This window comes from Sminthopsis crassicaudata, chromosome 1 (genome assembly GCF_048593235.1).
Source record: "Sminthopsis crassicaudata isolate SCR6 chromosome 1, ASM4859323v1, whole genome shotgun sequence".
Classification (NCBI taxonomy): domain Eukaryota; kingdom Metazoa; phylum Chordata; class Mammalia; order Dasyuromorphia; family Dasyuridae; genus Sminthopsis; species Sminthopsis crassicaudata.
In genome coordinates this window covers 446,409,809-446,553,987 of record NC_133617.1, presented here as the reverse complement: position 1 = coordinate 446,553,987, position 144,179 = coordinate 446,409,809, and the positions used below count along the sequence as shown (strand labels likewise).

Here is a 144,179-nt window from a genome sequence, read left to right as displayed (position 1 = left end):
AAACACTTATTAAGTACCCATTGTGTGTACTAAGTTGTATTAAACACTATATCAGGATGTAAATATAGAAAAAAAAATTAGTCCCTGCTTTCAAGAAGATTACAAACTAATGGGGAAAAGCTAACAATTACATATTGAGTTATGTTCCAAGAACCATGCTAAGCTCTTTACAATTATCTTATTTGTTCCTTACCACAAATCTGGAAGGTAGGTGGGTACTATTATTATTCTCATTTTACCAATAATGAAACTAATAAAAAGAGAAAGTAAGAGACTCCCCAAAGATCATGGAGCTAATAAGTACATGAGGTTGAATTTTAATTAGGACTTCTTAAGTCCTAGGTTTAAAACCCAGGTCATCTCATTAAGCACCTATGTATTAAACACTGTCCTGGGCACCAAGGATACAACAACATTGTATCCTGTGGGACTGCTACTCACAAGAATCTTATATTCTATGGGGAAAGAAGAGGAATGAGAAGGGGACAACATGAACATAAATATGTAAATGAAAAAGATCATCAAACTAAAAAAGAAAAATTTTAGTATGGAAAATAAGGAGAAACACTAATAATTAAGAGGATCAAGAAAACCAGCCTTTAGAAGGTAGTATGTAGGCTGAGCCTTGATGAGAGCTAGAGATTATGAGAGGTAGGCTGATATTTTAAGAAAAGGAAACAGTTTATAAAAAGGTACATAAAGTAGTTGTGAAATATGTATTAAAGATATGATTATCTCCATTTTATGGATGTGGAAATCAAGACTAGCAAGGATTAAATGATTTGCCTATAATCATAGAGCTTTTAATTGTGAGGTACAAATTAAGGTGAGTTCTAAGCTCAAGCTTTCACTTGATCTCTGGTCCAGTATAGAAAAGACTGGTAATTTCTTAATCCTGGACATGACACAAGGTAGGGAATGGTTACTCACACACCAGATCTTAAAAAGATTATTGAAAGCTATAACTTTAGGTAAAATATAACAAGGTAAAATATAAAAGGCTAAAATTATCACCCTGAAAATCAGGTTCAAAAGAACTGGAATTTTAGAGGACTATAAGAAGGAAATGTACTGGTAAATATTTAACAACCAGTTTTGGAGTTTAATTGGAATTGTTAGAATTTTATCCATCATTTTCTCAAATCTAATCAATAAAAAAGTAAATCAAGCCCAAGTTTGTCAATTTCTAAGATGTAAATGCTCACAATTAAACAACGAGCTTCTCTAAGTTTTTGGAATTAATTCCAGTAAGCCCCTGACTTTAAAATCAAAATGCATCAGTATTGTGGTATAACAACCATAAGGCATCCTAGACTGTTTTAAGACAGAAAGATGTTTAGTACAGGGAGGAAATAGTGCTGCTCTCTAAATCCACCTCTAAACCACTTTTTATCTTTGCAAGTCTTGAAGACTTCCAGTCCAATTTGATCTTCACTACTTTTTCCCCTGGACTCAGTATTCATTGATTCCATCATGCATGTAACATAATATAATGGGCAAAAACCATGTGTTAAATTTCTTTGTAGCTACAAAGACCATAAGAACAACTCACGTTTGTGTCTATTGAACCATTGCTATAAGAAAAGGATTCATTTTTGATTTGACTCTGCACTACTGAAAAGCACATGGTGCCAAGATATTTTTTTAAAAAGTGTGTTTGTGTGTGTGTGTGTGTGTGTGTGTGTGTGTGTGTGTGTGTGTGTGTGTGTGTAGTGTTAATTTGCTGTTATCTTAACAATTTTGGACAATTCTTTCGAAATATAAAAAAGAAGGAGAAAAAAGGCGACTTTAATCTGTCTGTATTCATTTACACATGAAGTACAAGCTCATGTCATCATAGATAAGAAATGCAGAGTGTGAATTTCAGGCACTGGAAGTCTTTGTTGCACTGCATGTTATATAAATATCTGTGAAGAGAAGAGTCATTCCTTTTCCTTGACCTGGATTGCTGGGAACAACTGCTAATTTTAGTCCCTTAAATGGAAATGTCTCTCACACAGTTTCCTCACACTCTAGAAGATATATTATTTTTGATTTGTCTTTCCAGCTTTAAAATGTGTACCTCACACATCGTAATCTTCAACATTTGAGCAAGCAGGCAGAATTTATTAAGCGCCTACAATGTATTGGGCATTGTGCTAAGTGACTTACATATTATTCCACTTACTTTTCATAATAACCATAAAAAGTAGGTATTACCCTTATAGTTGAGGAAACTGAGGCAGACAATGCTTAAATGACTTGCCATAAATATGTAGCTAATAAATGTCTGAGGCTGATTTGAACTCAGGTTTTCCTGATTCTAGATCCAGTATTTTATCCACTGCAACAAATAAACTGGTAGAGTAAAACTCATATTAGATTGCATAGGAGCCTGTACAAAAGTCCTAATGCGATGCATTATCATGGCATAATACTGACCCTAGGGGAAAAAAAACACAAAAAAAAACAAAAATAATACTAATCCTTAGATCTCAAAGCTATGTCAGTGGAAAGTCAGCATTATTACAAATTGAGATTCATTGAGATTGGAGTAAAGACAGATGCAAATTCTGCCTCTGACTTAATTTAACAGTATATCCAAGAAGAGGTCACTTGAATTCTATGAGAATTGACTTCCTCATCTGTTAAATGAGAGTGTTTGAGGTTCCTTCCAGTTCTAAATTTATATTCCTATTATCCTTGTCTCCTAAAATGGGGATGGTTAATACTATCATCTTCTCACATATTTGAACTCAAGAAGATGAGTCCTGACTCCAGGTCTAGCACTCTATCCACTTTGCCATCTATTGCCATCTATGCCTTCAATTCATGCGCTAACATTTATTAAAATTTGTTGTTTCATTTCTCACCAGGATGTATTCCAGAACTCTCCATCATGAATTAGAAATCTCATAATCTTGAAATATCACCTCAGACCTGTAATTCAAATCAAAGAGGAACTCTTTACTCTTGAGGTTCTCCTTTGTGATTGGATGACTCCTTCCAAAGAGATTTAAGGCATATATGTCAAATCACAGGAAGTTATTACAATGGTATGTCAGAGAGGTGACAAATTAGGAGAGAAATATGTGAGCATAGATAAGAGGCCGTGTGTAGAGCTAGAAATAAAAGATTATGCAACAAAGGAGACAAAAGGGGGTAATTTACAATGAGATATTGAAGATGATACAAATGTTTCTTTCCTGAGAGACTGGAAGGATGGTGGTATCCTTGAGAAGAACAGGGAAGTTTGGGAGAAATACAGATTTGAGGGCATAATGACTTCTCTTTTACACATGTTACATGTGATATTCCAACAAGACAACTGTTTCAAAAACTCCAATAGTCACATTCTAATCTTCCACTTGAGCTGACTAAAAATGTGTCATAGTACAAGGAATACTTCATTTTTTTTGGTCAGAAGTCCTCAATTTAAATTCTGGCCATGTTACTTAACTGCTTCATCTTTTGTAAATCATTTTGTTATTGGGGCCTATTTCCTCATTTACAAGGAGGATGTTCTTGAAGACCTCTATAGATCAAAGGATTTAAAAACATCTGGGGAGATATAAAGACATTACTTTGATAACACGCTGAATTTTCAAATAAGTATTAGATTGCTAGTTTAGCCAAAAGAGAGCTAAGATATTAAAAACAAACAAAAAGCCCCACTAAAAACACCCCATTTATACATATGGGAAGCAACTAATGATAAAACTTTTTGACATGGAAAAATTCAGTATAGCTGAATCTATTACAGATCTCTTTCAATGGGATTAAAGTCATCATGAAACACTCAAAGTAAGTTCCATGAGAATAGAAACTCCCATTTTTTTGTCTTTGTAGCTATCCAGCACAGATTTGTGTTCATAGTAGGCACTTAATGTTTGCTGAATCAAATTATTAGACAGTCTCATTTCTAAGTTGTTTCCCTTCTTGGATCCAATGATCAGAGTTACAGAAAAAATTTCCAGGGTTTGGTTCTGAATCCTAATAAAATCATAGGTTTCCTTTATAACTATTGTATGATAAGAAGACTAATAATTCCCTTGAGAGGATACTAATCTTGACTAAAAGACTTATTATGTCTTTGGGTGCCTTAGCTTTTGAATGAAACACCTGAAAACCAAGGATAATGCAGAGCAAGTCACATTTCATGGAAATTAGTCATGATTTGGCATAATATCAGCAATATTTTCCTACTATAATTACTTACAAGGCTTTAAACAAGAGCATTACATATACTGAGACCAAGGAAAGGACTTGAAAGAAACATTCTAGTTGTGTTCAAATATCTGAAAGACCATGATGCAGAAAAGAAATTAACTTTTTCCCTTTAGCTCTAAATGACAAAACTGGCATCAGTGGTTCATTTCAAGACATAGATTTCAGCTCAATATAGGAAAGAACTTTTAAAGAGAAATATCCAAAACTTGAGGGGGAAAGATATTCCTTGTCAGTAGAGGTATTCAAATAGAAATTGGATTATTACTTGTAAGAAATATTGCAGGAAGGATGGATTCATGCATCAGATAAAGGTTTCAATAACTTCTAAAATCCTGTCCAAGTCAGAGATTACAGGATTCTTAATCACTGGCATGTTTCTTGACAGATATCACACACAAAATGACATTAGACTCTTAGGGGAACTGTGTTATCCATTTTGTATGGATTTTTTGTAATGTCTGGACTAGCTCCCTACAGGGCCTCAGGATCAACCAGTCAGGATTACTCAAAGTTCTTGGTCTTTAGGGGGAGAAATGAAGGAGGCAGGCAAACTGTCATGAGGCTTGAAAAAGATGTATCCTGGAGTTCGGAGTCTCTAGCTTCTCTCCTCCTTGTCCTGCAGCCAAATGAGGCTGACCTCTCTGCCTTTACTCTCCAACCCTTACCTATGGTTACCTTACCACCAAACATTCGGCAAGTGCCAATCTTGAGGAGAGCCATCACATTATCATATCATTTAAATGTATGTATATAGAGCCATTATCTCACATAGAATAGGTAATTACCCTTAAGTGTTCTGCTATCTGATTCAAGCATACTTTTTCAGAGTTTCAGCCCTCTACAGATTTTATCAAATCCAAATTACTGAATTTTGCTTTAATAATTAATGCAATGAAAAGAGGGCTAGACCTGGAGTCAAGAAAGTCCATTTTCTTGAATTCAATTACAGACAAGGATTGAATTTATTCTGATGAGGAGGAAAGGATTTATAGACCTTGTGGTAATACAAATCTGCCTTCAACACTGATTCACACCTACCATAGATTTTGAATTGCCCCCACTATGGCAGATGATGGGTGGCATGATAGAATGATGGACCCGAAGTAAAGAAGATGACATGACTGAAAATGACTAAACAACAATACTGAAAATCAGGCTAACCACCACTTGAGACACAAAAAAATGTTCAAGAAATATTCTAGCCATTTAGCATTCATGATGAGAGCAATGTTAGAAATCAATTCTATTATCATCTTCCAGACATACACTAAAACTCAGTAGTAATTGTAATGATTTCAGGAGTATGATAAGAAAGGGTAATAGAGTTAATAGTACGTTTGTGCTGGTTTGTCAAACACCTGAATTCAAATCATGCCCCTAATATTGGAATAATTGGTAGTTGTGTGACTATCAATAAATAATTCAAGCTATGTGAGTTTCACTTTGCTTATTTATAAAACTGAGGGTAATAACACAGTAATATCTATCTCAAAGGATTTTGAGAAAGCTTAAGTAATACAATGTATATAAATTGTTTTAAACATCTTAAATTGTACATTAATGTCACTCATCATTACATTGGGAAAAGCAATAACTAATGAAAGTACCAGGTGTCCTACATTTGAATCTTTGGTCTGCAATCTATTGGTTTATACAACATACCCAAACTTTAATTTCTTCATTTCTAAAATGGTGATCATACTACTTGATGAAGAACTCAGAGACTGTAGCAAAGAAAGCTATTTACAAAATATAACACATAAAAATGAAAACTATTGTTATGAATTCCAGAAATCAGATGGTGGAGAGCAAAAGGAACAATCACTTCCCAGAGAATAAGTGCTATACTGCTCTAGGCCATGATGACAATATTGATGATGATGATGATATAACAATAGCAGGTATTCAGGTAGCACTTAAAAATTTACAAAGTGCTTTACTCATTTGTTTATCATAATGACCCTAGGAAGTGGTGTTATTATCCCCACTTTACCACTAAGGAAACTGAGACAGAGCAAGATTAATTGATTTGCCTAGGATCACATATCTATTAAAAATCTGAAGCTAGATTAAAATTTGTGCCTTTCTGAATTTTCATCCATCTCTCTATCCACCAAGTCATCTAGCTGCCTATAAAATTGATAGTGTATCCCAAACATTTTAGAATGTTCTTTCTTATTCTTTTGCTTTTCTTTTCATGGAAAACTAGATATTTTAAGGTAGCTGTTAAGAGTGATACAGGAAATAGTTAAAAGAAAGTAGGTTTACAATCCAAAAGACTCATGATAGAAAATACTTATCCATATCCAAAGAAAGAACTATGTATCTGATGCAGAGTACTTTCACTAGTTTTGTTTTCTCTTTTTTTTTTTCTTGTGGTTTTTACCTTTTGTTCGAATTCTTCTTTCATAGCATGATAATGTAGAACTCTGTTTAACATGACTGTAAATGTATAATCTATATCAGATTGCTTGCTCTCTCAGGGAGAAGGGAGGGAAGGAAAGGATGGAGAAAATTTTGGAACTCAAAATCTTAGAAGATTGAATGATGAAACTATCTTTACATATGACTGGATTAACTGCAAGGAAGGAAGGAAGAAGAGGAGAGAGGGAGAAAGGAAGGAAGAAGGGAGGGAGAGAGGAAGGAAGGAAGGAAGCAAGGAAGGAAGGAAGGAAGGAAGGAAGGAAGGAAGGAAGGAAGGAAGGAAGGAAGGAAGGAAGGAAAGAAGGAAGGAAGGAAGGAAGGAAAGAAGGAGAGGAGAGGAGAGGAGAGGAGGGAGGGAGAAAGGAAGGAAGAAAGGAGGGAGAGAGGAAGGAAGGAAGGAAGGAAGGAAGGAAGGAAGGAAGGAAGGAAGGAAGGAAGGAAGGAAGGAAGGAAGGAAGGAAGGAAGGAAGGAAGGAAGGAAGAAAGGAGAGGAGAGGAGAGGAGGGAGGGAGAAAGGAAGGAAGAAAGGAGGGAGAGAGGAAGGAAGGAAGGAAGGAAGGAAGGAAGGAAGGAAGGAAGGAAGGAAGGAAGGAAGGAAGGAAGGAAGGAAGGAAGGAAGGAAGGAATATACTATATAGAAAGAGGAAAGAATTAGAGCAATGTAATTGTGGGTAGGTAGTAATAAAATTTTTGTTCACAAAATGTTTTTTTGGAAAATCATTTGCTCTGCTATATTAAATTATGGTATGAATTAAGGACCACTTGGGTTGAAATGCTAATTGTATGGAATAATCAAAAATTAAAGTTATCAGACATATTTTCAACACATTTAACAAAAATACTTGGGTTCAACTTCTGCTTTTGACACATACCTCCTGTTTGACCTGAGAAAAGTCATTTAACCTCTAAGTGCCCTAGTTGGTCAGTACTAGGCCGAGCAAATATAATAATGATAATATTACCTAAATTAATGTACTTATTCAGTGCCATACCAATCAAACTCCCAAGAAATTATTTTATAGATCTAGAAAAAATAATAAAGTTCATCTGAAAGAACAAATGGTCAAAAATCTCAAGGGAATTAATTTTTTAAAATGTAAATGAAAGTAGCCTAGCTGTACCAGACCATTTGGTACTGCCTAAGAAATAGAGTAGCTGATCAGTGGAACAGATTAGGTTCACAGAACAAAATAGTCAATAACTACAGTAATCTAGTGTTTGACAAACCCAAAGACCCCAGCTTTTGAGATAGGAACTCAGTATCTGACCAAAACTGCTGGGAAAACTGAAAATTAGTATGACAGAAACTAAGCATTAATCCACACCATATACTAATATAAGGTTGAAATGGGCTCATGATTTAGACATAAAAAGTGATATTATAAGCAATTTAGAAGAATAGAGAATAGTTTACTTCTCACATTTATGGAGAAGGAAGGAATTTGTGGCTCAAGCAGAAATGAAATTCAATATTGAATACAAAATAGATAATTTTGATTATATTAAGTATAAAAATTTCTATACAAAAAAAAAACAATTCAGATAATATAAGGGTATAAGGTATAAGGGAATATAAAGGTATAAGGGAAACAATTAACTTGGAAAACATTTTTACATTCAAGGATTCTTATAAAGACTTCATTTCTAAAATACATAGAGAATTAACTCAAATTTATATGAATTCAAGCCATTCTCCAATTGATAAATGGTCAAAGGATTTGAACAGACAATTTTCAGATGAAGAAATTGAAACCATTTCTATATATATTTTATATATTTATTTTCTATATATATTTTATAGATTTATATTCTATATATATTTCTATATATGAAAGGGTGCTCTAAATCACTATTGATCAAAGAAATGCAAATTAAGATACCACTACACACATCTCAGATTGGCTAAGATGGCAGGAAAAGATAATGATATGTTGTAAGAGATATGGGAAAACTGGGAAGCTAATACATTGTTGCTAGAGTTGTGCATTAATCTACTACTCTAGAGAATAATTTGGAACTATGTCCAAAAGGCTATCAAAATGTGCTTACTCTTTCATGTAACAATGTTTCTACTGGGCTTATATTCCAAAGAGATCTTAAAGGAGGGAAAGGGATCCACAGGTGCAAAAATGTTTGTGGCAGCCCTTTTTGTAGTGGGAAAAAACTGGAAACTGAGTGGATACCTATCAGTTGGAGAATAGGTGAATAGTTATGTTTATGTTAAATGGTATAGAATATGATTTTTCTATAAGAAACAATCAGTGGGATGATTTCAAAAAGGCCTGAAGAGTCTTCTCTTGCTGAGTGAAATGAGCAAAATCAGGAGATCCTTATACATAGCAATAACAAGATTCTACAATGATCAATCCTGATGAACATGGCTCTTTTTGAAAATGAGATGATTTGAGACTAGTTCCAGTGGTCTTGTAATGAAGAGAGACATCTATACCCAGAGAGGACTGTGTGTGGGATCACAACATAGCATTTTCACTCTTTTTTGTTATTTGCTTGCATTTTGTTTTCATTCATTTTTTTTCCTTTTTGATCTGATTTTTTTGTGCAGCAAAATAATTGTACAAATATGTATACATATATTGGATTTAAGACATTTTTTTACCATGTTTAACATATATAGGATTACTTGCCATCTAAGAAAGAATTGGGAAGGAAATTTGAAACACAAGGTTTTGCAAGAGTCAATGCTGAAAAATTATCCATTCATATGTTTTGAAAATAAAAAGCTTTATTTTAAAAAATGAAACTTTGCATGAGAACAGGTAGCAGAGTTTTACAAAAAATGTTTTATAGGAAAAGAGTTGCAACATCCACAACAGTTTTTCTACATAGGCAATCAAGAACAATTCATTAACCTGAAGTTACTTTAGACAGATCATTCAAAGAGTATACTTCCATAATAGTCGACTTGAATTCATTGCATTAACTGGAAAGGACACTGAATAAAAGACCCTTAATATAAAGCAAAATAATAAAGACCTGGGTTATAAAAATTACTGTGTAACATTTTTATTCATTTTGGAACTATGAAGAGATATTTCATTTCATTTGTTTTGTTGTCGTTGTTGTTGTTGTTGTTCTTATTTTATATTACAATGATGAGGAATAATAGAATATATTTTATAATTTTCCATTTTAACAGGACTGATTTTTGGAAGGAATAAGGAACAAAAGTAGCATATTATTCTTACCTGAAGAAATAAGGAGAATTTTACAATACTAGAGAGGCAATATCAATATCCTTACTTCAGAGGTTTTTCACCAGAGGTAAAAAGTTAAAGGAGGAGGAAAGTAGTACAACAAATGGCCCAATGAGACTAAGTTGTGGGGAAAGGGAGAGGGAGAAGAAGGATGGGATAAGGAAAAAATAGATGTAACATCTATATAGAATACAGTTCAAAGGTAGATCATTTTCACTGGGAAAAAGAGCAATCCAGAAATTTGAGGTGATAGAACCAAGATGGTGGAGAGCAGACATGATTTTCTGTGACCTCTTCTGCCCTTCTCTCAAACCAACAGTAGATTAAGCCTCTAAATGTTTTTGGAATCAAAGAACCCACAAATATGTGGAATACAACACATTTTCCAAAGAAGATACCTTGGAAGAATTTCAGAACAGGTCTGTTTCAGACAGACAGAGGACAGTCTTCCTAGCCAGACCACAGCACAGGGAGACCAAGGCAAGGAGCTGGGGTTGGGAATCGGAGAATTGCAGCCTTCATACATTTGGGAATTGTATGTGAGTCTCTTATGCTACTCTGTCCTAGTTGCAAGCAGGTGATTTGGCAGATTTGCTACAAAAGGTAAATTGTAAACCACTGAGCCCTGGAAGAACATGGGACCTAGCTGTGATTACCCAGCACTAGAGGTCAATCAGCAGAACTGCCCTAGGGCAAACTAAAGCAGTTGTCACTTCTTTACATTAAGAGCAGCTCTCAAACCTTAAAAAATGAGCAAAAATCCAAAAATAACCCTCACCATAGACAGCTTTTATGGAGAGAACAGACCTCAAATCCTGCAATTTCTAAAGACAAATCAACTACAGATGAAGATCCAAAAGGAGAGATGAGCTGTTCTCATGTCACTAGGCTTTCTTGGAAGATTGCATAAAAAACATTAAAAGACAGAAGAAAAATGGGGAAAGGAAATGAGATCTTTGCAAGAAGAGATGAGAACTTCCTACAAAATAGATTTGATGAAACAGAAAAAGCATATAACTTCCTACAAATAGATATAAAAAAGATATCAATTTGTTAAAAATCAAAATTTGTGAAAGGGAAAAAAATGCAATGAACAAAACAATTCAATTAGCCAAATACAAAAGGAGCTTAAAAGATAATAGAAGAAAATACACTAAAAAGTAGAATGGAACAAATGGAAGTGAATGACTCAAGGCTTCAAGAATCAGTCAAACAAAAAAACTAAAAAATGAAAAATATAAGAAGATATGAAATGCTTCTAGAAAAAAAACAACTAATCTAGAAAATAGATCCAGGAGAGACAATCTAAGAATTACTGAACTTCCTGAAAGCCATAATGAAAAAAAGAACCTAGGCATTATGTTACAGGAAATCATAAAGAAAAACTGCCCTGATGTCTTATAATCAGAAGGTAAAAGAGCTATTGAAAGAATTCACTAATCAGCCCCTGAAAGAGATCCCACAACTAAAACCCCAAAGAATATTGTGGCTAAATTTCAGAACTATTTCATCAAGGAAAAGACATTGGAAGTATCCAGAAAGAAACAATTTAAATGCTGAGGAACCACAATCAGGATTACTGAGGACTCAGCAGTTTCCACCTTAAAGAATTGAAGGGCCTAGAATTTAATATTCCAAAAGGCAAAGGAACTTGGATTACAGCCAAGAATAAGTTATCCAGCTAAAATGAGCATTATCTTTCAGGGAAAAAGATGGACATACAATGGCATAGGTGAATTTCAACTATTCATAATGAAAAGATCAGAACTGAACAAAAAATTTGATGTCCTAACACAGAACTCAAGAGAAGCATAAAAAGGTAAAAATGAAAGAACTCTTGAGAACTCTATTTCTATTATAGGTATACTGAAGAGAATGGAGGTATAATTTTATTTTATTATTATAATATGAAAAAGAAACTAGTGGTAGAAAAAGGATTGTACTGGAAAAGAGGGTAAAGGAAACAAAATAAGGGAAATTGTATCTCACAGAGAGTCAAAGAAGACCTATTATACATGGGAGAAAGAAGGGAAGAGGATAAGCATTGTGCGAATCTTACTCTTATCAGATTTGGCTCAAAAAGAGAATATCATGGGAAAACTGGAAATTAGTATGGCAGAAATTAGATATGGATCCACACTTAACACCATATACCAAGATAAGATCAAAATGGGTCCATGATTTAGGCATAAAGAGGGAGATAATAAATAGATTAGAGGAACAAAGGATAATCTACCTCTCAGACTTGTGGAGGAGGAAGGAATTTATGACCAGAGGAGAACTAGAGATCATTATTGATCACAAAATAGAAGATTTTGATTATATCAAACTAAAAAGTTTCTGTACAAATAATACTAATGCAAACAAGATTAGAAGGGAAGTAACAAATTGGGAAAATATTTTTAAAAACAAACGTTCTGACAAAGGTCTCATTTCCAAAATATATAGAGAACTGACCCTAATTTATAAGAAACCGAACCATTCTCCAATTGATAAATGGTCAAAGGATATGAACAGACAATTCTCAGAGGAAGAAATTGAAACTATATCCACTCACATGAAAGAGTGTTCCAAATCACTACTGATCAGAGAAATGCAAATTAAGACCACTCTGAGATACCACTACACACCTGTCAGATTGGCTAAGATGACAGGAACAAATAACAATGAATGTTGGAGGGGCTGTGGGAAAACTGGGACACTGATACATTGCTGGTGGAGTTGCGAAAGAATCCAGCCATTCTGGAGAGCAATCTGGAATTATGCCCAAAAAGTTATCAAACTGTGCATACCCTTTGACCCAGCAGCGCTACTACTGGGATTATATCCCAAAGAAATACTAAAGAGCGGAAAGAGACATATATGTGCCAAAATGTTTGTGGCAGCTCTTTTTGTTGTAGCTAGAAACTGGAAGATGAATGGATGTCCATCAGTTGGAGAATGGTTGGGTAAATTATGGTATATGAAGGTTATGGAATATTATTGCTCTGTAAGAAATGACCAGCAGGAGGAATACAGAGAGGCCTGGAGAGACTTAAATCAACTGATGCTGAGTGAAATGAGCAGAACCAGAAGATCACTGTACACTTCAACAACAATACTGTATGAGGATGTATTCTGATGGAAGTGGAAATCTTCAACATAAAGAAGAGCCAACTCACTTCCAGTTGATCAATGATGGACAGAAATAACTACACCCAGAGAAGTAACACTGGGAAGTGAATGTAAATTGTTAGCACTAATATCTGTCTGCCCAGGTTGCATGTACCTTCGGATTCTAATGTTTATTGTGCAACAAGAAAATGATATTCACACACATGTATTGTACCTAGACTATATTGTAACACATGTAAAATGTATGGGATTGCCTGTCATCGGGGGGGAGGGAATAGAGGGAGGGGGGGATAATTTGGAAAAATGAATACAAGGGATAATATTATAAAAAATATATATAATAAAAAATTTAAAAAAAAGAGAATATCAGACATATTTGATTTCACAGAAAAACTTGTCTCATCTTTAATGGAAGTGAGAGGGAAAAGGGAAAAGAAAGATAAAGACTAACCCCATGGAAAATTGCAGTGGCTATTGCCCTTTTGCCTTAAGAGCAGAGTTCAACCTTTTAAAAAATGACCAAAAAAAAAAAAAAAGCAAAAAGAACTCTGACCATAGACAGCTATTATGGATAAAGAGAAGAATAGACCTGAAACCATGAGAATTCTAAAAGGAAATCAACTCCTGATGAAGCTCCAAAGATGATATGAGTTGGTCCCCATTTCACAAGGTTTTCTTAGAAGAATTCAAAAAGGATCAAAGAAAATGTAAAATACTTCATTGGAAAAACAACTGGCCTAGAAAATAGATCAAGGAGAGATGATCTAAGAATTAATGGACTTGCTGAAAAGCAGGATGAAAAAAAAGAGCTTAGATATCATCTTTCAGGGAATCATCAAGGAAAACTGCCTGAATGTCTTATAAGTAGAAAGTAAAATAGTCATTGAAAGAATTCACCAATCACTTTCTATCACAGACCCCAAAATGAAAACTCCAAGGAATATCATAGCTAAATTTCAGAATTATCAAATCAGGGAGAAAATATTGAAAGCACCCAGAAGGAAACAATTCAAATACTGAGGAGCCACAATTAGAATTACCCAGGACCTAGCAACTTCCACTTTAAAAGACTGAAAAGCATGGAATCTGATATTCTTAAAGGCAAGGGAACTTGGATTGTAGCCAAGAATCAATTACCCAGCAAAATTGAGCATGATTGTTCAGGGAAAAAGCTGGACATTCATTGAAACAGGTGACTTTGATCTATTTATGATAAAAAGACTAGCAGAATAGAAAATTCAATCTTCAAATACAGAACTCAAGAAAAGCACAAAAAGGTAAAAAGGAAAGAAAAAATAACTTTCTTTTAAAAGTTAAAAAGCTTATATCCCTATATGGGTAGATTATATATTTAACTCAAGGTCTATATCTTTATTATGTACATACTTAGAGGACACAGGTATAATTTGATTTTACTGTGATGATTTAAAAATGAAATTAGAAGAGAAATGGTGATTCCACTAGAAGAATAAAATGGAGTGAAAAGGGGGTAAATTACATTTCATGAGGATGTAAAAAACCTATTACAATTGAGAGAACGAGGGCAGGGGGATGAGCATTGTGTGAATCTTACTTTCATCAGATTTGGCTAAAAGAGAGAATGTCAGATAAATTTAACTTCACAGAGAAATTTGTTTTACTCCATAGGGAAGTAGGAAGGGAAGGGGGAAAGAAAGGGATGAAGCTAAGAAAAGGGAGAATAGAAATAAAAAGGGAAAGGTATAAAAAAGAGAGGCTGCAAAAGGGGAGGGTTGTTTGAGGGAGGGGGTGGTCAGAAGCAAAACATTGGGGAGGAGGGAAAGGGGAAAGGGAAGAGAAAAATATAACTGGGGTAAACAAGATTGCAGGAAATACAGAGATATCAATTTTATCTGTAAATGTAAATGGGATGAATTCTCCCATAAAATGGAAGCTGAAAGAAGACTGAATCCTAAGATAAATTTGTATCCTTGAGATAGAAAAAAAAACAACAACAACAACAACAAAAAAAAAAAAAACAAAACACCGGCAAGAAAATGTAGGAGTCAAGACATGACTCCAATTGGATTTTTAAAAAGTTGTAATATTAAAAAGTGGCAAAACTGATATCATAAACCAGGAGAAAAGATAAAAGAAGCATAAATTTGTTAATAAACATATACATAGTCTTGAAGGAGTCTAATTCTGAAGAAAAAAAGGAAAAAAAACAAACAAATTACCAAAATTTGAAATAATAAAAGAGTAAAACACCAGTAGAAAAAGAGTAAAACACCGGTAGAAAAAGTTATAATAATAATTATAATTAGGCAAAGATTGGTAGGCAATGAGAATGAAATTGAAGAATAAGCCCCAGAATTGGACAGAACAGAAAAAAATTCAATGCAGAACAAACTAATAGATATGCAAGAAAATTTGAGTAGTTTAAACAGATTAATTTGGAACTAGAGTAGCATAGGAGGGGAACAGGAAGGAAGGAAAACCCTATTAAAAGAACCACTTGAGAAAAAGATTTTAGAGAGAACAACAGATGTCATTTGACAAAAAGGAAAATAATCATTAGGATCAGAATATACAGATATTTAATTCCATGTCTTCCAAACACAAAGAATAAAATATTTATAAAGTTTCAGAAAAAATAAAGAAATAATATATTGTAAAAGAATTAAAATTATCTAAGATTTTTCAATGATCTCACAAGAAACAAAAATCGATCAAAACTGTGTCTTAAAAGTAAAAAAGAAATTAGGTACCAGCAAATGTAAGTCTTTTATTTGAGAAAACACTTTAAATAAAGGGATAAATTAAAATCTAATTGTACTTAGGTATTTCAATTTTTATCATAATATGACAAATACTGTAAAATATATCATTTAAATCACTAAGTTAGAAATAATAGATACACGAGTTAACTAAATGAAAATAGGGAATGATATTCCTATCTCTCCCCTCTCCCATTTGACATGGAACTCTTATTCTAATTATATACTTGAATGTTATTCAATCATTTAAATCATGTCCAACTTTTTGTGACCTTATGTGAAGTTTTCTTGACAAATATACTGAAGTGGGTTGCAATTAAAAAATTTTTTTTCTTATGATGTAACTTGACCCCTAGGTCCTTTTTCAGCTCATTTTCCAGATAAGGTGAAAGGGATAAGTGACTTGCCCAGAGTTAAGGCTAACAGGTAACACCAATGATAGAAGAGCAGCCTTAACAACTTAACAAGCCCTCACAAATAGAGGGGCTAGACTTTCTAAACTATTTCACAGTGGCATAAGAGACTTTCATAGCTTTTTATCAGTAGACAAAAAAATTAGAAAAACAGATTTCATTGTAGTTGGTTCAATGATCATTTAATTTGAACATTCTTTCTCCATAGAACATTTTAAAAAGTACCCTCATGGCTGACACCAAATTCCATCACAAATTCAAAATTAACAACTGAGTCCTTTGTGAATGTCTTTTAAAATATTCTACTATAGTCATGGGTAAAAATGTGAAATATGGGCTAGTTCCTTGGAGGGCCTCGGAGTCAGCCAGAGTCAGGATAAATTAAAGTCCTTGTTCCTTAAGGGGAGAAGTGAAGGAGACAGACAAACTGCCACTAGGCTTGCCAATGATGTATCCTGGATTCTTGAGTCCAAAGTCACCAACTTCTCTCCTCTTCATCCTGCTGTAAAGTGACTCTCTAACCCCTTTCTCACCTCACCCTCCAATCCTTGTCTACCAATATCTTAACACCAAACATTCAGTAAACACTAGTGAGAAGAGCCATTTATCCAAACATATGCTAATAAATAATTAATTCTTGGTTGTCTGATTCAACCACAGCTTTTTCAGAGTTTCAGCCCTCTACATAAAAGGTCAATGCATTGGGCTTAGAACTAAAAATGCTAGAAAAGGAACAAATTAAAACCCCCCAAACACAAAACTTGAAATTCTAAAAATAAAAGGAAAGATTAATAAAATTGAAAGTAAAAAAAAAAAAAAAACAAAAAACTATTGAATTAATTAATAAAACTAAGAGTTGGCTCTATGAAAAAAACAAAAAATAGGAAAATCCTTAGTAAATCTGATTAAAAAAAGGAAAGGAAAAGCAAATTGTTGGTCTTAAAAATGAAAAGGGAGAACTTGCCACCAATGAAGAGGTAATTAGAACAATAATTAGGAGTTACTTTGCTCAACTTTATGCCAATAAATTTGATAACTTAAATGAAATGGAAGAATACCTTCAAAAATATAGCTTGCCAGATTAACAGAGGAAGAAGTAAATAGTTTAAATAGTCCCATTTCAGAAAAAGAAATAAAACAAACTATTAATCAACTCCTAAGAAAAAATCCCCAGGACCAGATGGATTTACATGTGAATTCTACCAAACATTTAAAGAACAATTAACTCCAATGCTATATAAACTATTTGAAAAAATAGGGATTGAAGAAGTCCTACCAAATTCCTTTTATGACATAGACACAGTACTGATACCTAAACCAGGTAGGTTGAAAACAGAGAAAGAAAATTATAGAACAATCTCCCTAATGAATATTGATGCTAAAATCTTAAATAAAATATTAGCAAAAAGACTACAGAAAATCATCTCCAGGATAATACACTATGACCAAGTGGGATTTATACCAGGAATTCAGGGCTGGTTCAATATTAGGAAAACTATTAGCATAATCGATTATACCAATAACCAAATTAACAAAAACCATATGATCATCTGAATAGATGCAGAAAAAGCATTTGACAAAATCCATCATCCATTCCTACTAAAAACACTTGAAAGCATAGGAATAAATGGACTATTCCTTAAAATAATCAGGAGCATATATTTAAAATCGTCAGTAAACATCATATGTAATGGCAATAAACTGGAACCTTTCCCAGTAAGATCAGGAGTGAAACAAGGTTGCCCATTATCACCATTACTATTCAATATTGTATTAGAAACCCTAGCCTTGGCAATAAGAGTTGAGAAAGAGATTAAAGGAATTAGAGTAGGTAGTGAGGAAACCAAACTATCACTCTTTGCAGATGATATGATGGTATATTTAGAGAACCCCAAAGATTCTGTTAAAAAGCTATTAGAAATAATTCATAATTTTAGCAAAGTTGCAGGATACAAAATAAATCCACATAAATCCTCAGCATCTTTATACATCACCAACACAATCCAACAGCAAGAGATACAAAGAGAAATTCCATTCAAAATAACGGTCGATAGTATAAAATATTTGGGAATCCATCTACCAAAGGAAAGTCAGGAATTATATGAGCAAAATTACAAAACACCTGTCACAAAAATAAAGTCAGATTTAAATAACTGGAAAAACATTAAGTGCTCTTGGATAGGCCGAGCGAATATAATAAAGACAATACTCCCCAAACTAATCTATTTATTTAGTACTATACCAATCAGACTCCCAACAAAATATTTTAATGACCTAGAAAAAATAACAACAAAATTCATATGGAAGAACAAAAGGTCAAGAATTTCAAAGCAACTGATGAAAAAAAAAAATCAAATGAAAGGGCCTAGTTGTACCTGATCTAAAACTATTTTATAAAGTAGCAGTCACCAAAACCATTTAGTACTGACTAAGAAATAGACTAGTTAATCAGTGGAATAGGTTAGGTTCATAGGACAAGAGAGTGAATAAATATAGCAATCTAGTGTTTGACAAACCCAAAGATCCCAACTTTTGGAATAAGAATTCATTATTTGACAAAAACTGCTGGGAAAACTGGAAATTAGTATGGCAGAAACTAGGCATGGACCCACACTTAACACCACATGCTAAGATAAGATCAAAATGGGTCCATGATTTAGGCATAAAGAATGAGATCATAAATAAATTAGAGGAACATAGGATAGTTTACCTCTCAGACTTGTGGAGGAGGAAGGAATTTGTGACCAAAGGAGAACTAGAGGTCATTATTGATCACAAAATTGAAAATTTTGATTACATCAAGTTAAAAAGATTTTGTACAAACAAAACTAATGCAAACAAGATTAGAAGTGAAGTAACAAATTGGGAAAATATTTTTACACTTAAAGGTTCTGATAAAGGCCTCATCTCCAAAATATACAGAGAATCAACTCTAATTTATAAGAAATCAAGACATTCTCCAATTGATAAATGGTCAAGGATATGAACAGACAATTTTCAGATGATGAAATTGAAACTATTTCCACTCATATGAAAGAGTGTTCCAAATCACTATTGATCAGAGATGCAAATTAAGACAACTCTGAGATACCACTACACACCTGTCAGATTGGCTAAGATGACAGGAACAAATAATGATGAATTTTGGAGGGGATGTGGGAAAACTGGGACACTGATGCATTGTTGGTGGAGTTGTAAAAGAATCCAACCATTCTGGAGAGCAATCTGGAATTATGCCCCAAAAGTTATCAAACTGTGCATACCCTTTGAGCCAGCAGTGCTACTATTGGACTTATATTCCAAAGAAATACTAAAGAAGGGAAAGGAAAAATGTTTGTGGCAGCCCTTTTTGTAGTGGCTAGAAACTGGAAAATGAATGGATGCCTATCAATTGGAGAATGGTTGGGTAAATTATGGCATATGAATGTTATAGAATATTATTGTTCTGGAAGAAATGACCAGCAGGATGAATACTGAGAGGCTTGGAGAGACTTACATGAACTGATGCTGCGTGAAATGAGCACAACCATCAGACCATTATACATTTCAAAAATACTGTATGAAGATACATTCTGATAGAAATACATCTTCAGCAAAGAGAAGATCTTACTTGCTCAATGATGGACAGCCTCAGCTACACCCAGAGAAGGAACACTGGGAAATGAGTGTGAACTGTTTGCATTTTTGTTATTCTTCCCAGGTTATTTTTACCTTCTGAATCCAATTCCATGATGTTTTTTATAACTCCTTTTTTAAAATATTTTTTTTTTAAAAGTAAGTCTATACCAACATTCATTACCTATAGTCCCTCCAACTATGAAGATTAGTCCTGGAACTGTGCCTGGCAATCTCTCTCTTTTTTTTTTTTTCTTAAGAGCTTTTTAATTTTCCAAATATATGCAAAAATAGTTTTCAACATTCACCTTTGCAAAACCTTGATTTCAAATGTTTTTCCCTTCCTACTTCCTACTCCATCCCATAGGCAGCAAGCAGTCCAATATAGGTTAAACATGTGCAAATTTTTTAAACATATTTTCATATTTTTCAGGTTGCACAAGAAAAGAACAAATAAAAAGGTTAAAGAAAAAAAAAAAAAACATATGGGAACAACAATAACAAAAAGGTGAAAAATACTATGCTTTGAATGTAAATTCAGTCTCCATAGTTCTCTCTCCATGAAGATGGTTCTTTGCATCCCAAGTCTATTGGACTTGCCTGAATTTTCTCATTATTGAAAAGAGCCAAATTTTTCATAGTTAATTATCTTGTTATCTTGTTTCAGTACAGTGTTATCTTGGTTCTATGCACTTTACTTATATCAGTTCATTTAAGTCTTTCCAGGATTTTCTGAAATCAGCCTGCTCATCATTTCTTATAGAATAATAATATTCCATCATTTTCCTATAACACAACTTATTCAGCCATTCCTGAACTGATGAGCATTTGTCAATTTCCAGTTCATTCTGGTAATGAACTGGTGAATACATCCAAGGTGTGATTTCACAATTTCAAATTTGGCACTTTGAATATAGTCAGTTTATCATGTCACTAGGGTATATAAGCATGTATATGTGTGTATATATATATATATATATATATATATATATATATGTATGTATATATATATATGTGTATATGTATATATGTATATATATACATGTATATGTATATATACATGTATATGTATGTATATATATAATACATATATAAGTATATAAGTAAATGCCATTTTTTAAAAATGGATAAAAAGAAGTCTTATCAACTGAAGATTTTGAAAGAGTAAATATAATAACCATTAACTATCCTTGGAGAATTTTATCCAAAGCAAAACAATTACCAGAACATGGAGCAAGAATGCACTAGGTAATGCCTTACCCAGTAAATACAATCTTCTTCCAAAAAGTAGCATGGCAGCAAGGAAAAGAGGTAGGAAAAAACACTGAACTTCAAGTGAAGAAGGGTTTCTTTTCAATGATTCTTACTAGTACTATGATATTGAACAAGGGACTTACCCTCAATCCCCCCCTTTTTTTTTTTAAAGGAATCCATATTTTCTGAAGTCTCTTCTAGCTTTTAATTAATGATTCTATGACCATGTTATTATTCAGTAAAAGCTACTTTGAAAAACATTTCATAGGATTGTAGATCTTCAGCTGCACAAGACCTCAGGGTCTTTTGTAAATGAATTTTGCAAATGAAGAAAATGAAACCAAGGGAAGCTAAGGAAATTGCTTACAAGCATATGTATAGTATACATTAAAGGTAGGATTTGATTCCAGGTCTTCTGATTCCTACATGTGTGGTGTGTGTGTGTGTGCATGCACCACACCATACAGAGATTAAGTGGAAGGCAATATTACAAAAGGCTTTCCTACCTGGAATGATTAGATAAGGTATCAGGCAGGCTGTAGAATTGATTCCTGAATAAACAAAGCCAAGGGCATTTTAACAAATGTTAAAGGAGGGTTAAAGCATTCTAGGCATGACGATAGGAGGTGGAGTCCCACAGTCTGCTTTTGTCTCAGCTTGTTCTATGGAATATCAATGCGTGGGATAATGACCCTTACCCAAATTAAAATCAGGAATTCTCAAAGCATAAAAGGATTTATCACAATCTTGTGAGAAAGGGTGATTCCCAGCAAACAAGGTATCAGTGGAGGAGTACAAACTGCACCCTACCTCAATTTCTGAGTTTTTTTTCCATTGGTTAGGAAGTTCTAATTTCCCAGAAATGTATCCCAGAAAGAAAAAAAATGCTCTTACCATATAGATACTTAAATGAAAAATTGGGGGGAAAGGGGTGGACTAAAAGAAAATGTTTTTAAGCTATAGTTTGACTTGTTATTACAAAGTCTCAAGTCACAATTAGGGCCTAAGTCAAAGCCACATTCTTATAAAAGGACTTCACCATTCAATTCCTCCTCTTATTAACCTTTGAAGACCTTTTACACCATTCTGGATATTTCCAGAAGTATCTTGTCCTCAGTCTCCATTCCCTCAGGGCCCAGTTTATCGGGTTTTTTTGGGGTTTTTTGTTTGTTTGTTTGTTTATTTGTTTGTTTTCTCTATTGGGGTCCATTCTTATCCTTTTAATGCTCTTAAGTCTAACTGGACATCTCCCTCCAGGTTGTTCAGTCTTTACCATCCAGACCACTGATATCTGTATTACCCTTATTGATGTGGATTGTGATCCCTTTAAGAAACTAGTCTTTTCAGATTGATTTATTCCTTTCTGATTCCCAACCCCTCCTAGCTGATGCATTAACAATTCAAGAAGCTAGGACCTTTAATTCACAAATCCTAGTCAAAAGCATCTCTTTGAATTCGGGCCCCTTTAGCTAAATCTCTCCTTATAAAAGAGCCAAGCTGGAGTCCTCTCTTCAAAGAGGGTCAAAACATGCCAGCATCATGCCTGGCACCAAGGACTCTCTACCCACTGGAATACTGTTTCTGGTGCCCTCTTCTTTCTACTTAGCATCTTTAACCTTACTTCCAAACCCCATAATAAACCTCTTTTATCAATCTAGGATTTGGGGCCTGTAAATTCCTTTACAGGGGACTCTTGCGCCTCTACTACACCTCATTTAACTCCCTATCCTTGCGCAAAATCCGAAGGGGTTGCAGGGGAGCTCTATTTGACTCCCTGTACCCCAAACCTGCCACTCAACCTCAATTTCAGTAGGTACCCCAAATCTATACCTCATCATTGTGATAAGCAATATCATACAGAGGAGGCAAACAGGGAGTAATATGACTCCACTTAAAGCTATCAGCAAAAACCAAAGAAACTGTTTATACCAGCTACCTCCAAACCAAGACTACCAAGAAATATTAAATGGTGAGGACCAGGTCTGAAGTGGAACATGGACCCAATTTTCTGATATCTTTGACAATTTCCTTCAGTACCTGTCTATTTTCATCAGTTTTCACACATCAAGTAGCAATACTTCAATATTAAAATCTTATACCACTATAAACAAGTTCACAATTTTAGTATGTACTAGTTAATAGTAATTATCTCTTATAATTTCAGAATCAGAATTCCAATTTAAACACACACAGCCCAAAAATTTAAAGTGGCAGAAAATTGTCTTTCAAGTTTTTCTACAAAGCTTTAAGAAATTGGTGGACTTTAGGACTCTGGGGGAGAAAGTTAGAGAAATTTGGACCCAAGTGTGTGGCTGCAGGTCTGTGGTCCAGTATTGAAGATATTGGGGCACCAAAGCAAACTCCAGAACAATTCAGACTATGGAGGGAAGCCAGTCTCACCAGGACAGATTCCCCAAATCTCTCTAAGGGAGAGAAGCATGGAAAACCCGAGAGAGAATTTTTTTTTTTCTTTTGCATTTTTTCTATTAGCTTCAAGTTTAGGCCCTCAGAAGTCATATAAATTACAGATACTTAAAAATCTGATAAACTAACTCAGGTTATCTGATAGAGAGAGACAGTACCAAGCAATTTAATGATCAATATCAAAAACCTACAAACACAAACTGTTTTTCTAAATCAATCAAACTAGGAGAGGAGTATTGGAGCATTGATGCCTCCTATGATTATCTACTCATTACCCACTTATTAGCTATCTCAAAAAATTAATATTAGAATCAATATGTAAAAATGACATAGTCAAATTAGATCTAATTTGAATATATCTAGTCAAATTGTTTAACTAGGTAGGTTCTAAGGAAACAGAGAATTTCAAGCCATTTTTAGAATATCAATGGATTTGTAGTTTTTTTTCAGCACTAGTCAAAGTAGTTACATACCTAAATCATCCATGCTATTTACAACAACAAAATTAATATATTTCCCATTCTACAATAAAGAAATTCTAGCACTGGACTTGTAATTCAAAAAGATAAATCTGCAAATGTGAATGGATGAAGATTTACTAAAATTTTAGAATGTTTTCAACTTAGAATAATATACATATAACTAGGTAAGAATTTTTTTAGATATTAAAGAAACAGATATTCTGTTGAAAAAAATTACAATTCAACAGGAAATAGAGAATTTTCTTCTATTTTTAAAAATTCTTCTGGGAATTAATAACTGGTTGGTTTGCTGACCTTTCGCTGTCCTTCAATATACTATGTATTTTACAAAATTCAGATCTTTAATTTTTCCAAACAATTACATTTATGCTTAGAATTACTTCATAGCAACATAATGGAGTCAAATGAATCTAAGTTTTCAAAATGTCTTTGCTTACTAAATCTCTATAAAAGACAGGATTTAGAAATGACATTAATTGGGGCACCCTGTAGATTTATTCATAACATTTTCTACATAAGAGTTTTTATTCAGTTGAAAGGCTTCATTCCTTTGTCGAGGATTAACCAAAAAAGCTTTTATGGCACCTAAATATAGCATGGAGAAATAATTTAGTGATTTGTGAAATTCATTATATGAATGTGTTTCTCTCCTTTACCCTGCCCTGAATGAGACATTTATATAACTCCTGTTACACCTGCACTGGGATTTATATCTAAAATAACTTTTTGTCATATTTTAGAAATAACATTATACCTTGATCTTTTTTTTTTCTTGGGGTAGGGTTAGTGGATTAAGAGTCAAGCAAGGAAAAAGTTGATAATTAATAATGAGGAATTATTTCATATTTGGAGTGGGGTATTGAAATATTTCTAATAAATGCTTTCTCAGGGTAACAATCCAAGGAAGAGAGAACAGATAAAGGAATACAAAATATTGTAAAACTAACCAAGACTGCCAAATGATGGAACCTATTATTGCTGTTATTTTACCATATATATTGATTTACTATCTTTCATTCAAGACTGTTGCTTCTCACTCTGATTCACTGTAACTACACTGTGAAGATTAAATAAAGCCTAGGAAATTTTTTCCCAGAGGTAATGTTGAAAATTAGTCTAATATTCTAATTTGGAAGCAAAACAGAGAAATTTTTTTGGATAGGGCAGAGGAATACACACATACATACACCACAATTTTTATTCACACTTTTAGTAAAATTTATATGACTACTCTTACTATCATGATAAAATCAGTTTGGAATAGAACAGATGGAAAAATATTGCCATCTGAGAAAGAAAAGATTTAAAGCTATACATTATACCTGCATAAAAAATTCTAGTGATATCTAGGTCATGTGGGGGGGAGGGATTTAATTGAACATTTTTGGCTTCTAAAAATAGAAAAAGTTTTCTATATTATGGGTTATATTGTATTCTTTAAACCAGGATCTACAAAAATAAAAACTTGGAATAAGTATTCTGTGTTTCTTGGCTTCCAAGAAAAGAATTATATATGGAGAGGATTGGGGGAAATTAATCTTACATTAAGATTTACTTATAAGGGTCAAGTTAATTCTAAGAACATACTCATCTTAGAGAAGACTAATTTGCTTTAATTTGTCATTCTAGCTTAGTTTGCCAATCTTTCCCTGAATTGTTTCAACCTTGAAAATTTCAAGTATTTTCTAATTGTAGAAATGGTATCCAAAGATATTTTATTTTTTGTGCCACTCATTTGTTGTTTGTCCTTTGTTCTCAAAGAGGATGACATGACATTGAAGTGAATTGGATTTCAGTGAGAGAGAAATGTGCAAGGTCACCTGCCTACTTTTCCCTCCAGAGCCATCTGGGTCCAATAGCCAGATATAGATCAAAAGAACTGGAGATGGGCATGAATGTAATAGGACACCTTGATCTTTTTAAGTTAAGGTCTTCAACAGGTCTCAGTTTGACAAAGGCCATACCCATTCAATGATTAAGGATAGTTTTTAATTGAGGCAAAGAATATCTTCTTTCATAGAGGTTGTTGTTTTTACTTTTGAAAGTACTGTTATATACTGTACAGTGGAAAAAAAGTAATGTACTAGAAGCCAAGTGGCCACAATTCTAGGTCTTGTTCTGCTATTAAATTTGAGTTAGTTTCCTTATTTGTAAATAGTAGTGGTTAGACTAGCTGAGCTACCAAGTCCCTCCAACTATAACCTTCTAGGATTCTGTACTTCCCTATCCCTATTTCTTGCCTTTCTCTTTTTTATTAAAAGCAATGCTTTCTAGGAATAAATGTGACCAAATTTCATATGCCATTCAAATGATTTGATAGTGGATTTTAAATGAGTTTATCAATTAAGGAGCATGAATTAAGAGATCACACAGATATGCATTTTCACTGCAGCTCCATTTAGAATTAAAGTTTTAAAATGTAAAAATTTAATTAAAAGGTGCATTTTATATTTTGCATAAATTGGTATTGATTAAAAAGATTCACCACAGAAAACTCGTTTCCATGTATACTACATTCAGTGTATTAATTCCATAAGGTAGCTAGTGAGTATGTTCATTAAACCAACAGGGCACCTAGGAACTGAAAGTTTTATATAATTTATTACTTTGGAATGAGATTTTAAGACAAAAGCATCACTTATATTTGCATATGTGTCCATTTGGGAAGTCATTGCCTCTCTATAGATTTAAACAGTTTATATAAAAGCTGACAGATGTTAAAAAAAAATAAGATATTTAGAAGGTGTTATTTTTACCTTCTGAATCCAATTCTTCCTGTGCAACAAGAAATTCGGTTCTACACACATATATTGTATCTAGAATATACTGTAATATATTTAACATGTATAAGACTGCCTGCCATCTGGGGGAGGGGGTTGGGGGAGGAAGGGAAAAAATCTGAATAGAAGTGCAAGGGATAATGTTGTAAAAAATTACCCATGCATATATACTGTCAAAAAAAAAGTTATAATTATAAAAATAAATAAAAAAAAAAGAAAGAAAAAAAAACTATTGGGGCCTGGCTAAAAAATAGAGTGGTGGTTCAGTGGAATAGATATGTTATGTAGAACACAATAATCAAGACCTATAGTAATCTAGTATTTAATAAACCCTCAAACTCCAGCTTCTGTAATAAGAAATCACCACTGGACAAAACTTGCCAGAAAAACTGGAACATAATATTTTAGAAACTCAGCACAGACCTACATGTCACACCTGATTTGGGCTTAAAGGATGATACCATAAACAAATTAGGAGAACAAAGGATAATTCAATTATCAGATCATTGGGAAAAGGAGGAATTTGTGACCAAAGAAGAACTAGAGAACATTATAAAAGGCAAACTGGACTGGACCACTTTGATCACATTAAATTTAAAAGGTTTTACACAAACAAAACCAACAGAAACAAGTTTAAAATGGAAGTAAAAAGATGGGAAAAACATCTTTACAACCAGGGTTTCTCATAAAGTTCTCAATTTTTAAAATATATAAAGAACTGTGTCAATTTTTTTAAGAATAAAAGTCATTCCCCAACTGATAAATGGTCAAAGGATATACACAATGTTCAGATGATGAAATTAAAGCCATCTATAGTTACCTGGGGAAAAAAATGCTATAAATCTCTATTGATTACAGAAATGCAAATTAAAACAAATCTGAGGTACTACCTCATATCTGATTGGCTAAGATGACAGGAAAGGATAATGATAAATGTTGGAGGGGATGTGTGAAAACTGGCATACTAATGCATTTTTGGTGGAATTATAGAATAACCCAACCATTCTGGACAGCAATTTGGAAGTATGTCCAAATAGTTATAAAACTTTGCATACCCTTTGACCCAACAGCTGGTCTGTATCCAAAGAAAATCTTAAAGGAGAGAAAAGTACCCACTGGTGCAAAGATGTTTGTAGGAGGTCTTTTTGTGGTAGAAAAGAATTGGAAAATTAGTTGGGGAATCCTGGACAAATTGGGATATTATTGTTCTATAAAAAATGGACAAACTAATTTTAGAATGGCCTGGAAAATTTTACATGAACTGATGCTGAATGAAACAAGCAGAACCAGGAATACATTGTACACAATAATAGCAAAAATGTGTGATGATCAGCTACAAAACACTTGGTTCTTCTCAGTGGTTCAGTGATTCAAAGTAATCCCAGAAGACTTTGAACAGAAAATGCCATCTGCAACCAGAAAAATAAGGAAACTGAATATAAATCTATACATGCCATGTTCATTTCTTTTTTCTGTTTTTTTGGCTCTTGGGTTAAAATGAAGCAATAGAAAAATGAACATGCTTCTCTTGGAAAGTCACCAACCAAGGGTTGGTAAGTAAGTAAGTAAGGGTTACTTTCTAAACTGGTCCAAAAAAGTACTGGAGATATAAAGACTATATAGTACTTTGGTTTTCTCTCTCCTCTTTCTCTTTCTTTCTCTTTCCCTCTCTCCTTCCTTCCCTCCCTCCCTCCCTCCTTCCCCTCATATGTGTGTGTATATGCATCTACATGTATATGTGTGAATACATGTATATATGCACAAACATATAGATAATATATATATGCATTATATATATACCTATATATTATATATAGGTATATCTATAGCTATTCTGTATGTTTCTGTTTTATGTAGAGATAGATAAAGACAGAGACAGAGAGAGAGAAAGAGAGAGAGAGTTAGAGAAAGAGAAAGAAGGGAGGGAGGAAGGAAGGAAAGAAAGAAGAAAGGAAGAGGGAGGAGGGAAGGAGGGAAAGAGGAGGAAGAAAGGAAGATGTATGTAGTACACAAGGATAAAAATAAGGGGGATAGAGAAGGTTTGTAGTTTGTGAGTAGCTCTACTCTTGGCAGTGAACCCAATGAGAGATTTCATTCACCTCTTCATAAATATAGGCAAAAGTCTACCTGGTGGTATAATATGCTACTAGATTTTTTTAAAAAGCCTTTATTATAAGTAACATTGGCAATGAATTTCTGGATAATTATCATTCTTTCATAGATTAAACAATGAAAATAGTGGGCATTTTTTTTGTTGTTTTTTAATATGTACCTCCAGCTTAAAAATAAAACTTGTAAACTCACTGGTTTCATTTGCACCTTGAAAACGGCAAAACTCATATGGCGCATCTTTACAATTCTATGAAAAAGTGAAATGTGAACACTTCAAACTTGCTTAAATAAAAACTAGGCAAGGGCTCTATTAGATGATTAAGTCGATCACATTACTAAGGACATTGGCAAGGGATGCAGGCAGCTTGCTTTCAACCATAACTTAACAGAAGCAATTGCTGAGTCCCAAAATGCCAAATTATTTGTGAAAGTTACATGTAAATATTATATTTTTATATGTTTTGTATACAGATGCATTGTCACTGGAGAATTTTACCCTAATTTTCAATTGGACCAGTAATGGCAGATGAAGACGACTATGAAGTCAATTACTATAAAGAAGATAATGTTACAGATTCTCAGCCATAAGAAAGAACCAGTGCATTGCATTTATAAATTATTATTCTGCTCTAACTATATATCCCTAAAATACACATACTAACTATTCTACACATGTAATTATTTTCACTGAAGCATAGCAAATATATAACGTATGTGTTATGCATAGAAGACACACATACACATGCATATATATTTATTTATTTATTTATTTATAGAAGATTAATAATTCCTAATTTTAGAGGCAGCTAGGTGACACAGTAGATAGACCACTAGACCTGAATTCAAATCTTGTCTCAAACACTTAATACTTCCTAGCTGGATGACTTTGGGTAAGTCACTTAACCCTAATTGCCTCAGCAAAAACAAACAAACAATAATAATAATAATTCCCAATCTTGTGTCATTCCCATTGCAGAGTAGAGCATTAAAATACTTCTCTGCTTTAGACATTAAAGACAAGTGAACTTCAGAGGAATTTCTACTATAAGCAAAAAACAAACAAACAAACAAACAAAACCTTAAACAACCAATATCAGCCTTCACAAAAAAGAGAAAAGAATTCCTTTTCTTTGAAATGCCCTATGGGCAGAGAAATACTAAGGAATCTATTTTGTGCAAGTCAAAAAAATGGCTGAAAAAACAAAAGAAAGATGTCATCAAGTGGCTAAAGAAAGTGTGCATTATAAAAGTGACCTCAAAGAAGATATAGTTCAAAGAGACTATCATATAGTGGTCAAAGTCAGATATTATTTCAGATTCTGAAAAGGGAAAAACTATCCATCAACTCTGTGTTTTGTCTCCGCTTTCAAGTCTGTGTCCTTGATAACTCTATTCCTGCCAATTGATTTGACCATTACTATGTTTAACACTTTATTAACATTATAAACAACTTGTAACTAATGCAACTGAAAACCAGAATAGAATATGAAAGTATGCTCAAGTTTGAGAGCATCATGTATACTTCAAACATGGAAGCAGATGAAAAATAATTAGGCAAGAGATTAATTCAAATCTATTTAACAGGACTTTTAAAATTTTATAATCAATTATCACAAAAGTTTTATATTTGAGTTTATAAAATCTCAAAATCTAAGAACATTTAATATTTTCCACAAAAACAACTGAGATTATGTGGGGTGTTAAATGGAAAGCTGACATGAGAAGCAGGGAAGACATTGATTCAAATTCTATTTCTGACATACTTTACCTTTATGACTTTGGGACATCATTTTACTTCTTAATTCTCTGGGAAATCTCCAAGACTTCAAGCTGAAGAGAAGATGTCAACCAACTTTGGTAAAGACATTAAAGAATTCCATATCAATCAAATACCTATTCTAAATAAACAAAATTAACAAGTTTTCATTAATTCCTACTAATAAAAAGATTTTGTTTATTTTGTTTTTGTCATTAACAATTAGAAGGAATCATAGAAATCATTTAGTTCTAGATTTCAATCTAGAAAAGGAAGGGATGGTGGAGCCAAGATGGTGGAGAGGACACACATTTCTTTCTGACCTCTTCCCACAACCCTTAGACTAAATAGCAAATGCAGCCTCTGAATTAGTTCTGGACTAGCAGAACCCACAAATATTGGGAGTGTAACAATTTGACAGCAGAAGACAATTGTGAAGATCTCCAGAAAAGCTCTGTTTCAATCAGACATGAAGAGAGTTAGACCAAGTGCAAGCAGGCTGAGCACATAGTACAGGCAGCAAATACTCCTGGGGCCATCTGGATTCCATGCTGAAGAATCTTTGGAAAGGAATCTACAGCAGTTTTGGCTAGTCTGCCCTGGGTGCAAGCCAGCAGATCAGCAGAGAAGTTATAAAATATACAACACAAACACAAAAGGCAAACAGTGAACTATGAAATGCCAGAATTTCACGGGGCCTGGCCATGTCTACTCAGCACTGGAAGTCAGTCAGCACTGACTCAGTGCAGCCACTGCCACTTGCCGAGGAAGCTTGAACAATCTCCCTTGTCCTAAAAGGAGATCTCAATTAATTTTTAAAAATGAGTAAAAAAGCAAAAAGAACTCTGACCATAGATAGTTTTTAATGGTGAAAGAGAAGAACAGATTTCAAACCCTGAGGAGACTAAAAGAAGATCATCTCCAGATGAAGCTGCAAAGGAGGCTATAAATTGGTCCCCATCATACAAGGCACTCCTAGAAGAAATTAAAAAGAATCTTAAAAGAGAACAAGAAGAAAAATGGGAAAGGAAATCAGAACTTTGCAAGAGGGTTGAAAAATGAAACACTGAAATTCTCTGAAGAAAATTCATTACAAAATATACTTAGTGAAATGGAAAAAACATATAACTCCTTAAAAAGAGATTTGACAAAATGGAAAAAGAAAAAATTCCCTCAAAAAACAGAATTTGTGAAATGGGGAAAAATCATAGAACAAAACAACTCATTTAAAAATTCAACTGGACAAGTACAAAAAGAACTAAAAAAGGTAACTGAAGAAAACAATTCACTAAAAATCAGAACTGAACAAATGGAAATGAATGACTCAATGAGACATCAAGAATCAGTCAAGCAAAACCAAAAAAAGTGGGAAAAAAATAGAAGAAAATATAAAATACCTACTTGGAAAAATAAATTAACCAGGAAAAAAGATCTAGGAGAAACAATCTAAGGATTATTGGACTTCCTGAAAACCATGAATAAAAAAAGAGCCTAGACATTATTTTTCAAGAAATCATCAAAAGGAACTGCCATGATGTCATAGAATCAGAAGATTAAAAGAATTCACCAAACACCACCTGAAAGAGACCCCAAAAATTAAAACTCCAAGGAATATCATGGCTAAACTTCAGAACTATTGGACCAAAGAAAAATATTACAAGCAGCCATGAAAAAAAAATTCAAATATTGAGGAGCCACAATAAGGATTACTCAGGATTTAGAGCTTCCACCTTAAAGGACCAAAAAGCCTGGAATCTGATATTCTGAAAGGCAGAGGAAATTGGAATGCAGACAAGAATAAACTACCCCACTAAACTGAGCATTTTCGCTCAGGGAAGAAGATGGGCATTCAACAAAACAAGTGAATTCCATTTATTTCTGATGAAATGACCAGAACTGAACAACAACAACAACAATAAAAATGACCTACAAATGTAGAAGTCAAGAAAAGCATAAAAAGGTAAAAAGAAAAGAACTCTTGAGAACTCTGTTATGGGTATACATAGAAAATGCATGTATAATTTGATTTTACTGTTATAATATTAAAAAGGTGGAAAGGGGATTGTACTGGAAAAAAGAGAAAGTGAAGGTAAAATGAGGGAAATGACATCTCACAAAGAGGTAAAGAAAACCTATAATAATTGAGGGAAAGAAGGGAGGGGAATATTTATGTGAATATTACTTTCATCAGATTTGGCTCAAAGAGAGAATAATAGACATATTTAGTTTCACAGAGAAACTTCTCTCACCTTATAGAAAAGTGGGAGGGAAAAGGGGAAAAGGGAAGAGGTAGGCTAATAGGAGGGAAAACAGAAATAGTAAGGGAAAGGTATAAGAAAAGGGGAGGGGCTCTAAAGGAGGAGGGTTGCTTGAGACAAGTGTTGCTTATAAATAAAATACTGGGAGGAGGGAAAGTGGAAAAGAAAAGAGAAAAGTAAAATTTGGTGGAAGTAAATACAGAATTAATAGTTTTAAGTGAAAATGTGAATGGGGGTACTCTCCTCTAAAGTGGAGGTGGATAGCAAAGTGAACCCTACAATGTATTGTTTACAAGAAACACATTTAAAGCAGAGTGATACATACAGAGTAAAGGTAAGAGACTGGAGCAGAATTTATTATGCTTCAAGTGAAGTAAAAAAGCAATAGGACCCATCCTGATCTCAGATGAAGCAAAAACTAAAATTGATCTAATTTTAAAACATAAGAAAGGAAACTATAGATAATGAAGCAATAGCAATACTAAACATGTATGCACCAAGTGATAACGCATCTAAATTCCTAAAGAAGTTAAGAGAGCTTCAAGAAGAAAAAGATAGCAAAACCATAATAGTGGGAGATCTTAACCTTGCTCTCTCAGAACTAAATAAATCAAACCACAAAATAAATAAGAAAGAAGTCGAGGAGGTTGTTGTGCCCACGTTAGTACCCTGGATATCTTAGAATCAGCTGGAGTCAGGATAAGCAAAAGTCTTTATTCTTGGTCTTTTGGGGTCCCCTTCACAGGAGTAGATTTAGGAATCTACACACTTTCCTCTCCACTGCCCAAGAATGATCCTGCTTCTTCTATTCCACCCTCTTATCTCCCCTCCCCTTGTTTGTCCACACCCACATATCAAGCCAGCACAGAGTTGAGTAGGGTCATCCTCCAAGCATAAGTTAATATAGAATTGTCCAATTGGTATGTAGTCTTAAGTGCTAGGTTACCTTACATTAAGTGCATCTGCTCAGTTCTAGCCCTTTACAGCAGGTAAATATAATACTAGAAAAATTAGGTATGATAAATCTTTGGAGAAAATTGAATGAAGACAGAAAGGAGTACAATTTCTTCTCGGTAGTCCATGGAGCCTATATAAAAATTGACCTTATATTAGGACATAAAGACTTAAAAATCAAATGCAGAAAGGCATTTACACATAGTAAATGCGTTTTGTTTTGTTTTGTTTTTTTTCATATCATGTTTGCAATAAAAATCTCATTCAATAAAAGGCCAGGGGAAAATAGACCAAAAAAGTAATCAAATACCAAACTTGAAATACTTAAAACAAAAAGAGATTAATAAAATTAAGAGTAAAAAACTATTGAATTAATAAAACTAAGAGTTGGTTTTATGAAAAAAAATAGACAAACCTTTAGTTAATTTTATTAGAAAAAGGAAAGAGGAAAATCAAATTGTTAGTCTCAAAAATGAGAAGGGAGAACTTTCTACCAATGAAGAAGAAATTAGGACAATAATTAGGAATTATTTTGCCCAACTTTACGCCAATAAATTTGATAACCTAAGTGAAATAAAGGAATACCTACAAAAATATAGATTGCCCAGAACCCAAGAGAAAATAAATTACTTAAATAGTCTCATTTTAGAAAAAGAAATAGAACAAGCTATTAATCAACACCCTAAGAAAATATCTCCAAGGCCAGGTAGATTTACATGTGAATTCTATCAAACATTTAAAGAATGATTAACTGTAATACTATATAAATGATTTGAAAAAAAAAAAAAAAGGGAAAGAAGGAGTCCTACCAAATTCCTTTTATGACACATACATGGTAGTGATACTTAAACCAAGTGGAATAAAAACAGAGAAAGAAAATTATAGACCAATTTCCCTAATGAACATTGATGCAAAAATCTTAAATAAAATATTAGCAAAGAGATTACAGAAAGTCATCCCCAGGATAATACACTATTACCAACTAGGCTTTATAACAGAAATGCAGGGCTGGCCTCAATAATAGGAAAACTCTTAGCATAATTGACTATATCAATAACCAAACTAACAAAAACCATATGATTATCTGAATAGAAGCAGAAAAAATATTTGACAAAATCTAACATCCTATTAAAAACACCAGAGACTCTAGGAATAAGTACACTTTTCCTCAAAATATTCAGTAGCATCTCTTAAAACCATCAGCAAGCATCATATGTAATGGGGATAAAGTAGAAGCATTCACAATAGGGTCACAGGTGAAACTAAGGTTGTCTATTATCACTATTAGTATTCAATATTGTATTAGAAATGCTGGCTTTGGCAATAAGAGAAGAAAAAAAGATTAAAGGAATTAGAGTAGGTAATGAGGAAACCAAATTATTACTCTTTGAAGATGATATGATAGTATACTTAGAGAACCTCAGAGAATCAACTAAAAATCTATTAGAAATAATCCACAACTTTAGCAAAGTAGTAAAAATAAATCCACATAAATCATCAGTATTTTTAAACATCAATAAGAAAATCCATCAGTAAGAATTACAAAAGAAATTCTATTTAAAATAACTGCTGATAGTATAAAATATTTGGGAATCTATCTGCTAAGGGAAAGCAATGAACTATATGACTAAAACTACAAAACACTTTCTACACAAGTAAAGTCAGATCTAAACAAGTGCTCTTGTATAGGTTGAGCGAATATGATAAAGATGACAAGACTATATAAACTAATCTATTTAATGCTATACCAATCAGACTCCCAAGAAACTATTTTACAGACCTCGGAAATGTAACAGCAAAATTCACCTGGAAGAACAAAAGGCAAAGAATTTCAAGGGAAAAATGAAAAAAAATAAAAATGAAGATGGCCTAACTATACCATATTATTATAATGAGCAGTCATCAAAAGCATTTAGTACTGCCTAAGTAATAGAGTACTTGATCACTGAAAAAGGTTATGTTCACAGGACAAAACAGTCAATGACTATAATAATCTAGTGTCTGCCAAACCCAAAGGAACCAGCATTTGGGATAAGAATTCACTATTTGACAAAAACTTCTGGGAAAATTGGAAACTGGTATGGCAGAAAGTAGGCATTGATCCACATCTAACACTATATACCAAGATAACATTAAATGAGTTAATGATCTAGATATAAAAAATATTATAAAAAAATTAGAACAACATAGGATATTCTACCTCTCAGATCTGTAGAGGAGGAAGGAATTTGTGATCAAAGAAGAACCGGAGTTCATTATTGATCACAAAATACATAATTTTGATTATATTAAGTTAAAAAGTTTTGTACAAAAAAAACTAATGCAGACAAGGTTAGAAGGGAAGCAATAAACTGGGAAAACATTTTTACATTCAAAGGCTCTGATAAAGGCCTCATCTCTAAAATATATAGAGAATTTACTCAAATTTATAAGAATTCAAGGCATTCTCCAATTGAGAAATGGTCAAAGGATATGAATAGACAATTTTCATATGAAGAAGTTGAAACTATTTCTAGTCATATGAAAAGGTGATCTTAATCATTATTGATCAGAGAAATGCAACTCTGAGATACCACTACACACCTCTTCAGATTGGTTAAGATGACAGGAAAAAATAATAATGAATATTGGAGGGGATGTGGGAAGACTGACTGGGACTCTAATACATTGTTGGTGGAACTGTGAACAGATCTAGTCATTTTGGAGAGCAATTTGGAACTATGCTCAAAAAGTTATCAAGCTGTGATCCTTTTGGATCCCTTTGATCCAAAATTGTTTCTACTGGGATTATATCCCAAAGAGACCTTAAAAGAGGGAAAGGAATCCACATGTGAAAAAATATTTGTGGTAACTCTTTTTGTAGTGGCAATATACTGGAAACTGAATGGATGCTCGTCAACTGGAAAACAGCTGGATCAATTATGGTATATGAACATTATGGAGTATTACTGTTTTGTAAGAAATGACTAGCAAAATGATTTCAGAGAGGAATGGAGGGAGGTACTTGAACTGATGCTAAGTGAAATAAGCAGAACCAGGAGATCATTATATACATAACAAGATTATGCAATGATCAATTCTGATGGACATGGCTCTCTTCAACAATGACATAATTCAAACCAATTCCAATTGTTCAGCCATGAAGAGAGTCATCTACACCCAGAGAGAGGTCTGTGGGAACTGAGTGTGGTTCACAACATAGCATTTTCATTCTTTTTTTGTTGTTTGCTTACATTTTATTTTGATTCTCCCTTTTTTTACAAGTTTGATTTGACTTTTATTGTGTGTTATAATAATTGTATAAATATATGCATATATTGGATTTAACATATATTTCTACCATGTTTAACATGTATTGTATTACTTGCCATCCAGGAGAGGGAATGGGGGAAGGGGGAGAAAATTGGAACACAAAGTTTTGCATGGGCTGATGTTGAAGAATTTAACACATATGTTTTGAAAAATATAAAGCTTACATTAAAAAAAAAAGAAAAGGGACATCAAAAAATTATCATATACTGAATTTTATCCTCAGAATTTTGCAGTATGATCATAAGAAATTGGGTCACATTTTATTTTTATTATAAGTATTAATTTCTTAAAGAAAACTTAGAGCTCCAAACTAATTTAATCATCTAGCATATGAAATTATACTAGTTCTCATGTACAAGGTAGTGAAACTGAGCAGGCTATTAGATCTTATGTATTTACAAATAAATTTTTGGACTGTTTAAGTTGTTTTGAATGATAAAATGTATTTTTGTCCTGCATGAATGTCAATATTAATAGGCCTTTGTTGCAATGGTGATTTGGTTAAAGATTGTTCACATAGCTTGCAGCTTGTACCTTTGAAAATGTGTTAAAAAGTGGCATTTCTAAATTTAAATAAAATAGAAACAATAAATTTGAAATTAAAAAAAAATGTTTATACTTTCATACTTATATCATAAAAATAGACTTTTGGAATATAACATCCAGTGATAACTAGTGCTAAATTGATGTATTAAAAAGATTTTTTAAAATCTAACAATGCCATCACCCAAGGTTTTATATTTTGATGTTCTAAAACCTCACTGAATTCACCTTTCACAGAGAGAAATAATGGAATAAAGATCTTTAAGGAAATTTGTATTCCTAGAGCTATCACAATTCTCATTTCATAAGAAGATAAATCTGAATGTAGCAAGGTTTTGAGAGAGTGATTCCTCTTTAAACAAAGAAAGTTCATGAGTTTCTGGGAACTCCTAAGATCCCAGTAAGAATGTATCCTGACCTTGGAGAGAGTATAAAGATGTGACTAGAGAATATATGAGCACAAACACACCAAGTTAGAAGGAGATTGGCTGAGCAAGTTTGAAGTGAAAGTTTAAATTGCATAGATAGGCAACATGAGTTTATTTTCTAGTGTCCTTGAAGAGGAGAAATGGATTGATTGAAACCTTATAGGGGAAATTAAATATAATAAAAACAATGGAGAAAATGATTGTTGGAGAATGACCACAAGAGGCTGGCACTGAGTAAGACTGGGCTCTACTATGGTCTCTGAATACTTCTGAATACTGAATATCTTTGAATATTAAGGCAGAGAGGAGATGCCTGATTATGGGACATGTCTGACCAATAATCTTTGCCCTGACTAAGCATTCATGCTGAAGGCAAAGTGGTTCTTTTCCTTTCCATACTTTATAAGATGATGTTGAATCCAAAGTCCTTCTGTTCTTCAAAGTTATTTCCTTCTTGGTTTACTTAGTACCACAGCCAGCTAGAAAAGATGGATCCTAACTGCTCCTCTCTGAACTTCCATATTTGTGAAAGGGAAGTCAGAGAGAAAGAGGATAGTAAATGGCCTCTGTTGTATAAAGAACAATCTTCAAAAGACTAGAAGAAAGGGAAGGAGCAGCAAGAACAGGGAAAAGAAGAGGAGGAGGAGAAGGGGGTAAGGGAGGAAGAGAGGGGGGAATAAAAAGGGGATGAAGAGGAAGGAGAGAAAAAGAAGGGAGGAGGATAAGAGGAGAAGGGGACAAAGATGGGAAGGTGGAGGAAGAGAATGAGAAAAAAAGAGGAGAGGGAAAAGGGGATGCAAAGGGGAAAGAGAAGAGGAAGGAAGAGGAGAAAAAGAGGAAGAAGGGGGAAGAGGGAATGAAGAGAAAGGGGGAGGGGAGGAGAAAAAGGAGGGGGAAGAAAGGAAGAGAAGAAAGATGACAGAGTGGGGAGAGGAACAGAGAGGGGAGAGGATGGAGGAGGAAGGGGAAGGAAAGAGAGGGAAGGAAGAAAGGAGGAGGAGGAGGGAGGAGACACAGAGAGAGAGAGAGAGAGAGAGAGAGAGAGAGAGAGAGAGAGAGAGAGAGAGAGAGAGAGAGAAAGAGAGAGAGAGAGAGAGAGAGAGAAGAGAGAGAGAGAGAGAGAGAGAGAGAGAGAGAAAGAGAGAGAGAGAGAGAGAGAGAGAGAGAGAGAGAGAGAGAGAGAGAGAGAGAGAGAGAGAGAGAGAGAGAGAGAGAGAGAGAGAGAGAGAGAGAGAATGAACAAGGAGTAAGAAAATGGATAAGGAATAGGTAGAAAAGAGAAACAAAAACAAGTGATCACTACCAAACATCCCTTACCAATATTCTCCATATCCTTGTAAGAATATCTTTCAGCCAGTAATGCCTTTTTCAAACAAACATACACATAAATATTTGTACTCCCTCAACTACTTTCAGATTTTATTTAATTTGAGGATGTGATGACCCTTCCTCTTTATTTAGCACTTTTTCACAATATTAATCTATGTAACAAATTCTTTAATTGAATATCTCACTACTGCTGTAATTAACCATTCTGAAGAGAAAAAATTCTCCCCCTCAAATCCCCTAAAACCTTTCATGTCATAGAGCTTCTACAAATTATGGACATGTATATTCATAAGCAAAAATTACTATGTAAATGTTTCTCTATTAACTATTAACCTACTAAATGTTTCTCCTAAATTAGAGAATACATAAAATGTCACAGAAAAACAAATCCTCAGATCAGAAAATGAGCACAGAAGTCATCTGATACTTGATAGGCATCTTGTTTACAACTTTCCAATCAAAAGATTATCCAAGTTATTCTTGAAATTTTTAAATTTCTTTGCTGTATTCATAACTGTATAGCCAGAAAGCTTAGGAGGCTGATGGACCATAGACAAGAAGACTGGCACTTTTGGTGGGAAATTAAATATCAATGAAGGTTTAAAAAGTAGTTGATTACAGGAAATTGTGAGCCTAAATCACAGATTATTGGGCTGGTTGGAGCACGTGGAATACTGATAAACTAATTCAGATCAGGAAAACACAACAAAAAACATGAAGATTATTCACTTTATAAGCACTAACAAAGTACCTGTTGTATAGAGAAAATAATGAAAGATAGTGAGGGTTTTAGAAAAGACCTAGACCTATCCTTATGAAGCTCATCATCCAGGAAGGTGATAAGACACAGATATAGATAATTATAATAGAAATAAATGATAACAAAAGTGTTTCATTCAACTCAATACTTATTGGATCAATTGAATTATTTATTTAATAAATATTAGCAAAAGTTGAGAATACTATTAAGCTCATCTTGCAATTTTAAAAAATAATTCAATTATTTCCTAATATTTAAATTCCTTGATGAGACTTGAAAAACTGCTTAAAGTGTTATTCTACAGTGCACAGTGCACCTCTTCTTATCTGGGCATAAAATCATTCTTTGGCAACACAGTATTTTAAGCTTTATAACAAATTAGTTCAGAAATGCTAAGTGACTTGCCTACAGTTACACAGTTCACAACTGAGAGCTAAAGTATTTAACAAATAACACTCTTTGGTTAAAAATAAACCAAAAAAAAGCAACCAAATAGTTTAAGATAAAAATGATTAACAAAGTTGTTGTTGTTGTTGTTTTAACTTTTTTAAAAAGAAAGCTAAATAGAAAGGTTGAAGTCTCAACTTGATTTTTTTTTAAATACCCCTGCCTTAATTTCTTTAGATCCATCCAGATTTTTCAGTCACTAGTTATTTATTTTTTCAGAGCCACATTAGCCAAATCTCTACTATCTACAAGAAGATTGTAAAAATTTAGATATCCACACCACATCTTGAGCAAGAAAATCATCCAAAATCATATTTCTCCTGAAATGGACACTGTCCCTAACCTGCTTATGCACTCCTGAGACTGTGAGAACATTATTTCAGTTTCAGCTCTGTCTGTAGTCAGAACTATGTTGCCAGCCAGCTCTTCGCTCCCTAACACAGGTGGTATTTCCCGTTTCCAATTGCAAGCATCCATAGCCCCTAGTCACTTTAAGACCTTGACAACTTGACAAATATAAAACTTAAAGAAATATTGTCTCCTTGTTAACCCTTGCCACCTGTCTGGGAATGGAATTTTTAGTGTCATAAATGTTTCTGAGCATTTTTGTGTGTGTGTATGTGGTTTTTTTTCCCCTATAAATCTGTGTCTCTGAAACTGCTCCATGCTGAATCCCCTGTTCTGGTGGGGTTCAGTTGCTAGCTAGCAATAAACACTCTTAAATTTACATTATTTTGGCTGTCCTGTATTTTCTCTTGCTCTGGTATTTCAGTTGAAGACCACCCCCCTCCCCCCACAAGATAGATTTTGGCTGTCTCTGACAGCTACTCCCTTTCCCTGGAAGGTAAAAGGGGTTACTGTCTCTAGTGGTTGGCCACTGAGAAGACGTTCCTTGGCCTCAGACCTTGGTAACCTCCTTCTGCAGACCAGGAGAATGAGACCTAAATTAGCTCATTGGCTTCGATTGCTCTGGGAACCGGTTCACTTTCTGGTGAGTACTCTGAAATAGTAGGTGGCTAAGATGGACACAGCATCAGTACCTACTACTGGACTCCACAGGACATTATAGTGCTCTGGTTGGATTGCCTGTCTTTTGTGTTCCAGAATCGTTTGTCTGCTGTCTCTTTGTTTAACTGTACTTGTGTCTATCTGATTCTATGTACTAGTGGCACAACTCTGGTTCTTGCGTACCTTTTGGCACTATCTGATTATATCTGGGCATTCTCTGTGAAGGCATAGAAATGCACCAAATAGGCGCTTGGAAGCCTAAAAAGCTCCCTTTGGATTCTGGGAGGGAAGACTCTTAAGCTGCAACAATTTCCCTCAGGGCTATTCTAAGGTTTCTGGATAGCCCCTAGTCTGTATATGTTAAATGTTTTGTTTAAAGTTGTAATTGTGCTGCCTATGTCTGTGTCATTTGTGTTCTATGTTTGTGACGTGTCTGTTGTATTGATTCAAAGAGCTCTGTTAATTTTTAAGAACAATGATTAAGAAATTTGGCAATTAGTTATTTCTATGGTGCAACTGTGCTTAGTATAAAAATTTGCTTGTGATTTTAAAGTTTTTAACCTGTTGTACTAATTTGTAAGTAAAAGAACAGAAAAGCTTGGCTATTTTAAACTGGCAAGGCAGTTTTTCCCTGAAAAGCAGGTTTTCAAAGCCTGCTAGAGAGGAGTAACTACAATAAAAATCTTATCTGATTGAAGCCTCCTGGGAAAAAGAAGTTTGTACTAGTGGCCCTGAAACACTCAGGCAGAAGAAAAAATTTTTTAAAAAAATTGTATTTGATTTGATTCAGTCTGTTACCTTCTGAAACATTGAGTAATTTGTTAACATTATAAGTTATGCTTTGCTGGACATGTGGGTTTTATGGAGTAATTTATTTAGCTATTTGCTGTATTGTGAATCTTAAAACTTTTGAAGGGAAAAGAAAGAAGAATAAAGGTAATTTATGAAAGTATGAAAGATTGATTTGTGGGAGCAATTATAGGTTTGAAGGGTTTTAGGAGTAAGGAAGAGAAGAGGTAAGAGAGGGAGAAAATGAGAGAGGATCTTTTGTCTTCAAAGGTAAAGATTCAACTCACTCCCCTCCCCACTGCTTCTGCTACTTTATCAATGTAGCATCTATTTAGAAGGGTTGGAATTTGTTTTAAGTATGTAGCAAGAGGGAAAGAGAAGAGTTAAGTAGGAACAGAAAGAGGAAAGGTTTTAATGGAAGGATCTCTTTGTGGGGAAAATTGAGTGGGAAATGGAAGGGAATCTTTTGTCCAGGAGTACAGTTTAGCTCACCTTCCCTCCTCCTTACCTCTTTGGAGGTAGAGAAGGGGGAAGGGCAGCCATATGGAATCCCCCCACTAAGTGTGCTCCAGCCTTTTTTTTTTTTTTTTATCAAGTTGCAGCCACCTGGTTCTTGGCTGAAAGGAGCAAACTGATTTTAAAGAGACAGGCCTATTTTTAACTTGATTGAATATTTGCTTTTTTTAGATATATAATGGTTTCTTTGGTTAAGGAATATGGTCATAAATGTGATCTATAATTTGGTAGAGTTATTTCTAAAAGTTTAATTGATATTTTTAAAGAATCTTTCAGATTATTTTATGTGGTATTAGGGTATTCTGTATAAGTTTTAATTGATTGTATTGATTGTATCTTGAGATTATGCCCAAGGTTATGCACATCATTTAAAGGGCTTCTAAAAATAATAGTTTTTTTTCTTTGTCCTTTTGAAAATGCAATATGTAATTTGCAATTTTTCTATGTATTGGATATTTTAAAGTAAAATGATTTGCATAATGTTCACTTATGAAAGTGTCTACTTAGGTATGAAAGATAAGCTGTGAACTTACTGGGACTAATTTCTTACTGTTATCAATATAAAGTCATGATAAATTCCTGTTTGGGATTTATTTGAAACTTTGGTTAATGGGATTTGTTATGGGAGGTAAAATTTCTTGGGCTTGTAGTTAATATTATTTGGGAAGTTTTAAAGCCCCATTGGAACAATTACTGGAATAAAACTGGATTAAAGCTACTTGTGCTGAAGAATCAGTTTTTATATTATGTTATAGTCATGTCCCTGCAATTTTCCTCCTGTGACTGATTTCTATGATCAGAAGGATAGTCAAAAGAAATTGTTAATGTAATTAAATTATATAATGCCTTGCTGTTTCTAATCTGGTTATATGTCATCATTATACACACACACACACATACACACACACACATTATATAATATATAAATACTTAGGCAAATGAGATGGCTTGGTCATCTATTACTGGATATTTGTATCCGTGGATACTCAGGTTTTTGAAGGTTTCTAAATTTTGAGAGGACAATTAACAGTGCTCTGTGAAACCTAACTGCTGTTTTTATTGGGACTACAGCAGACAGCCGTTTACCTGTCCTGTGAGACAAGCATGTTTCCTTACATGGGAAGCTGCTGGCCAATTTATTTTGGCCTCCTCACATCTTGTAGCAGTCCTTGTGGACAAGTCTTTCTCAGACTGTCTTTGCCACTTATCAGAATGAAGCAGTTTTTGAATGAGAAGCTTCACATCCTGCCCCTGATAGACTAATATGGGGAATTGGAAAATGGTTGATGAATGGCTGTTAAACCCTGACTGGGTCATTTATTACTATGTGTTTAATATTGGGGTGGAAATTGTTAAAATTGTATAACTATTGCTGTAATGTTTAAGAGATGTTTAGGAAACCCTACTGTGATATGTATAGGAATTCTCTTGGGATTTATATGTGGAATGGTTATTTGATAATTTATTTGGTTTTTTTGGATGATTCCATTTGCTTGAAAGAAAAAAGAAGAAGGAAGAAATAGGAAATTGAGAAATCTGGTGGATTTTTCTCAAAAATACCTGGAAGAATGGGAACCTCTAGTTCCTGTTCACTTTGCTTTAGATACTTCTGCTCCACCCCCCTATCCCACTAGTTCAGATTGAATTGGAAGTCCTTTAAGCAGTCCTTTTTCATTTTTACTCCTTGCTTAAATCTACTGGGATGTGACTGCTGGCTATTTTTTAACTTTGAAACTCCTTATTCTGTTGGAATTGCTCTGGCAGACTCAGTTTTGGGGACTTTTTTTTTAAGAAACAACCACAAATCAGGCACTTTGGGACTTGACAGTCTCCAGTCCTGTAACCCCATTTTCTTAATTAGTATTTCAGCAATCTTAAAGGACATTGCAGTTTTGAGATAAGGCCTCTAAAAGTTCAGAGTTTGCCTGCCTTGATGGTCTAACTGTGCATACTCTGACAACTCTGCTCAGAAATCTGGATCCTTCCTGTATTCTAATAGCAGCCCTCTCTGTACTTCTGGGTGGGGACAGGTGGAGCTACTCCAAGCCTCACCCTTCTACCCTGGAGTGGGTTGCCCCTCAAGGCAGCAGGACTGTCTTGAGTCTTTTTATTCCCTGTATAAACAGAGGCTGAGTTAAATGCACAAATGACCACAGACTACCTAACACAGTGAACTGTCCATCTCAAACTGGATTCTCTAGCTGAGATGGTGCTCCAGCTGCAGAGGACCTGACATGCTGCAACAGGAAGCCTTTGTATTGCTGTTAACTCCAGGGTTATCAGGGGGAGACTTGTCCTTGCCATAAGTCCTTGCATTTTCCTATTTCTATTTTGGTTTATTTGCCTCAAATAGGGTTGGTCAAAATTATGATGCTGAGACCTTCCAGGTATCTCAAAGAAGTCAATGATTTGAATATTCAGAAGAGAAAGTGTGGAATGTGCCTTTAATTGTTCTGCTTCTGTTTCCTTAAATGGTCCTGCCTCAGTTTCCCTCAATTGTTCTGCCTTAGTTCCCTTGTTTGCAACTCCCCTCCTCCTGTTCATTAGGACTGATATAAAGGGCTAGTTACTCTAAGGTTATAGATTGTAAATCTGTAAACTCAAGATAAAGGGTGTTCAACAAAACCTATAGGCAACTGACTTTCATAGGATCTAAAGATCCTCCTGGCCCAGCTGATGGCCAGGTCTGATGGTACACTTTAGAAGGACGTGTGATTCTTCCAAAAGCCTTGCACTATCCTTTTATTTCAAAAATGCACTCTCTAACTTACTTAGGGGGGACTCGCTTATATGATCTGCTTTCCTGTTTCTTTTCTTTTTCTGGACTGAAATTCCTCACTGAGATTGCTGCCCACCGATGCTTGACTTGTGCCAAAATGAACCCTGACCATCCTTCCACTATGCCTATTCTGCGCCTCCAAGGCTCACACCTGGAAAACACTGGGAAGTCAATTTCACAGACATGGAAATCCGGGCTCAAGGACATCATTTTCTTCTAGTTTTTATTGATACCTTCTCAGGTTGGCCCAAAGCCTTTCCTATGAAATCTGAATCCGCTTTGGTTGTGGCCAAGAAACTTGTGATTGAAATTATCCCCTGTTTCAGACTTCCTTTCTCCCTTGAGTCTGGTAATGGCCTGACCTTAGTCTCCAATATTGTTCAATCCCTGGCAAAAGCCCTCAGGTTCTTGTGATGCCTTCTTTGTGCTTATAGACCACAGAGCTTGGGTCAGGTAGAAAGCATGAATAGGACAGTTAAGGAGCACATTTCTAAGCTCCAGTTGGAAAGTGGTGAGATCTAGGTGGGACTCCTTCCCTTCACCCTCTTTAGAGCTAGATATACTCCAAATCCTTCTGTTCTCTCTTTCTCACCCTGTGAAATCCTATTCGATGCTCCACCCCCTATCCTTCCCCACATGGGGCAGGACAGCTCTTATGATTCCCTTTTCAAGTTCCCACAGGCTCTTTAGGACATCCAAGCAGTGGTCAGAGCTCTGTATCATGCCTCTGCCCAGTCTCCCCTACCCCAGCCTGCTGAATCGGACCTTTAACCGGGTGATTGGATCCTGACCAGAAAATTTCCTTGAGGCTCTGCATTAGAACCCCACTGAACTGGCCCTCACCAGGTCATCTTTTCCAATGCCTCAGCAGTGAAGGTAGCTAACTGTAAGGCATGCATGAATCCATCATTCACATGTGAAGCCTTGTCCTTTCCCCCACATGCCTGCAGGACCCAACCCTAAAAGATGTTTACATATCTTATCTCCTTTTGCAGCCTGATCCTCCCTCTTGCTTCCTCCACCCTATTAGGGAAGCCTAGGCACTATTTTCCCATAAGTATGTTGAACCCTATTAAAAACTACTTGGGGGGAGGTGATGGCCCAAAACGAGACTTACAGGTTCTATATAGATCTATGCCAGGTCTTGAGAAGCTCTTGGAATTCCCTCCCCACCATCACCAACATTGTTTTGCAACACTCATGAAAAAACAGTCCCTCCAAGTTAAGGGAAGGGAGTGTGGGAACACAATCCTCTCCTCATATGGATGTGGGTTCTTGAGCATGGAGAAAGGATTGGGGAAAACCCAGTGCTATATGTGCCCAGTGCTATATGTGCCCAGTGGATGACCATCTAAGTGTCAAGAGATGGGCCAGTACCTCTATGGATCATGAAGTTATGAGACCATAGCACATTGGCTCTCTGAGGGAGATGAGGACTCTTACATTGAGGTACATAGATTAACACCACCACAACAATGTCAGAATGAAAGCACCTGCAATTCCATTGCAGTAACAAAGAAAGAATGGCATAATGAGGCCTGGGAATTAGGAAGGACATGGGGTATCAGATTTTATGTGGCAGGAAGAGATTTTAGAGCCCTGTTCACAATCCAAAGAAGGATGCTCCTGAGAGAGAGCATCCCTATAAGCCCCAATTCAGTTACTAATCCCCCTCATTTACCCCTGAGACCAGCCATGACCACTTTTCATCTGGAGGGGGGAAAACCATGACAACACTCCCTCAGCCTCCAATTCCCAGACTTTTTCTTTTTCCCTATAAGACTTTTATGTCAGCCCTTGATGGAATATATCAGCTGATAAGCGTAACCAGCCACAAGCTGTTGGCTCTGCCTAGATCTGGTCTTTCCTTACTGTTTAGGCATAGGCGTAATTGCCACCTAAGAGACAGAGACCCACTCATCTTCACTCTTGGCCAAGAACCCCCAGAATGCAATGTGCACATTCCCAGATTACCTTTAGGAGGGGTGGCGGGTGAGGTACGGTACATCAAATCAGAAGGTTACAATCTGGAGCATTCTCCATACAAAAAGCATTGAGTAGGGGTTACCAAGATTCCTCCATACAAAAACACCACCAGCTCCCTAATACAGACCCCAATAGGGTCCTATTGTGCATGTACCATGAGACTAACCCCTTTTATCAGTCAATACACTTTAGCTTTAGAAGAATCCCCCAAGTTTTGCTTACTTGTGTACATGCTCCCTCAAGTGTATGTCCTCTGAAGAAGGGGCTGAAGAACATTTTGAGTTGGGCAAGGAGAGCTGCTCCTATTCTCGTTCCCCTGCTAGTAGGACTAGGAATTGTAGGCTCCATGGCTGTTGGGACAGCAGCCTTGATCCATGGTGACAGCCAGTTGTTATCTCTGGGTTCCCAGGTGGATCCAGATTTAAAGAACCTAGAAAATCAAATATCCTTCCTGGAGAACTCCTTAAACTCCTTGGCAAAGGTAGTCCTACAAATTGTCAGGGCTTGGATTTGCTCTACCTTAAACAAGGAGGGCTATGTATGGCCATCAGGGAATGTTGCTTTTTTTTATACTAACAACTCAGGGGTGGTAAGGGAGTCTCTATCTGCAGTCAGAAGATGCATTGAGGAGCAGGAGATAGCCTGATGACAATTGATGTCCTGAAATCAGTCACTTTTTAATTGATCCCCCCTGGATGACCTCCCTTGATAAGCCCCTTTATTCTATTTCTGCTAGCTCTACTAATTGCCCCTTGTCTGCATATATCAGGAAAAAGCATTCAGTCCATCAAGTTGTTTGTTACTATGACCACTTATCTCCCCCTGGCCTCTGATGAGACCAATTCCTAAACAGTCACTAGAAAAGGGAGAAGTGAAATGGACACTGTCCCTAACCTGAGACCGTGAGAACATATTTCAGTTTCAGCTCTATCTGCAGTCAGAACTATGTTGCCAGCGCTTCACTCCCTAATGCAGGAGATATTTTCTGTTTCCAATTGCAAGCACACATAGCCCCTAGATGTGCCAACTTATGGCCTTAACAACTTAACAAATATAAAACTTAAAGAAATATTGTCTCCTTGTTAACCCTTGCCACCTGTCTGGGAATGGAATTTTTAGTGTCATAAATGTTTCTGAGCATTTTTGTGCTTTTTTTCCTTTAAATCTGTGTTTCTGAAACTGCTCCATGATGACTCCCCTGTTCTGGTGGGGTTCAGTCACTAGCTAACAATAAATGCTCTTAAATTTACATTATTTTGGCTGTCCTGTATTTTCTCTTGATATTTTCTCTTCCTGTATTTTCTCTTGATACTTGGGTATTTCACTCCTAGGATAAAACACATTGTGAAGTAAGCCCCTTATGCTACAATTGCTTTATTTTCTAAAATAAATTATCTATTGCTTAAGAAATATAAGCAGTTAAATCAAAATGAAGTTCTACTCATTCATTCATTCACTTTTGAGCTTTTCCCAAAAGCTATTCTTTTCAATAAAGATTTCATCCTTTATTTATAATATTCTGCAATTTTTCCCTTTTGCTTAGTATTATCTTTTTAATTGTTGTTCAGATTTGTTCAACTCTCTGTGACCCCACTTGGTTTTCTTGGCAAAAAATATTAGAATGGTTTACCATGTTATGGTGCCATAAAAACAAAAAATAGGTCTGACAAAAATTAAAATCTCAAATTTACAAATGCTCATTCAAATTGGAGAGATTTTTTAAAAGTTAATAACATTAGTTGACATATAATGTAGAAATATAAAATGCTCAAAGTTCTAAATGTTTATAGGGATTATTTCTGTTTAACCTGTGGCAGAGCATTCTGAGCTTATATTGATGTAAACTGTGTCCCCTTTAATCTTTGGGAGGAAAGGGTAGGAAAGGAATCTTTGGGGGAAGGGTAATCCGGGGGCCCCAAATTCCCCTGGTCTTCTGTTCATAAGGGAAACTCCCAGATAAGTAATCTCATTCAATGGGAGATCTTGGCTTGGGACATAATCATCACCCTGGAATGAAGATTAATCTCTCAAACTGTTCTCCAGCTCAGGGCTAGGACAAGCCTGATAAAACCTCAAGCCTGTTAACTTATCTCTGCTAATTCTTAATCAGGAAAGCCCACTGGGAAGTTGGTTCTTCTCAGAATAAACCCATTTTTGCAAAAATCTTAGCAGAAGTCCTAACAGGATTTTACCCACTAAGAAAGTTGTTTTCTTAGCATAAATAAACTAATTCTTGCCACAAGCCTTGAGCCTGTATTCATTTTAGTTTGTGCATTCTTTTACAAAGCCTGTTGTAATGTTCTTGTTGGTTTTCTGGAGTCTCTGGAGCAGTCTTCTTTTCAGTAGCGTAATCACCACAACAATAGCCAGGGATAAAGTCCAAATTCTTTATTGTCTCCTTATCTAGGGCTGGGCAGCTTTCTGGAGAGCCCTTCAGACCAGTCTAGGTCTCAGTGGGGGAAGTGCAGGAAGACAGCCACCACAGTGGTGTGAGATGAAGTGAATGTCTCTCCTTGACTCCTAGAGCTTGAGCTTCCACCTCTAGTCCTCTTGTCTTCTCTGGGTCTGACCCTGGCTGAGTTTATCCCAACTAATATGCTCTATTCTAATTACATTATCATAGGTGTGAATCTTGTAGAACTATATTAAGTACTAAGTACATATACTGAACTATTAATCAACCATGCTAAACTAGATAACCATTGTCTTTATCAATTCCACTGAGTTAGCACCTTGTAAGAATCTTTGTTTTAATTTTAGAGTTCTGGCTCATAACAGCCTGTGACTGGCCAAAAGGCCAAAATGGTGACCATTGATGCGAGGGCATCTCTCAACCCTCAATTTTCTCTCCTTTTAAAAAATCTATTTATTTATTTACAAAGCATATTCCAACATTGACCCTTGCAAAACCTTTTGTTCCAAATTTTCCCCTCCTTCCCACCACCCCCTTCCCTAACTGGCAGGTAGTCCAATACATGTTAAATATGTTGAAATGCATGTTAAATCAAAAATATGTTTACATATTTATAGTTACCTTGTTGCACAAGAAAAATCAGATCAAGAAGGAAGGAAAAGAAAAAATGAGAAAGAAAACAAAATGCAAGCAAATAACAACAAAGAGAGAGACAGAGAGAGAGAGAGAGAGAGAGAGTGCTATGTTTGTATTCTACACTCTGTTCCCATGGTTCTCTGTTCATCACTGATCAAATGGAACCGGTCTGTCAGAATTGATCATCGTATAGTCTTGTTTCAACCTTCAATTCTCACACCCTATCAATATTGGTCTGATTAGCCAGAGGCAGACACACTGTAACACAATTCTAACATTGTTATGTCATTTTGATCTCATCAAGATGAAGGATAACAATTTAACCTAATCTCAATTTTACAAAATGCTTTGTACGCATTATGGTTGTTAATTTTTTCAAGAAATTACTTTACTGTTGCACTGAATATATTTTTGATAACTTGCAAAGTCTACTTTTATATATAAGCTGAATAAGTACAGATTCTTTTTTATTTTAATGGTGTTTCATATTTCCAAATATATGCAAAGAGAATTTTCAACATTCACTCTTGCAAAACCTTTAGTTCCAAATTTTTCTCCCTCTCCTCCCCCTGCCTCCTCCCATCTTCCTAAGATAGTGAGCAATCCAATAAAAGTTCAACACACAAATACGGATTCTTTAAAGCATTTGAGGTTAGATGTACATTTCCACACTGCTGTTTATCAACTCTGTGTGCCCCCAAAAATGATTTTGATAAATCATTTAACTTTCTGAGTCTTAATCTTGCCATTTGTAAAATGAAAGTTCTGGGTGAAAGTACATGAAAATTTTAAATTCTTTGATGCTACTGACTTTCTTCTTAAGGTCTTTCCCCTCCATCCTTTTAAAATTCTTATTTTAACCATCTTCAAATTTTCCATAAAAAAATTTATTCTATGGAACTCCAGATGTTGGACAACACTTTTATATAGATCTGACACATTTATTTTCACAATATAAAGGGGCTACACAAGTGCAAAAATGTTTGTAGAAACTATTTTTGTAGTGGTAAGGAAATGAAAATTGAGTGGATATCATCAGTTAGGGAATGGCTGAATAAATTGTGGTATATTAAGGTAATGGAATATTATCATTTTATAAGAAATGATAAGCAGGCTAATTTCAAAAAAGCCTGGAAAGACTTACATGAATTGATGCTGAGTGAAGTTAGAAGAACCAAGAAAATAAGATTATGTAATGATAGACTACGATGAACTTGATTCTTCTTGGCAATGCAGTGTTGGGCAATTCCAATGAACTTAGGATAGAAAATGCCATTCACATACAGAGAGAGAACTACAGAAACAATGTGTATTGTAGAAAACTATTTTCACCTTTTGTTTGCTTGTTTGTTCCTTTCTCTCTCACAATTTTTCTCTTTTAGTCTGATTTTTCTTGAATATCATGACAAATATGGAAATGTGTTTGGAAGACTTGTACACATTTGCCCTATATGGAATTGTTTGCTTTCTCAGGGAGTGGGGAGATGAGGGAAGGAGGGAAAGAGCTTTGGAACACAAGGTCTTACAGAGTCAAATGTTGAAGACTGTCTTTATGTGTTTTTGGAAATACTATTGAAAATTTCATAGACCTGCATATTTTTAGATGCTTTGTTTGGTCATCTTTGCAAATATAAGTGCTGACCTTGCTCTCTACAGAAGAACTGGCTGAGATCCTTTACGGTCTCTAGAATACTGTTTTATCAAGGCTAGTACTCAGAAGAAACCACCATTGAGTACATCTGAAGAGAGCTGCAGTGTACTTGGAATCTTTTGAGAACTAACCACATTTTTTGTCTTTATGTATATTCATAAGCCCAAAGAGAAGTTAGCTCTCTGTTTTGTGAGATTTTCACAGGATTTCTGCTAAGTTTGTGAAAGGAAAAAATAACATGTAGTCAAAATGACCAATAGACATTAAAGTTATTATTAGCAAGAAATCTGAAATAGTCAGATTTTAGGGTTAGTAGTCAATGATAGAAAAATTTTGAAGAAAAAATTTCTGAGAGATTTAGAGGTATACTGTAACATAAGATGTATAGGCAACATAAATATATATGTAAATATGTATATACATATATACATAAATGTGTATACATATTTAAATATACTCACAAACACATATGTTTAATCCAAATGAAATTTTAAAAGGAAATATGGTCAAAAAAAGGGATACTAGGTTTTAGAACCTATGGAATAGCTATCATTCTGAATGATATATTTAAACCAGGCATTCTCAAACTACAGCCTGCCGGCCAGATGCAGAAGGCTAAGGATGTTTATGCGCCCACCAGGTATTGGCAAATGGGCTGAGGGGCGGAGATAGAGTGTGAGTTTTTGTTTTTACTATAGTCCGGCTCTCCCACAGTATGAGGACCACTGAAAACAGTTAAAATATTGTGCTAAATCTAATGAAATTAAATTTAATAAGAAGAAACATTTTTTTAAAAAAATCTTATACTTGAATATAGGAAATTAACTTCATAAGTAAGAAGGAAAGTATGACTAGACATTAACTTGAAATGAAATTCTATACTCCCTCTATAGTGAAATCTTAAAACAATACACAACAAACATGATAGCCAGGATAAATTGTAGTGAGCTGGAGGTCTAGAAGAGGAGATATAGAAGAGGAATAAATCATAGGCTCTCATTACAGGCTCTTGATACTAAAAGGAAAATGAAGAATAAAATAATTAAAGAGTTATAGGAAAATCACAAATTATGAAAATAGGAAAGAATCAAAAGATGGTAAAATTTTGAAATTCTAAAGGGAAATTAAAGAAAATAAGTAAATTACTTGAAGAGGAAGTATAAAACAGGGGACTGAAGAGTAATGAATAATTAGCAGAATTGTCTTCAAGAGGGTTTACTTAATTTAAGTAAATTTAATTTGTTAATTTACTTAACTCAGTTTTAAGAATTTAAATTTATTTGCAAATATTACTAGAGAGATCTCTTACTTCAAAGTCAGCTCATCCCATGAATCCCTGGAAAACTTTTCCATAGGTGCCCTAGCAGCTTTCTCACAATGACAAGGCCTCACCTTAATGGCTTCTCCTCTAACTGGTAAGTTACTCTAAAGTCCAATTTTTTAAATTCTAGAAAGAGGGACATTCAATCCAAAAACAGGGAGAGGAATTATTAGTTATTACTAGTTATAGTCAAATATTTATTTATTTAGCATCTATTGTTGCTTTAGCACCAAACTGGGGGCTATAGAGGGAAAAATAGATGAAAGAGAAAACTCTGTCAACAAGAAGATTATGTTACTAAGGGATTTACAATCTGACTGTTGATATACTGGGAAATGGAATCAAATACAAATATACAAATGTACTATGGAATTGAATCCAAAACAAAACCAAAATTTCATCTTTTTCAGCCTCTCTTAAAAGAAATCTTTCCAATTGCTTCTACTTTATTTTTGGATGTTAATGAATATCTTTAGTATGACCACTGTATTGAAATCTAATACATTCTAATTCCTCAATTTTTTGTGACAATTTTCCAGCCATGTTTTATATTATTCCCTACTATCCTTCTAATTTATTCTTTATCTGTCACACCTTTCCATGACCATATCAAAGAAAAACTTGGCCTCCTACTCTACTAAAATGGGTAAAATTTCTCTATTTAGCATTTTTTCTCATATCCTACCAATTTCTGGATGATATACTTAAAGAGAATTCATCTACGTCTGCCACATAGCTATGGATAATCCATTTCTCTTTTTAAAATAATTCAGCTCCTTTCTTCAACCCATCTCTCAGGTTCATGCCCCTGTGGCAGGGGAGAACATCACAGCTATTATGTTTATGGGAAGCTAAAGGTGACTCTGAATTTTATCATGTTTGTGGCTTGATTTCCTAAAATATGAATTGGGAAAGGCAAATAATTTGGTAATGATGAAGAGTAATGATGATTGAATACAATCTTATTTTCCATTACTCATTTGTTTTGTTTTGCTTTCTCTCATGTTTGGTGATTTTTAGGTTTTTCTTTTAAAATGAGGCATCTGCTTTGTATTTATAGGGTACTATTGTCTTATTTATTTCCATCAAAGTTGATTTCTCCCCAAGTTACCAAATAAAACATTTGTGGAAGAGCACAAAATTTCTTTTTATAATTTTCACAACTCCACTGAGAATGTTGCCAGAACTAACTCATCTTACTTTCTCTGAAAAAAAAAAATCACTAAGGAGACTATTATCTTAACTATGTTTTTCCTAACTTTGATGAGCCAGAATTATATAAAGTCATCAAACCAAATCTTACTTGGATAGTGAATGCTACTATCACATTTCCAGCAAGTGGACTTTCAACCCCAACTTGAAAAACTCAAGCTTTGAAAAATCCACTATAATCTTAGGCAGGTAGGTGTGTAGGATAGTGTGCAGAGCCTGAAGTCATAAAAACACAAGTTCAAATCTGATTTCAAAAGCTTATTAAGTAAGCTGTGTGACTCTACACAAGTCATTTAAATTGTGGGCCTCAGTTTCCTGATATGTAAAATGAGGACAATAATAGTTATATGCTGAATAAAATTATTATGGCCAGCCCCTCTCCTTGCCATTAGGATTGAGAGAATTAAGCCAGGAAAAACTTTGAAGATCCAGCTACCCTTCACATACCATTGTGACATAATGAAGAATAGAAAAGAAAAACAATATCCAGGTGGCCACCACTCTGACTCCATCTTTGTCCAAAATTAATCTGGAGTAGAATTATGTTTTCTTTGCTGCCTGGCTATGTCCTCATTAGAAGTCCCTATCTGTCGAAGAATGGTCCTGCTTCCTTCTCTGACAGGAACTGAGCCACAATCCAAGGCTGTAAATATTAGGTTAACTCCTCTCTCCAAGCTCTCATTCTGAAGTGAAGACAACAGCTGTAAAATGTTAGACTAATTGCCTTCTCAGCTCTAGATACTGGTTGCAAACCCTAATTAACTTAAAAAAAAAAAAGACAACCAAATGATTTTTGAATATGAGTTCTGTTCAATTGCCTAGATTAAAACTCTTACTCACATTAAAATATTAAAAACAATTTCTGTCTTGCCTCAGTTTCTCTGGAATTACATAATGGCATCTACTTCCAAGACTATTGTGAGAATAAATTTACATAATAATTATAAAGTGCTTGGTACTGTACTTGGCACATAATGAACACTACATAAAATTTATGTATTATTATCATCATCATTGTCATCAATTCTAAGGTAGTTCAATTCAATAGATTTCACGTGGATTTTAAGGAAAAGAGAATCTTCCTAGAAGGTATACTATGTACCTAGAATATCCTGAAAACAGTAAGTGCTTAATAAATGTCTGTCAAAAAAATATCATCATTAGAAACTCACAATCAACAAGTCCTGTCATCATAAAATAATAAACATACTGTCCAAGTTCTAATCAAACTTCCATCTCTTTCTGATTTTCTTCTAAAGAAATAAACTAGTACAAAGTCTAGAATATCATAAGCATTTTTGTAAAGCTTTTTTAATGTAATTTCCTTCCTTCTTTGCAGAAATAGAGGACTCAGGGTTCCCAAATTGATAAATATTGTTTAGCTCAGTTGATCTGCTGTTTCATTTTGAACTACTTTTTTTTCCTCTTTCTTTATTTTTACAGGTGATTATATATTAAAAATATATAATCTTGGGGTAGGGAATGCTGAGAAAAGAAATTGAATCGAAAAAATACTTTACCTTTTTGATTTCTTATCTTTCTTATCTTTAATTTGATTTCTTATCTTTAAATTTTATATATATATATATATATATATATATATATACACACACATATATATATATGATATCTTTTATGTTTGATTGTCTTAAAATTGTCCCCTTCTAGTGACTCATCTCCTATAGCAAAGGATATTTTTAAAAGAAAGAAAATGATAAAAAGGAAGGGAGAATCAGAAAATTTGATTCATACAAAAAAAAAGCATAATCAGACAATATATACAATTTTTACAACCAGGGACCCTCCACTTCTGCAAAGAAGTAGGAAGAGGAATCTTTTCATAATGCTTCTTGGGGGCCAAGCTGATTCTTTTAAATTTTGCAATTTTCATTTATTATCATTATTTCTATTTACATTACATAGTGTTTTCTTGGTTCTGCATCAGTTCATCAAAGTCTTTCCAAGCATTTCTATATTCATTATATTCACTGTTTCTTTCAGAACAGTAAGCCATTAATATAAGTACTAACTCCATTTATTTAGTCATTCACCCAATTGATGGTCATCTAATTTGTGTCTATTCCTTGATCACACACACACACACACACACACACACACACACACACACACACATGTCTGTGCTGCTATAATTTTTGGCCTTTTAAAAAAAATCAGGCATCTTAGAGTTTGAAGTTGGTTTTTAAATAATTGCTATCTTTCCTGTTTAACAATCAGGTAGCAATTCATGAGGCAATGTGATACATTGGAAAGAATACTAGATATATAATAATCAAAACTGGATAGAACTTCCAGTTTTTATATTTATTATCTCCATGATCTCAAATAATTTGTTTCATTTCTGTTTCTTCATCTTGAAAATGATAGACTATATAATTTTAAAAGTTTCCCTAAGTTTAAACATATGATCCTTTGACTATGACACCTCATTGTGTATTTCACTGAACCCTCCAGCAAGCAGCTTGACAATACATTAAACATTAATATTTAATTAGAAGAGACTATGGTCCCCAGAATTAAATTACTTTGCCGGGGTCACATAGTTAGCAATAGAACAAAAATTCAAATCGACATCAAATTTAATGTCCTTGCCCCAGTCAAATTGCTTTTTTATACATTTAAATGATGTTTAAAATAATAAGAAAAGTAGTACATGTACTTTACCATTGAAGAAGTTAAAGCTTTGTGTATATTGTTAAAAATAAATGGAAAGATTGAGGAATCACAAAGTAGCTGTATTTGTACATCTCTAGCATTTTATATTTCCCCTTTCAGACAACAGAAATGACAAGATCAGAATGTGCAACTAATCTTCAACTTGTCAGAACACATTATTCTTCATTTGCCCTTGTTCCCAAATGACTTATAATAAAGAAATTCTCCAATTACTACAAAAGGCAAGTACCAATTTTAAGAAGAACTAAAGGATCATTTCCAAAATATATATATACTCTAATTTGTAAGAAATCAAGCCATTCTCCAATTGAGAAATGGTCAAAGGATATGAACAGACAATTCTCAGATAAAGAAATTGAAACTATTCCTAGCCATATGAAAAGATGCTCCAAGTCATTATTAATCAGAGAAATGCAAATTAAGACAATTCTGAGATACCACTACACACCTGTCAGATTGACTAGAATGACAGGGAAAGATAATGCAGAATGTTGGAGGGGATGTGGGAAAACAGGGACATTGATACATTGTTGGTGGTATTGTGAATACATACAGCCATTCTGGAGAGTAATTTGCAATTATGCTCAAAGAATTATCAAACTGTGCATACCCTTTGATCCAGCAGCGTTACTACTGGGCTTATATCCCAAAGAGATTTTAAAGAAGGGAAAGGGACCTGTATGTGCAAGAATGTTTGTGGCAGCCCTCTTTGTAGAGGCCAGAAACTGGAAACTGAGTGGATGCCCATCAATTGGAGAATGGCTAAATAAATTGTGGTATATTAATATTGTGGAATATAATTGTTCTGTAAGAACTGACCTGCAGAATGATTTCAGGAAGGCCTGGAGAGACTTACATGAACTGATGATGAATGAAATGAGCAGGACCAAGAGATCATTATATACTTCAACAACAATACTATATGAAGATCAATTCTGATGGACTTGGCCATCTTCAACAATGAGATGAGCCAAATCAGTTCCAATAGAGCAGTAATTAACTGAACCAGTTACACCCAGTGAAAGAACACTGGGAGTTGACTATGAGCCACTACATTGAATTCCCAATCCCTATATTTGTGAATGCCTACATTTTTTACTTCCTTCACAGGCTAATTGTACACTGTTTCAAAGTCCGATTCTTTTTGTACAGCAAAATAATTGTTTGGACATGTATACATATATTGTATTTAACTTATACTTTCACATATTTAACATGTATTGGTTAACCTGCCATCTTGGGGAAGGAGTAGAGGGAAGGAGGGGAAAAGTTGAAACAAAAGGTTTTGCAATTGTCAATGGTGGAAAATTACCTATGCATAAAATTTTTGTAAAAATAAAAATTAAATTAAATTTAAAAAGAATAATTAAAGGAATTAGGTTTTTTGAAGTATTTCACTCTATTTTCTATCTTATATGTAACATAACTATAGCCTTTCTCAGTAAAAGTTTATTGATTAACTGTTAAAGTAAAAAGTACATTTCTTTGTGAATTACAAACAAAACTTGAAAATTTTACTATGTAAAAGAAAAACTATAGATCAAAGTTATTTAACTCTTTCTTTGGGGAGCACAAAATTAAAAACAGTAAATATGCCAACAGAACATATGAAACAAAATATCCAATACTCATTTCTGTGAGTTGTTGTTAAAATACTTTTAATTCTTGGTAGAGGAAGAAAGCTTGGGAAATGAAATGAATAAAGGGTAAAGCCATCTGGGAATTCAATCCAAATGTGTTGTGCATAATTTAGAAGTCTGACAGATCAATCTTTGACTTATGACATCTCACCAAAACTGAAAATACTTCTCACATGATAATAAAAGCATTTCATTGAGAATATTAAAAAAAATACTAATAATTATTAAAATTACCGAAAAGTATCACATACAAATCAGAAAGAATTGCTTGAATAGAAGGCACAAAGAATGCATATTAATTATGATATGCACTATATTCTTCATAAAATACTAAGAACTAGGGAAGGAAAACATAGATTATTCAAAAACAATTTGGCACTGGTCTTAAAGAATTTACATTCCAATGTTGTTAGATATAATGAGTCATAAAATTAGCTCTGCTTTGAAAGTTTGCTCTTGAGCAGGATGAATACAGAGAGGCTTGGAGAGACTTACATGAACTGATGCTAAGTAAAGTGAGCAGAACCAGGAGATCATTATATACTTCAACAACAAATACAATATGAGGATATGTTCTAATGGAAGTGGATATCTTCCACAATGAGAAGATCCAATTAAGTTCCAATTTATCATTGGTGGACAGAATCAGCTACACCCAGAGAAAAAACACTGGGAAATGAATGTGGACTACTTGCATTTTTGTTTTTCTTACCAGGTTATTTTTACTTTCTGAATCTGATTTTTCTTGTGCAACAAGAGAACTGTACAGATCTGTACACATATATTGTATTTAAGATGTACTTTAACATGTTTAACATGTATAAGACTGCCTGCCATCTAGGGGAGGGGATAGAGGGAGGGAAGGACAAAGTTGGAACAGAAGTGAGTGCAAGGGACAATGTTGAAAAATTACCCATGCCACCTGTTTGTGCCAAAATATTTGTGGCAGCCCTTTTTGTAGTGGCTAGAAACTGAAAAATGAATGGATGCCCATCAATTGGAGAATAGTTTGGTAAATTATGGTATATGAATGTTATGGAATATTATTGCTCTGTAAGAAATGACCAGCAGGATGAATACAGAGAAGCTTGGAGAGACTTACATGAACTGATGCTGAGTGAAATGAGCAGAACCAGGAGATCATTATACACTTCAACAACAATACTCTATGAAGATATATTCTGATTGAAGTGGATATCTTCAACATAGAAAAGATCTAATTTAGTTCCAATTGATCAATGATGGACAGAATCAGCTACACCCAGAGAAGGAATATTGGGAATTGAGTGTAAATTGTTTGCACTATTGTCTTTCTTCCCAGGTTATTTTTACCTTCTGAATCCATTTCTTATTGTGCGACAAGAAATTCAGTTCTGAACACATATATTGTATCTAGGATATACTATAACATATTTAACATGTATGGGATTACCTGTCATCTAGGGGAAGGGGTAGAGGGAAGGAGGGGAAAATTCGGAATAGAAGTCAGTAAGGGATAATATTGTAAAAAAAAATATCACCCATGCATATGTACTGTCAAAAATATATAATTATAAAATTAATTTTAAAAAGATAATTTAAAAAAGAAAAATTACCCATGCATACATTCTGTCAATAAAAAGCTATAATAAAAAAAAAAAGAAAAAAGTCTGGTCTTGGTTTTGAAATGGACCCTGGAAAGGCTGTGTTTAAGTGACTGACAGTTCTTGCAAAGGAGTGGTCATGTTCTATATTTTGAGGGGAAAAGAAAAACAGGAAGTTATTGATATACCCAGTCTTGTTCTCAGCCACACTTGTATCCAGAAACACTATAAGAGGTGTTGCCATAAGAACTTTAGTCCCTGTACTGTAAAATGACTGTGATTTGCAAAGAAGGAGTTCATCCGTAGTAAAAGATGACATTTCTCACCAGGAGTTCCCTATACTGATGACATCTTAGGTCTATTTTTTAAAATCATGTTTAGGAAAAAAAGATACAAGAACAAAAATGTTGCTGAGCAAACATAGGATGTAAGTGGTAAAATAGAAGATTGGAAAGGATTATATATTGTGAAAATAATGTCTTGGAAATAGAATAAATTTTCGTGATGACAATGTATAGCTGGGGTAGAAAGGAGATAGAAAATCATAGGAGTTGAAGACATTGATGAACTGGGAAATCAAAATGTTAGATAAGTTTTCTTTGTGGGAAAATAATTATATAGTTACATATGGAAACCATGTCCTTAAGGGTGTTACTGTCTAACTGTGAAATTAGAATGCATTCCCATGGAACAGACAAGGAATAGATATGAGTTTCTTGAGAGTAGAAGCTAATGTTCTTTTACTTTCTTTGTAACCTTAGCACTTAGCACAGTACCTTGTACAAAGTAGGTGTTTAATAAATATGTACTGATTGGATGATTTTGATGATAAAGTGCTAGATTAATTATAAGCAAGAGCCAAAATGCGCTATTAGTACTTTAGTGCAGTCAGAAGGGAAGAGAATTGTTAAAGTTATTGATTTGAATTTGTTTAAAGACCTGTAGGGAAGAGGGGTCCTATTACTTCCCATAACAGTTTACTCCACTTTGGAATAGTCCTAAATTTTAGTATTTTGGGATTTGGGTATTAAGTCAATCTAAAATCCAGCTCTCACTACTTTTTTGTTCTAACTTTAGGAGTTAAGAACAAGAGTGCTTCCACCTGGAAATGGTCAAAAGCAGTTTGAAAAACTGCTATCATAGCTTTCTTAAATCTTCTCTATGCCTCTCATACTCTGGGGAGCTAAGTGGCACAATGGACAGAACACTGGACCTGGAATGAAGAAGACTTCCAGAGTTCAAATCTGACCTCAGGCACTTATTAATTATGTGACTCTGGGCAAATCACTCAGTCTTATTTACATCCATTTCTTCAGCTATAAAATAAGATGAAGACAAGAAAATTGAAATTGACATAATTGAAAAACAATTGAACAACAACAGATCAATTACCCTGAAGTTCCTTCAGTTCTATCCCAATCATAGTACATTATTTATATCCTTCCCTATACTAAGAATATCTGGTACAAAGTAAGTGCCTAATACATGCTTTATTCATTAATTACTGAAATGTGCCCAGACCTAAACCAAAAGTTTCTGAAATGTAGATTGACCACTGTGGAAAATAAGGCATAAAATACATGTGTGGGCATTTTTGGTAGTAAAAGGTTTTGTGTGTGTGTGTGTGTGTGTGTGTGTGTGTGTGTGTGTGTGTGTGTACAAACATAACAACAAGAAGAACAAAATTTATCAAAATTTCTAGATTCCTTCTCATACTCCAAGTCTAGGATTTAGGCTACCTAGCCCCTACTACCATGGACATATTTCCTTTCTTTAAAACTACCAAGCATTACTTCAATGTAGAAATAGGAAATAATGACTTGTTTATTCAACAGATTGGCTTCTTCTATAAATATTTCCTTTGGGTTGTTATTTAATTAGGAGATGGTTATATATCAATAAGAAAGAAACCCCTTATTGTGAAAGCAGTAAAAAGCTAGAGTGATTTCTTCTAGATCAAAAATAAACTTAAAAAAAAAGAGAAAGCATCTTCAAAATATGTACAATTATACACCAGATTTTAAATGATCTGTTGTATAATGATGTTGTCAAAGTCAGTACACTATGTAGCTAAATATTTGTCTAATAAGCTGGTAAGATAACTCTGAGAAAGTAAAATGTTTTAAAAAGTAAAGAACTGGGGGCAGCTAAGTGGCGTAGTGGATAGAGCACCAGCCCTGAATTCAGGAGGACCCGAGTTCAAATCTGGTCTCAGACACTTAACACTTCCTAGCTGTGTGACCCTGGGCAAGTCACTTAACCCCAGCCTCAAAAAAAAAAAAAAAAAAAGTAAAGAACTAAATTTGAATTTAAGTAAAAACTACAAATCTGAAAAAAAAATTAGGAATGATAAGGAGAAAGAAATGAGATGAAAGAAAAGAAAAAAGGAGGGAAGGAGAAGGGACAGGAAAATTAAAGAGGAGAGAAAAGGGAAGGGAGAAGGAAAAAAGAGAAAGCAAAAAGAGAATGAGAAAAAAAAAGAAGGGAAGGACAAAAAGTAAGAAAAAAATAAAGGAAGAAAGAGTAAAAGGAAGGAAGGAAGGAAGGAAGGAAGGAAGGAAGGAAGGAAGGAAGGAAGGAAGGAAGGAAGGAAGGAAGGAAGGAAGGAAGGAAGGAAGGAAGGAAGGAAAGAAGGAAGGAAGGAAGGAAGGAAGGAAGGAAGGAAGGAAGGAAGGAAGGAAGGAAGGAAGGAAGGAAGGAAGGAAGGAAGGAAGGAAGGAAGGAAGGAAGGAAGGAAGGAAGGAGGGAGGGAAGAAAAGGAGGGAGGGAAGAAAAGAAGGAAGGAGGGAAGAAAAGAAGGAAGGAGGGAAGGAAGGAACGAAAGAGGAAAGGAGGGAAGAGAGGGAAGGAGGGAGGAAGGAAAGGAAGGAAGGAGGGAGGAAGGAGGAAGGAAATTCTCTCTTTCTCCATAACATATGGATTAATTTAGACTTTGGCTGACTCCTAAGACCTCATGCAACTTGCTTACTGCTAAAACACAGCAAATAGAACAAAAACCATTACTGGCAGAGTCAGTCCATATTGCCAATAATTTATAAACTATATCATGATAAAAAAATCCAGTCCTACTCAGGGGCATGCATGAATGCATTGAGGTTGTGGTCCTAGTTTTATAAATCAGGAGTAGTGCCAAATAACTACAAAGTCTGCACATATTTATGTTCTAATCTTTATAGTGAAATTGTGATTTTCATGATCTGTTAGCAGGATACATCTGTTTCACCATCTATGCAGGAATTCAAAATAAAAAATAACAGCAAGAATCTTCTTATCTGTGGCTTACATATGAACTTAAAACCATCAATTTGTTACTTAAGGCACACAAAGAAATTTAAGTCAGACAGTTACATAATATTAGATCTGGGAAAAATCTTAGAGAAAATCTAATCCAGCCCCTTCGTTTTAGTAACTCATTGTTTTAAATCATGTGTTAATATTTTCATAGGATCTAATTTAAATCACTTCAGTTTTTAACATCTGTTCACAGTTCCACCAACGATGTGTCAGTGTCCTAGTTTTCTAATATTGGTTATAATCTTTCCTGTCATCTTAGCCAATCAGACAGGTGTGGAGGGATATTGCATTTCTCTGATCAATAGTGATTTGAAGCACCTCTTCATATGACTACAAATAGTTTCAATTTCTTCATCTGAAAATTGTCTGTTAATAACCTTTGACCATTTATGAATTGGAGAGTGACTTGATTTCTTATAAATCTGAGTCAATTCTCTATATATTTTAGAAATGAGGCCTTTTTCAGAACCTTGGAATGTAAACATGTTTTCCCAGTTCATTGCTTCCCTTCTAATCTTGGCTGCATTAATTTTATTAATACAAGAACTTTTTAACTTAATATAATCAAAATTATCTATTTTGTGATCAATAATGATCTCTAGGTCTTCTTTTATCACAAATTCCTTCCTCCTCCACATGTCTGAAAGGTAAACTATCCTATGTTCTTCTAATTTATTTATAATATTATTTTTTATGTCTGGATCATAAACCCATTTGATCTTATTTTAGTATGTGGTCTTAAGTGAAGGTCAATGCTTAGTTTCTTCCATATTAGTTTCTAATTTTCCCAGAAGTTTTTGTCAAACAGTGAAGCTGAGGTCTTTGGCTTTGTCAAACACTAGATTGCTATAGTTATTGACTATTTTGTCCTGTGAACCTAACCTGTTCCACTGATCGACTACTCTATTTCTTAGCCAGTACCAAATACTTTTTTTAAAAAATAATTTTTATTTACCAGATTTATGCATGGGTAATTTTACAACATTGACAACTGCCAAAGCTTTTGTTCAAATTTTCCCCTTCCCCCCACCCAAGATGGCAGGTTGACCAATACATGTTAAATATGTTAGAGTATAAATTAAATACAATATACGTATACATGCCCAAATAGTTGTTTTGCTGTACAAAAACAATCGGACTTTGAAATAGTGCAGTACCAAAAACTTTTGATGACTGCTGTTTTATAATATAGTTTTAGATCTGGTACAACTAGGCCACCTTCATTTGAATTTTGTTTTCACTAATCCCCTTGAAATTCTTGACCTTTTGTTCTTCCAGATGAATTTTGTTGTTATTTTTTCTAGGTCAGTAAAATATTTTCTTGGGAGTTTGATTTGGTATAGCACTAAATAAATAGATTAGTTTAGGTAGTATTGTCATCTGTGTTATATTTGCTCGACCAATCCAAGAGCACTTGATATTTTTCCAATTGTTTAGATTTGACTTTATTTATGTGGAAAGTGTTTTGTAGAATTGCTCATATAGTTTATGACCCTCCCTTGGCATATAGATTCCCAAATATTTTATACTATAGACAGTTATTTTTAATGGAATTTCTCTTTGTATGTCTTGCTGTTGAATTTTTGTTAGTGATGTACAAAAGTGCTGATGATTTCTATGGATTTATTTTGTATCTTGCAACTTTCCTAAAGTTGTGGATTATTTCTAATAGCTTTTTAGTAGATCCTCTGGGGTTCTCTAAATATACCATCATACCACCTGCAAAGAGTGATAATTTGGTTTCCTCATTACCTACTCTAATTCCTTTGATCTCTTTTTCTTTTCTTATTGCCAAAGCTAGCATTTCTAATCAATATTGCATAGTAATGGTGATAGTGGGCAACCTTGTTTCACTCCTGATCTTATTGGGAATAGTTACAGTTTATCTCTATTACATATAATGCTTACTGATAATTTTGAATAGCTGCTACTGATTATTTTAATGAAAAGTCCATTTATTCCTAAACTCTCTTGCCTTTTTAATAGGATGGCTGTTGGATTTTATCAAATGCTTTTTCTGCATCTATTGAGATGATCTTATGGTTTTTGTTAATTTGATTATTGATATAGTCAATTATGCTAATAGTTTTCCTAATATTGAACCAGCCCTGCATTCCTGGTATAAATCCTACTTGGTCATGATGTATTATCCAAAGGATGATTTTCTGTAATCTTTTTGCTAATATTTTATTTAAGATTTTTGCATCAATATTCATTAGGGAAATTGGTCTATAATTTCTTTCTCTCTTTTTGTCTTACCTGGTTTAGGTATTGGTACCATGTCTATGTCATAAAAGGAATTTGGTAGGAGTCCTTCATTCCCTATCTTTTCAAATATTTTATATAGTATTGCAGTTGATTATTATTTAAATGTTTGGTAGAATTCACATGTAAATCCATCAGTCCTGGGGATTTTTTTCTTAGGGAGTTGATTTTTGTTGTATTTCTTTTTCTAAATGGGACTATTTAAGCAATTTTCTTCCTTCTCTGTTAATATGGATAACCTATATTTTTGTAGGTATTCCTCAAATTCACTTAATTTATCGAATTTATTGGCATAGGGGGCAGCTAGGTGGTGCAGTAGATAGAGCACCAGCCTTGAATTCAGGAGGACAGGGAGTTCAAATCTGGTCTCAGACACTGAACACTTCCTAGCTGTGTGACCTTGGGCAAGTCACTTAACCCCAGCCTCAGAAAAACAAACAAAACAAAAAACAAAACAAACAAAAAAAATTATTGGCATAAAGTTGGGCAAAATAACTCCAAATTATTGCCCTAATTTCCTCTTCATTGGTAGAAAGTTCTCCCTTCTTATTTTTGAAACAATTTGATTTTCCTCTTTCTTTTTTCTAACTGAAGGTTTACCTATTTTGTTGTGTTTTTTTTTATCAAACCAATTCTTTTTATTTTTATTTATTTATTTATTAATTCAATAGTTGTTTTTTTTTTTTTTTTTTTTACTTTCAATTTTATTAATTTCTCCTTTTATTTTTAGTATTTCAAGTTTGGTATTTGATTGGGGGTTTTTAATTTGTTCTTTTTCTAGCTTTTTTAGTTGCAGGCTCCACTCACTGATCTTTTCTTTCTCTATTTTATGCAAGTAAGCATCTAGAGATATAAAATTTCCCCTTATTACTGCTTTGGCTGCATCCCATAAATTTTGGTATATAATCTCATTATTGTCATTCTCTTGGATGAAATTATTAATAGAGTCTATGATTTGCTGTTTCACCCACTGATTCTTTAGGATGAGGTTATTTAATTTCCAATTACTTTTTGGTCTTGTTTTCTCCTGGATTTTTATTGAATGTAACTTTTATGGCATCATGATCTGGCAAAAAATGCATTGAATATTTCTGCCTTTCTGCATTTGATTTTGAGGTCTTTATGTCCTAATATATGGTCAATTTTTGTGTAGGTTCCATGGACTGGTGAGAAGAAAGTGTATTCCTGTCTCCCATTCAATTTACTTCAAAGATTTATCATAAAGTATTTCTAGTATTCTATTTACCTCTTTACTTACTTTCTTACTTATTTTGTGGTTTTGATTTATCTAGTTCTGAGAGAACAAGGTTGAGATCTCCCACTATTATAGTTTTGCTGTCTATTTCTTCTTGCCTATTTCTTCTTGTCTATTCTTTTCTCTCTTAACTTCTTCTTTAGGAATTTTTCTGTTATACCACTTGGCATATATATAGTTAGTATTGATATTGCTTCATTATTTATGTTACCCTTTAGCAAGATATAGTTTCCTTCCTTATCTCTTTTAATTAAATCAAGTTTTGCTTTTGCTTGATCTAAGATCAGGATGGCTAGCCTTGATTTTTTTACTTCATCTGAAGCATAATATATTCTACTGCCCCAGCCTTTTACCTTTACTATGTATGTATTACTCTGCTTTAAATGTGTCTTTGTAAACAATATATTGTAGGATTCTGGCTTTTAATACAGTCTGCTATCCACCTCTGCTTTATGGTAGAGTTCACCCCATTCACATTTACAGTTAAAACTACTAATTCTGTATTTCCTGCTCTCTTATTATCCCCAGATTTTCTCTTTCCTTTCCCCCTTTACTTCCTGCCAAGTATTTAATTCATGAGCACCCCTTGCCTCAAACAGCCCTTCTTCCCCTTTAGAATCCTTCCCCTTTTAGAGTCCCTCCCCCTTTCTTATAACTTTCCCCTACTATTTCTGAATTCCCTTCTCTTTAGCCTATCCCTTTCCTTTTCACCTTTCCCCTCCCACTTTCCTATAAGATGAGAGAAGTTTTTCTGTAAACCAAATATGTCTAATATTTTTGTTTGAGCCAAATCTGATGAGAGAAAGATTCACACAATGTTCATCTTCCTCTCTTCTTTCCCTCAAATAGAATAGGTTTCCACTGCCTTTTCCTGAGATGTAATTTCCTGGATTTTGCCTCCACCTTCCCCTTTTTCTAGTACAATTCCCTTTCTACCTCTTGTTCCTTTTTTATAATATAACAATAAAATCAAATTATACATGCACTTTCAATGTATACCCATAACAGAAATACAGTTCTCAAGAGTTCTTTTTACCTTTTTATGTTGCTCTTGAATCCTATATTTGAAGGAAATTTTTTTGTTAACTCTGGTCTTTTCATCAGAAATAAATCAAATTCACCTGTTTCACTGAATGTCATCTTCTTCCCTGGAAGAAAATGATCAGCTTAGCTGGGTAGTTTATTCTTGGCTGCATTCCAAGTGCCTTTGCCTTTTGGAACATCACATTCCCGGTCTTTCTATCCTTTAAGGTAGAAAGCTGCTAGATCCTGATTAATCCTTATTGTGGTGCATTGTTTTTTTCTGGCTGTTTGTAATATTTTTTCCTTGGTCCAATAGTTCTGAAATTTGGCTATGCTATTCTGTGGAATTTTAATTTTGAGGGTTTTTTTTCAGGTGGTATTCAGTAAATTTTTTCAAAGGCTATTTTATCTTCTGATTCTGTGATATCAGGGTAATTCTCTTTGATGATTTCCTGAAAATAGTGTCTAGGCTCTTTTTTTCAATCATGGTTTTCAAGGAATCCAATAATCCTCAGATTGTCTCTCCTAGATCTATTTTCCAGGTCAGTTGTTTTCCCAAGTAGGTATTTTACTTTTTTCTCTATTTTTTCATATTTTAGATTTTGCTTGACTGACTCTTGATGTCTCAGGAATACAGTTTTATAGCACTTTGAACATAGCTCTAAACCAGAACGGTTGAATCATTTCACAACCACCAACAATATATTAGTGTCCTAACTTTCCCACATCCCCTCCAACATTTGTCATTTTTTTCTTGCCATCTTAGCCAATCTGAGAGGTGTTAGTTGGTACCCCAGAGTTCTTCTAATTTGCATTTCCCTGATCAACAGTGATTTAGAGTATTTTTTCAAATGCAGTTAATTATTCTTTAAATGTTTGATAGAATTGATAAGTAAATCCATAAGGTCCTGGGGATTTTTTCTTAGGGAGTTGATTAATATCTTGTTCTATTTCTTTTTCTAAAATAGGACTACTTAATTTATTTTCTCTTCTGTTAATCTGGGAAATCTATATTTTTTGTAGATATTCCTCCATTTTACTTAGGATGACAAATTTATTGGCATAAAGTTGGGCAAAGCAAAATTATTGCTCTAATTTTCTCTTCATTGGTAGAAAGTTCTCATTTTTGATACTAACAACTTGATTTTCCTCTTTCTTTTTTCAAATCAAATTAACTAAAGGTGTATTTATTTTGCTGGGGGGGTTTTCCTGTAAAACCAACTCTTAGTTTTATTTATTAATTCAATCATTTTTACTTTCAATTTTATTGATTTCTCCTTGTATTTTTAGAATTTGAAGTTTGGTATTTGATTGGGAGTTTTTAATTTGTTCTTTTTACAGCTTTTCTAGTTGCAAGACCAATTCATTGATCTTCTCTTTCCCTATTTTATGCAAGTATGCATCTAGAGATATAAAATTTTCCCTTATTAGTGCTTTGAGGCAGCCCACAAATTTTGGTATGTTGTCTCATTATTATCATTCTCTTGGATGAAATTATTGATTGTGCTATGATTTGCTGTTTCACCCATTCATTCTTTAGGGTAAGATTATTTAGTTTCCAATTATTTTTGGTCTATTTTCTCCTATCCTTTTATTGAATGTAATTTTTATTGCATTGTGATCTGAAAAAAAAAATGACTACTTCTGCCTTTCTGCATTTGATTTTGAGGTTTTTATGTCTCAATGTAAGGTCAATTTTGGTATAGGATCCATGAAATGCTGAGAAGAAAGTGTACTTCTTTCCATCTCTATTCAATTTTCTCCAAAGATCTATCATCCCTAACTTTTCTAGTGTTCTATTTATGTCTTTAACTTCTTCCTTATTTATTTTGTGGTTTGATTTATGTAGTTCTGAGAGAGCAAGGTTGATCTCCCACTATTATAGTTTTTCTGTCTATTTTTTCTTGCAACTCTTTTAATTTTAGGAGTTTTGATGGAGTAAATAGATTTTTCCTTAAAATACTCAGTAGCATCTATTTAAAACCATCAGCAAGCATCATATGTAATGAGGATAAACTGGAACCATTCCCAATAAGATCAAGGATGAAACAAGATTGCCTACTATCACCATTACTATTCAATATTGTATTAGAAATGCTAGCTTTGGCAATAAGAGAAGAAAAAGAGATCAAAGGAATTAGAGCAGGTAATGAGGAAACCACATTATTACTCTTTGCAGATGATATGATGGTATACTTAGAGAATTCTAGAGAATTAACTAGAAAACCATTAGAAGTAATCCACAACTTTATCAAAGTTGCAGGATACAAAAAAATCCACATAAATCATAAAGCATTTTTATACATCACCAACAAAATCCAACAGCAATAGATACAAAGAGAAATTCAATTTAAAATAACTGGTGTTAGCATAAAAAATTTGGAAATCTATCTGCCAAGGGAAAGCGAGGAGCCATATGAGTAAAACTAAAAAAATACTTTCCACACAAATAAAATCAGATCTAAACAACTGGGAAAATATCAAGTGCTCTTGGATAGATCGGATGAATATAATACAGATGACAATAACTACCTAAATTAATCTCTTCATTTAGTGTTATACTAATTAAACTCCCATGAAAGTATTTTACTAACCTAGAAACAATCACAACAAAATTCATTTGGAAGAACAAAAGGTCAGGAATTTCAAGGGAATTAATTAAAAGAAAAGCAAATGAAGGAGGCTTAGCTGTACCAGATTTAAAAGTATATTATAAAGCAGTGGTCATCAAAACCATTTGGCATAGGCTAAAAAATAGAGCAGTTGATCAATAGAATAGGTTAGGTTCACAGAACAAAATAGTCAATGACTATAGCAATCTAGTGTTTGACAAAGTCAAATAATTCAAAATCTGCTGGGAAAATTGTAAACTAGTATAGAAGAAACTAAGCATTGACCCATACCTAACACCATATACCAAGATAAGGTCAAAATAGGTTCATGATCTAGACATAAAGAATGAAACCAATTAGAAGAACATAGTATAGTTTATCTCTCAGAACTGTGGAGGAAAGAATTTGCGACTAAAGAAGAACTAGAGATCGTTATTGATCACAAAATAGATAATTTTGATTATATTAAGTTAAAAAGGTTTTGTACAAATAAAACTAATGCCAACAAGATTAGAAGGGAAGCAATAAACTGGGAAAATATTTTTACATTCAAAGGTTCTGATAAAGACCTCATTTCCAAAATATATAGAGAATTGACAGAAATTTATAAGAAATCAAGCCATCTTCCAATTGATAAATGGTCAAAGGATATGAACAGACAATTTTCAGATGAAGAAATTGAAACTATTTGTAGATATGAAGAGGGGCTCCAAATCACTATTGATCAGAGAAATGCAAATTAAGACAATTCTGAGATATCCCTACACACCTGTCAGATTAGCTAAGATGACAGGAAAATGATTATGACCAATATTAGAAAACTAGGACACTGATACATTGTTGGTGGAATTGTGAAAAGATCCAACCTTTCTGGAGAGCAATTTGGAACTATGCTCAAAAAGTTATCAAACCGTGCATACCCTTTGACCCAGCAGTGTTTCCACTGGGATTATATCCCAAAGAGGTCTTAAAGGAAGGAAATGTGCAAAAATGTTTGTGGCAGCTCTTTTTGTGAGACCCAGAGAGAGGACTATGGGAACTGACTGTGCATCACAACATAGCATTCTCACTCTATTGTCGTTTGCTTGCATTTTGCTTTATTTCTTAGTTTTTTTTCTTCCTTCTTGATCTGATTCTTCTTGTGCAGCATGATAACTGTATAAATATGTATTCATATAGTATGTATATGTATAAATATGTATACATATAGATTTAACATATATTTTAATATATTTAACATGTATTGGACTATCTGCCAGCTAGGGAAGGTGATAGGGGGAAGGAGGGGGACACTTGCAACAAAAGGTTTTGCAAGGGTCAATGTTGAAAAATTACCCGTGCATATGTTTTGTAAAGAAAAAGCTTTAGTTTTAAAAAAAATAATAAAATATAAAAAAAATGGCCTGGGATGCACTGGATGACCATGTTATCTGTGATGTCTGATCAAACTCCAAGAACTATACAGTGCCTGCTTCAGCTGACTTTATGGTCATAGGAATAATTTATTTTCATCTTCCCAGTCCATGGGGGAAGTCTACATATGATTAGACTACATCATCCTAACTCATTAGGTCTGAGACCTATTGATTATTTTCAATCTGCCAAAATATTTTTGTGGCGTGTAGCAGCTGCACATGCTACAGTTTCTTGAAGCCACAAGTATGAGTTGGAAATAGATGGACACAAAGTGGGATGAGCAACTCTCAAATACTACAAAATTATCAAAAGGGACTCTGGATTTAACAGCTAAAATTATTTTTTACTTTTGAAAGTTCCATTTGTAAAGAGTTGAAGGGACATAAGCTGAACTGTGAGGGTTGAAAACAAAATGAGAAAAGATAGATTGTTCTTACAAGTAATTTTTCTAAAAGTAGAACACTGGACAGACTCTTAACTCATCAAACAGTTGCGTGATAGAGTGAATAGAATGCTTAACTGGGAGTCAAGAAGATCCAAGATAAAATTATGTAATTGCTAGTTGTTTAACTCTGGGTAAGTCATTTAACTTATTTCAATCTCTTTTTACTGTTTTGGATTATAAAACCAAATCACATATAATTTTAAGAATCAAAAGAGATAATATAGGCAAAGCACTCCATTAATCTTTAAATTTGCAGACAAAATAGATTTATTATAGCACTACCAGTGAAACACTATATAAATGCCAGCTATTGGACAAACAGAATAGCTCATAAAACATTGAGTGAAACTACTACTAAGACTGAAAATGATAGGACTAGATACGGAAAAAAGAGCATATCACCAGAAAATTCAGAAATTGCCAAGCTGGTTTTTGCGGTGTCCCTGGTTATATCAAAGGATATTTATTAAGGTCTCTTCATTTTCTAAACATATTAAACTAATTTTTTTAAATAAGTGAATGTTTCTGATGAACTTTGGGAATGATGTGTGAGTTCTCAAATAGCATAATGAAACTGTCTCCCTCATTTTGAAAGGGTGAGAATTATTTTTAAATCTGGATGTAATAAAACAAATCATTCACATGTTGAAAATCAAGCCACTAGAGGGCCCTAGTTGCATTATAAAGAAGTATAACTAAAGATTTACATAAGTTTTCACTCTGCCTTTTACTTCAGATTTAAAAAACAAACCAAAAAATATAGGCATATAACTAAATGCTAAGTACACATATGGGTCCTAGAGTTCAAAAGATGCTAATTAGCTAGAAGTAATTCTGTTAAGAGGAGGGAAAATTCCTACAAATACTGTGGAATAACTTTTCTGCTCTCATTTTACAATGTGGACAGTCCTTTATTTGTCAAGCTCAGGAGAAATCACAGTATTCCCTTAAATTTAACCAAGCTTAATCAAATGATTTCTTATCCTAGGGTTTTTCTAAGGCCTAAATTATATACAAGCGGTTTATTCCAGTTCATCTCAAACATTGGGACTCCATACATGACTTTTTTGAGTTTAGCTTCAATACATCTACAATAGTTCATTTAACTTTGCGCTGCTAAGTTCTCTTCTCCAAGTCTTTCCAAGTGATTTTTGAGCTTAACTCCAAATATCAAGGCTAGCCTGACTTGCATTTACTATTCATGCTTCAAATACAAAATATTCTACTATTCAGCATAATTTCAAAAACAAAGAAAACATCCCTTCTCCTACCCCCCACTTCTATCCCACCCCTCCATCATAAAAAAAAAAATCCCAAAAGCAAAAACAAAAAAGCCAGTGCCTGAGAATCATTCATATTACTCTTTATCTTTTCTTTTTATATTTTAGATCTTTCAGAAGAAAGGAACAATATGGTATTTCCATAGCTTCAAGAGCTAAAGATTTTCCTGAAAGGTTTGCTTTGTCAAATAAATTAATATTTGTAATGTACTTAGCACATTGTCTATTATATAGTAGCTGCTATATAAAATATTTATTCCTTTTCCTTTCCTTCCTTTTGTCAAGGGAATAAAGGATAAAGTTCAAGTTGGAGTCCATGAGTCTATGGCAAATATATATTCAGAGAATAGCATCATAACATTATGCCTTCATAGCCTAGCCCACTACTTTCCAGTTTTCTTGCATCTTACTCCATGTTCCAGGTGACATTGGCCTCATAGTTCATCCAAGAAGTTATTTCATTTTCCCATCTCAATGAATTTTTCACTGGCTGTCCCTACCATATCTTGAAATCTCTCTCCCATTTATCTACAGCTGCTGGCATCCTCGGGCGTTTTAATTACAACTAAAATTTTATCTTCTACAAGAAACCTTTCTTAATCATCTGATACCTTCCCCCTATTGATTATTATTTTTCAGTCATTTCAGTCATGTCCAACACATTGTAATCCCATTTGGGTTTTTCTTGGCAAAAAATACTGGAGTGATTTACATTTCCTTCTCCAGCTCATTTTACAGATGAAGAAACAGGCAAATAGGAGTAAGTGACTTGTCCAGGGTGAAACACCTAGTAACTGATGCTGGATTTGAACTCATGAATATAATTCTTCATCACTCCTCACCCAGTATTCTATCCATTGTATCAACTAGCTGTTATCTCCAATTTTTTCTTGCTGGTACTTGCTGTTTATAGCTGTTTGCAAACTGTCCTTTCCCAAATCCTTGTGGAGCAGGGTTTTGCTTGGTCCTTTTTTTTTGGTTTTGTTTGTGTGTTTTGAAAGATAAAAAAAATCAATTAAAAAATATCAAAATTATAAACTTGGAAGTCTGGAAAAGATGGTAGGACCTTTGACAGAAAAAGACAACTTTGAAAGTGTGTTTTGACTTGAGGAAAGATAAATGAGTTTCTTTTGGGGGTATGTTAAAAATTGAGATGCCTCTGACATGACTGGTATGCAATTAATGATATAGGATTAAAACTAAGAGTAGAGAATAGGGCAGACAGCCTTGTGTATGGGTGACATAGAGATAATAATTAAACCACAATTTTGTTATTGTTGTAGTTCATGTCTGATTCTCAATAACCCCCATTATGGGAATTGTATTGGTAGAGATATTACAGTGTATTTTTGCTATTTCTTTCTCCAGCTCATTGTATAAATGTAGAACTAGTGCAAACAGGTATGCAAGGTTACACAGTTAGTTAGTGTCTGGCAATGTACATAGTCTACTTAACCAAAACTCAAAACATTCAAGTTTCAGGATAAATAACATGCTAGACTAGGCACAAATATAAGACTACTGGTAATTATCTGAAGGCCAACAAGAGATTTAAAACAAAATTTAATGAGTAACAAGTTGATAATGAATAGGGGGACTAATTTACAAAGAAATGAAAAATAGACAAAACTAAGTAGCACTTCTATATAATATCTCCCCTGATCCCTCCAGTTATTTAATATTCTCATCCATTACTCCATAAAGATCATGTTCCTATATGTAATATCTGGTAAGGGTCAAGCTCTTCCTACACTATGTATGACAGTTATCAGGTTTTTCTGGGAGAAAAAAAGGGGGCTATGAATATTAAATGATCAAAAAAATAGTGTTTTCAAGAGAAAACAAAACTCCAGTTTGGCTTATTAATCTTGTGAAGAAGCAATCTTAGAGATGATTAATAATAGTTTTTAATTTATGGAGGATTAACATAACAAACAACAACATAAGCTAGCCTTTATATTAGCATTGTGAAGTTTATAGAACACTTTACCAAACATTATTTTCAGTTTGTCTTTACAACAGCCTGACAAGTATTTTGTTATTGTTGAATTGTTGCAGTCTCTTGGCAAAGATACTGGAATAGTTTACCATTTCCTTCTCTAGTTGATTTTACAGATGAGTAACTGAGGAAAACAGGGTTAAATGATATGCAGAGGGTTGTATAGCTAGAAAGTATCTGAAGCTGAATTTGAACCCATGAATATGAGTCTTCTTGACTCCAGACCCAGCTTTTTATCTACTGTACTATCTAGCTGCCCAGAAAGAATATGCTATTATTATTTACATTTTATAGATGAGGAAAATGACACAGAAAGAAATTAAGTGAGAAGATTATATAGGGTTGCTTAAAGTTACACATTTTTTATATGCAACTTGAGCTGTGTTTGAATTTAAGTTTTTTCTGATTCTAGGTTTAGTGCTCTGTCCCACAGCAACACTTAATTTCCTAAATCTTGGTTTTCATTTTACTACCTTTCTGAAGCTTAAAAAATCGTGCCCACTGCCTTAGAATTTTTCTCTAATAATAATCTGGAAAATAATCTTCTCAATCATAGTGTAGATTAATTTAGTTTCACAAAGTAGGATTATAAAATCAGGAGCTAAAAGAGAGCAGAGATTAATTTAACCCATCATTTTATAAGAGGAGACTGAGATCCAAAGCAATTATATTACTTGTCCAAGATGACAGAAAGAGTAAGGAAAAACAATTGGGAACAGAACCCAGCTTTTTCTAACTTCAGATAAAGTGCTCTTTTTTACTACAATATTTAAAAAATACTGATCTAAAATAGAATGAAACATTGACTCCCAAAACTTTTGTATGTAATAGATAAGCCTGTTTTGCTATGCTACACAAATGCTTGTTTTTATTCCATTAGTTCAGAATAAAATAAATACTTAAAAAAAGAAATTATATTCTAGGGTTGAGTTTGTTCTCTGGTAGACATATTTCTCTTTTAATATTTTGTTTTTATTTCTTTTATTTTCCTTTTTTATATGATTTTATACAGCATACACATATGCATGCATATATATAATAAATACTATGATTTTAAAAAAGTGTTAATGTTGTACTCTTTAAATTCTGTGCACTTTATACCTTTCCCTTCAAAAAACAATCTCCATTCATCCCAGTATATAGTAATAATAATATTAATAAGTAGTCTTACTCCAGCAATGTAGGACACTAAAAATAATGTATTTAATAACAAGAGTATGCAGGCAATTTCATATTTCTCTTTGTCAGTGTGGTTCTGTACTTGACTTTTAATTCAGAGCAAACACACATGACCACTCTTTGCTGTGATCCATTCCCTTCCAGTAAAAACCTCCCCAAGTTTGATACTTAATGATTATAATAATGAGCCAATCAGCCTGCCATCTAATAAGACTACATATAATTCAATTGCGCTCTCTCTCTCTCTCTCTCTCTCTTTCTCTCTCTCTTTCTCTCTCTCTCTCTCTCTCTCTCTCTCTCTCTCTCTCTCTCTCTCTCTCTCTCTCTCTCTCTCTCTCTCTCTCTCCATAATTAAAGGACTCTAGCCACAATGAGCTTTGATAATATGATTCCAAACTTAGTGATTAAAACCAGAAAAATACTCAGAACCATAGTCAGGATTTTTTTGTCCCTCAGGCAAATATAACATAACCAACCCAAGACCAATGACCCAAAATTTAAACTCACTTGATGGTTGGTGAGATGAATGCAGTCCCATAGGGAAATGAGAGAGATTTTGTGTAACCAGTATGACCTTGGAGAGTCCTATAGAATAGGAAGAAGCTCACATGTTTTAATCAACTAGGTTCTCCTTTTTTACATTGTTGAAAGGTAGAAAGTGATATGAGAGCTTTCTAAATTAATCACCCCATAAATCTGGGGCTCTTGGGCAAAATTATGATCACACTTTCCTTTGTAATTACTCTGCTGTTGCAATTCTATGAAGATAGAGAAGAATTCATATCCATTAAATGTGAGTTGCTCTTAATTATTACTCTTTTCAATCAGATTTTTGGAACTCTCAGGGAGCTTCAGATTATCTACCCCAGAGACCTTTCTCCTTTTTTGGGTCACAGAATCCTTTGGAAGAATGGTAAAGTACAAGGACCTCTCCTCAGAATAACATTAAATACATGAAAACAAAATACTCTTACCACCCCCCCAAAAAAACCAAGTATATTGAAATCCAATTACCTAATTGTTTTAAAAGCTTATAGACTTCAGGTTAAGAATCCCTGATTCCAATCTAATCCCTTAACTTTACTGTTAGAGAAATCAAGGAGGAAAGAGAGTGTTACTTAAATTGTTTAAGCAATTTAAGTTACACAAGTTGCTCTATAATAAATGAGAAGCTACAAATACAAGCATAACACATTAATAGGGCATAGTGTCATGATCTTACATTTATTGTTGGGGAAACCGTTTTCTATTTTTTTTTTATTGAAGTATTCTTTTATGTGAATCTAAAGTGTAGATAATGCTGCCATTGCCACGGCCAACACACTTTCTCTCTATCCCTCCCTCTCTCTTTCTCATTCTCTCCAATTGATTTTCCAGAAAAAGAACGAGAGGAAGGAAAGGTTTTTATCCTCTCTATTGTATTAAACAGAATTTGCCAACAGGCAATTTCAGTAATTAGAGGATGGCAAACAAAACTATGAAACAATACTAGCAAGTCATGTCATTGGTGATGAGAAGCACAGGGTCAGAGAGTATCTTAGCTCATGATATTTAATGTGATTTACCCAGTATTGGGATAGTATAAACATTTATTTGATTTCATCATGAGATTAACCTACATTCTATATGCTAAATTACTATATATTAAGCCAGGAATTTTCATTTTTTAAAAATTCAAATCATACTAGAGATCTTTCATATTGACTACCTAAGATGTAAATAATGGAATTATTTTAACTAAAATTAGTTTAGTGAAATTTTTCTGTCATGTATTATAGTAAAATTTAAGTGTATGTGTGTATATATGTATATGTGTGTATATATATATATATATATGTATATATATATCTCCATATGCATGTAACTATATAAATATATATATATATATATATATATATATATATATATATATATATATGTGTATACACACACACACATACACATAAATCACCATGCATAAATTCACTATGCCTCTAAAACATAGTAATTTTAGTAATGTTTATTACTGTGTAATTTTCACTTCAATTTCTCCTAATATAATATCACTATCTTTTGGAAAGCTTAAGAATTTTATTATAAAGACTTTTTATGGAGGGCGGAGCCAAGATGATGGAGAAGATACACCGAACTTCTAAGCTCTCCCTTACCCTCAATACCAACTATTTAATTCAGCCTCAAAAATAACACTGGACTGGTAAAAATCACAAAGATTAGAAACACAACAACTTACCAGCTGAAGAGAATCTGGAACTTCATCAGAAAAGGTCTGAAATGAAGGGAGGGGGAGAGAGACTAAAAGCTAGCTTACTGTACCTATCGGGCTTGAGAGGCCTCTGGAGTTAGAAAAGCTACCGAGACAGAGGATTCTGGCATAAGCTGATAGCTCTACTCTGCTTGCAAAAGAGCAGACCAACAGAGAAGTCAAGCTACTAAAAAAAAAAAAAAAAAAAAAAAAAAAAAACACCGCCAGAAACTGCCTATAGCTACCCCAAACTGGAAGTGAGACAGCACAAATTGCTGCACGCCTTCTGCTGTCCAGGGCTTTTCCTTGGGGCAATTAAGAACCTGCAAGGCAGTGAGGGGACAAAGCCCAGGGCAGCCTGTAATCCCACAGTGGGGGACTCGGCCTGATGCAGTGGAACTTTCACAGCAGTGAAACCTCCACAACAGTGACTGTGCTTCCCAGAGTAGAGATACTTCCAGTCTGTGCGCTGGGGCTATTTGCCGGTGAGCTGCTAATATCCACAGCCCCACGGGGGGCTTTGGCATAGGGTTGTGACAGGTTCATTGTTCAGCTTCTAGCCTTAGGGCAGTCGCTAGGCTACAAAGCGGGGATCCTTTACTGGGCACACCCGCAGCCCTCTGGTGGAGGAAGAGGGCACTCTCTCCCAGAGCACCCTCATACCTTTTCCACCCTATTCACAAGACAGCTGCCTTCCATATCTCTGTTCTGTAGACGAAGCTGAGAACCCCTTAATCAGAAAGCAGACCCCACAGGTTATTAAAAATTAAAAATGAGTAAGAAATTAAAGAGAACAATTGACAGCTTCTGTATAGAAAAAGAGCGGATCTCTAACCCTGAGGAGGCTAACAGCAGATGGTGTCCAGATAATGCCTGAAGAGGAATGTTATCTGGCCCCCATCACATAATTCTCGCCTAGAAAAGACTATTAAAGACCTGAAAAGAGAGTTAGAAGATAAATGGGCAAAGGAAAGAGAAGCTTTACTAGAGAGTAACAATGTCCTGAAATTTGAATTGGAAAAGATAAAGAATTCGCAGTAAACACAGCTAAGCAAAATTTGTGAATTGGAAAAGGTTAAGAAATCACAGGAAAGTAGGATTTCTGAATTGGAAAAAGAAAATAACTCACTAAAAAAAAAATTAGTGAAATGGAAAAAAAATCCACAGAGCAAAATAACTCATTTAAAACTCAATTGGACATATACAAAAATAACTAAAAAATGTGAATGAAGAAAATAACTCATTAAAAATCAAGACTGAACAAATAGAAATGAATGATTCATTGAGACACCAAGAGTCAGTCAAACAAAATTAAAAAAAAAAAAAAAAAAAGAAAAGCTAGAGAATAACATCAAATATTTATTGGGAAAATCTATAGACCTGGAAAATAGATGAGGATCATTGGACTTCACAAAAATTATGATGAAAAAAAAGAGCCTAAATTCTATTTTACAGGAAATCATCAAAGAGAACTGTCCAGAGATAATAGAAACAGAAGGGAAAATAGGCATTGAAAGAATTCATCAAACACCTTCTGAAAAAGACCTTAAAAAAAAAACTCCACAGAATATTGTGGCTAAGCTACAGAATTATCAGACTAAGGAAAAAATATTGCAAGCAGCCAAAAAAAAAAAAAAATACCAATCCAAAAATCGAGGTGTCACAATAAGGGTCATTCAAGACCTGGCTGCATCCACATTAATTGATCGAAGGACCTGGAATCTGATATTCCAAAAGGCAAAAGAACTTGGAATGCAGCCAAGAATAAACTACCCAGCTAAGTTTAGCATTTTCTTCCATGGAAGAAGATGGACATTTAATGAAACAGAGGAATTCCATTTGTTTCTAAGGAAAAAAAACAGATCTAAACAAAAAATTTGATCTCCAACCACAAAACTCAAGAGAAGCAGAAAAAAGGTAAAAGGAACTCTTGAGAACTGTATTTCTGTTTTGGATATACAGAAAGTCCACATATATAATGTGATTTTACTGATATAACATAAAAAAGGGGAAATAGAAAGGGATAGTATCAGAAAACGGGAAAAGGGGAGATAAAAAGAGGGAAAATACATCCCAGGAAGAGGCAAAGAAAATTTACCACATCTGAGGGAATTTTCAGAGTGGGAGGAACATTGTGTGAATCTTACTCTCATCAGAGTAGGCTCAAAGGGTTAATAATTGACAGATTTTGTTTTTCAGAGAATTCTCTCTCACCTCATTAAAAGAGGGGGGGAGGAAAAGGGAAAAGGAAAAGAGTAATAAGGGAAGGGTACAAGAAAGGGAAAGGGATTTAAAGGGAGGAGGGAAGGATACTAAAAAGGGAGGGCTGCATGACACAAGTGGGGCCCATAAATTTAATACTGGGGAAGGGGTTCAGAGGGGACAAGGGAAAAATAAGCATAATCTGGGGATAATATGATGGCAGGAAATACAGAATTAGTCATTTTAACTGTAAATGTGAATGGGATGAACTCTCCCATTAAGTGGAGGCGGATAGCAGACTGGATCAAAAGTCAGAACCCTACAATATGTTGCTTACAGGAAACACATTTAAAGTAGGGAGATACTTATAGAGTAAAGGTAAAAGGCTGGAGCAGAATCTATTATGCTTCAGGTAAAGCCAAAAAAGCAGGGGTAGCCATCCTTATCTCAGATCAAGCAAAAGCAGAAATTGATCTAATTAAAAGAGATAAGGAAGGAAACTATATCCTGCTAAAGGGTAGTTGTCTCTTCTCTTGAATCGTTCTCTTGGAGGAGGTTTCTTTTCTGTATGAATCCTTTTCTCTGTGTGCAGGTTTCTTGGTAAGGCTTCTGGAGCCTCCAACCAGAATGAAGGTAGGATCTTGAATCCTCTTCTTCCTGAATCCTGGCTCTGAATCTCCTCCATTTCTTGTGCTTCCCCAATCCAGACGGCTTGTCCAGGCCCAATGTTGTCTTCTTTTATCCTCCCAGAGAATGGGCATGTGAGAGCTCAGGGACTTGTGGGAAAATACTTCAACCAATGAACTTGCTCCTCTTAAAGGTGCAAACTCCTTTAAACATGTAAACTCCCCCCCCCCAGAAGTCCAAAGGTGCAAACTCCTTTTAAAGGCCTGAACCAAAGGTGTGAATTCTGAGCTAGAGAATTGTTTAGACAACCTGAGTTATCATTTTGTAACAGGTAGCAAAGACAATGAAGCCATGTCAATACTAAACATATATGCACCAAGTGGTATAGCATCTAACTTCCTAAAGGAGAAGTTAAGAGAGTTGCAAGAAAAAATAGACAGCAAAACTATAATAGTGGTAGATCTCAACCTTGCACTCTCAGAACTAGATAAATCAAACCACAAAACAAATAAGAAAGAAATTAAGGAGGTAAATAGAACATTAGAAAAATTAGGTATGATAGGTTTTTGGAGAAAACTGAATGGTGATAGAAAGGAGTAAACTGTCTTCTCATCAGTTCATGGAACCTATAAAAAATTGACCATATATTAGAGGACATAAACATCTCAAAATTAAATGACAGAAGACAGAAATAGTAAATGCTTTCTTCTCAGATCACAATGCAATAAAAACCATATTCAACAAGAAGTTAGGGGGTAAATAGACCAAAAAGTAATGGGAAACTAAATAATCTCATCTTAAAAGAATGATTGGGTGAAGCAGCAAATTATAGAAACAATTAATAATTTCACCCAAAATAATGACAATGATGAGACATCATACCAAAATTTGTGAGATGCAGCTAAAGGGGTAAGAAGGGGAAATTTTATATCTGTGGAGGCTTACTTGAATAAAATACAGAAAGAGAAGATCAATGAATTGGGCCTGCAACTAACTGAAAAAGCTAGAAAAAGACCAAATTAAAAAACCCCAACCAAATACTAAACTTGAAATTCTAAAATTAAAAGGAGAAATCAATAATACTGAAAGTAAAAAAAAATTGAATTAATAAATAAAACTAAGAGTTTGTTTTATGAAAAAGCCATTAAAATAGATAAACCTTTGGTAAATATGATCAGAAAAAGGAAAGAGGAAATTCTTAGTCTTAAAAATGAAAAGGGGGATCTTTCCACTAATGAAGAGGAAATTAGAGCAATAATAAGTAGTTACTTTGCTCAACTTTATGCCAATAAATTCAATAACTTAAATGAAATGGAAGAATACCTTCAAAAATATAGGCTTCCTAGATTAACAGAGGAGGAAGTAAATTGCTTAAATAGTCCCATTTCAGAAAAAGAAATAGAACAAGCCATTAACCAATTCCCCAAGAAAAAATCCCCAGGACCAGATGGATTTACATGTGAATTCTACCAAACATTTAAAGACCAATTAGCCCCAATGTTGCATAAACTATTTGAAAAAATAGGGGATGAAGTAGTCCTACCAAACTCCTTTTATGACACAGACATGGTACTGATACCTAAACCAGGTAGGTTGAAAACAGAAAAAGAAAACTATAGACCAATCTCCTTAATGAATATTGATGCTAAAATCTTAAATAAGATATTAGCAAAAAGACTTCAGAAAATCATTCCCAGGATAATACATTATGATCAAGTAGGATTTATACCAGGAAGGCAGGGCTGGTTTAATAATAGGAAAACTATTAGTTTAATTGACCATATTAATAATCAAATTAACAAAAACCATATGATCATCTCAATAAATGCAGAAAAAGCATTTGATAAAATCCAACATCCATTCCTACTAAAAACACTTGAGAGTATAGGAATAAATGGACTATTTCTTAAAATAATCAGGAGCATATATTTAAAACCATCAGTAAGCATCATATGTAAGGGGGACAAACTGGAACCTTTCCCAGTAAGATCAGGAGTGAAATAAGGTTGCCCACTATCACCATAACTATTCAATATTGCATTAGAAATGCTAGCCTTGGCAATAAGAGTCGAGAAAGAAATCAAAGAAATTAGAGTGGGTAATGAGGAAACCAGAGATTCTAATAAAAAGTTATTAGAAATAATTCACAACTTTAGCAAAGTTTGCTGGATACAAAATAAATGCACATAAATTTTCAACATTTTTATACATCACCAACAAAATCCAACAGCAAGAGATACAAAAAGAAATTCCATTCAAAACAATTGTCGATAGTATAAAATATTTGGGAATCTATCTACCAAAGGAAAGTCAGGAATTATATGAGCAAAATTACAAAACACTTGCCATAAAGACAAAGTCAGATTTAAATAATTGGAAAAACATTAAGTGCTCTTGTATAGGCCGAGTGAATATAATAAAGATGATAATATTCCCTAAACTAATCTATGTATTTAATGCTATACCAATCAGACTCCCAAGAAACTATTTTAATGACCTAGAAAAAATAGCAACAAAATTCATATGGAAGAACAAATTTGGTTGAGAATTTCAAGGGAATTAATGAAAAAAAAAATCAGATGAAGGTAGACTAGCTGTACCTGTTCTAAAGCTATATTATAAAGCAGGAGTCACCAAAACCATTTGGTATTGGCTAAGAAATAGACTAGTTGATCAGTGGAACAGGTTAGGTTCATAGGACAAAATAGTGTACAACTATAGCAATCTAGTGTTTGACAAACCCAAAGATACCAACTTTTGGAATAAGAATTCATTATTTAAAAAAAACTGTCGGGAAAACCGAAAATTAGTATGGCAGAAATTAGATATGGACCCATACTTAACACCATATATCAAGATAAGATCAAGATGGGTCTATGATTTAGGCATAAAGAATGAGATCATAAATAGATTAGAGGAACATAGGATAGTTTACCTCTCAGCCTTGTGGAGGAGGAAGGAATTTATGACCAAAGGAGAACTAGAGATCATTATTGATCATAAAATAGAGGATTTTGATTACATCAAATTAAAAAAGATTTTGTACAAATAAAACTAATGCAAACAAGATTAGAGGGGAAATAACAAACTGGAAAAACATTTTTACAGTTAAAGGTTCTGATAAAGGCTTAATTTCCAAAATATATAAAGAACTGACTCTATTTTATAAGAAATCAAACCATTCTCCATTTGAAAAATGGTCAAAGGATATGAACAGACAATTTTCAGATGATGAAATTGAAACTATTTACACTTAAATGAAAGAATGTTCCAAATCACTATTGATCAGAGAAATGCAAATTAAGACAACTCTGAGATACCACTACACACCTGTCAGATTGGCTAAGATGACAGGAACAAATAATGATGAATGTTGGAGAGGATGTGGGAAAACTGAGATACTGATGCATTGTTGGTGGAGTTGTGAAAGAATCCAGCCATTCTGGAGAGCAATTTGGAACTATGCCCAAAAAGTTATCAAACTGTGCATATCCTTTGATCCAACAGTGCTACTACTGGGCTAATATCCCAAAGAGATACTAAAGAAGGGAAAAGGACCAAAATGTTTGTGGCAGCTTTTTTTGCAGTGGCTGGAAACTGGAAAATGAATGGATGCCCATCAATTGGAGAATGGTTGGGTAAATTATGGTATATGAATGTTATAGAATATTATTGTTCTGGAAGAAATGACCAGCAGAATAAATACAGAGAGGCTTGGAGAGGCTTGCATGAACTGATGCTGAGTGAAATGAGCAGAACTAGGAGATCACTGTACACTTCAACAATGATACTGAGTGAAGATATATTCTGATTGAAGTGGATATCTTCAACATAAAGAAGATATAATTCAGTTCCAGTTGATCAATGATAGACAGAAACAGCTACACCCAGAGAAGGAACACTGGGAATTGAGTGTAAAATGTTTGCACTATTGTCTTTCTCCCAGGTTACTTATACCTTCGGAATCTAATTCTTACCATACAACAAGAAATGTGGTTTTACACGCATATATTGTATCTAGGTTATACTGTAACACATTGAATATGTATGGGATTGCCTGTCATCTATGGTAGGGAATAGAGGGAGGGAGGGGAAATTTTGGAAAAATGAATATAAGTGATAATTTTGTAAAAAAAAAAAAATTACCCATGCATATGTATTGTCAAAAAAAAACTATAATTGTACAATTAATTTTTAAAAAAGACTTTTTATAAAGTTCAATAGCACATTTTGTAACCAAAATATAAATTGCTGTGCTGTAAGAATATCAGTACTTATAAAAATGTTGACTTTTCAGGTAATATAAGACATACCTTCTTTGGGGGTTAATGGGTAGTACAGTAGTACCAAGTCTGGGATCAGAAAGACTCATCTTCCTGAGTTCAAATCTACTCTCAGATGCTATGTAACCCTGGTCAAGTCACTTAGCCCTGTTTGCTTTGGTAAAATGAGGAGAAGGAAATAGGAAACATTCCAGTAATTTTTTCCAAGAAAACTACAAATGTGGTCATGAAGAATCAGACATAACTAAAAAAGAACTGAACCTACTTCCCTTATACTAATAATAAATCGCATGGCAGTTGGGGGAGAAAAAACTCCAAGAGATGTTAGAAATTATCTAGTTCTACTTCCTTATTTTACTAATGAAGAAATTAAGGCTCAAATCAAAAAATATAAGATCATAAATCTAGCACTGAAAAAAAATCTTAAAATACTTTTTAAATATAGAAATGAAGGCCTAGAGAGAGAGAAAGGATAGATGACTTGCTCAAGTCCCAAAAGTGATTAAGTAGAAAAGAGTTGTCCTTCACATCCTTCAACTCCATATCCAACATTCTTTCCATTGTACAATTTTGTCTCCCCAAAAAGGTAAGGCTTAGGTTCTGGACTTAAACACAGGCATTCTTTCCACTATACTTCTTTAAAACCCAGCTATGATAAATTACTATTATTTAGTTCCACTTTCTCATGAATAATGCATAGCCTAAATTCAAATGGATGCTTCATTACTGTTAGACTGATTTTCTTTTTTGGCTAAAACCCAAAGGTAAATTGCTGAAAACAGCAGAGGAAAGCCTTCTCATGCTCAAAAAGGCTGTTGCTCAGAATATTACTAAATCTGTATTAGGAGACTAGTATAACATGTAAAGTGAATCAGAGATATCTTGCATCCAATAGATGCTTCTCAAGGAAGAGAAAATGGGAGCAAGGCTTGAATAAAAAATCAAGTCAAGAAGCATTTACCAGAGTTTGCTATTTGCTACACATTATTATCAGTGCTAACTACAAAAATATAAACAAAAAAGGTACAATCTCTGCTCACAAAGAGTTTAAATTTTAATGGATGAAGACAATATGTAAAAGGGAACTGAAAGCCTAAACAGCTTTATTTGACACACTGTCTTTCTACAACAAAAGTTTTGATGAAATAATAAAAAGTGAGGAGAGGTATCATAAGGAAAAGAAGAAAGTTATACTCAGGTAAAGCATTATAAGGTTTTACTTTTAAGAAATCAAATTTCATACAAATGATACATACAAATTCAAAGTTTCATACTAAACATTTTGTAAGAAAGTTAGAATCTTCTTGAGCCTGATGTAAACATTATTTGATGAATTGCCAATTAATATCTCTAACAGGCTAAATCAATCTGGAATATGGTTTAATGATAATGAGGCAATGATATAGAATTTGAAATGCCTAGCTTTCAATAAAGGCTCTGTTATCAGCTGTGATGAGATCTACATTGAGTCAGTGGCAGAGTTAGGATCTCTTACTGCTAGCTCATTGTCCTTTCCATTGTTCTACATAGCCTTTTCTCTCTCAGTTTTCTAGACTTAAGGCCTGTTTTATCCTACGAGGTTGTTGGAAGGAAAAAAAAAGATATAATAAATGCATAAAACATTTTAAGGATTTTCAAATCACACACAAAAAAATAAACTTAATATTATTGGTTAGAGTATCTGAAAGGAAATCTTTAAATATTTCCTCCCTGATTCCCAACCAAAACTATAAACTATATATTATATATAAATAATTTTGTTGGTTTTTTTGTATATCACTGTAATTTTCCAATGCCTCTCTAGACTTCTCTCTTAACAAGGAAAAAGTATTTTAACCAAAAGAAACTAACTTAGTACCCAATCTTACCTGGCTATTTAGAAAAAAGTAAACTTCATCATTAGCCTTTGGAATTGGTCGGGAATTGATTATTACATCATTCTAAATATCGTTTGCATTTAGTCTTTCTTTTACATCATTGTGATCATTTTCTCTATCACCTCTTTAAGTTGAAATATGAAGTGAAATGAGTCCTCTATTCATAATGGTGTAAAAAGGAAAGATAAAACAACATTGTTCTAAGTGCCTTCTTTGTCATGTTAAATACATACAGAGGTCATCAATGTACTAATTACTAAAATTATGCTGTAATATTACTCAAAATAGAAGAAAACCTTTCAGAATAAGGCGCAACTTGAGTATAAAGGTTGGAGAAAAATCTGTCTTGCAGATGTATTTAATTTCTGTTATACCTCTAAAAGAAAAACAAAACCTTACAGATTATGAAATGAGGATGCAGATAAGTCACTTTGATTGCCAGGTATCATAGTTAATTTGTGGTAATACTGGCAACAAAACCAAAAAGCTTAGACCTCCAACTGGCAGAGCAGTCACAAAGAATACCTGTTATCTAGAAAGAATCCTATTGTGAAAGAAAAAACAATTCCAACATAGATTTTGTTATATGTCAAAAAATCATAACACTCCTTTAAAAAGACCATGTTCATAAAAATGTGCAATCAGTGCTCATGACTATGAGAAAGCATTCCTTTGGTGGTTGGTGATGGGGGAGAAGAACCCCAAAAATATTCCTGAAATTTCCTATGTTCAAGTAGAAATGTAAAATGTTAAATATTTTTGAAATATAATACAATTCTATCAGAACTACTTACAAAATACAGATGTGTTCTGTATCATCATATAATAGAAAATATTATCATGAAAGAGAGAGCAGAAGGGAATTACTAAATGGGTTATGGTGCCATGGATCACATAAATACCAATACTGATACCAGTATTATCAGAACATCTCAGAGACCTCATAAAATAGAGTGAAAATAAAACCAGAAAAGGAGAGGGGACATTAAAGAAAAATCAAGGTAATAAAGCATGGAGCTAAGGTTAAGGTGAAACTTGCCAGGCATTGAAAAGCTCCCTAATAATTAAATAAGAGGTGCTAAATGTTATCTTGGATAGACTGTTTGAAACTAGTAGACTTGAGTTAAGTGGATTTAACTACATGACAGGCAGTGTGGCCCAGGAAATATTGTACCAGATTTTAAGTCAGAAAGGCTTAGATCTAACTCCAGTAAAGCCCTTAACTCATCAGTTTTCCCATCTTCAAATTTAGTATTCATAATCTTGTCAACTGGGTTATTAGAAGGATCCAAAAAGATAATGTATGTTTTTAAAAGAGTTTGGCAAACTTGAAATTACTATATAGGGCATTCCATGAAATAACATTAGATGTATAATTTGAAATCCTCAACATCATAGTAAAAATTAAATCTGTACTAATACTGTCTATATGTTGGTCTGTCTAATCGATCAAAGGCAGCCAGGTCGTATATTAGATAGAGCACCAGGCCTACAATTAGGAAGAATTGAGATCTAATCCAGTCTTAGACACTTACCAGCTGTGTGACCCTGGGCAAGTCTTTTAACCCTTTTGGCTTCATGGGTAAAATGACTCAGAGAAGGAAATGGCAAACCAGGATTTTTGTCAAGAAAGCCCTAAATGGGGTCATGAAGTGCTGAACATGACTGCAACTATTGAAAACAACTATTGGATTAGAGCAAGGTAATAAATACTTCTAGAGAAATCCACATTAGTAAAAGGAAAAAACTTAGGTTTGGTGGAAAAAAAGGTAAAAAAGGAAGAAAACAAGTATGTTTTTAAAAGTTAAAATGTTTACATCCCTTTATATGAAAAGGATATATTTAACTCTTGAAAAAAACATATCTTTGTTAGGGGGCTACTTAGAGGGTGTAAGTATATTTTGACTTTATTGTGATTATATATAAAGAAACTAGGAGTACAAAAGGGTTGTATTGGAAGAAGAGAAAGGGGGAGGTAAATGGGGTAAATTACATCTCATGAAGAGGCAAAAATGACATTACAATTGAGGGAAAGCAGAGAAGGGATGAACGTTAATCTCATCACATTTGGCTCAAAGACAGAATATCAAACATATTTAGTTTGATGAAGAAACTTATTTCAATGTATAGGGAATTAGGAAGGGAAAGGAGAAAAGAAAGGGGGAGGCTAGTAGAAGGGAGAACAGAAGTAGGAGAATGGGATAAGAGAGGGGGAGGGACTGTAAAAGGGAATGGCAGATTAAGTGACATAGTGGTAAGAAGCAAAATATTGGGGAGGAGGGGAATGGGGAAAGGAAAGAAAAAAAGTATAACTTGGGGAAAAGTTAATAATTTTAACTGTGAATGTGAATGGGATGAACTCTCCCATAAAATTCATCCTTTTCATAGCAGATTTAAAAGCCAGAAAGCAAGAAACACATTTATAGCAGAGTGATATATTCACAATAAAGGTAAAAGGTTGGAGAAGAATTCATTATACTTCAGCTGAAGTTAAAAAAACAAACAAACAAAACAGGTATAGTGATCCTGATCTTTGATCAAGCAAAAGCAAAAATAGATCTAATTAAAAGAGATAAGGAAGAAAACTATATTTTGCAAAAGGATACCAGAGATGATGTATTAATACCAATACTAGAATGTTGCAAGAAAAAATAAAAAGCAAAATTATACTTTTAAGGGATATCAACCTTGCTTTATCAGAAGTAGATGAATCAAACCACAAAATAAATCAGAAAAAAAGTTATTGAGATAAATAGAATTTTAGAAAAGTTAAGATGATACACCTTTGGAGAAAACTGATTTGAGACAGAAAGGCAAAACTATTGGACAATTTTCTTTGTTTTCTGAAACACAAAAAGCATTCCCATACATAATCCTAGAATCTTAATGAAAGTGCCTATTGCATGAACTTTGGAAGAATTTAATTTCTTTTGGTTCTTAGCAAATTTCTATTGTATTTTTTCTGAATCTACATCTCTACAATATGTAATAAGCAAATATATTTTTAAAGGATTTTTTTTAGAACTAGGGAAAATTTCAGAATTTCTGACATAAATAAAGGTTTGTTGGGGATAAATCTAAGAAAAGCAACTAGGTTATGTTTGGAAACAAATATCCATAGCTTACTTCAATCAGGTTATGAAATTAGTATCAATAACTTCGCTTTTAGATAGGTTTTGGAAATATCTACATCATATCAGAATTTATAAATGACCAACACCAGGAAAGAAGAAATGTTTACCCAAAATACAGGTGTTGTATTGTATTTTTTTTTTGAGAAGAAAACTTTTCTTCTGGCTGTACGTGGAACTTGTACAAAAAAAAGTAAGCATATATTAGGTCATAAAAACCTCTAAATCAAATGCTGAAAGACAGAAATAGTAAATGCATTTTTTCAGATCATGATGCAATAAAATTTACATGCAATAAACAGCCAGGGGAAAAAATAGACCAAATATTAATTAGAAACTAATCTAATGCTAAGTGGATAAAACAACAATTCATAGACACAATTGTTAATTTCATCCAAGAGAATGACAATAATAAGACAATATACCAAAATTTATGAGATACAGCCAAAGCACTTCTTAGGGGAAATTTTATATCTCTAGCTGTTTACTTGTATACAATAGAGAAAGAGAAGATCAGTGAATTGGGCATGCAACTCAAAAACAGCTAAAAATTAGTCAAATTAAATGCCAAATTTGAAATTCTGAAAATAAAAGGGGAGATTAATAAAACTGAATAAGAAAACTATTGAGCTAATAAACAAAAATAAGAATTGGTTTTATAAAAAACAATTTTTAGTTAAGTTGATTAGAAAAAGGAAAGAAGAAAATCAAATTGTTAATGTCAAAAATGAAAAGGGTGAATGAATTTACCACCAACGAAGAGGAAATTAGAGCAATAATTATGAGCTATTTTGTTCAACTGTATGCCAATAAATCTGATAATCTAGGTAAAATGAATGAATAATTACAAAAATATAGATTGCCCAGATTAACAAAGGAAGAAATAAATTAATTAAATAGTCCCATTTTGGAAAAAGAAATTGAACAAGCTATTAATCAGTTTCCTAAAAAAAAAAAAAAACTCTAGTGCCAGACAGATTTACAAGTAAACAATTAATTCCAATACTAGGCAAATCATTAGAAAAATTAGGAAAAGGAGTTCTACCAAATTCCTTTTATGATGCAGATATAATGCTGATACCTAAACTAGGTAGGGTCAAAATAGAGAGAGGAAATTATAGACCAATTTCCCTAATGAATGTGGTTACAAAAATCTTAAACAAAACATTAGCAAGGGATTACATCAAATTATCACCAGGCTAATATACCGAGACCAAGTAGAATTTATATCAGGAATGCAGGGCTGGTTCAATATTAGAAAAACTATTAGCATAATTGACTATCAATAACCAAGCTAACAGAAATCATATGATTTATTTCAATAGATACAGAAAAAGCATTTGCCAAAATCTAACACCCATTCCTATCAAATAGGAATAGAGTTTCCTTAAAATAAATAATAGTATCTATTTAAAACTATCAGCTAACATCATAAATAATAGGTATAAACTAGAAATATTAAGCATTCCCAAGGGAGCAAAAAGTTTGCCCACAAACACTATTTCTATTCAATGTTATATTATATTATATCATATCATATCATATAATGTTATATTGTATTGTATATTATATTATACAAGGAGAAAAAGAAATTAAATTAATTAGAATAGGTAATGAAGAAACCATATTTTCATTCTTTGCAAGTATGAACTCCATCAATGTAGGTTACAACCCAGTATATGATTTAACATGAGTCGTAAGGAATTTCTTGAAATAAATTTATACAAAAATATTGATAAAAGCTCTTTTTTAGGGGATAAGAATTGGAAATAAGAGGTTCGTTCAATGGGCAATGGCTAAACAAGCTGTGGCATATGCTTGTGATCGAATATTATTGTGTTAAAAGAAATGTCAAGCAGGATGATTTCTGACAAACCTGGTAAGACTTACAAAAATTGATGCAATATGAAACAGGAGAATGTTGTACACAATAACATTAATATTATTTGATGAAGAACTGTTAATGACTTAACTCAGGAATACAATGATCCAAGATAATTCCCAAAGTACTAATGATGAAGCATACTATTCACCTTCAGGGAAAGAATTGATATTGCTGAATGCATACTAAAGTATGCCATTTTAACTTTCTTTCATTCTTTTTCTTTTTGTTCATAATGACCAGTAGGAAAATGTTTTATATGATTGAACTTGTATAACCTATATCTAATTGCTTATCATCATAGGGATGATGGGAGAAATTGATAGGCCTTGGAATTCAAAACATTTTTAAATGGTTAAAAAATATTTTAATATGTAATTGGGGTAAACAGAACATTAAAAAAAAAAAAAAGAAAAAGAAACAAGATGCATAGAAATTAAATGTCAGGCCCAGAGTAATAAAGCTACTAAGTTTTATTTAGGTTTTCCAAACTCCAAATTCACCTTCCATGTAAAAGAAAGTTTAGTGTTAAGCCTGGAGTTTAGGACATAGATTCAAAAAGTTCAAGTTCAAATCCAACCTCTGAAAACTATAGCTGGGTGACCATAGGCAATTCATCTACTGTCACTGAGTCCATAGCATCATCTAAAAATGAGGATAATGATTCCTGTAATACCTATCACAGTGGTTTGCTTTGATGCTTTGGTAACATTGAAGTGCTCCACAATCATAAAGCTACTGAAAATAAAATAATGTGATAAAATGTCCTTTAATAATCTTCTTTAGGAGTTTTGGTGGTTTTTTTTTTTATTTTTTATTCAATATCTTTTCAAAAAACAAATACTGGAGAAATCTGATTTCCTTTTCGTGCAAGGTTTTGTTTGGTTTGTTTAATATTTGCTGCTCTCTCTTGGTGTTATGTATTCATGCTCACAGGTATATACTGTATAATCCTAACACAGCACTGATTTAGAAATATTCTGTTCCTTTAAGTCAATATTTTCCCAAGCTTTTTATTTCCCTTAAAACAAATGTGAGTTTTAAAATCCTGCCTTTTTAGTTCTTGATCTAGTTCTTGATCAGAAATAAAGTAGAGTTTGGAAACACTTTTATGGGACAAGAAGAAATTAACATTCTAAAGGTTGGCCTAACAGCTATGACATAATTAACCGTAACTTGTATTAACTGCTGAGGGTTTCCAATTAAAGATTTTAGCCATCAAAAATGGCAGCATTGTTCCTAATGTGATCTTAATTCTTTAAATCAAATTCATTTTTGAATAATAATAAAGTAAATAATAACAAATAAAGTAAATAATAAAATAAATAATAAAGTAAAACTTATTCCCAAGTTTTGATATTCTAATAATGATAGAATATACATATCATTACATAAATGTGCAAATTTATCAAAAAAGTTGAGTAAAAACATGCTCCAGGATAAAGGGAAAATTATTTATTGCAAATTTGAGTCAAATCAAATAAAAGAGAAATTTCTCTCTAGATCAAAGGTTTGTCTTGGTTGGTGGCAATCATAATCTTGGACAAAGACCACCGCTTCTAAAATAAGACTTATGAACAATACAGAAATCTTTTAATTTCATAAATGATCAGGATAAAGTTATGTATACATATTTAGGATAAAGCATGCTATAGAATCATGCATATGCACATGTTTCATGTGTGTGTGTGTGTGTGTGTGTGTGTGTGTGTGTAGAAAGAGAAATAGAGATGATTTTCTTCTTTTTCAATGAGGTTCTGGTTTATCCCTTGAAAGAATGAGTCTTTGCAAGTAGCACAGTGGGTAGAGCACAAGTCCTGGGATCGGGAAGATTTAAATTCAAATACAGCCTCAGATACTTAGTAGCTGAGTGAACTAGGACAAGTCACTTAATTTTGTTTGCCTCAGTTTCCTCATTCCTAAAATGGGCTGAAGAAGAAAAATGACAAAATACCCCAGTATCTTTACCATAATAAGCCCAATTAGGGGTTTTAAAAGTCAGACACAACTAAACAACAATACAGATAAAAAATCAAAAAGTTTGATCAGATACAATCTAAAAGCACATAGGAATAGGTAAAGGACTTGTAATTTCAGGGGTATAGTGATAAGGTAAATCCCTCTGTCATTACAGGCCGTTGCTTTCCCTGCAGCTTGTAATTTAGATTAGACGCATCAACTAGCTTATAGCCCACAATACTCTCAAATGAGTAGGAAACATATTTTAATATAATTGAAAATTAGTTAACAAAAGAAATAGAAATACAACAAAACAGAAAAGATTAATATGTGTTTTTCTAAGTCAAAATGCAGCCCTCAGGAATTCTTTCTTACATTTTAGTTTTTCCCTTATTATCACAAAATAAAAACAATCTGCTCTTACTTTTTAATGACCCCAATTTCTCACTGACTTTAATACCACTGGTATAGAATCTAATTTTTTAAATTGTAGGTTGCAACTGGATTTGCAGAGTCACAAAGTTATGATTTATGATCAATAAATGTGTGATGAATGTATCTATTTTATATTCTATATACCTGGAACCAATAAAACTTTCTTGGGTGAAAACAGATAATGAATGGAAAATTTTAAGAAGCCATGGTTGAGAGCACTGGAAATTTAAGTGATTCCCAGAGTCACACAAAATGTAAGAGAAGTGGGACTTGAATTCAAGTTTTGGTGGTTCTGATGCCTCCTCTCTATCCATTACACTTCGTTAGATAATTTCAACATTCATCCTTGCAAAAAAAAAAAAAACTTGCAAAAATTTTCCCTTCCCTTCCCACCACCCTCTCCTCTAGATGGCAAGTAATGCAATATATGTTAAACATGTGCAATTCTTCTATACATATTTCCACAATTATCATGCTGCACAAAAAAAAAAAATCAGACATAAGATCAATTTCTTTTTGAAAGAAAAACAAAACATCAGCAAAAAAAAAAAAAAAAAAAAAAAACAACACAATAGAGATGATTAAGAAAGATGGAGACCCAAAGATGTTATTTATCAATTTCATATGTAAAAGAATATATGAATGATCTTTGCTATATTGAATTTCACTAGATTTAGATTAAGTTTAGGGGACATAAGATATCAAAGAAACTCAGATACTATCCATTCAACTTCGATTGAGTAAAGACAATTTGTTGAGAATGGAATTACTATAAAGCTGAGAACATGACATATACTTCAAGCCAACTTGAGACTAAAGAAGAATTAGTTTTAATGGTAAGAAGAAAGAGTTCTCCCACTTCTCAAACTAATTGTTCTCTTTCTTTCAATAACTCGTTTTCCTTTCCTTAACTATTTAAAGTGGCTCTACTCCAAAGTTTTTCATTAGACATCATCTCTCCTTTCTCCACTCCCTTCCCTTTAACAATCTCATTAATTGCCATGGCATTAGGAATAACTTCCCAAACTATATATACATCCATAACTATTTTCTCTTAATCTCTAGATTCATATGTATACCTCTATTTTCCACCAACTTATCTAAAAGCAGAATTTTTACTCCATTCCCATTCAATTGATTCACTTCAATGAAGACTGGAACACACACAAATCAAATAACAGGCATATATTGAGTGTCTCCCATGTACCAGAAATTCTGGTTAGTTTAAAGATACAATGATAAACAAAGATGGGGCAGCTAGATGATGGATAGAGCACTGCAAGGAATGTAAAGAACCATAAGCAAGTTTCAATCTTGTCTTGTATGTAACTTGTTTTTGCTGAGAACATGAAAACATGTTTGCCATTATCTGATAGAATGCCAGGAAAGCTTTAAAAAAGGAAGGTCATTGTTTCTTGCATATTAATCAATGAGAATTCTTTACTGCAGACCTGTATTTACTCTGGAAATCTGTCCAGTTCCTTAAGTAAACAAAGTCCCCCTAAAAGATTGAACAAATATTTTTCTTGATGAGCCTCTTGGGATAGTGCATCCTATACTGGGAGATGGATACATCTCAAGGATAACATATCAAATGAGAATACTTAGCATAGTCCACAGCCTATAAAAACACTTTGGTGGAAAGGGGACTTTGAGAATTTAAGCTAGGAAGCCTTGTACAACTTGTCTAGCAATGTCTCCCACTCAAGACTCTGAATAGCTATGAACATATGTTCTTGCAACAAAAGAATTCAGATGTTGGTGCTTCCTCATAGTGGTGATGATATACATTATATGTTTTTTGTTTGTTACAACGGCCACTATGTTGTTAACTGTGTATTGCTTTTATTCTTTGAGTGTTCTCTTCCCTTATGTCTTATTTAAATCAAAGTTCTTTTTTTGTTATTATTTTTTTTGGAAGCAGATGGTGGTTTCTTTTTTTTTAATTTTTTTAATAATTTTATAATTATAGCATCATTTTTGTCAGTACATATGTGTTAGGATTACCAGATGAGAACTCAGGTTGTCTGGACAGTGACAAGGTGAGAACTCAGGTTGTCTGGACAGTTACAAGGTAACAATTCAGGTAGTCTGGACAATTACAAGGTGAGAACTCAGGTTGACTTGACAGTTCTCTGGCTCAGACCTTTGGTTCAGGCCTTTAAAGGGAGTTTACAAGTTAGGAATTCTAAGAGGAGCAAGTTCATTGGTGGAAGTATTTCCCCACACCCGATTGAGTTCTCACCTGTCTATTCTCTGGGAGGATAAAAGAAGGGGAGCATTGGGTCTGAGAGAATTGACTCTGGGATAAAGTTTTGACGCCAGGCAGGCTGAAAGGAAAGTCTGATTTGAGGAAGGACAAGAGTTGGAGGAGATTCAGAGCTCCCAAGAAACCTGTGCACAGAGGAAAAGATTTTACAGATCTCCTCCCAGAGAAGGATTATAATTGAGCAGACGACCAATGGCAGTCATCCCCATATATATTAAGTATGTTATAGTATATCCTAGATACAATATATATGTGCAGAACCGAATTTTGTTGTTGTTATTGTTGTTGCAAAGGAAGAATTGGATTCAGAAGGTAAAAATGACCTAGGAAGAAAAACAAAAAATGCAAACAGTTTATACTCATTTCCCAGTGGTCCTTTTCTGGGTGTAGCTGATTCTGTCCATCATTGATCAATTGGAACTGGATTAGATTTTCTCTATGTTGAAGATGTCCCCTTCCATCAGAATACATCCTCATACAGTATTGTTGTTGAAGTGTATAATGATCTCCTAGATCTGCTAATTTCACTCAGCATCAGTTGATATAAGTCTCTTCAAGCCTCTCTGTATTCATCCTGCTGGTCATTTCTTACAGAACAATAATATTCCATAATATTCATATACCACAATTTACCCAACTATCCTCCAATTGATGGGCATCCATTCATTTTCCACTTTCTAGCCAATACATAAAAAGCTGCCACAAACATTTTGGCACATAGAGGTCCTTTTCCCTTCTTTAATATTTCCTTGAGATATAAGCTCAGGAGCAGCACCTCTGGATCAAAGAGTATACACAGTTTGATAACTTTTGGGGCATAATTCCAGATTGCTCTCCAGAATGGTTGGATTCTTTCACAACTCCACCAACAATGTGTCCCAGTTTTCCACATCCCCTCCAACATTCATCATTATTTGTTGCTGTCATCTTTGCCAATCTGACAGGTGTGTAGTGCTATCTCAGAGTTGTCTTAATTTGCATTTCTCTGATCAATAATGATTTGAAACACTCATATGAGTGGAAATAGTTTGAATTTCATCATCTGAAAATTGTCTGTTCATATCCTTTGAATATTTATCAATTGGAGAATGGCTTGATTTCTTATAAAGAGTCAATTCTCTGTATATTTTCGAGATGAGGCCTTTATCAGAACCTTTAACTGTAAAAATGTTTTCCCAATTTGTTACTTCTAATCTTGTTTGCACTAGTTTTGTTTGTACAAAGCTTTTTAATTTGATGTAATCAAAATTTTCTATTTTGTGATCAATAATGATCTCTAGTTCTCCTTTGGTCACAAATTCCTTCCTCCTCCACAAGTCTGAGAGATAAACTATCCTATGTTCTTCTAATTTATTTATGATCTCTTTCTTTATACCTAAATCATGGACCCATTTTGATCTTATCTTGGTATGTGGTGTTAAGTGTGGGTCTGTGCCTAGTTTCTGCCATACTAATTTCCTGTTTTGCCAGCAGTTTTTGTCAAATAATGAATTCTTATCCCAAAAGTTGGGATCTTTGGGTTTGTCAAACACTAGATGCCTATAGTTGTTCACTGTTTTGTTCTGTGAACCTAACCTGTTCCACTGATCAACTAGTCTATTTCTTAGCCAATACCAAATGGTTTTGGTGACTGCTGCATTATAATACAGTTTTAGATCAGGTACAGTTAGGCCACCTTCATTTGGTTTTTTTTTCCATTAATTCCCTTGAAATTCTGGACCTTTTGTTCTTCCATATGAATTTTGTTATTTTTTTTCTAGGTCATTAAAATAGTTTCTTGGGAGTCTGATTGGTATAGCACTAAATAAATAGATTAATTTATGGAGTATTGTCATCTTAATTATATTTGCTCAGTCTATCCAAGAGCACTTAATATTTTTCCAATTATTTAAATCTGACTTTATTTTTGTGGCAAGTATTTTGTAATTTTGCTCATATAATTCCTGACTTTCCTTTGGTAGATAGATTCCAAAATATTTTATGCTATCCACAGTATTTTGAGTGGAATTTCTCTTTGTATCTCTTGCTGTTGGATTGTGTTGGTGATGTATGAAAATGCTGAGGATTTATGTGGATTTATTTTGTATCCAGCAAACTTTGCTAAAGTTATGAATTATTTCTAATAGCTTTTTAGCAGAATCTTTGGGGTTCTTTGGGTGTACCATCATATCATCTGCAAAGAGTGATAGTTTGATTTCCTCATTACCTACCCTAATTCCTTTAATCTCTTTCTCGGCTCTTTGCCGAGGCTAGCATTTCTAGTACAATATTGAACAGTAATGTTGATAGTGGGCAACCTTGTTTCACTGCTGATCTTACTGGGAAAGGTTTCAGTTTATCACCATTACATATGATGTTTACTGATGGCTTTAAATATATGCTCCTGATTATTTTAAGGAGTGGTCCATTTATTCCTATACTCCATTTATTCCTATACTCTCAAGTATTTTTAGCAGGAATGGATGTTGGATTTTATCAAATGCTTTTTCTGCATCTATTGAGATGATCATTTGTTTTTTGTTAATTAGGTTATTAATATAGTCGATTATGCTAATAGTTTTCCTAATATTGAACTAGCCCTGTATTCCTGGTATAAATACCACTTGGTCATAGTGTATTATCCTGGGAATGATTTTCTCTAATCTTTTTGCTAATATTTTATTTAAGATTTTTGCATTAATGTTCATTAGGGAGATTGGTGTGTATAATATTATTTTTTTGTTTGTTTGTTTTCATCCTATCTGGTTTAGGTATCAGTACCATTTCTGTGTCATAAAAGGAATTTGGTAGGACTCCTTCAATGCCTATTTTTTCAAATAGTTTATATATCATTGGAGTTAATTGTTCTTTAAATGTTTGGTATAATTCACATGTTAATCCATCTGGTCCTGGGGATTTTTTCTTAGGGAGTTGGTTAATAGCTTGTTCTATTTCTTTTTCTGAAATGGGACTATTTAGACTATTTACTTCTTCCTCTGTTAATCTGGGCAAGCTATACCCACTTGGTGCATATATGTTTAATATTGATATTGTTTCATTATCTATGTTACCCTTTAGCAAGATACCTTCCTTATCTCTTTTAATTAGTTCAATTTTTGCTTTTGCTTAATCTGAGATGAAGATGGCTACCCTTGCTTTTTGGCTTTACCTGAAGCATAGTAGATTCTGCTCCAACTTTTTACCTTTATTCTGTTTCAGGTGTGTTTCCTGTAAACAACATATTGTAGGATTCTGGCTTTTAATTCAGTCTGCTAACTGCTTCCTCTTTAGGGGAGTTTACCCCATTCACATTTATGGTTAAAATGGCTAATTCTTTATTGCTTGCCATTCTGTTAACCCCTGCTTATGCTTTTCTCCTTTCCTTCCCCCTTACCCTCCTCCCCAGTATTAAACTTGTGAGCACCACTTGCTTTTCACAGTCAGAAAGTCAGAAAGACTCATCTTTTTAAAGACACTTCAGACACTATTTGATCCTGAACAGTCACTTCATTTTGTTTGCCTCAGTTTCCTCATCTTCAAGTCAGGGACTCCAGGTCATGGGACCTGAGTTCAAATACCACCTCCTCCACTTGATCCCAGTATGAACTTGAGGAAGACACTTCACTTCTCTGTGCTTTGATTTACTCAATCCTTTCTCTCACACCCTCAGTCTAAGAGCAACAAGGGTAATAATAATAACTCCCAAATCCATGGAAGGTGATTTGTTTTCTGGATCTGTCGAGAAGTACAGCTTAAGCAAATAAGCATTGAAGTGAGAGTTCAAGACTCGAGTTCCAACTTCAGCTCTGCTTCTCTCTGGGGGCTTTCTTTCTCTTGCCTCAATTTCCTCATCTCTTGGCTATCCATCAGCTTGGCTTGGCTACCCCAGGTTAGGGAGCCAGGTTAAAGAGTGCCAGGTTAAAAAAAAAATACTTTTTAGTATCCCTCCCCTACCTTAAAGGTCTTCTCCCTATTTTACCCCTTTTCCTCACAATTTCTTTATTCCCTTCCCTTTAGCTTACTCCTTCCCTTTTCACTTTTTTTCCTCACACTTTTCAATGCCGTGGAAGGAGTTTCACCATAAATCAAATATGTCCATTGATACACACTATGTTCATCCCCCTCCTTTCTTTCTCTCATATATAATAGGTTACCTTTGCCTCTTCATGAGACGTAGTATCACCACTTTACCCTTTTTTATGATATAATTTCCTTCTCACCTCTAGTTTATAAAACAAAGTATACATGTGTTATTTATATATCTTTATGGAAGAAATATAGTTCTCAAGATTTCTTTTTACCTTTTTTAGAAATCTCTTGAGTTCTGTATTTGTAGATCAAACCTTTTGTGTAGATCTCGTTTTTTTCATCAAAAATAGATGGAATTCATTTATTTAGTTAAATGTCCATCTTCTTCCCTGGAAAAAGAGGCTCATTTTTGCTGAGTAAGTTATTCTTGGTTGCATACCAAATTCCTTAGCCTTTTGGAATATCATATTCCAGGCCCTTCGTTCTTTTAATATCGATGCTGCTAGATCCTGAGTTATCCTTATTGTGACTCCTCCATATCTGAATAGATTTTTTCTAGCAGCTTCCAATATTTTTTCCTTTGTCTGATGGTTCTTGAACTTGGCCACTATATTTCTTGGCATTTTGATTTTAGGGTCCCTTTCCAGTAGGTGATCAATGAATTTTTTCAATGTCTATTTTACCCTCTGTTTCTAAAATGTCTGGGCAGTTCTCTTTGATAATTTCCTAGAAAATAGTGTCCAGGCTCTTTTTTTTCCCTCATATTTTTGAGGGAGTCCAATTATTCTCAAGTTGTCTCTCCTGGATCTGTTTTCCAGGTCTGTTGTCTTCCTAATAAGGTACCTGACATTCTTTTCCATTGTTTCGTTTTTCTGGTTTTGCTTGACTACTTCTTGGTTTCTCCTTGAGTCATTCATTTCTACTTGTTTGATTCTGATTTTCAATGATGTATTTTCTTCACTCACTTTTTTTATATCTTTTTGTAATTGTCCAATTGAGTTTTTAAATGAGTTTTTTTCTTCTATGGAATTTTTTTCCATTTCATCAATTTTATTTTTTCCAATTCACTAATCCTTTTTCCTTGGAATTGTTTACTTTTCCCAACTCCTAATTTTGTTTTTCAATGATTTGATTTCTTTATCCACTCTGTCTTGAAATGTGTGGGATGACTTCTCCAGACTCTCTTGCCAAGCTTCCCTTTCCTTTTCCAATTTCTCTTTTAGCTCTCTTGTGAGAGCCTTTTTGATTTCCTCTATGAGAGTTTTGTGTATTAAGGAACAGATCATATCCCCCTTAGGGGATTCCTCTGGAGACAGTCTGTTTTTAGTCTCCTCAGGGTTTGAAGTCTGCTCTCTATCCATATAGAAGCTGTTAAAAGGGTTAGAGCTCTTTTAAATTTTTTGTTCATTTTGCCAGTGCAGAATCAAAGAAAACAAATTAATAAGAAAAACAATTGGCCTGTTTTTGGGGGTGGGGCTGGATGGTGTTACTGGGCTTCCAGACTGTGGGAGACAGCAGTGAGGCACTACTAGGACAGCAATAGCTGTGCTGAGTCTTCACTCTGAGGCTCTAAGAACGCACTGAGTCACTCTGGGTGAGGGTGGGGGTAACCAGTTCCCAAGAGACGCTAGCATTTCAGGGTCTTATTCTTTACGTCCAGTGTTTACAGCTTCTCTTCTGATCCTGGCTTGCTGCCAAGATGGAAAATCCACACTGGGGTAAAGGTCATACCACAGAAACAGCAGAGATTGCACCCCTTCCCTCTCTGGTCTGAGCAGTGTGAGCTGCCTGCCTTGCTCTCACTACTTGCCCTCAGCCTGTGCCCAGTCTGTTTGTCCCCTCCCCTGATCAAAAAGACCTTTTCTGGTGAATTTCAAGTATGTCTTCTGTTGGTAATTATTTTTTTTTGGGGGGGGGGGTTCCAGTCAAGCATTAATTCCAACAATTGTCATGAAATAAATTCTGAGAGAAAATGTGGAGCTCAAGCAGCTGTGTGCCTCCTCTCCGCCATCTTAGCCGGAAGTCCTAAATCAAAGTTCTGAGCAGTAATAAACTTACTCACCCTTTTTAAGACTATGCCTATTGAAATGCAACATCTGATCCTAGGATCTGAGTTGGATCTGGGATCCTAGGATCAGGAGGATCTGAGTTCAAATCCAGACACAAACACATAACACTTACTAGCTGTTGTGACACTGAGCAAATCACTTAACTTCAACTGCCTTGCCAAAACAAAAATAATAATAAAGATAAAAATAAACAAAGATTTTTAAATGGTCTTCTTAAAGAACTTACATATTATTGGAAAAATATAACATGGACTCAGGAAAAAAATTACAAAGTAATTTGAGGAGAAAGTGACACTAACATCTGAGACTTCACAGATCAGTTGGTACATAAGAAGTCTAAAAAAGCAAGGATGAAGATAAAATCCAACACTGACATATAGGGAAACTGATGTGAATGCAGAGTTTTTGTTGTATGTATGTCGTTTTGTTGTAACTTATATTTTAATCACATAGGCATTCTTTTGACTTCCCTATTTCTCTCTATAAGTACCACAGACTCCCAAACATCCATGTTAAAAATCTGTTACATTTCCTTGACTTTCCTATAAATCTTGAATTTGTCTGGGTACTCTTGTTTACAGATGTCCCTTTAATGCTTACATGAAAAACTGGAAAACCATACCTATTACTGAGAAAAGAGTAAAGCCTGGCCCTCTATGTAAGAAAAAATATATAAACAATGGACATATATCATCCTGAGGATGGATAGTCCACTAAGCCCAATCACTCAGTACATATATCTTAAAAGGACAATGGAAATAGATAATGCTTAATATCATACTTTGTTAGAGGAAGAAAATGTATTGGAATGCATTTAAGAAATAAAGCATATTGTCTAAAAATCCTAAATTTCTCAAAATAAAACCTATCTTTTTATACCATAATTCTTCTTCTAATAAAATCTATCAGTCATGATGAAAGATCAAAAGATAACATTTGAACAGCATACACACTAGATGAGTACTCATGAAATGTTTAGTTTAACAGTTTAGTGCTTTGCCCACACAACTCCAAAACTATATTTTTATCATTTTGTTAAAATTCTGCAAAAAATACTGTAGTTTAACATATGAAATAGCTTGTATTAGGAATAAAAAATAATTCATCCATATTTTATGCTGCAGCTTAGACACTATTTATAGAAATCATTTAGTACTTTGTTTATTTTTACACAATTATTTAATATGTATATAGTTTCCTTTGCAATATTCTCAGTGTTACTCCAATTTTTAAAAAGTGATTGATAGCAGTAATGTCAGAATAACAGAGAAAATGGATCCACAAACCACATTTATTATGTAGCTATAGGGGCTGCATATTGACTTAGAAAACCACAAGTAAATGTTATTTATTATATTATATTGTTATTTTTTTTAAATTCCCAAATGCATTTTAATCTAATTGAGAATGGATAGTTGTGGCTCATGAGCCAAATATTTGACATTTCTAATACCACAAATATATTATGATCTCAACAATGTACCCTCTTGTACTGCATCTAACACCCTATTTGGGCTTTCTTAATCGAGGAGATTTTTGTTCATGTCTTCCCATAACTCTTCCTATTCTAGTATTAAAAAAAATAAAGACAAAAAATCTTCAAAATATAACAGCTTCATATTTCATAGTACTTACTTCTGGATTCCATATAATGACATAAGGTGATAAGAGAAAAGACCTTCTACCCCATTTTCCAATTAAAGAAATCTCTGATGTTATCCTCTGTGTTTCTTGTTTGTGCAATTTATCACAATAATATGCTTTATTCTATTATACTAATGATAAACATAGGTTGAGCCTTTCTTCTTTCTAGATCTTTGAGTCTTTCTTGGCTTCCCTCAAATCAACACCAGATCAAGATTCCAAATGACAGAATCCACAAATATTTGGACTGTAAAAAATTTCCAGAAGAAGATATTTTAGAAGAACTTCAGAAAAGGTAAGAAGAGGGGGAGGAGCAAAAAAAAATAGTTCTGACCATAGACAGCTTTTATGAAAACAGAGAACAAACCTCAACTACTAAGGACACTAAAGGTAAAACAAATTGACAACATATTAGAGCAAAAAGTCCTCAAAATCAAATGCAGAAAGGCAAAAATAGTAAATGCATCTTTGTCAGATCATGACACAATTAAAATTATCTGTTAAAAAAAAACAGCCAGGGAAAAGTAGGTCAAATATTAATTGGAAACTAACAAAATAATCTAATAATAAAGAATGAGTGAATGAAACAAGAAATCATAGACGCAATTGTTAATCTCATTCAAGAAAATGACAATAATGAGACAACATATCAAAATTTATGTGATGCAGCAAAAGCAGTTCTTAGGGGAAGTTTTATATCTCTAAATGCTAACTTGCATAAAATGAAAAAGAGAAGATCAAGATGGGTATGCAACTAAAAGACTTAGAAAAAGAACAAATTAAAAATCTCAATTAAATCCAAAATTTTAAATTCTGAAAATGAAAGGGGGAGATTAATAAAACTGACATTAAAAAAAACTATTGAATTAATAAAACTAAGAGTTGGTTTTATAAAAAATAGATGAACCTTTAGTTAAATTGATTAGAAAAAAGAAAGAAGAAAAATCAAATTATTAGTATCAAAAATATGAAGGATAAACTTTCTACGAATGAAAACGAAATTTGAACAAAAATTGTGAGCTATTTTGCTCATCTGTATGGCAATAAACCTGATAATCTAAGTGAAATGGATGAATACCTACAAAAATATAGATTGCCCAGATTAGCAGAGGAAGAAATAAATTGCTTAAATAATTCCATTTTAGAAAATAAATTGAATGAGCCATAAATCATTTCCCAAAGAACAAATCTCCAGGGAACATGTGGATTTATATATGAATTTTGCCAAACATTGAAAGAACAATTGATTCCAATACGATGCAAACTATTTGAAAAAATAGGGAAAGAAGTTCTTCCAAATTCCATTTATGACACAGATATGATGCTAATACCTAAACCAGGTAGGGTCAAAATAAAAAAAGAAAATTATAGATCAAATTCCCCAATGAATATGTAAAAATATTTTAAAAATATATATTAGCAAAGAAAATAGAGCAAATAATCACCAAGATAACACATCAAGTTACATTATCAAGTAGGATTTATACCAAGAATGCATTACTAGTTCAATATTAGGACAACTATTAGCATATTTCACTATATCAATTACCAAACTAACATAAATCATATGATGAACTGAACACAGAAAAAGCATTTGACAAAATCCAATACCCATTCCTATTAAAAACACTAGAGAGTATAGGAATAAATGGAGTTTTCCTTAAAATGATCAGTAGCATCTATTTAAAAGCATCAGCAAGCATCATATGTAATGGGGATATACTAGAAGCAATCCCAATAACATCAGGGGTGAAACAAGGTTGCTCATCACCATTACTATTCAATATTATATTGGAAGTGTTAGCTTTGGCAATAAGAGAAGAAAAAGTGATTAGAGGAATTAGAGTAGTTAATGAGGAAAACAAATTATCACTCTTTACAGGTAATATGTTGGTATACTTAGAGAATTCTAGATAATCAACTAAAAACCACAGGAAGCAATTCACAAATTTAGCAAAGTTGCAGAATACAAAATAAATCCATAGAAATCATTAGCATTTCTTGAATGCTATTCATTGTTATATACAGGCCAGAACTCTGTATTTAAAACAAGGATTCTTACAATGGTTATCTAGTTTAGCATGGTGATTAATAATTATCTAGTTCAGTATGATTGATTTAATCTTACCATAAATAATGGTTCCCTAGTGAAATAATAATTGGTTTATACTCAGTATACTGTAAATGATCTAATTGTAATAGAGCATATAAGCTGGGATAAACTTAGCCAGGGTCAGACTCAGAGAAGGCAGAGGACTGGAGATGGGAGCTCAAGCTCTCAGAGCCAAGAACAGAGATTCACTCCATCTCATACCACCATGGTGGCTGGCCTGTCCTCCTCCTTCCCCCACTGAGGCCAAGGCCAGTCTGAAGGGCCTCCAGAAAGCTAGCTGAGCTTCAGGCAAGGAGACAATAAAGAATTTGGACTTAACACCTGGCTATTCTCCTGGTGATTATTCAACTGAAACGAAGCCTGGTCCAGAGATCTCCAAAAAACCAACTGGAACACTACAATTTCTATATGTTATCAACAAAGTCCAATAGCAAGAGATACAAAGAGAAATTCCATTTAAAATGAATGTAGATAATATAAAATATAACTGCAAAGACAAAGTCAGAAACTATATAAAAATAATTACAAAACACATTCCACACAAATAAAGTCAGATCTAATCAATTGGAAGTATACCAAGTGCTCATGGGTAGACTGAGCTAATAGAATAAAAATTCTATTTAAATTAATCTACTTATTCAGTGTCATAACAACCAAATTCCAAAGAAATTATTTTATAGAGCTAGAAAAAAATAACAAAGGTTATCTGGAAGAACAAAACGTCAAGAATTTCAAGAGAATTAATGAAAAAATGGAAATGAAGGTGGCCTAGATGTACTAAAACTAAAGCTAAAACTATATTATACAGCAGCAGTTATCAAAACCATTTGGTACTGACTAAGAAGAAATAGAGTAGTTGATCAGTAGAATAGGTTAGGTTCAAAAGACACAATAATACTATAGTAATCTACTATTTGATAAACCCAAAGACCCCTGCTTTGGGGATAAGAATCCACTATTTGGCAAAAATTTCTGGGAAAAATGAAAACAGTATGGCAGAAACTAGACATTGACCCACACCTAATACTTTATACCAAGATAAGGTCGAAATGGGTTCATCATGATTTAGGTACAGAATGATAGTATAAGCAAATTAGAATAAAGGATAGTCTTGCTCTCAGATCTGTGGAGAAGGAAGGAATTTGTGGCCAAAAAAGAGCTAAATAGATGATAGAATGCAAAATGGATAATTTGGATTATGTCAAGTTAAAAAGTTTTTGTACAAACAAAATCAATGCAGATAACATTAGAAGGGAAGCAGTAAACTAGTGAAAAGAGGGGAATCACATCCAAGAGTTCTGACAAAGGCCTCATTTTTAAAATACATAGAGAATTAACTCAAATTTATAAGAAAATAAATGATTCTTCAACTGGTATATGGTTAGAAGATGTGAACAGACAATTTTCAGATGAAGAAATTAAAACAATTTCTAGTCACATGAACGCTCTAAATCACTATTGATTAAAGAAATGCAAATTAAGACAACTCTGAAGTACCACCTCACACCTCTCAGATTGGCTAAGATGACAGGAAAAGATAATAATGAATGTTGGAGTGGATGTGGGAAAACTGGGATATTAATCCTTTGTTGGAGTGAACTGATCTAACCATTCTGGAGAGCAATATGGAACTATGAACTATCAAATTGTGCATACCCTTTGATGTAGTACTGTCTTTACTCAGCTTGTATCCCAAAGAGATCATAAGAAAGGGAAAAAGAACCTCATGTGCAAAAATGGCTGTAGCAACTCTTTTTATAGTGGCAATGAACTTAAAACTGAGTGGATACCCATCAGTTGGAAAGTGGCTGAATAAGTTATGATATATGAATTATATGGAATATTATTGTTCTATAAAAAAGAATCAGCAGGATGATTTCAAAGGGGCTTGGAGAGAATTACTTGAACTGATGCTGAGTGAAATGACTAGAACCAGGAGAACACAACAACAGCATTATATGTCAATTCTGACCAACATGGCTTTTTTCAACAAGAAGGTGATTTAGGCCAATTCCAATGCTCTTGTGATGAAGAAAGTTGTTTGTACTTAGAGAGAACACTGTGGCTACTGAGTATGGATCATAACATGATATTTTCACTTTTTTGTTGTATTTTGCTTACATTTTGTTTCTTTCTCATTTTTTTCCCTTTTTGATCCGATTTTTCTTGTGCAACATGATAATTGTGCAAATATGTATAGAACCATTGCCATCTAGGGGTGGAGTTTGGGGGAAAAGGAGGGAGAAAATATTGGAACACAAAGTTTTGCAAGGGTAAATGTTGAAAATATCAATGCATATATTTTGAAAATAAAAAGCTTTAATAAAAAAGAGAAAAATCACTAATGTCAAAGTAGAAAAATAGTATTAATTTATTTTAGGGGTGTTATTTTTAATATTTTTTTCTCAGTTACTTATAAACATAGTCTTAACATTGATTTTTAAAATTTTTTTGAATTCCAAATTTTCTCTCTCTACTTCTTTATTCTCCTCTCTGAGATAATAGGCAATTTGATATGGGTAATTCATGTTCAATAATGCAAAACATATTACTATATTAGTCATGTTGTGAAAGAAGAACCAGACCTAAAGAGGGGGGAAACATTAACAAAATACTAAAAATGAAAAAAAAAATTATGTTTCAATCTTGATTCAAACTACATCATTCTTTTTTTGCATGTGGTTAGTATTTTTTGTCATTGGTCCTTTTAAATGATGAGTATTTTTCTACCTCATAAAATGATACTATAGCATGGCAATAGAAAGAGCACAGGGATTTGATTTTAAACAGTCTGGGTTTCAATACTGACTCTGAATTTATTACCTATATGTCTTGGAGGAAGTCACTTGACCTCTCAATCTCAGTTTTTTCATGGCTAATATAGAGGAGGACAGAATATACAACATTCAAGTTTCCATTCTAGTTCTAAATCTATTATTCTGCAGATGTTGACACATAAGCTGTAATTATAATGTTGTTTAATATATCATATTAATAATCTAATTATTAGTGTTGTTTAATATATCATATTAATAATGTAAGAATTTCTTCATGAGCACTTTAAGGCAGGATGACTACATATTCTTTAAAATTAAGATAAACATAATTTAAGATAAAAATAATTCTATCACTGCCAGCTTTTTTCCAATTTAGAATTCCTAAACTATCATTCCATTTAGTCCAACTTCCTTGTTTTTATTTGTACTAAAACCATATTGACATGAACCAGTTTCTTCAAAAAATTGTTAACTGATTAGATAATGTACTCCCATTCTCAGAAGTAAGGAGTGGATTTTAAATTATTATTTATAAATGAGCTAAAAAATCTCCTTTTGCATAACACTTTTCTGTAGAGGGCTGAAACTCCAAAAAGGTATGCTTGAATCAGACAATTGAGCACTTAAAGCTAATTACTGGTTTGATGTGAGACAATGTGTCTATTAGCATATGTTTGGATGAATGGCTCTTCTGGTGCTTGATGAATGTTTGGTGTTAAGATAATCAGAGTCTCCAAGTGGAAGGAGAGAGAGCAGAGTCACCTGGCAGTATGGATGAAAGGGGAGAGGCTGGTGACTCTGGATTCCAGAATTTTGCTTGTCTGCCTCCTTCACTTCTACCCCTAAAGACCAAGGACTTTAATTTATCCTGACTCTGGCTGACTCCAAGGCCTTCCAGGGAACTAGCCTGTACTTTACATTTAGCGGCCAGCATGTAGACCAAGGACCCTAATTTCACTGAAGAAGTCCCTGTGACCAGGAAATAGGGTATTTTAATAGACAAACAAGGAACTTAAACTTCCTTAAGAGCTAAACTAGTAACTTTCATCGACTAGCTGAAATGGAGCAAATACTAGGAAAAGAGTCTCCCCCATCCTGAAGGAGGTCTATAGAAAACATACTTAGGTAAATAAAGAGGCAAGGTTTGCTTGTAACTTGGGAGCAGATTGATGGACTCTTGGATACATTAGAATGCATGTCCCTTGATTCTTCAGGGAAGAAGAAATAGAGGCAGATAATTGGAAACTAATAGGAAATCAACTGTGTGAATATTACAGTGATAAAGGACCTGAATCAATTTCTAAGGAAACATTCTATATATAAAACATACTACAATTGACCTTAAAGAATCCCACAAATTCTAGAAAAAAGAAGTTTTAAGAACAGCCACATAAGGAAGTATGAGGAGAAAGAGAAAGAGACTGAGAGGATAATGGAAATTTGCATGAGGAGTTAAGTGAACTTGAAGGGCATGATGATTCTCACTCTCCCAGCCTAGCTTCAACTCAGCCTATACCAAAGCTGGTTCTTGACCCTCCCCCATCAACATCACCTTTCTGGGTAGAGGGAGAAGAAGGAGTGGGAAGGGCAGTGATATCACCAGCACTTCCCCCTGTCCCTCCCAGCAAACACCCCTTCCTATGACTCGATTGCAAATGGCACTACTTAAAGCCAAAGAGGAAGGGCAGAATACAGCTGATTTAACACAATAGAAATGTATCCTGTGATTGAACAGTTTAACTCTTCAGGTCAAAAAGGAGAAGATACACTCCTTTTCTAGTATCTAGAAGATACTAAAAATTATCAGAGATCTGAAAAAGGCTTGTACTCTTTATGGGGCTACATCATCTTATGTTAAGATGTTATTACAGAATTTGGCTTATGAAATTTTAACCCCTAGTGACTGGAAATCTATAGCAAGGACATATTTAGAACTTGGACAAAATTTGTTGTGGCTTTCAGAGTATAGTGAACTATGTAAGATACAAGCCCAACAAAATAGGTAAACTGGAGTTAATATACAAATCACCTGTGATCAACTAACAGGTGTAGGTTCTTATGCAGACACTTCATCACAGATTACTTACCCCATAGCAACATATGAGAAAATTGCTTCTGCTGCTATCAAAACATGGAGCTTTATCCCAGGTAAACAGGACAGAGGAGAAGCCTTCACGAAAATAGCACAAGGGCCAAATGAAACTTTTGCTGATTTTGTGGGATGCCTACAGACAGCTGTCATACAAACTATTGGTGAAAATGCAGCAAAGGAGATTGTGATGAGGCAATAGATAAGGCTAAATGATAAGGCTAAAGAAAATGCTAATGAGGTTTGTAAAATACTTATATTAGGACTACACAAGGATGCTCCTTTAGAGGAGATCATAAGATGCTGTGTCACAATGGACACAAATACTTTTTATGTCCAGGCTATGATGCAGACTTCCAAAGATCTGAACATGGGAAGACAGGGTCCCTTTTGGCAAGAGACTTCCAGAGACTCGTCAATCCTTTCAATGTGGTAAAGTAGGGTATCTGAAAGCTCAGTGTTGGCATAGAGGCAGAGTGAGAAAATAGGGTGGGAGAACAAGATCCAAAACCCCATGTCCAAAATGCAACAGAGGCTTCCATTGGTCATCAGAATATAGATTGATTCAGGGAAACTGGATGGGGGAGGGGGGGGGCCTCAGCTCTAGGGCCCAAGGCAAAAAATACTTGGGGCATGATGGCAGCTGATGCTACACCCGGAGAGTCTTTAGAATTTCAGTACTCAGACATGATTAGTCACCCAAGAAGCAATCTGCTGGGAGAAAGAGATTACATAATCAATCAGCCAGGAAGCAATCTGATGGGAGAAAGGGATTACAATTGAGAACAGAGTTGTATGCAGCTGGGACTGAGATACCTCCTGGATAGGTGAAATCTGTTTGTCTCCAGGCTATGGATCCCTTGCCTCCAAGCACAGTAGGCTTGACCATTTCACCTCCTGAAAGTACTTACAAAACAGTGTTCATCCATATACTGATGTGGGAAACTGGGGAATGTGTAGATAATATCCCAGTCACTAATACAGATAGACAATGTGTGACTTATCAACTAGGAGAAGTAGTAGCATCAGGTTTACTGATATAGACTCCTAACAGGCAATTTGGTTATAGTTGACCAGATTCTGACTCCAAGCAACAGAATCCAGGAATATTTTAGAACTGCAGCAGTTACAGTTGACCATCCTATGCTCACTATCTATATAAATGGCATACCATTAGAAGGATTTGTAGACACAGGTGCAGATCATACAGTCATTAGAGGTGCCAACTGGCCCAGTTATTGGCCAGAGATTATGGCAGACACATACATGTCTGGTGTAGGAGGATCAATAGAAGCTGAAGTTAGTTCTACCCCTTTGAGATGGACATTTGAAGGCAAAACAGGAATTTTTACTCCTTTTATACTTGAAAAAATCTCCATCAATCTGTGGGGAAGAGACATTTTACAACAGTTAGGATTACAAATCAGTACTTTGGTTTTTTAAGTTGAAGGCCTGCCAACACTCTCATCTCTTCCTATTCAATGGAAAACTAATACACCAGTGTGGATAGAACAGTGGCCCTTAGCTAGCAATAAAATTCAGGCCTTATTAGATATAGTGCAGAAGCAACTTGATCAAGGACACTTCTCTAAGTCCGGGGAATTCCCCTGTATTTGTTGTAAGAAATAAATCTGTAAAATAGAGATTGCTGACTGATTCCTACACAATTATCTAGAGAATGGCCTCTTTGGATTATAGACATTAAGGACTGTTTCTATTCTATCCCTCTAGATAAGGAAGATATGAAAAGTTTTGCTGTTTCAGTGCCTAGTGTTAACTTAGCTGAGCCTTATAAAAGATATGAAGGGCTCCAATTGATAAATGGTCAAGGGATATGAACAGACAATTCTCAGATGATGAAATTGAAACTATTTCCACTCATATGAAAGAGTGTTCCAAATCACTACTGATCAGAGAAATGCAAATTAAGACAACTCTGAGATACCACTACACATCTGTCAGATTGGCTAAAATGACAGGAACAAATAATGATGAATGTTGGAGGGGATGTGGGAAAACTGGGACACTGATACATTGTTGGTGGAGTTGTGAAAGAATCCAGCCATTCTGGAGAGCAATTTGGAACTATGCCCAAAAAGTTGTCAAACTGTGCATACCTTTGACCCAGCATTGCTGTTATTGGGATTATATCCCAAAGAAATACTAAAGAATGGAAAGGGACCTGTATGTGCCAAAATGTTTGTGGCAGCTCTTTTTGTTGTAGCTAGAAACTGGAAAGTTAATGGATGTCCATCAATTGGAGAATGGTTGGGTAAATTGTGGTATATGAAGGTTATGGAATATTATTGCTCTGTAAGAAATGACCAGCAGGAGGAATACAGAGAGGCTTGGAGAGACTTAAATCAACTGTTGCTGAATGAAATGAGCAGAACCAGAAGATCACTATACACTTCAACAACAATACTGTATGAGGATGTATTCTGATGGAAGTGGAAATCTTCAACATAAAGAAGATCCAACTCACTTCCAGTTGATCAATGATGGACAGAAATAACTACACCCAGAGAAGGAACACTGGGAAGTGAATGTAAATTGTTAGCACTACTGTCTATCTACCCAGGTTACTTATACCTTCGAAAGCTAATAATTAATGTGCAACAAGAAAATGGTATTTACACACATATATTGTATCTAGGTTATATTGTAACACATGTAAAATGTATGGGATTACCTGCCATCGGGGGGAGGGAGTGGAGGGAGGGAGGGGATAATTTGGAAAAATGAATAAAATAAATAAATAAATAAAATAAAAAGATATGAATGGACAGTTTTGCCACAGGGAATAAAAAAATAGCCTTACTATGTGTCGAATGTATGTTGCTGCTGCTCTTACTCCAGTAAGAAAAGCACTTGCAAGCATCCACATTAAAGGATAGAAGGGCCTGGAATATTCTGAAAGGGTAAGGAACTTGGTATGCAGCCAAGAATAACTTACCCAGTAAAAGGAGCATCTTTTCCCAGGGAAGAAGATGGACATTCAACAAAATAAATTAATTCCATCTATTTTTGATGAAAAAAAAAATCTAAACAAAAAGTTTGCTTTCCAAACATAGAAGTCAAGAAATTCCTAAAAAAGTAAAAAGAAATCTTGAGAACTATATTTCTGCCATAAAGATATCTAAAGAACACATGTATAATTTCTTCCTAAAACTAGAGGTAGAAAGGGTGAAGTGGTGGTTCTACATCTCATGAAGAGGTAAAGGTAATCTATTATAACTGAGAGAAAGAATGGAGGGGGATAAACATTAGAACTGGCTTAAAGAGAAAAATATAGACATTCAATTTAGGGTGAAACTCCTTCTACTTCATTGAAAAGTGGGAGGGGAAAAGTGAAAAGGGAAGGAGTAAGCTAAGTTGAAGGGAATATAGAAATTGTGAGGAAAACTGGTAAAATAGGGAAAGGAACTCTAAGGTGGGGGAGAGATACTAAAAAAGGAGGACTGTGAGAAGCAAGTGGTGCTCACTAGTTTAATACTAGGGAGGAGGGTAAGGGGGAAGGAGAGGAGAAAAGCATAAGCAGGGGTTAACAAGATGGCAAGTAATACAGAATTAGTCATTTTAACCATAAATGTGAATGGGGTAAATTCCCCCCATAAAGAAGAAGCAGTTAGCAGACTGGATTAAAAGCTAGAATCCTACAATATGTTATTTACAGGAAACACACCTGAAACAGGGTGATACCTACAGATTGGAGCAGAATCTACTATGCTTCAGGTGAAGCCAAAACAGCAGGAGTAGCCATCCTCATCACAGATCAAGCAAAAGCAAAAATTGATCTAATTAAAAGAGATAAGGAAGTCACTATATTTTGCTAATGGGTAGCATAGATAATGAAGCAGTATCAATATTAAATATATAAGCACCAAGTGGTGCAGCAGCTAAATTCTTAAAAAAGAAATTAAGAGAGCTGCAAGAAGAAATAGACAGCAAAACTATAATAGTGGGAGATCTCAACCTTGCACTCTCAGAATTAGATAAGTCAAACCACAAAATAAATAAGAAAGAAGTCAAAGAGGTAAATAGAATACTAGGAAACTTAGATATGATAGATCTTTGGAAAAAACTAAATGGAGACAGAAAGGAGTACACTTTCTTTTCAGCAGTTCATGGAACCTATACAAAAACTGACCATATATTAGGACATAAAAATCTCAAACTCAAATGCAGTAAGGCAGAAATAGTAAATACATTTTTTCAGACCGTAATGCAATGAAAATTATATTCAATAAAAAGCCAGGGGAAAATAGACCAAAAAATAATTGAAAACTAAATAATCTCATACTAAAGAAAGATTGGGTAAAACAGCAAATCATAGACATAATTAATAACTTCACCCCAAGTAAATGACAATAATGAGATGCCATACCAAATGTGTGGGATGCAGCCAAAGCAGTAATAAGGGGAAATTTTATATTTCTAGAGGCCTATTTTCATAAAATAGAGAAAGAGAAGATCAATGAATTGGGCTTGCAATTAAAAATGTTGGAAAAGGAACAAATTAAAAATCCCCAGACAAACATGAAACTTGAAATTCTAAAAATAAAAGTAGAGATTAATAAAATTGTAAGTAAAAAAAAAACTATTGAATTAATTAATAAAACTAAGAGTTGGTACAATGAAAAAAACAATAAAGTAGACATACCCTTAGTAAATCTAATGAAAAAAAGGAAAGAGGAAAATCAAATTGTTAGTCTTAAAAATGAAAAGGGAGAACTCATCACTAATGAAGAGGAAATTAGAGCAATAATTAATAGTTACTTTGCCCAACTTTATGCCAATAAATTCAATAACTTAAAGGAAATGGAAGAATACCTTCAAAAATATTGCTTGCCCAGATTAACAATTAACTCCAATATTATATAAACTATTTGAAAAAATAGGCATTGAAGGAGTCCTATCAAATTCCTTTTATGACACAGACATGGTATTGATACCTTAAACCAGGTAGGTTGAAAACAAAGAAAGAAAATTATAGACCAATCTCCCTAATGAATATTGATGCTAAAGTCTTAAATAAAATATTAGCAAAAAGATTACAGAAAATCATCCCCAAGATAATACACTATGACCAAGTGCGATTTATACCAAGAATGCTGGGCTGGTTCAATTTTAGGAAAACCATTAGCATAATTGACTCTTACAATAAACAAATTAACAAAAACCATATGATTATCTCAATAGGTGCAGAAAAAGCATTTGACAAACTCCAACATTCATTTCTACTAAAAACACTTGAGAGTATAGGAATAAATGGACTATTCTTTAAAATAATTAGGAGCATATATTTAAAACTGTCAGTAAGCATCATATATAATGGAGATAAACTGGAACCTTTCCCAGTAAGATTAGGAGTGAAACAAGGTTGCCCACTATCACCATTACTATTCAATATTGTGTTAGAAACGCTAGCCTCAGCAATAAGAGTAGAGAAAGAAATCAAAGAAATTAGAGTAGGTAATGAGGAAAACAAACTATCACTCTTTGCAGATGATATGATGGTATACTTGAAAGAATCCCAGAGATTCTATGAAAAAGCTAGTAGAAGTAATGCACAACTTTAGCAAAGTTCCAGGATACAAAATAAATACTCAGCATTTTCATACATCACCAACACAATCCAACAGCAAGAGATACAAAGAGAAATTCCATTCAAAATAACTGTGGATAGTATAAAATATTTGGGAATCTATCTACCAAAGGAAAGTCAGGAATTATATGAGCAAAATTACAAAACACTTGCCACAAAAATAAAGTCAGATTTAAATAATTGGAAAGACATTAAGTGCTCTTGGATAGGCCATGTGAATATATACTAAAGATGACAATACTCCCTAAACTAATCTATTTATTTAGTGCTATACCAATCAGACTCCCAAGAAACTATTTTAATGACCTAGAAAAAATAACAACAAAATTCATATGGAAAAACAAAAGGTTGAGAATTTCAAGGAAATTAATGAAAAAAAAAAATCAAATGAAGGTGGCCTAGCTGTACCTGATCTAAAACTATATTATAAAGCAGCAGTCACCAAAACCATTTGGTATTGGCTAAGAAATAGACTAGTTGATCAGTGGAACAGGTTAGATTCACAGGACAAAATAGTGAATAACTATAGCAATCTAGTATTTGACAAACCCAAAGATCCTAACTTTTGGGATAAGAATTCATTATTTGACAAAAACTGCTGGGAAAACTAGAAATTAGTATGACAGAAATTAGGCATGGACCCACACTTAACACCACATGCCAAGATAAGATCAAAATGGGTCCATGATTTAGGCATAAAGAACGAAATCATAAATAAATTAGAGAAACATAGGATAGTTTACCTCTCAGACTAGTGGAGGAGGAAGGAATTTGTGACCAAAGGAAAATGAGAAAATTTTGATCAAATTAAAAAGCTTTTGTACAAACAAAACTAATGCAAACAAGATTAGAAGGGAAGCAACAAACTGGGAAAAAAATTTTACAGTTAAAGGTTCTGATAAAGGCCTCATTTACAAACTATATAGAGAACTGATTCTGATTTATCAATCAAGCCATTCTCCAATTGATAAATGGTCAAAGGATAATTTTCAGATGATGAAATTGAAACTATTTCTACTCATAAGAATGTTCCAAATCACTATTGATCAGAAAATACAAATTAAGACAACTCTTATTTACCACTACACACCTGTCAGATTGGGTAAGATGACAGGAAAAAATAATGATGAATATTGAAGGTGATGTGGGAAAACTGGGACACTGGTGCATTGTTGGTGGAGTTGTGAAAGAATCCAATCATTCTGGAGAGTAATCTGGAATTATGCCCCAAAAGTTATCAAACTGTGCATGCCCTTTGACCCACCAGTGCTACTACTGGGCTTATATCCCAAAGAAATACTAAAGAAGGGAAAGGGACCTTTATGTGACAAAATGTTTGTGGCAGCCCTTTTTGTAGTGGCTAGAAACTGGAAAATGAATGGATGCCTATCAATTGGAGTTTAGTTGGGGAAATTATGGTTAATGAATGTTATGGAATATTATTGCTCTGTAAGAAATGACCAGCAGGATGAATATAAAGAGGCTTGGAGAGACTTACATGAACTGATGCTGAATGAAATGAGCACAACCAGGAGATCATTATACACTTCAATAACAATACTGTATGAGCATGTATTCTGATGGAAGTGGATAGCTTCAACAAAGAGATCTAATTCAGTTCCAATTGATCAGTGATGGACAGAATCAGCTACACCCAGAGAAGGAACACTGGGGAATGATTGTAAACTGTTTGCATTTTTGTTTTTCGTCCCAGGTTATCTTTACCTTCTGAATCAAATTCTTCCTATGTAAGAAGAAATTCGATTCTGCACACATATATTGTATCTAGGATATACTATAACATATTTAATATGTATGAGACTTCCTGCCATCTAAGGAAGGGGGTAGAGGGAAGGAGAGGAAAATTCAGAACACAAGTGAGTGCAAGGGATAATGTTGTAAAAAAAAATTACTCATGCATATGTACTGTCAAAAAAAAGTTATAATTATAAAATTAATTTTAAAAAATTAATTGGAAGGTGTGGAATAAAGGGAATAGAACAAGCATTTATCACTTACTATCTATCAATCATTTGACAAATAAATAGTATTTTATTTGATCCTCACAAAAAAAAAAAAAAGAAAGAAAGAAAAACATTTCCAATATATTACATGGATGACATATTGGGGTATGCACCTGAGGAGCAAATGTTAGAAGCATGTCTACAAAAGACCATAGAAACACTAAGAAATTACAAATTGCATATAGCTCAAGAAAAAATAATTCAAAGACATGCTCCTTTTCAATATTTAGGATATGAAGTATATCCTAAGGTACAAAAACTCATTAAGAACAGAGAAGCTAAACACATTAAATGACTTTCAGAAATTGATAGGAGATATCCAATGGATGTGTCCAGGGTTAGGTTTGACTACCTATCAATTGCAACCATTATATGACATTTTAAGGGTAGACAATGCTTTAAATTCACCATGTCAGCTTTCAAAAGAAGCTCAAGAGGCTTTGAGAGAAGTTGAAATGGCTTTATCCAATGTCATTGAAAGAGTCACTCAAAAACTCAAAAAAATATAAATTTTTGCTACAAAAGAGGCACCCACAGCAGTCCTTCATCAAGGACACAGTGTGATAGAGTGGGTGAACCTCCCAGCTCAACCAGAACAAAGCCTTACTCCTTACCCAGTGCTTGTGTCTAGAATTGTATTAAAGGCCATTAAGCGACTAGTATAATTATCTAGGATAACACCTGACAAAATAAACACATTTTATAAAAATGCACAAATTAATGTATGCTGTGAAATCAACCCAGAGTGGCAAATTTTATTGGTCACAGCTCCAAATTTTACATACGAGTCTCCATTAAAGATAATCCAACTATTACACAATTGGCAATGGATTCTTGAAAAAAATGTTTCTAAAATTCCTCTTAAAGGACAAACTATCTTTATAGATGCATCCAAACATAACATTGTGCTGTATAGTCTTGTGACTTAACTATAAAGAGAGTAGCCAGAACTCCTTTTCAGTCTACTTAGCAGAATGAATTGTATGCAATCATGCTAGCTCTTATTTATTATCCAGGAGATATAAATATAATATCTGATCCAGCCTATTCAGTTGGTGTGGTACAAAGAATTGTCACAGCCCAAATAAAATTTGTAAATTCCAATATATATCAGTTCTTTAAGGAACTTCAAGAGCAAGTGAGAAAGCATTCAGGTAAGATTTATATCTTACCTGTCCACTCTCATAGTGGACTTTCAGGTCCTATTTTTGATGGTAATTCAAGGCAGGTAGCCTTCTAGTCATGTTGGCCAAAACTTCTTTATTTCAGGCATCCCAAGAATCTCATTCTAAATATCATCAAGCTGCTTGAGCTTTACATTTGCAATTTGGGATAACAAAAAAGGAAGTTAGGAGCATATTAAAAGCCCGAACAGCTTGCTTTCCTTTCCACGCTTCTACATTCCCTCCAGGGAAGAACTCTCGTGGTTTGAGACCCAATGAAATTTGGCAAATGGATGTGACCCATTATAAACCTTTTGGTAGTCTGTCTTTTATCCATGTTGTAGTAGACACCTTTTCAGGATTTACTTTTGCAATATCAGCAGCAAAATAGACAGCCCTGGCTTCACTCCCCACTTCCCTTTGGTGTTTTTCCATCTCTCTTCCTGAGAAGTGAGGGAGGGCGTGATTATCTCCTTTTTAGTACTTTCACCTCCCTTTCTGAGAAGTTAGCGGGGCATGATCACCTCCTTTCTGATGTTTTCACCCCCTTTCCTGAGATGTCATGGGGGCTGTGATCACCTCCTTATGGGGTTCTCACCTCCCTGAGAATTCAGGGAGGGTGTTATCACCTGTGTTCTAAAACAAAAGAAAGTGGAATTTGTAGGGGGCTGAAACTCCAAAAAGGTATGCTTGAATAAGCAACCAAGCACTTAAAGCTAATCAGCAATTTGATGTGAAATAATGGCTCTATAGAATATATTTGGATAAATGGCTCTTCTCACTGTTAGTGCTTGCTGAATGTTTGGTGTTAGATAATCAGAGGCAAGGATTGGAGGGCCGAGGGAGAGAGAGCAGAATCACTTGGTGGCAGAATCACTTGGTGGCAGGATGAGAGGGGAAAAGCTGGTGACTCTGGATTCCAGAATTCAGGATTTTGCTTGTCTGCCTCCTTCACTTCTATTCCTGAAGACCAAGGAATTTAATTTATCCTGACTCTGGTTGACCCCAAGGCCTTCCAGCGAACTAGCCTGTACTTTATACTTTTCTATTTCTTTTCCTTCCTCTGCCATCAATTTTTCAAAAACATAAGTATGTCAATCAGTTCTAAGGATTCATTTTGTATTTTCCTTTCCTTCCTGGGTTGCTTGTTTTAAGAAATGCCTTATCTAGTATCAATTTACCTCTTAATAACCAAGCTGCCTCTTAGTACACTAACTGATCTGATATATAGAAAGCAGAGAGCTTGTCATTAAAATTATAATCCAAGCCTTTCTGACGTGTAGAATCTGCTAGAAGAGCTTGCATTCTACCAGAAGAGCCATTAAAAGCCAAGTAATATGGAGATATGTCTTGTATTAGTGCACATTTATAATCTATATCATATTGTTTGCCTTCTTAAGAAGGGAGATGGACACAGAGAAAAAAAGAAAATTTGCTACTCAAATTTTTTAAAAAATGTTAAAAAATGTTTTTACAGGTAATTGAGGAAAATAAAATATTAAATTTTAAAAATTCAAAGAAAAAAAAACAAGCAAAAGTCACCTCCATGTCACTATGGGACATCAAAATAGGAACATTGCAATAGAGGGACAGAGGATTGGTCTCCATATATTGAATTACTGAGTTTAATTTTGCCTATAGTATCTAGTAATCTATAGTATCTAGTAATCTATTTGATTTTGAAACCATTGCTCTCCACTAATGAAGTATGTGGCATACATATAAGCAACACATGGTTACATGTGTGTCCATATATATACATATATATAATACACATATGTATGTGTGCATATATATATATATATAAGATAATCATGCATTGTTGCAATATCAAAGTTTCAGAGTAAAAAGAGATTTAAAATGGCACTCATTAACATCTAGTTAACACAAATCTTTTCTGTAGCAAAAATATGTGCTTTTCTATCATGAGAATACCAGATACTCTCTATTATAATGAAAGCAAAGCTGTTATCAGGGTGAATGTTGTTATCACAACCCTAAAATTCTTTCCTTGGGGCATTTAACACCTTTAAATTAAGGACACTCACAGTTTCCTTTTTCTGATGCCAACCAAGGATAGGATGTTGATTTGTCCTACCTCAATCTATAAGTGGTTTTATACTTTAGCAATCAAAGTAATTGAGTGTTCTGACATTCACAAAAAGGCCATGTATTGTAAAGGAAAATAACAAAATGACAGATGAACTAGCAGCTACAGAATTTATAAACAACAACAAAAAAAAGTTTCAGTTAGATGAAATATAATAAAGGAGCTTCTGGTTAAGATAAAAATAATTTATTCTTTGAATTTTTAGGATGTTTAGCCAGTTGTCTATAATCCCCTAAGAATTTGATTATCTAATAAATATCATTTTAAATTTTATTTATATATTTTGTTTTGAAATAATAAATAGTTCCCAGTAAACATCTGGACACACCTTAGCATTTTGTTAATTGGTTTAAAAAATGAGGGATGTCTCTTTTAACTTGGAAAATATAATACAAATATTGCCCTTTTATTTAATCAGTTTTTGCTGTCTATTTTGAGTTTATGTAAAATTTTACACTTAGTGCTTATTGTTTATGTGGGGTTTTTTTAAAGGTTTGCTTTCATTACTGTGTATCACCTCATGAAAGTAGTAAAATATTTCTGTGAATTCAGACATTTCCAAGTATTGTTCATTATATATCTTACAAGAATATACTATTACCTTCATATATCATAAGGCATTCAAACAATCCCCAATCATTGGGCACATTTTTGCTTTCTCAAATAACTCTGCTATGGATGTATTTGTAAACATAGGTCTTTTCTTTCTATTAATAATCTCCTTCGAGTATAGTACAAATAGTTAAATCTCTAGGCCAGCAGATAAAAAGAGATTCATAAATTTTCTTACCTATCTCCAAATCATTTACCACAATGATTGAACCAATGTATAGATCCACCAGCAAATAGCATATGTAGCTTCCCCAGATTTCTCCAGCAGTGAGTTTTCCCATCTTTTAGCATCTTGCCTAGCATCCATTATATGAAGTGGTGGTAATTTTAGCTTAAATTTCTGTTATTGTTAATGATATCCACATTTTTAAGTGCTTATCAAAAGTTTACATTGTTCCTATTGGAAAAAAAATTTGTCTATAATCTTTGACCACTAATTTATTAGTAAATGGCTATTCTATTTATAATAATTATATATGCAGCTATTTAGTAATATAATGCTTGGATTTTGTTTATTTTTTTTACTAAAGGATGTTTTCTCATGATTCTAATCACATTGATTTTATCTGATAAAACTTTTAAATTATACATTTGAATTTTTAATTTTCCCTGTTATGATTTCTTCTCTCTTATATTTGCTTTAAAATTGTCCCTCAACTCACAACAAAGGCATAACTTTTACTTTTCAAACATTCTATAATATAATTTATATTTGATTTAGCTTATTTATACATTTGAATAAAAATATATCAGATGTATGTAAAATAATGGCTTATATATTCTCTTTAATGGGTCAAATAAAATATTTGGTTTTATTGCAGGCCAGGAATAAGGAATATAATTTATTGCAACATTTGGTAATTCCATATTTCAGTGCTTATAAGTAGTTACAGAAAGGTCACCATAAAAGTAATTATACTTTAGGCACCAAAATAAAAGGTAATGAACAAAGAATTTAGCATAAATCTCCAAATTAGAATGTGTAATTTTATTGAGTGAAGAATGGATTTATTTCTTCTGAGTCTGACTCCCCTCATCTGCTAATTCAGTCTTTTGCTGATGTAATAAGATAAGAAGATGGCAGAATAATGAAAACTTCAAATTAGGAATGAACAATGTGAGAAGTCAAATACATCATAATATCATGAATACTTTGAGAAAAAATAGTAAATAATAAAAGTAGCAAAAACTTAATTCTGTAACAAAAGTGAAACTGATATTTAAATAGAAAGAACACATTTGGTACTGGCTGAGAAACAGAGTAGTTGATCAATGGAATAGGTTAGGTTTATAGGACAAAATAGTCAATGACTATAGTAATCTAATGTTTGACAAACCCAAAGACCCTTGCTTTTGGGATAAGAATTCACTATTTGACAAAAACTGCTGGGAGAATTGGAAACTAGTATGACAGAAACTAGGTATTGACTCATACCTAACACCATATACCAACCAATATAAGGTCGAAATAGGTTCATGATCTAGACATAAAAAATGATATTATAAACAAATTAGAAGAATACAGGATAATTTACCTATGAGATCTGTGGAGACCAAATAATTTATTTTACTCAAATATTAAAACAACATTGCTATTACTGTATACAATGTTCTCTTTGTATTTCATTATTTCATTATTCATTATTTCATGGAATTCTTTTCATGTTTTTCTTAAATCACTGAGTTCATTATTTCTTATAGGATAGTAGTACTCCATGATAGTCATATACCACGACTTGTTCACCCATTCCCCAACTGATAGGCATTCCTGCAATTTCCAATTCTTTGCCACAACAAAAAATGCTGCTATAAACATTTTAGAACAAAGATATATTTCCAACTGAAAACAAGGTCAAATCAAAAAGCACACTTCCCTTTCATATGTAACACAGTGTAACAAAATTATTAGAATATTCTTATACTTGCATATGAGCTAAGGAAAAATTTTAAAAATAGACAATGCCTGGCACTCACTGTTTCAGTATAGTTCAGAAATCACCCATCTAGATCAGTAATCCTATAGGCATATTCTGACTTAGAAATTCACCTATTAACATAATTTATATTTAAGTATTTTTATTAACTTTGTTAAATATTTTCCAATTATATTTAAATCTAGTTCAGGGCATTCAGGAGTGAAGGGGAGTCCATGTTGTTAACACCTCTCATCTAAAGAAGACTTCTCAGAAATAAACCACTTGAGAATATACTTCATCACAATGTTGCTGAAAGAAAATAAGGTTCTGTCCTAAAATTTCAAGAGGAAACACTTTAACTAAAATGAAATAAATGAAAAAGGCACTAGTATCTGGTAATAATGTGAAGTGATATTCTAATAACAGAAATGTTCATGCTAATTCAATTCAAAAAATATGTCAAAAGATTCTGGAGATATCCTCTTTTTTCCAGACCTAAGAGCCAGAAAACAGTCAGTCTCTTGAACTAGACATAACAATAATCCTTTGCCTTCTGGATGATATCCTCTGGCAAAGTGTATTGCTTGGTCCACCACCAGGTGTTCACTAAGGTATTTAGTTCCCCCTGTTTCCCAGGGCCTTCTGTCATAGATTTACAATCCCCATCCCTTGTACTGTACTCTTATTCCCATCACTGAACTCTAGTCCTGTGTCCACCAAGTAATTATGACCTCCAAGACTTAAGGCAATGACTGTTCCCACAGGACCTACGAATGCCTGTATTGTCTCAAGAAATGCCAACTATGAGGACTGTCTCAAGACCTAGGCATGATTGTGTTGTGGACCAACCCCTTTCATATATAAATGGCCCTAGCATCAGCAGCCTTAAACTCTCCTTCGTGTGTGAAGGAGATGGGAGTGATGGGAAGAAAGGGAGTACGGAGTGGGGACAGGACTTTCACTTTCCTCCCCCTAAATTAAACGTATGTTTGTGTTTAACTCTTCTGTCTGATCTGCTCTATTTCTGCTCTGGCCACCCACCACTTCCATTCCAGTTGATATTAATTGGTTTGAAAACTGGGATTGGACATAGAACAGGATCAAATAGTCTTTCCTACACTAGGAAGAATGGACTAGGTGCCACTGGAAATTTATTTCTTCTGAGTCTGACTCCCCTCATCTGCTAGTTCAGTCTTTTGCTCTTACTGGTTCAGCCTTTCTTTCTTGACTTGGTTCATCCTGGATGACTCTGGTAAGGCATTTTTTTCCTGTAACTCCTCTGGTAATTGGTGTTTCCTGCATGTGTCTGGAATTTCTTCTGGTTTTTGTCTAAATTTTTTATTTACTGCATGCCACAGCTAGATGTGTATATGTATGTGTATAATCTGTTTTGTTATTTCTTGGTCTCTCATAGCTTCACTGGCTTCCCCTTGCCCAATTATAATTTTTAAAAATTTATTTCCATCTTTGGAACTCTGTATGTCAACTTGGTTTTAAGATATCATGGGGAAATCCAGGTGGCGATATTTATTATATAATTGGAGTTATAAGCCTGGAGCATTGGAAAGAAGTTGGAAATGGAGATTAGATTTGGCAGTCATCTGTATAAAAGAACAAATTTAGTATTAAACTAGTAATAGTGGAGAGGGGGAAAGAAGGCTAAGGATTATTGTGAAAGGGAGATGTATGACAAGAGTCAGTTACACTTTTTCCAGAGCAAAGACCTTATATTGACCTAATTTTTATATGTCTTTAATCTTTAGGCCAAAATAATTTTACCATAAAGAAAAGCATGGTTTGATATAAATTACCGCCCTTAATATCTAACTCTCTGCACTCTAATTTCATATTCACTATATCTTCCACTTCATAATTTCATCTCCTGGAAGTAGATCTTCCTATCACTTCCTATCCTTGTGAGAATAATCAGGTATAGTTATCTACCTATTATGAGTAAGCCACCTGTGAGAATAATCAAGTACAGTTCTTGAGGAGCAGCTATATTCTCCATGGTAAAGTACTAATTGGTTTATTAATCAGTCTCTTATGAATTTTTTAAATGAAACCTTTCCCAGAGCTGTATATTTTTAATGAGCATATATACAAATGCTGGGGCAACTTGGATGAAATGTAAGTTTTTATTGTCTTTGAGTTCCTCAGTGTTTATTTCTCTTTGCATCAAAGTTGAGTATCATGATGATCTCAGGTATAATGCTGGCTAAAGAAGTTATATAGCAAAAAAAGTTCAAATTGGTTAAAGTCCTAATGTTTCTTTTCCTGAATGCTGATAAAAATCAAGTTTTGTTACCTGCAGATTTGAGGACTAAACTATCAACTTCTAGACCCTCACTACCACAAGAGCCCATGTCCACCAAATCAAAAGAGATAAAATGAAATAATGATTTTCAGTATTTTTTAAATCTCGAGGTTAATGGAAAATCTCTTTTAAGTCAAGGAAAATACTAAGGCTCTTTCTTTTAAAAAAAACCTCAGCTTCTAAATGACATCTTTTCCATCTTTTGGTCTATTTAACACTAAATTCTCCTGCCCCTTTATGCCAGACTTGTCACATAAACACTGTCATGAAATGAATACAAGGCCTGGTCAATCAATCAACCAATATTTAAGTGCCTACTATGTCCACATACTGTGCTAAGCTGTTGGGCTATCAAAAATATATATATAAGGCAATTCCCATCCTCAAATTGCTCACAATTTAATTGGGTAAACACTATGCCAACAATTATGTACAAAAAAAAAAGCTGTACATGGGATAAATAGTGGGGAAAACCCACAGCAGCAAGGTATGGATCTAATAGGAATTGGGTTTGGGATTGTAGAAGGTAGAACTTCAGCGAGACTTAGTGGAAAATAGGGAAACCAGAAAGCAGAGGTGAAGAAGGAAGATATTCCAGGAATCAAAGACAATCAGAGAAAATGCCCAGGATTTGAAAATGTTATAGAAAGGAGGCCAATGTCATTGGATCAAGTAGTGTATGGAAGAATCTAAGATATAAGAAAACTGGAAAGATGGGAAAGGTCAGAAAGGGACAAGTTTGAATACTAAATAGATATTATATTTGATACTGGAGGTTAAAATTTATCTGTCATCTAAGTTTATTGAATAATAGGTGGAGATAACATGGTAAAACCTGTACTTTAAGCAAATCATCTTAGTGACCGTATGGAGTATGGACTATCATATGAAAAGACTTATGGAGTGCAAATCAATCAGCAGGCTATTGCAATAGTCCAGAGGGTAGGAGATTAGATCAAGATGTAGGTACTATCATCAAGGAGGTAGCAATATCATAGAGAGAAGAGAATGTACTGGAAAATATTACAAAGGCAAAATTAGCAAACCTTGGCAATAGATTAGATATGGAGGAAGAGAGAGGCATTATAGAGTTGAGGGTGTTAACAGTATTTTACTGTGTCAATATTAAAACTGAGAGCCTAAGACACTGCAAAGATGGTAGTACCTTAGGCAGTAATAATGAAGTTTATAAAAGGGGAAATTTTAGGAGAAAAAAGTAAGTGCAGTTTTGGACATACGAGTTCAAAAGGTTTGCTGCACATTTCTGTTTAGTAGGCAGTTGTAGATGTGAAACTAGAGAACAGCAGATTAGGGTTGGACAAATATTTTTGAGAATCAGCATCACAGAGATGGTAATTGAATCCAGAGAAGCTGAAAAGATCATGAAATGAAACAGAATAGAGGAAGAAAAGAGGGCCAGGAAGAGAAAACTGGGGCATATCCAGAGTTAATGGATATAACCTGAATGAAGATCTAGCAAAGGAGAAAAAAGAGAGATCAGATAAGTAGGAGAAGAACCAAGAGAAAGTAGAAATCCAAAAACTTAGAGAGAAGAGAGCATCAAGAACAACACACCTTTGAATTTAGCCATCAAGAGATTATAGGTTACTTTGGAGAGAGCAGTTTTAGTAGAATGATGAAGTTATGATTTCTTACTTCTTAGCTCCATAAATTTCTTTAACCCTGGATATGAGTTTACTCACCTGTAAAATAAGGAGAAAATATACTGCTTCCTCCTAACATTTAGTGAGGTATTAAATGAATACCAAAATGGTTTTCAAACATTCAAGAATTAGAGAAATGTAAACTGTTGGTTATTTTTCATTGTTCCACAGTAGTTCTAAGAACCATTTTACATAAAATATGTGAAAGAATTTTAAATGTATAAAATGCTGCTGATGATATTACTATCATTCCAGATTCCATTTTCTCTATAGGAAGCAACATAATCAAAATAGACATTATTCACTCATTCAAATAGTTTTATACAAAAGGTAAGAACTTGAAAAGACTTACAAATTGTGTTCTGATCTAATGAACTTTAAACTAGGGTCTATGGTCTTCTGGTGGGAGTAGGGAGGCAGAAAATGTCTCCAGTGGATGTGGAAGCACACAATCAGAAGGCATGAGTCTATCAAATCAATCATCCCATAATCAATTCTGGACTTATTTTAAAAATAAAACACACCAATCACTTTAACACACACACTTATTCTGTCCCCTCCCACCATCAGCTTTCCAGAACTGTCTACAGCATAATTTCTCAGGAAAATTACATCCTAACTTAACCTAGGAATCTGAAACAGATGCACTGACAAAATGTCCTGCCTCTCTCCTTCTCAATCCATAGCATCCCCAAACTATATATCTCTATCACCTCTATTCCTATACCTACCATCTTGTGGCTGCCCATGGCACTGTATCTCACTCTATAATAATTTATTTAATGACTAAGCTGCTCTCTTTCCCAGCCTCACGGACATGTTTTGACAAATGCATTAATATTTTTATTAGTGGAAAACTGAGTACAAGATGACTGAGCAGGGAGAAGTTATAATTACATTATTTTCCTCTACCTTTATTTCTCCACTTGCAATGATTGAACCACTGATCTCTAATCTAAGAAGTCCTTGTCTTTCTCAGTATGTTTAAATACTAAGTCAAATGAAACAGTTCTCTTCGAAGTTATCACTTTTCTTAACTTAAATCTGATGGCCTTTTTTCCTTTTTTGTTCTTTCTGACTTTGCAGCACTTCACTGTTGATGTCTCTTTTGTATATACATATATTATTATTTCCCTTTTGGTTCTTCATGATATTATTCTCTCTTGGCTTTCTTTCTATCTCTTAATTTATTCTTTATTGCTTTCTTTTGCTAATTATCACCAGCATCATATTTCCTAAATATGATTACTCCAAATTACTCCAAAGCTCAGTCCTACACCATTTTCTCTTCCCTCTGCACTTTCTTTCACTTGGTGATTACATCAGCTCCTGTGGAATTAGTCTCTTTGCAGAACTTCCAGATATATGTAACTACTCTCTCTCTCTCTCTCTCTCTCTCTCTCTCTCTCTCTCTCTCTCTCTCTCTCTCTCTCTCTCTGTCTCTCTCTCTCTCTCTCTCTCTCTCTCTCTCTCTCTCTCTCTCTCTCTCCTCTCTCTCTCTCCAAACCTCAAGTTCCAAATCATTAGCTGACTTTCAGAAAATTTGATGTTTTATAGGCATTCCAAATGTAACATGTCCAAAACAGAACCCATTACCTTTTCTTCAAAACTCTTTTCTGAAATTTTCAATTCTGTTGAAGACAATACCATTCTACTAATCATTCATATTAAAAACCCTGATGTTTTCTTTGATGTTTCACTTTTCCTAATCCTACATATCTAATTGGTTTATCAAATATCACCATTTCTACTTCTACATCATCAACTCTCTCCTCTGGTCACTATTCTCTACTCAAACAACCCCTACTCTAATACAGGTCATCATCATCTCTCAGACTGTTGAAATAATTATGTTAGTCTCCTTGCTTCAAGTTTCTCTCATTTCTAATTTTTATTCTACCTAGCTGGCAAAGCAAATTCCATAAAGCACAGGTAAGTCTTGTGATTAATTCTAGGGCCAAATATTTATATATTATTTTTTAAAATTTATAATTAAAGAGTATAACTTATATAAGCTATATAATAGTTATAATTATTACTAGAGTGCATGTTTATATTATTTACAATTGTGTATATATCAATAATCAATAATATGTATAAGTTTGTATATAGTTTAGCAGTCACAGAAGTTCCTGTATTTACCTTCTGATTAGTACTCATATAGAACAATTTACCCACATAGCCTTACTTCTAGCTCACTTTAGCAATAACAAAAAAGAGTAGAGCAGAATTACTAAAATAAATATTCTCTGGTTTATACATGCAGATTAAATCATTCAGATCTATGAATGAAATACTACTGGATTTCAAATTTTTTCTTGTTGGTTTTGAGAATATGTGCTTATTCTATGGAATCCATAAGAAAATGTATTAGAACTTTCAGAAAAATGCAATGTCTTTGCTAATACATATACTTTCTCCTCAAAATCCATAAATACTTATTTCAGTTATTTTCATCAACCAACTTGTTACAGAATTTCACATAAGTGCAGTTACTAATTAGGTTCATTAAATGCAGTTATATTTACAATTTTATCTCCATTAGTTTTACTGTATTTCACCCAACTTAATTAAAACTGAATCTAAATAATTGAAAAACAAAGATGAAATAGATGCTGTTAGAAAATAAAAGCATTTCATTAACAACAAAACAGAGCTACATAATACTACCATAATACTACATAATACTAGTAATTAAAATATCTCATTTTTTTGAGAAATTGAACCTAATTTTCCCTTTGATATGCCTGCCTACCTATTTTAATGCCATCATAAGTAAAATGATATTTTATTTATAATACTGTCTAACTGATAATATCGTAGTAGAGTTTTAATTTTTGTGACTTTTATCAAGTCAGCAATATTTCTGTTTCTCCAAAAACTGATAGGGTGTTGATATAACAGCACTTAGCAAGTAGACCTCAAATATTATATACTAATAGTGATGATGATAATAAGGAAATTACTTGAAACATAGTATATTAAGCTATAATAATTGTGACTACAGTAATATAAAGTGAGAAGAACTGTCAATAAAATTGTGTGTATATGTATTCAGGATTTATAAATTTGGTCAAGTCTTGAGATATTTTTGTCATTATTGATCTTACTATCAAAGAAGGAGGTTTCCTGTTTGTTTATCATGGGATACAAAGTAAATAATTTTGAATACACTATATTAAAAGGTTTTTGCACAAAGTCAGTACAGCCAAGATTAGAAGGAATGTCTGATAAAGTCCTCAGTTTTCAAATATGTAGGTAGCTGAATCAAATTGAGAAACACAGAAATGGAGATGGAGAAGGAGAGAGAGAGGAGGAGGAGAGGAAGAGGGGAAGAAGGGGAGGGGAGAGAAAAAGGGGGAGAGAACCAGCAGTTTTTCTTTTCCAGAAGAAATAAAAGCTATTTCCAATCATATAAAAATACTCTAAATCACTATTGATTGAGGAAATGCATATAAAACAATTCTGAGGTATCAGGTCACATTGATTAACATGATAGAAAAGAAAAATGACAAATGTTGGAAAAAATAGGACATAGGACACTGATGCACTATTGGTGAAGTTATAAACTGGCCTGGTCATTCCCGAGAATAATTTGAAACAATGCTCAAATATAATACCACTACTAGAAAGAGATGGAAAGGAAAGGAAAAGGACCTATGTGCAAAAAAACATTGATGCCAAAGAATTGAAAATTGAAGTGATGCCCATCAATTGGGGAACTGTTCAACAAATTATGATATATTACTGTGATAGAATACTATTGTATGGACAAGAAATGATAAATTCAGCAAAACCTGGAAAGATGTATATGAACTGATATACTGTGAAGTGAACAGAACCAGGAGATTCCACATAATAACAGCTATATTATAAAAATGATTAACTGGAACACCAAGCTATTCTGATTAAGAAAATGATCTAATACAATTCTAAAGGACTTCTTAAGAAAAATGCTATCCACCTTCAGAGAGAAAACTAATGAAGCCTGAGTGCAGATTAAAGCATATTTCTTTTTACTTTATTTTTCTTAACTTTTCTTTTTATAGTTCATATAGCTAATATGGAAATATGTTTTAGTGTGATTTCATACAATGCTTACCTCCTCAATGGGTGGGCATGGGGTGGAAAAGAAAATTTGTAACTCAAAAGAATTAATGAATGTCAAAGTATATAAATAAATAATGTATTAAAAATGTTAAAAAAATATATATCAAGGAAGGACTCAAGAAACGAAAGATGCTTATGGCCTCCTGGCTTCTACTCATGGCACTCCACTTTGTGTCTCCTTTTCTTGGAATCTTCTATCTTTCATACTTAGAATGTTCTTTTTCCTAACCACTGCCTCAAGTAATCTTTATATTCTTAAAAATTCAGCTCATATTAACGGTATGGATAGATATACATATATTGTATTTAACATATATTTTAACATATTTAACATGTATTGGTCTACCTGCCATCTGGTGGAAGGGATGGGGGGAAGGAGGGGAAAAATTGGAACAAAAGGTTTTGCATTTGTCAGTGCTGAAAAATTACCCATGCATATTATATCTTATAAATAAAAAGATATAATAAAGGGAAAAAAATCAGCTCACATTTGATTCACTAAATAAAGCTTTCCTTGATCCCCTCAAATGTTAATGCCTTGTTTCATTGAATTGCCTTTTATTTATATTTGTAATTACAAAAGTGTATTGTGGCTCCCTAAAAAAGGGTATACTCCTTGAGATTAATGTCTATTTTATAACTGTCTTTGTATCTGTAGTACCTAGCACAGTACATAACATATAATAAATGATTAATAAATGTTCACTGATTCACTAAGAGTTAGAAGATTTTAAATGACATCAGCAATTAAATTGATCTTTATGTGTGTATATGAGAGAGAAAGAGAGAGAGAGAGAGAGAGAGAGAGAGAGAGAGAGAGAGAGAGAGAGAGAGAGAGAGAGAGAGAGAGAGACACTGGTCTGTGTGCAATCAAATAATTGACTAGTTAAAACAAAAATTAAAATTGATACCAACTAGAAAGATAAAGATGGAAAGATTGTACAAGTCCATGCCAACCTATCTTAATCTTAATGGGTAATTGGATCTGAAAAATGGAAAGCAAACAAAAGTAAAACTATTATAATAGACAATAACTTGGCTTTCTCAATAAGATCCAAAGTCAGGTAAAAAAGATGGTCCTTGTATTCAACCCAGGAAAACCATAAATGGGTAAACAATCCATGTAGCACATATAATGACAAGTAGTTTGAATAAGCAACCTATTGCATTAGTCTACAAGTGTAAATACCCTGGGGAAACACTGAAAACAATGAATGGAGCTGTAGGTAAAAACTGATATGTGAGAATTCACAAAAAAATGTTACTGACTTTAAGAATATTGTAACGAAAATGGGCAAATATGGGAGAGTCCACTAGTCAAAGCACTTGTCCTGGAGTCAGACAAACAATTCAAATCTTGTCTTTCATTCTTTCTACCTTTGGGGAAGTTGCTAAATATTTCTAAGCTTAGTGTCTTAATCTGTAAAATGAAAATAATTTATTAGATTGCTTTTCACATCCCTACTAACTACAAATCTATAATTTTTGATGAGCCTGTATAGAAACAGTAAAGGTTAAGAAGGACATTCCAAGGGCTGTTCTAGTATTCACAAAATACTTGAATCCTTTAACATACTAGATTGAAATTCTATAGTAAATTCCTGGTAATATATTCCCCAAAACAATAAAAATTGTAGAGGAAGTATAAATAATGATGACATCGTGTTCCATCAAATTATCTTGATTTGATGGAGGGATAAATTCAATACCATATGCAAATTGCTTTTCAAATATCAAAATGCTCCATAAATTATTGATAGCTATCAAATTGTCTCAAATCCATAATTATTTCACTTGCTTTGCTCTATCATTTTTGCTTCTAGTTGTTATCCAATTAGTTTTTACATATTACTACTTTAATAAAATATATGAAAACAGACACTATGTTGTTTTCTACATTACTATTAAATGATCTACATTTAGAATAGATAGAACTTGTTTCACTTCAGAATACAGTTGTGCTCCTCATTTTTGGCTGCTTCCCACTTTAAAGATATTGTCATTATTTCCCTACTTTTCCTAAATACAGATGATGAGATGTTCAGTGTTTCAAAGCAACAACCTTTTATAATTCTTTTTTAACCTAATGTTTGTCAATTACTTTTTTTAATGTATTTTCTGCAGAACTTCACATTTCAAAATTGCAACATTTGACATTTTCTCTGCTATCCAGACTGAGAAAGAGATGACAAGAAGATCTTTTTAAGGTAATTAGTTCATTTAAGGCAAGTAATTAACTCTAAGAAGCTTCTTTAAATGTAAAATATAGTTATATGTAACTAAGTAGCAATAACAACCTGCTCCCTTTTTTTTCTATTATGAGTTTTCTTTTTCCTCTATTGAATGCCAATTTAAAAATTGCAGCTAGTTCATTGTGGAAATCTCTATAAGGTTTCTAGTGCTGTATATAATTTTGTTTATGTCACAATAAATAGGTGGGAGAAAGAGAAACTAGTTGATATTATCAATTCATTCATTTTTTGCATTCTAATCAGGGGCACAATTAAAATCACCTTTGTCATCATTCTACTTTATTGCTTAAAAAAAAGGGGGAAAAGACAGTTTCCTATTATGAAACAAGATATTAAGTGGAATTGAGGAGACAATAGTTAAATCTAGTTTAGCATTGATTTAATCCCACAACAAATAATGGTTTTCTAGTGATATAATGATTGGTTTATACTCAATGTGGAGCATATCGGCAGGGACTGAGAGCCACAAAAGAGAAGCTGGCAGAGGCACAGAAGACAAAGAACTGGTGGCAGGAGCTCAAGCTCTGGGAGCCAAGGAGAGAGATAGGGCTCTAAGAAAGCTAATCAGGCCCCAAGAAAACTGAAACTAGAGAACATTACATTTTGGCAACTGAATGTGGGGCTGACCTGATCCTGTGTTCAGGGGAAAAGCCTCCAATCCTGATTTCAGTGGAAAAAGTCTCCAATCCTCATTTCAGTGGAAAAGTCTCCCTGACCCAGAAATAAGGGTAAGTACAAGAAGGAAACTTTGTAAAGGGCTAAAGTAGTATTCCAGTTAAAATGGAACAAATTTTTAGATAGGAGATTTCTCCCTTCTAGGGAGAAACAAGGAAAATTTGTTGAAAACTTGGTTAAACTCTTTAAAAGCCAAGGTTTGTTTGTAACTTGGGAGCAGATCATTGAACTTTTAGAAAAATTACAATACCCATCTCCTTGGTTCTCTAAGGAAAAAGAATTAGATCTACACAAGTGGAAATTAGTAGGACAGCAACTATGTAAATATTACAATGATAATGGGCCTGACTCAATTTCTAAGGAAACACTTTATACATATAATTTAATACAACTGGCTTTAGGAAATTATATAAGTTATAGAATAAGGAAAAGAAGAAAGTGAAGGAGGTAGAGGCAATTGATAAACTAGGTGAAAAGGATGAAGAATCAGATAAAATGGAGTTAAGTACAATGCTGAGTGTGGTGCTTCATAGCAGAAGCCATTAGGGCATTTCCCATCTCATGACCCTCCCTCCTCAATTAACCCTTTATGGATGGAGGGAGAAGGAGGAGGGGAGAGGCAGTAACACAATCAGCACCACCTATGAAGCAGCCTATGACAAAATTACAAAAGGCACTGGTTAAGGCTAAAAAAAAAAAGGACAGGATATATCTGATTTAATAAATGTATATCCTGTGATTGAAGAGCTTGATTCTTCAGCTCAGCAAAGGAGAAGACATGCTCCTTTTGATAAGGAGGAAATTAAGGATCTGAAAAAGGGTTGCACTCTTTATGGGGCTACATCATCTTATGTTAAGAAATTACTAGAGAATTTGACTTATGAACTCTTAACCCCTAGTGATTGGAAATCCATAGCAAAAACATGTTTAGAACCTGGAAAAAACTTGTGGCTTTTGGAGTATAGTGAATTATGTAGGATTCAAGCCCAGCAAAATAGGCAAACCAGAGTTAATATACAAATCACCTTTGACCAACTAGCAGATGAAGATCAATATACAGACAATTCAGCACAGATTAATTATCCCATAGTAGCATATGAGCAAATTGCTGCTGCTGCAATCAAAGCTTGGGGCACCCTCCCAGGAAAAGATCGAGGGAAAGCCTTCACAAAAATAGAGCAAGGTCCCAATGAACCTTTTCCTGATTTTGTGGGACATTTGCAAACAGCTGTCACAAGAACCATTGGAGAAAATGCAGCTACAAGAATTATGATTAGACAACTGTGCACAAGGTTTGCACAAGAATTATATGGGGATTACACAAAGATACTTCTTTAGAGAAGATCATAAGACACTGTGCCACAGTGGGCACAAATACTTATTATACCCAGACTATGATGAACATGGGAAGACAGGGTCCCTCTTGGCAAGGAACATCTAGAGAGACTCACCAATGCTTTCAATGTGGAAAAAATGGGCATATGAAAGGCCAATGTAGGGATAGAGATAGAGTGAGAAGACAGGGTGAGAGAATAAAATCCAAAACCCTATGTCTATAAGGCAACCGTGGTTTCCACTGGGCCTCAGAATGTAGATTGACCCAGGGAAAGGAGAGGCTCCAAAACCTCAAACAAAAAACAGGTGGCGCATTATGGCAGCCAAGTTTACACCCAGATAATCTTTAGAAATTTAGGATATGATTTATCAGCCAAAAAGCTATCACATGGGAGAAAGGGATTACATGATCAATCAGCCAAAAAGCAATCAGATGGGAAAAAGGGATTACAATTGGGGAGAATACAGGCTTTATAACCCACTGGAAGGGCAGTATCCAGTGCAAGCAACTCCACTATCTTTAGATAATCACCAGGTGATGTGGAAAGATCTAAATGTAAATAGAAATGACTAAATAAGTTAATTGCTTGGGGAAAAGGGTATGCTTGTATTTCTACAGATGGAGAAGGAATCAGATGGGTGCCAATGAGCCATATTCGCCTTGGCCATCAGAAAGACAGAAAAAGAGAAAAAACCTCGAAACAAAGGAGAAGACCCAAGAAACATTTGACACTGAAAGAGCATGACTGATAATAAGACTGTTATAGAACTTCAAAACCTTCAGGAATCATTGGATTCACTGAGATGAAAAATTGTTGATAAGATTGTTACAGATCTTCAAAACCAGCAGGAATCATTGGATTCCTGGCACATGAAGTAATGAATAATAGATTCCTTTTGGACTGTTTCTAGGACTTATGGATATGTATAATTCCTCATGTTGATTCATGTTATTTGTCACATCACTACTAGCCTGTGTTACTATGTGCTTATATAATTTATGTATTATATGTAATACCTCCCATGTTGATATTATGTATACCTGTTTCAAATGAGACCCTTCAGAAACCCGCTAATCTGATTTGATTCCCCATTTCCTTTGGTTTTCATCTTCCTTCCTGAGATGTCATGAAGGGTGTGATCACCTGCCTTTATGTTTTTACACCTTTTTTTGAGGAATCAGGGAAGGCATGATTACTTCCTTTTGGGGGGTTCTCACCTGCTTGAGAAGTCATGGAGGTCATGACCACCTATGTTTGACCACCTATGTTCTAAAAACAAAAGAAAGTGGAAGATGTTATGGGCCAGAACTTGAAATAAGGTACTAAGTGGAATTGAGGAAACATTGGTTAAATCTAGTTTAGCATTGATTTAATCCTACAACAATCCTACAACAAATTTTCTTAGTGACATAATGATTAGTTTATAGTCATTATGGAACATATAAACAAGGACTGAGAGCCACAGAGGAGAAGCTGGCAGAGGCAAAGAAGACAAAGGATTGGCAGCAGGAGCTCAAGCTCTCGGAACCAAGGAGAGAGATAGGCCTCTAAGAAAGTTAACTGGGGCCCCAGGAAAGGAGACAAGACTTTGAAAAATATAATAAAGGATTTGGACTTTAACCTCTGGCTACTCGTGTAATGATTATTGAACTGAAAAGAAGGCTGCCCAGAGACCCCAAGAAAACCAAAACAGAGAACATTGCAATTTCATGGCATTTTTGTGCTTAATACTTAACATTAAATGATAAGGCAGGCTCACTAAACCTAGAAGAAAGCTAATTTCCCTATACTAGAACAAAATGAGTTATAACTTAGCTTTTACATAATATATATATATGAATAAATGTTTTGAACATAGATAAGTCAAAGAAATTTTACAAAATTTTGCTAGATTAAAATATAGAACAGTACAGTACAGAGTGTGATGAATACTATAATGTAGGTAATTGGTAAGGAGTATCTGAACAAACTGTGGTATGAGTTAGTAATGGTACATAATTGTACAGTAAGTAATGATGTTCAGAGAAACATGGGAAGATTTGTATGAATTGATATTCAGGATGTGTGTTCATTTAAATGTTACTGTCAAAGTATATAATGAAATATAGTGAAAGAGGTGAGTGACTAGGGGGACAGAACACCATATCCATAACTACAGTCAGCTAATATGCTACAGTTGTATTTTTTGTACCTCTGAAAAGGCAGTGTAAAATATGACTAGAAATAACCATTACTAAAACAAAAGATATCAAAAGAGTTTATTAATTTTTAAAAAGACTTCTCATGGCTCATTTGGAGGGCAGCTTTTGCAACCTGAGAAACAACAACAAAAAAAAATTAGTTCTTACAAGGGAAAATAAGTCATCAACCATTTTTTTAAAGCAAAAAGGAAGATGGTGGAGAGTAAATACATCTTTATCTGAGCTCCTCTTTGTGTTTCCCCAGATCAATATGGGATCAAGCCTCTGAATCAGTTTTTGAATGATAGAACCCACAAATATTTACAGTGTAACAAATTTTCAGAAGAAGATACTTTAGAAGAACTTCAGAAAAGGTGTGTTCCAATTGGGCAAGGAGAGAGGATGCTGAGTGCAGACAAAATGCAAGAGGCTCCTGGCAAAGAGCTAGGACTTTGCAGTGTCCTAAACTGGGGAAGCTAATGGGAGGCTCTTAGGCTATTCTGTCCTGATTGCAAGCCAGTGGATAATCAGATTGGCTGTGATAAACCAAAGCAAAAAGACAAAAAGTGAGGTTCTGAACCTAAGAAAAACAGAGGACTTGGCCACACCTATCCAGCACCAAGTCAGCTAGCAGACCCGGCCCCAAGCAACCTAAAATGGCATAAAACCTTTGCCTTAGCAGCAGACTTTAAACTTTAAAAAATTGAGCAAAAAGGCAAAAATAACTCTGACCATAGATAGCCTTTATGGAGAAAGAAAAGAATAGAGCACAAACCTTGAGATTCCTAAAGGCAAATCTTCTCCAGATGAAGCCCCAAAGAGATATAAGTTGCTCCCCATTTCATAAGACTCTCTTGGAAGAATTCAAAAAAAATCTTTAAAAAGAGTTAGAAGGAAAATGGGGAAAGGAAATAAGAATTTGGCAAGAGAGTTTGGAAAAGGAAAAACAAATTATTTGAAGAAAACTCCTTAAAAACAGATTTGATAAAATCAAAAAAAGGCAGAAAACTCCTTACAAAATAGATTTGATGAAATGGAAAAAGCAGAAAAAATCCTTACAAAATAGATAGGAAAAGAAATCAATTCATTGAAAAACAGAATTTGTGAAATGGAAAAAAATGTGATGAGCAAAACAGCTAATTTAAAAGTTCAATTGGCCAAATGCGAAAGGAGAATCAAAAAGCTAATTAAAGAAACTAATTCACTAAAATTAGAATTGAACAAATGGAAGTGAATGATTCAAAAAAGAAGAAATTGTAAAATACCTAACTGGAAAAACAACTGACCTGGAAAATAGATCTAGGAGAGACAACCTAAGAATCATTGGACTTCATTCAAAATAATTGTCAATATAATAAAACATTTGGGAATCTATTTGGGAAAGTCAGGAACTATATGAACACAACTACAAAACACTTTCCACACAAATAAAGTCAACTCTAACCAGGTGGAAAAACATCAAGTACTCATGGGTAGGCCCAGCAAATATAATAAAAATTACAATACTACCTAAATTAATCTATTTATTTAGTGCCATACAAATTAAACTCCCACAAAATTATTTTATAGATCTAGAAAAAATAAGAACAAAAAGAATAAAAGATCAAGAATTTCAGGGGAATTAATGAAAAAAAATGTTAATTAAGATGCCCTAGCTGTGCCAGACTTAAGACTATATTATAAAACAGTGGTCATCAAAACCATTTGGTATTGGCTAAGAAATAGAGTAGTTGATCAGTGGAATAGGTTAGGATCACAGGACAAAATAGTCAATAACTATAGCAATCTAGTGTTTGGCAAACCCAAAGACCCCAGCTTTGAGGATAAGAATTCACTATTTGACAAAATTTGGGAAATTTGGAAACTGGTATGGAAGAAACCAGGGCTTCAACTATACCTAACACCACATAGCAAGATCTAAATTGGTTAATGATTTAGAGTGATATTATAAGCAAATTAGAAGAACATAATTTGCCTCTCAAATCTGTGGAGAAGGAAGGAATTTGTGTCCAAAGAAGAACTGGAATTCATAATGAAACACTATATAGATAATTTTGATTATATTAAGTTAAAAAGTTTTTGTACAAACAAAACTAATGCAGGCAAGATCAGAACAGAAGCAATGAATTGGGAAATCATTTTTACATTTAAGGGTTCTAATAAAGGCCTCAATATAGAGAGAGTTGACTCAAATTTATAAGAATTCAAGGCATTCTCTAATTGATAGTTAAGGATATCATCAATTTTTATATAAAGAAATTAAAATCATTTCTAATCATTTGAGAAGGGAATCTAAATTACTCTTGATCAGAGAAATGCAAATTAAGACAACTCTGAGATACCATTACACACATCTCAGATTGGCTAAGATGACAGGAAAAGATAATGAATTGAGGGGATGTGGGAAAACTGGGACACTAATACATTATTGGTGGAACTATGAACTGATCCAGCCATTATGGAGAGCAATTTGGAGGTATGATCAAAAAGTTATCAAACTGTGTATACCCTTTGATCCAGCAGTGTTTCTATTAGGCCTATATCCCAAAGAGATCTTAAAGAAAGGAAAGGAACTCACATGTGCAAAAATGTTTGTAGTAGCCCTTTTCATAGTGGCAAGAAACTAGAAACTGAGTAGAAACATCAGTTAGAGAATGACTGAATAAGTTACTATATATGAATGTTATAAAAATTATTATTCTATAAGAAATGATCAGGAGGAGGATTTTTAGAGAGGCCTGGAGAAACTCACCTGAATTGATGCTAAGTGAAATGAGTAGAACCAGGAGAACATTGCACATGACAACATCAATATTATAAAACGATCAATTCTGATGAACATGATTCTTTCCAACAATGAGATGATTGATGCCAGTTCCAATGATCTTGTGATGAAGAGAACCATTTACACGCAGAGAGAGGAGTGTGGGAACTGAATGTGAATCACAATATAGCATTCTCACTCTTTTTGTTGTTGTTTGCTTGCATTTTGTTTTCTTACTCATTTACTTTCTTTTTTTATCTTATTTTCGTTCTACAGC

At 33.9% G+C, this 144,179-nt stretch overlaps 1 long non-coding RNA gene across 2 annotated transcripts; it reads left to right on the top strand.

Moving 5' to 3' along the window:
- The first annotated feature begins 41,397 nt into the window (after nucleotides 1-41,397).
- On the top strand, nucleotides 41,398-140,024 carry LOC141554948 (uncharacterized). 2 transcript variants are annotated; one of them, XR_012486012.1, is made up of 3 exons: nucleotides 41,398-41,558; nucleotides 136,819-136,901; nucleotides 139,576-140,024. It is a non-coding gene; the product is annotated as an uncharacterized LOC141554948 (long non-coding RNA). The 2 variants fall into 2 exon arrangements; XR_012486014.1 differs by lacking the exon at nucleotides 41,398-41,558 and adding an exon at nucleotides 106,385-106,486.
- Nucleotides 140,025-144,179: the final 4,155 nt, after the last annotated feature.